At 44.4% G+C, this 121896-nt stretch overlaps 1 protein-coding gene across 4 annotated transcripts; it reads left to right on the forward strand.

The window, feature by feature from the left end:
• Nucleotides 1-53818: 53818 nt before the first annotated feature.
• FHL2 (four and a half LIM domains 2) lies at nt 53819-121479 on the forward strand. 4 transcript variants are annotated; one of them, XM_069494435.1, is made up of 6 exons: nt 53819-53941; nt 95770-95949; nt 107305-107479; nt 113557-113726; nt 116362-116548; nt 120874-121479. In XM_069494435.1, exons 2-6 carry the CDS (start codon nt 95794-95796, stop codon nt 121023-121025), a joined length of 840 nt encoding a protein of 279 aa, XP_069350536.1. In that variant the 5' UTR covers nt 53819-53941; nt 95770-95793; the 3' UTR covers nt 121026-121479. The 4 variants fall into 4 exon arrangements, with proteins under 4 accessions (XP_069350536.1, XP_069350537.1, XP_069350533.1 ...); XM_069494436.1 differs by lacking the exon at nt 53819-53941 and adding an exon at nt 85560-85634; XM_069494432.1 differs by lacking the exon at nt 53819-53941 and adding an exon at nt 85914-85979.
• Nucleotides 121480-121896: the final 417 nt, after the last annotated feature.

Raw genomic sequence — 121896 nt, forward strand, 5'->3', positions numbered from 1 at the left:
TGAATGGCATTAAAAAGGAAAATGGTGGGAAGGGAGTGGAGGGAGAAAGAAGGGAATGGAGTCCAGGAAGACGGGGACTGCAGAGTTGGAATATGGGTGGCCACTCCCGTCAGACAGCTTTGGGGCCGGGCAGGGGATCAGGTTCTCGTAATAGTTGTAAAGCCAGTTCAGAACCTTTCTGGAGACCTAGTCCTGGAAATACCAGGAAAACAAAGAAGCAAAGGAGTTTCAGAAGATTCATTTATTCCTGAAATTGAAGGGTGGATCTGAGGCCCAGTAGGAGAATGTCCCTATGTCTCCAGTGACTTTGGGGCATCAAGGACGGAAGGATGGTGAAGAAAGAGTATCGTCCCCAGAGGATCAAAAAGACAATCAGGATAAACAGTGCCTTTGAGGTTGTGTGTGTGTGCGTGTGTGTAATATTAATAAAATGCAGCCAGGGCCATGTAGCTTACTCACTACATCATAAACTAACTCTCAAGGATCCCGCCCTCCAATAAAAGGTCTGACTGTGTGAGCGCTGGGCGTCAGTGGACAGGATCATTCAGACAAAAGGGCAAGTGACAGTGACAGAGCGTCAAGCCAGGGCTGTGAGCCTTGCAAGAGATCGCCTTACCCCTTCTCCTCACGTCCCCATAGCTGCGATGGGGAATGTCATGCCTGAGAAGAGGCTGTGGAACATTCCGCATCCTACTATTCAGCCCCCTATGTGACTGAAAGTTAGACGGCTGACAGATATTGATCACAACTGCCAGTTGGATCCTAGCTCACCACTCCTGAGAGTTAAGCTGGAGAGTACTTCAAACTGTGAGCACAGAGAGTACAGACAGACGGCCTCAGACTTGCTCAAAATATCTTCCCTAGGGTCCTTCATTAGGTAGCAGGCTGTCCTCTCCAAGAATGTGTTTATCAAAAAGGCAACTGGAAACTTTGCTTTCTCTAGAACTCTGTTAACATGCAACTTGAGATAGCCACACATGCCTCTATTTGGAGAACAGAGGCTGACTATTTATAATAATAATGTCTGGGGCCATCACCTCCCCTCTGGGGCCTGCTCTGCTGGAAAGTTTAGGACACGTCCGTGCACCTCTCCACGCCAGGGTGAGAGTTCTTTGCTGCACATGCACAGAATGAGGAGACTGTAGATTCTAACTGCAAACTCTTCCTTGCAAGTGTAGGCTTGGTTGCTCGGATTAGAAAAACACAGTCTCATGAGTCCCAGAGAGGCAACTATTCTGTGTCTACCCTCCCAGGGAATCCAGCCATGCGAATTCCTGATGCTTTCAAGGTCTTTCCACCCCCAGAGAGAACAGGAGGGAACTTGGCTGATTTCTATTGCAAGATGCTGGCAGAACACGAGAGAACAACAAAGATGATTCTGTACTGGAATTTTAAAACTGCAAATTAAGGCTTCAGTTGTGTATTTAAATTTTCTAGCACAAGAAATGGGATCTTAACATTTATTGAAACAAAAGGGATAGGAGGAATATGTAGTTTATTTATATATTCATTTATAATTTAGAAATTCTGATCTCAGTTCAGTGCGCACTTAACCATCTAGCCTGGGTTTGTGAAATAGTACCAGAGAAAATAATACAACCTATACAACCTAGTAGTTCAAAAGTACAAAGCAATGGAAAACTGTTCAGGTTTGTCCTTCTCCTTCTGAAAATGCCAAAAGTGCAACCACGAAAGTGTTAAAATGGATTTCCATTTTCATACTGTACTTCTTTGAGTAGAGTATGAAATCCTTGAAGAGTTTCTAATCTCTGCACACATGCCCTGGTGTGAATGGCCTCATAAGACAACGGTCTGAAAAGGGCTTTCACACACAGCTCGTCACCTCTGAAGGACCGTCAGCAAATCGACTGGCTGAGAAGTCCCAGGATCCAGCCTCCTGTGGAAGGGCCCAAAGGGTGCGGATTTGTGAAAGCAACACCCTAGATAACAGGCAATGAAAGCGCTGCCTGTCTTAGGAGACAGTCCAGCATAATTATAATTAAAACTGCATCTTCAAATAGGAAGAGTATGGCGTCTTAGGAGATTCTATAAAGAGCTGGCATTGCCTGATTGGGGCCAAAAGTCCAAAAGTAAAAGGTATTGGAAACACACCCTTCTGAGTCAGGAATCACACCTAAAACCACAGCTCTGTTCCTAGCTCTTCTTTCTGAAGCCACCAGCCTAGAAGTCCACTTTCTCATCTTTGGCAGAAGTTTTAGAATCCAGTCTGGAGGCTACGCAGCTCAAGAACGTGGGTTTTGGAGTTAGGCAAACTAGGCTTGAATTCCAACTCTGTCACTTACTGCTTCTTATGTAAAATTAAGCGTTTTACTTTACCTCTCTGAGCCTGTTTCCTCACCTAAAAAACAAGGAACTATGTGGTGAAATTGTAAAGACTAAACAAGGTAACTATGTAAGAGTGTACCACACATGGTAAGGGCACATTGTAAGCGCTTCACGATGCCAGCTATTACTTCCAGTCCTGCCTGGGGAGGAGCCTTCCGATTTAGGAAAACCACTTCCCTCTCCTCATTCCCAGAGCTAATTTCTAAGCCTCTCCTCACCCCAATCTCATTCTCTTCTCTCCCATTTCCCATTCTTTCCTTCTTTTCCACGACAACAAACATCATGATTTCTTTCCGGATGATCTCTGGCAATAGGGTCTAAAATTTTATGCAAAGGTCCCCCAGGAATGTTTGTTTTTAAGAACATATTATAGCCTAGTCCTAGAATAGATTTACATACTTTAGACTTTAGAAAATGGAAGTTTTGACTCTTAAAATACTTTTCAGATGTAGTACTGGACATTTAATACTCAATTAAAATTGAATTAAAATGAATAAAAAATGGAACTTGATTTTCTTTTCAAAGGCAATTTTGGCTTATATAAATCGAGTGATAGCTGCTTCTATTGTGAAGAATAAGGGGATTCAGCTGAGGATTCTGAAGCCTTGAAGTTTATAAACGTACAGCCAAAGATCAAGGATTTAAGAAAAATCTCTAACGTGAAAGGCAGCACGTAAACCAAACCAACAGGAAAACAAGCTCGTGAGAAACAGAGAAAATGCAGAAGTAGATAGACATTTCTAAAAAATAACTAAAATTAATAGACTGAGAGATAAGGGAGGATTTTGTATTCATGAAACAAGCAGAGGACTTGATAAAAAGGGTCATTCAAAGACTAAAATAGAGCCCTAAAAAATTATAAAATTATGGTAGCAGAAAAGAAAATTCAGTCAGAAGGGTTGAAAGTTAAAAATTGAAGAAATTTCCTAAAAAATAATAAAAATACAAAAAGGAGGGAAAATAAGAAAAAAATAAGAACATTAGTGGAACCATTCAAGATAATAGAAGTTCCAGAAACAGCAAACAGAGAAAATGGAGGTCAGAAAATAATCAAGGATATAACACAAGAAAATGTTCCAGAACTGAAGAAGACACGTTCAGCACTGAAAGAACCCTACAGGATTTAAACCAAAACTCATCGTGGTAAACATTCAGAACCCTGGGATAAGAGAATTCCTAAATTCCTCCAGAAAGAAAAAAGCTAAATCAACCCAGCAACATTTAATGGGTGCAAATGAGAATGGCATTAAATTTGCCAAAAAAACTGGAACTTAGAAGACAATGGAGAAATACCTTCAAAATCCTGAGGAAAAATTATCTCCATCTTGAAATTCCATACCCAGACAATGAGAGTTATATGTAAAGTACTCCGGCATTCATGGTCTCAAAGATTTTATGGCCCATGCACTCCTTCTCAAGAAGCTAAGTGACAATGTGTTCCACCAAAATGAGCCAGTGTTCTAAGGCAGAGGAGGGTGGGGGATCCAGGAATCAGGAGATCTGAGGAAGGAGAAAGAAAAGGGAATTTCGACAAGGGAGGTGAAGGGAAATCCCTCTGCAGCTGGGATGTAATCTCTGCAGTTTGAAACAGGACAGAGAGCTGTAGGAGGGACGTACAAGAGGTGGGGTGGGAATTGAACCGATAGAGTTCCAGTTTGTAAGCAGGTGCACATTCCCCGTGGAGAATTCCAGAATGAATTAACAACAGGTAATAGAAAAGCAAGCAAGTAGGAGGAAAAAATTAGGCAATTGTAAAATTGATGGAAAGGAAATATAGTCATGGCAAAAAACAAAACAAAAAACACGGCTCGGTGTGTCTAATACTTAGAGTCATAATGATAGTTACCATATATTGATTTAATAAAAATGTTTGATAACACTATACAGAAAGCAGGGGAAGGCAAAGTAAGGAGGCAAATGTGGGCTTAAAATTAATTGATACCTTATTTTCCACAAGAACAAGAAAGTAGGTAAGATCTAAACCAAATTTAAAAATTGAGAAACATTTGAAAAAATTAAAAACAAGAAATAGTAGTATAAACAAGTTATTTGATAAAAGGGAGCTAAGTATCAGAAGAACTTGATAAAAAAGAAGTGTTTGTCTCTGGGAAGTGGGGTTGGGGGGGGTGAAGCATGGGGTTGTTCTTTTTCGTTATAAACCATGTAAAATCTTGTAATTTCCAGATGTAATTACCTTGTGAAAAAGAAAAGAAATTGATATGAGTTTACATATAAAGAGCATAAGTAGTAAATTACAATGAATATAAGGTTTAGGTGAGAAAGATCTTAAAAATACATTTTTTTAAAAAAATCACACCAAACAAAACTATTTCTCTTTCTGACAGTGTTACAGTTGGATCAGGGACTGTGGTCTGTACTAGATATATCACATCCAAGAAGACATTAGGCCTGTGACTCATGCACAGATCGCCATGACGACAGTCAAAGGAAGGAGAACAGGGCGGTCCAAGCTCTAAGCCCTAAGGCACTTTGATACCTCCCCGGGAAGAACTGACAGTGGTTAGGTGCATCTTGGTTCCCTATAATGCACCAGGGGAAGCAATTAGGTCATTCTAAGTTACTTTAATGTAAAAAGTAAATAGAGTCCTGAGCTGGCAGCTGCTTATCCAGAAAAGATTTGGGTAGGAGGGGATTGGGTTTTAACCATCAAATGATAACCTCTAAAATATTAATACAAGAATGTACTCATCAGCCACATCATTAGAACATCAGGGTCATGGGAAATAATGGTTCCCTGCACACTGCCCCAGTTGGATCCCATCAGGAATACTGTGCTCAATTTGGGGTATAACATTTCCAAGGGAATGTTAGATGGGGAAACCGCCCATGATAAAAGCAATTCATGTGCTACTAGAAATGGTTGGAGGCAATAAGAGACAACTTGGAGACAAGAAGATGAGGTGTAATACAATCATTGTTCTAAAAAATTATAGAGCTACTGTATAGACGATGAATAACTTGTAATGTTTCCAGAAAACAAAAAGTTCAAAACCCAGCTCAGTGACTTGCAGAACTCTGGGCTGAGTGTGGAGCTTAGCTGGGTGCTCCCCTAGTGTTCTGCCTGTCTGTGTCATGTGGTCATCCTTCTGTGTAAAAATCACTGACTGTGACCTCCCAGAAGGCAGCGTATATGTCTCACTCTCCTTCACATCCCCAGCTGCCAGCACCACGCTGGACACATGATAGGCACATGGAGTCAGGGAGCCAGTAGATTGTGGCTCAATATTACTGGCTCAAAGAACATCCAAGGACAAGACAAAGCCAGTACTGGACTGGATATCTGGTGAGATGAGTGTTTAGTCACTAGAGTAATCAAGAGAAATTGATTCCTTTCACTGGGGGAGGGCTTGCTGTGGATGACCTCTTAGATCTCTTCCAACTTAAGGCACTTTCAACTAACGGTGATTTCAACTCTGTCCTTGTTGGGATCTCAGGCAGTCTCTTGACAGCTGATGGCCTCCACATCATTATCTTGCTTGGGTAGATGGACAGAAGGGGACGAGACTGGGGAAGATGTTAGTGAGTTCTCAAACTTCCTAGTACAAGATCACTACCTCTCAGATGAAAGAGAGTTTAGGAATTAAAAAAAAAAAAAAAAAAAAAAGATTTAGGCCGGGCGCGGTGGCTCACGCCTGTAATCCTAGCACTCTGGGAGGCCGAGGCAGGTGGATCACTCGAGGTCAGGAGTTCGAGACCAGCCTGAGCAAGAGCGAGACCCCATCTCTACTAAAAATAGAAAGAAATTATCTGGCCAACTAAAAATATATATAGAAAAATTAGCCGGGCATGGTGGCACATGCCTGTAGTCCCAGCTACTCAGGAGGCTGAGGCAGGAGAATTGCTTAAGCCCAGGAGTTTGAGGTTGCTGTGAGCTAGGCTGATGCCATGGCACTCACTCTAGCCTGGGCAATAGAGAGAGACTCTGTCTCAAAAAAAAAAAAAAAAAAAAAGATTTAAGAGGAAATATTTAAAGGGAAAGCAGAGAGATGGCCTGAGTGGCAAACACAACTTGAAATAGGGCAGAGAGAAGGAAGAATGGGAGCTCCTTTTAGTTCAAACTCCCCATATCTTGAAGTCCTCACATTCCTACTTACTTACCAAATCACCAGATCAGGATCTATAGAACAGGAAGAACTGGAGACAAGAGAGAAAATAAATCACGGGTGGTAGGGCTGCCACACTGCACAAGGCCAGGGGACACCATTAAGCCCATAGTTAATGGGAATGGTGCCTTCTGGCTTTGAGCAGTGCACAACCTGCACAGCAGGACATGGTGGCCCTGGTGAGACAGGAACGCTGGCCAGATAAGAGTTTCTTTTATACTTGCTCAAAAATTAGGAGGGAGAGATCACCATTAAAGTCCCCCCCCCCCAAAAAAAAACAGCAGTAACAATAACCAGCTGCTTCAAAAGTTGACCAAGTTTAAGGTCTCTCTACTCGCTGGACTTCTAAGTTATATTTACTATCCTAATCTTGGAGTTTATTGTGCACATGGACCCACCCTAAATACCCTATATCATTTTTCTAAAGAACAACTATCTTAATTGCTGTGCCATAGTCTCTCAAATGCTCGTCACTGGGAAACCTGATGGGCAGGTCTGGTTGTCCCTTGGCCAGGAATGATTCCGCGGTTTTGCTATGAGGAGGAGAGCAAGTGGGAGTTGAGAAGGGGGCGGATAATAGGGAGTAGACAGGACGTCAGAGGACAGAGGTGCTGACAGCCGAGAGGACGTGCTGAGCATGCGTCAGGAGCAAGTGCGGCCCCCTCACGCCCATCTATTTTTACTCGAGCTCTCTTCACTGCCTGTGTCACAGCTTTGAGGGCATCAGCGCCCGGAGTCCCAAAAGCCTATTTTAAGAGACTTCACTTCAATGACTGATACCAGCAACAAACATGCGATTTCTGCCAAATGACTTAACGGAAAGGGGATCTGCTTTCAGAATTGGAAAACTGGCCTCGCTCCACGTGCGCAGACTTGCAGAGGCGCTAGCGAAAGGGTCGCAGAAGAGAAGCAGCCCCAGGGAACAGGCTCGCTGTGCCCTATAAAACATTTGCACCCCACTGCACCTTCCCCGGTGTGGGTTGGCAACTGTTGCTTTTATTTTCCTGTTTAAGCCTTTCTTTACAAGTGATCTCCTTTTGGGGCAAAGGTTTTATATTTACAAGAAAAAATAAAGGTGGAGGAAAGAGCCTTACCCTCCCTTCTAACCTCTCAGATGGGCGACGTGAGGTCACAGCTGGTGAGATCTCGGGGTGCAGGCAGCTTGGAGCTAACTTGGTCAGGTTAATTAAGAGCACACCGGATTCTCTCCCTGGCACAGGCCACACAGCAAAATGTTCCTCTGCTCATTAACAGTTTTCCATGTTCTGAGCACTTCTAATCACAGAACCGAGTTTGCCAGGATCACTTTAGACTTGGAAACTGGATATGCTTCTTATCAAAGCGCAGACGGAGCCCAAGGGCGCCCCTGCACTGTCCTCTTGGCAGGTGCTGCCTGAAGCACTCTGCCCAGCGAGGACTCTTGCCTCGCCGTAAGAGCTGAGGCCGTGGGGAGGGATCTGTGGTCAACGCAGGGAAGAACCAACGACCGATTTCGGGACATGGGACTGTCTGCTTTCTCTCCAGTCTTCCCTACTCCTTGCCCATCCCTGGGATAAGGTCTGGAATAAGACTCCCCGGGCAGGTGGCCTTGTAGTGGTGACAACTGGAGCCATGCCCTGACCTCTTCTCCCACCGCACGGTCTCTAGACCTCAACCAAGGAAAATATCCCTGTCCCCGAGAGGCTTCGCTGCCCCCCATAAAACCTAAGTGACGTCAACTGAACACTTGGAGAGAAAAGGGAAAACAAAACAGGATTTGGATAATTGTGGTTAGAAAAATAACCTGAGGGTCATTTAGCCTGAGAGTTTAGAAGACAGAAGGCCTGAAGAATGCAGCGGATTATGGAAAGATGGACATGAGCACACATTCCTCTAGAGTGCCCAATTACCGAGGTTTTGCTTGTTTTCTTAGAACCAATAATGTCCGCAGAGAGGTCATCCTCTTTGAGGCCGGAGGGCAGAGAAGTGCCCTCAGGTCACAGTCAGACAAGACAAACGAGGGACTGGAAGAATACCTAATACGCAGAAGACTGTCATCTCTAACAAAACCTAGTTCTGATTCTAAGCCAGCAAGAGGCAGGCGGGGACTACTCTGTGGAAAGGGTCCTCACAGGGACCTCACAAGGTGCTCAACCCCGTGATGGAACTTGGACGCACCCACTAGGGGTCTGACAGCTGGTGTCAGTCAGTGAAGCCAGCTGTGTGGAGCAGGGAGTGTGGGCGCTGGGGTACGCTGGCAAGTGCGTGCCCTGTCCACACGGCAGCCCCTCCTCCGCACCGGTGTCTGCAGCAGTGCTCAAAGCAGGCCCGGGGTCGCCAGATCTCCTGTCATTTTAAGAGAGACTGTAAACCTCCATTTTAATGTGAAATCTCATACTGTTGGCAGCACATTGTTTTAAGGACTAATATTCAGGCTAAAAGGAAAAAAGTCTACTGGCTGGATTCTGTCTATGGACCTCCTCCACTTTATAATTGCTGACCTGTAAAAATAACCTATAATCTATAACTTTGTAAGACAAGATACATATCCAAGAAATAAGATACAAATGATACAATTAGAGCCTTGTGGGAATGGAAGATTACTTACAGACCGAATCAGCCCAATTTTTGAATGAGAAACTGAGGCCGAGAGAATTGAGCAAGTGCCCTGTGAGCTAGCCAGGGGTGGAATGGAAACTAGAACCCTGCCTTCTGACGTCCAGTCCAGCACTCCTTCTTCCGCAGTAGCCACCGAGCCAGGCACCCCCACCTGAACCTTACAGCCCTTCCCTTCTCAAAATCAGCGGGTGGCTAAGTCCATCGTTTTATCCTTCATACTCTTATAGCTTCATTACAAGAAAGAACCGACAGGTTTTCACTGACTGATGGGAGAATAAGAAGGTTGGCGAGGAAGGAGGAGGCGGTGAATGCCCTTCCCAGCCAGAGGATTCTACACCTTCAGCTCTTTGGCCCACACGGGGCCCCTGCCTGGAACACTGTTCCATGGTGCATTTGACTTCTACCCACAAACTCATGTTAGGGTTCACCTCCCCTACAAAAGCCCTTCTGACCACCCAGGAAAAGTGACCCCTCCATTCTCTAAGCCCTCCAGATGTTTTGTAAACCACCCATTTGGTTCAAACTCTCCAACTTGATCTGTCGTTCCCAGCCTGGGCTGAGCACTGCAGCCAGCTGGGAGCTTACCAGATCCCCACGGCTAGGGTTCCCCCACATCCAATTAACTCAGAATCTCTGGGACTCGGGATTATGGACCTCAGCTGATCCATAATCCATTTGAAGATGAAAATGCCAAGTGCAGGGCCAGTTACATAATTTGAGGGTCCTGTGCAAACTGAAAATGGAGGCTCCTGTCAAAAATTAAGCATTTCAAGCTGGTGACAGCAGTGTTAAACCCTTCTGGGCACAGGGTCCTGCACGACTGCCCTGCTACATGCTCATGCCTAAGAGCGACCTTGAGCCTGGAGGGATTTCAATAAACCAGGTGTGGATTGGTTAGGGCAAAAGGAATACAGTTGGTCTAACATTCAACTAAAATAAAACTGAGCAGAAAAGCACAGGCAAGAGCTTGAAGATTGCGATCAAGAAAGAAAGCTGGGTAAAGGATGGGGGTGGGAATTTCAGGAAGGAAGACTTCTTTATAAACAACTCTTAATAATTGAGATGCAACATGTATGTAGTAAAGGGCACAAGCCTTAAGTGCACATTTGATAAAAATCAGATCAAGATACAGAAGTTCTCCAGCCCCTACGCACACCAATCAAATCCCCCCTAAACAGCACAAGGCTGACTTCTATCACCATAAAGTGATTTTGCCTGTTCTCAGACTGCATATCTCATACAGTATGTACTCTTCCACTCGACATGTCTTGAGACATATGCATGTTACATGCAGCCGTAGTTTGTTCTCTTTTATTGCGTTTTATACCACGATTTATTCCATTTTGGTGGACATTTGAGTTGTGGACAATTTTGAGCTATTATGCATAAAGCTGCTATGAACCTGTTTATACACATCTTTCGGTAAAAACATGCACACATTTCTGTTGGGTATTTACCTATGATCAGAATTGCTGGGCCATAGGGGAGGCATGTATTTAACTTTAATATATAAATGGTTGTACTGATTTACACACCCACTAGCATTATATAAGTTCAGCCTTTCTAATTTTAGTCGTTATTGCTAAGTGTGTAGTATCCCTGTATGGTGCCAGTGTTTCTTGATGACTAACAACATTGACCTTTTTTTTTTATAAGGCCTTTTGGATATCCTTTTTCTTTTTTTTCTTTTTCTTTCTTTCTTTTTTTTTTTTTTTTGAGACAGAGTCTCATTCTGTTGCCCAGGCTAGAGTGCCGTGGCGTCAGCCTAGCTCACAGCAACCTCAAACTCCTGGGCTCAAGCAATCCTCCTGCCTCAGCCTCCTGAGTAGCTGGGACTACAGGTATGTGCCACCACGCCAGGCTAATTTTTTCTATATATGTTTTTAGTTGTCCAGCTAATTTCTTCCTATTTTTTAGTAGAGATGGGGTCTCGCTCTTGCTCAGGCTGGTCTCCAACTCCTGAGCTCAAACGATCCACCCCCGCCTCAGCCTCCCAGAGTGGTAGGATTACAGGAGTGAGCCACCGCGCCTGGACTTTTTTTTTGTTTTTTTAATCACCTGTTCAACTCTTTCGTAGTCTTAAAAACTGATCCGTTTTTTTCCTTATTTACTTGTAGGAGTTTTTAAAAATGTTATGTTTAATATTTATCTTCATTTTCAATATCTTCTCCTGGCCTGTGGCTAGACTTTTTAATCTCTTAATAATGGCCTTAATTATTAATTTTAATGAAGACAAATTTCTCAATCTTTTTTTTATAGTTAGTGGTTTGCATGTCCAGTTTAAGAATTCTTTGTCTATCCCAAAGGTCATAGAGATATTCTACTTTTTTTTTTTTAGAAGTTTTACCGTGTCACTCTTTTTCATTTAGGCTCACAATCCATCTAGAATTGACTTTTTGCCTATGGTGTGGGATAGAGGTTGAGGCTCATGTTTTTCCAAAAGTAGTACAGTACATTTTTGTATATTTATCTTATATTTAGTGATCTTGATAAACACATTCTAATATTTTATCTACAGGTAGTTTGGGGTTGTCTACATGCACAATCACATCATCTGAGAGAACCGATGGTTGCATTTCTTCTTCCCAATATTTATAATTTTTATTTCTCTGTCTTGCTTATCACTCTGACTAGGCCTAATAGTTCAATGTCAAATGAAGTGAGGTCAGTGAACATTCTTGTTTTACTCAAATTCAGAGTGAAAGCATTCAATATTTCACTATTCAATATTTTACTATTCAATAATAGTAAAAGCATTCAATAGTTTACTATTATTGTAGTAATATTTTACTGTAGATATTTTTACTGTATTAATATTTACTATTGACTCTTTACTATTTTTACAAATATTTTTAGGCATTTTGTAGATTTACTATTTCATAATAAAGAAATTCTCTTCTTTTGCCAATTTTTTTATTATGATTAGGTGAAGAATTTTACAAATGCTTTTTGGGGCATAATTTGAGATGATTATATGGTTTTTATCCTTTATTCAATTAATATAGTAAATTATATTATTTTGAATAAGTTGTTGAATTTTTTATTCTTGGAATAAACCCAACTTGATCTACTTCATTATCTTTTAAAAATATCACTGTATTAAATTTGCTAATATTTTATTCAGGATTTGTATATCTAAGTATATAAGAGATATTGGTCTATCATTTTCCTTTTTATAATGTCCAAGTCAGATTTTGGTGTCAGCATTATGTTGGCCTCATGACATGAATTGATAAAAGTTCGTTTCTCCTACAGTGTCTGAAAAGCTTTATGTAAGATTAGATGATTTCTTCCTTATATGTTTGGAAGAATTCAGCAGTGAGCTGTTTGGGTCTATAATTTTCTTCTGGGGACAATATTTTAATTGTGGATTTAATTTCTTTACAGGGGTTATACATATTTTTTTATTCTGTCAATTTTGGTAAATTTTGTTTTCAAGAAATTTGTCCATTTCATTTAATTGTAAAATTTAGTGACATTAAGTTGTTTGCAACATTCTTCTTTAACTTTGTGACATCTGTAGACTCTATAATGATATTCTCTTATATTGGCAATCTGTGTTTTTATTCATTTTATTTCTTAATCAGTAGGGTCAGGGATTTATTAATTTTATGTCTTTTCAAAATATCAACTTTTGGGTTTGCTGATTTGCTTTATTTTGTGCTTGTTTTTCATTTCATTGATTTTTCTTATTTTATAATAAGAATTTTTCTTCTATCAGAAACATTGATTTTTCAACATTTCTGCATTCTTAACACATGAATTTAATCCCAGGCATTTTTTATTTATGTTTGATGTTCATTTACTATTAATAGCTTCTTAAGACAGAAGCTTAAATTGTTGATTTTCAACCTTTCTTCCTTTTCAATATATGCAATTAAAGCTACATATTTACCTTTAAACATTGCTTTAACTGCAACCCATAGTTTTAGTATGATGTATTTTTATTATGAGTCAGTTCAAAATATTTCTAATTTCATTTCTAGTTTTATTTTACTTATAGATTATTTAGAAATGTGTTTCTTATTTTCCAAACATATGTAGATTTTCCTGTTGTCTTTCTCTTTTTGATTTCTAGTTCAATTCCACTGTGGTAAGAAAATATATTACACATGACTTCAGTCTTTTGAAATTTGTTGAGGCTTGCTGTATGGCCCAGAATACGGACTATGTTGGTACATGTTCCTTGTGCCCATGAAAAAATCTGTAGTCTGTCATTGTTGTTTGCATTATTTTATGTATATCAAATAGGTCAAGTTGATTTTTTGTGTTGCTCAATCTTTTACATCCTTAGTGATTTTTTAATCTACTTGCAACAGTCCCAAAGAGAGGCATGTTAAAATCTCCAGCTAGGCTTGTGTGTTTGTCTATTTTTCCTTTTAGTTCTGTCATTTTTTCTTTACATATTTTTAAGCTATGTTATTCAGTGCACAGCAATTTAGTATTGCTATATCTTCCTGTTGAATTGGTGTTTTTATCATTATGAAATGTTCCTCTTCATCTCTGATAATTCTTTTTTCCTTAATGTTTACTTTATATGTTGATAATTTAGCTTCACTTTGGCTATTGTTTAATATCTGTTCTATCCATTTACTTTTATCCTATCTGTGTATTTATATTTAAGATGCATCTTTTATAATCAGTATATAATTATGTTTTTAAAATTCAATTTTACATTTTTATCTTTTAATCTCAGTATTAGTCTATTCACATTTAATGCAATTACAAATATATTTAGATTTAAGTCTATCTTGCTAATTTTTTCTATTTGTCCCCTCTCTTCTTTGCTCCTTTATTTTTTCCTTGTTGCCTTATTTATTAATCAAGTATTTTTCTTTTTCTTTTTTTTATTTTTCTATATTTTTAATCTCTCAGCCTATGACTTATACATTCTTATATTATTATTTTAGTGATTAACCATAAGATTAAAAATGCATCCTTGACTTAGTGCAGCCTGTCTTAAGTTAGTACTTTTACCTCTTCTTGAAAAATGCAAGAAACTTAAAACAGTTTAAGTTCATTTACATCCCTCCTGTTTTTGTGTGTGTACTCTTATTGTCATATATGTTACCTATATTTTAAACCTATAAGTCATTATTATTATTCATTTTTATTTGCATTTATATTTCCTCTTATGGATGCTCTTCGATCCTTTCTGTATTTCTGTACTTCCTTCTGGAATCATTTTCTTTCTGCCTGAAAAATCTCTCCAGTACTTTTTTAAATGAAGGTATTATATTTGTTTGAAAATATCTTTGGGGGAGTTTTTTTCTTTCAAACCTGTAAAAATGTCATGCCATTGTTTTCTGTCAACTTGCCTAGCGAGATTTATATTGAAAACTCAGTGATTAGTCTTACTGATGCTGTTTTGAAGATAATGCATCTTTTTATTCTCTCTGCTCTTAAAATACGTATCTTTCACTTTCAACCATTTGACTATGATGTGACCAAGTGTGGTTATTTTTATATTTATCTGCTGGCATTCCACAAGATTCTCAAATCTATGGTTTTCTGTCTTTTGTTAATTTTGTAGGAAGTATTTTTTAAACTATCACTTCTGCTCCATTTAAAATATTACTTCCTCTTTTTCCCCTGGGCATCCAATTATCCATATATTAGCCCTTCCCATCATGTCCCCTGTCTTTTGTATTTCTTTTTGTGTCTTCCATTTTTTTTCCTCTCTGTGCTGCAATCTGGGTATTTTTTCTAATCCTTTCTTTATTCACTAGTACTTTCTTATGTGAGTCTAATCTGATAAAACCATTCATTTAACTATAGCATATCAACCATAGTTATACATAAATCTGTCTAACTACTCAATATCTAAATTACTTCTGAGACTTCATATTTTCACTTTTTTCTTAGTTTTCAGTCATTTGGTGTTAATTTTAGTATGATTTGTATTTATTTTGAATTCCAGACGTTGCATATGAAAAATCATAGAGGATCTGAAAGATGTTGTCTTCCCGAAAGTTAAATTAACTTTCCACCTGCAGGCAGAGAACATGCCCACTGATCATCATGACTGCTTGACTGATAATTTTACACAACCAGGGTTGGTCTATGTCAGTTTTGCTCTCTCCTCTGGTGTAGCCCTACCTACGACAGGTCCCTCTAGGGGCCCAACTGAGATTCTGTGCCTCTCCTCCTTCCTGGGTCTCCCAGCATCCTGTGGCTGCTGGGATCTCTGATCATCTCTTTAACCTCCAAGCTTCAACTTTCTGCTGGTTTCTTAGGTTTGCCTGATATACCTTAAGAGTGAGCAAATATTATAAGGGAAAATGTGTGTAGAATTTTTGTTCATTCCTCTGCAGTTCCTTCTGGCAATTTTGCCACTCAAGCAGCCAGTTTTGTAGCCCTGAACTTCAACCTCTGTTTCTTCAACTCAGTGGGACTCCAAATGCCCTGTTCACCCATGTAGGTGTCTACCCAGTGTGTTCACCTAGGCAGATGTTCACCCCGGCAGGTGTCCACCCAGGCAGAGAGCACAGGCTCTGTCAGGGAAAGAGCAATTGACTGTGGAACTCCTCCCAGTGTGTCCCTCCTCTCTGGGGTTGCCTTACATCTAGTCCTGTCTCTGTTCTTTGCATTCTAATACCTTCAAACTGTTTATTATGTGTTTTTCCAGCTTTTACTATTTTCAGCAAGATAGTTAGTCCAACACTATATACTCCATCATGCTTGGAAATGGTATTCTCTCCCCATCCCCAAACCTCCCTAACACTTCTGTTTTCATAGATGTTTATTACCAATTATTAACATATTAATTATTTGTCTCCCTCTGGGGCACTTTGGCTGTGCACTCACACAAAGAGCAAAGTTAAGTACACAAACACAGAATACTCTATCACTAAAATACTCTATCACTGTAATTACAGTGTATAAACCGCTTATATCTTGAGTAGGAGGACTAAAAAATAAACCTATAAAAAATGATGACTACAATAACCTTTTAAGAGATAGACAGTATAAAAATAAATCAGTGGAAACAACAACAAAGAAAAAAAAGAAAAAGAAATCCTGTTCTGGCCGGGAAAGGTGGCTCACGCCTGTAATCCTCACACTCTGGGAGGCAGAGACGGAAGGATCGCTTGAGGTCATGAGTTCAAGACCAGACCAGCCTGAGCAAGAGCGAGACCCCGTCTCTACTAAAAATAGAAGAATTAGCTGGACATGGTGGCATGTGCTCGTAATACCAGCTACTCAGGAGGCTGAGGCAGGAGAATCACTTGAGCCCAGGACTTTGAGGTTGCAGTGAGCTATGATGATGCCACTGCACTCTACCGGCGGCAACAGAGCAAGAACTTGTCTAAAAAAAAGAGAAAGAAAGATGAGAGGGAGGGAGGAAAGAAATCCAGAGTCCAATGCAGACTGGTACAATGAACATTGGAGACTCAGAATCAGGGAGGCTGAAAGGGGGTGAGGCAACAAAAATTAACTATTGGCTACAGTGTACATTCTTCAGGAGACACGTACATTAAAAACCCAGACATCACCACTGTAAAATTCATCTATGTAACCAAAAACCACTTGTACCCCTAAATCTATTGAAATTTTAAAAAATGGGCAATAGACATTTCTCCAAAGAAGACATAAAAGGGGCCAACAGGTATATGAAAATGTGCTCAACATCACTAGTCATCAGGGAAATGCAAATCAAAACCACTATGAGGTATTACCTCACCTCCATTATGATGACTATTATTAAAAAATCGAAAGATAGCAGCTGTTCTTGAGGGTGTGGAGAAAAGAGAACCTTGCACTCTGTTGGTGGGAATGTAGATTGGAACAGCCATTATGGACAACAGTGTGGAGGTTTCTAAAGAAATCAAAACTAGAACTACCATATGACCCAGCCATCCCTCTTCTGAGTATATGCCCAAAAGAAATGAAATCAGCACCTCACAAAGATATCTGCACTCCCATGTTCATTGCAGCATTATTCACGATAGCTGAGATAGGGAAACAATCTTAAGTGTCCGTCGAGGGAGGAATGAATAAAGAAACTGGTTCATACGTACCATTCTGCCCTAAAAAAGAATGAGATCTTGCCATTTCCTACAACATGGATGAGCCTAGAGGACACTGTGCTCACTGAAATAAGCCAGACACAGAAAGAAAAATATTGCATGATGTCACTTACATGTGGAATCTAAAAAAAAAAAATCAAATATACAGAAAGAAAACAAAAACAATGTGATGGGCATGAGAAAATAGGGAGATGTAGATCAGAGGATACAAAGTAGCCCATATATAGGGTGAACAAGTCTAGACATCTAATGTACAACAGAGGTAACAAAATTGTACTCTATGTGAGATGTATGCTAAATAAGTAGATATTAGCTGCTCTTGCCACAAAACAAAAACAAAAAAAAAAAGGTAACTACATGAGATGAGTGACATGTTAATTTACTTTACTATAATAACCTTTTCATTATCTGTATGTATCTCATACCATCATGTTGTATATCTTAAATATACCCAATAAAATTTATTTTAAAAAAAAGAAAGAAAGACATCCAGAGCCCAAAGGATTGATGGATTTATTTTCTGTGGGTTCTTAACTGACATGAAAAATATGTGTGGTTAGAAGAGGGTGGTCTGCCTGTGCCTCACCCTTTAAGAGTAGACCAGAGAGAAATGAAATTTCAAAACTGCTAAGTAAATCTGAGTGGTAGGTTTCTGCTGAGCTGAGCGTAGATATAGCCGCAGTATTGACAGCAGCTGTCATTCACTGTGTGCGCGCTGCCTACAGGTACTAGGCAAAGTGTCTCAGACCCACTGCTCCCAGGTCAGTGTCACCAGGGAGCTGGTTGGAAACACAGAATCTCGGGCCCCGCCCCGGACCTACTGAGTCAGCATCTGCTTTCTAGCAAAGAAATCAGTAGGATTCGGGTGCAAATTAAAGTTTGAATGGTGGTCTAGGCTTACTGTTTCAATCCTCATAACAACCCTGTGGGGGAGATACTGTTATTATTGCCCTTTAATAGGTGTGAACACTGCCTCTCATGTTTCTCTTTACAAACTATTCATCTGCATGCGGCTGGCAGCCGTGGAGCCAGACCTTGGGCCCAGTTCTCTCTGACAGCTGAGCTGAGACATGTAACCACAACATGACAATTCCTACAGCTCCTTCTGCCCTTGGTGCCTGGCTGAAGCCCCATGTGATGGTCTGTTGTCATTTTACTTTTATTGAAATCAATAAACATTTCTTTACATCTATATTTTAATTGTATTATGGCTTGAATTATGTTACCCCAAAGTTCATGCATTGAAGTCCTAACCCCCAATACCTCAGAATGTCACTCTATGTGGAGACAGGTCTTTAAGGGGGTGATTAAGTTGAAACGAGGTCTTTAGGATGGACCCTAATCCAATCTGATAGATGTCCTCATAAGAAGAGGAGATTAGGACACAGACACACACAGGGAAGACCACGAGCAGACACGGGGAGGAAATGGCCTTTGACAAGCCTGGGCGGGAGGCCTCAGAGGAAACCAATGCTGCCAACACCTCCGTTTCAGACTTCCAGCCTCCAGAACTGTGAGAAAATCAACTTCTGTTGTTCTAGCCAGGCTGCAGTGCTTTGTTATGGCAGCCGCAGCAGACTAACACAAACGGATGTATTTATTTCATGGCCCAAGCCTACCAACCCATCCTAACTTACAGAAGTGATTTAGATCTAGGGATCCATTAGAGACCAACTTCGCGTGAAGCTCTACTGTGTCATGCTGACTCTAATTCCGTATCCAGATACTGACACACGGTGCAATAAAAAATTAGTCCACTCAAATCTCAGTACTTGAGGATCAAACGATATGTGTATGATGACATTACATGCCAAACATTTTTGCCAGATTGAGCTTCTTAGCTGTGCTATGTGTTATCTAGAATTAAAATGAAATGGTGGGGCTGAATTCACGTAAGGGTGGGCAGGAAGAAAATGGCTGTGGGGAGTGGGGGCCCAGGGATAACACGGGCCTTAAAACCGGCCATTAGTGAGTCACCTGTGCTAAGCATGGGAGACGCATAAAGAGAAAAAAGTATGCTCTGCTGTCTCAAGGAGCTTGTAATAGTTGAAGAAGCTGAAAAGTTAAGTGGCCTAATTTAAACAAGTCAAAAAAACAATTAATGGCAACAAAGGGAGAGAGGCCACCGGGCGTGCCCAGAGGAACTAGTCACTGGGTTCCTCAACAGGCTGTTCCTCAACTTGTGGTTTAGATTTGACGCACTACCACTTGGCTTTGTAGACCGATTTGAAACTAAATGAACAGTGCTGGTTCTTTACACCCCAGGGCATCATATAGGCTGTTCTCGATACAGTCGTGTAAGTTTGGTGGGACAAACGCCTGGGGTTACCTTCTGATTTAGGGCTAGTGCACTCAGCTGCAGTGGCAAAACTGGAAGACTGGCCGTCCAGATCCGGGGCGGGGAAGGAGGTGGCTTGGTCCTGGGATGGACCGTGCACTTCCCCAGCTCCACCCGTCATTCAGGGCCGGGCCGGCTGAACAAAACTCCCTTGGGCCATCCTGGGTCTCCTCCCCATCACTTCACCTCCCTGAGCCTCAGGTCCCTCATCTGTAAAATGAGCTGACTGTACCCACCGCACACAGTAGTGCTGGGGTCGAAGGTCACAGGGGTTAATTGCTCTTTGTTTGTACAAAATTGGGAGAAATGAAGGCGAGGTAGGAAGACGGTGGGCTCTGTAACTCGCTAATGCACCTGCCCTGTCCTTGTGTAGTCTGTACTCTGCGATGCCTCCTAGTTTAGTTAGGAGTCTTTTACCCTCCACTTGGCAGGCAGGGTGTGACCCTGTCAATGCTTCTCCCTGGAGGAGTGGCCTAAAAAAGAGGAGAGGGGATTCCACTCCCAAGGCCACTGCTGAGAGAGAGGTCACCCACTTAACTTTCTTGGGAAGTGCTTGACCAATAAACCAGACTCCACTGAAATGTGCCTGGTAGTGGGATTAGCTCATGGGCCAAGTCTGAGCCAGGTGTGTAGATTGCTGGCTAAGCCGCTACTGTGTCAGTTTCCATATTTAAGTTTTTTCTCTTCCTAATTATTTTTATCTCTTTACTCTATTTTCATCTCTTCATAGAAGCTTTGTTTAAGATTTGTTTCCATTTTTGTTGTTTATAAAACATGTTCATAAGGTCCTGTGGCTTGTGCTAGAAAAATCCTTCAAAATCCAGGTAAAACTGCCACCTCATTTGCAGTACGTTCTGAGTTGTGCTGCCTTTAAAAGACACACATGGAGGCCGGGCGCGGTGGCTCACGCCTGTAATCCTAGCACTCTGGGAGGCCGAGGCCGGTGGATCGCTCGAGGTCAGGAGTTCGAGACCAGCCTGAGCAAGAGTGAGACCCCGTCTCTACTAAAAATAGAAAGAAATTATATGGACAACTAAAATATATATATACAAAAAAAATTAGCCGGGCATGGTGGCGCATGCCTGTAGTCCCAGCTACTCGGGAGGCTGAGGCAGTAGGATCGCTTGAGCCCAGGAGTTTGAGGTTGCTGTGAGCTAGGCTGACGCCACGGCACTCACTCTAGCCTGGGCAACAGAGTGAGACTCTGTCTCAAAAAAAATAAAATAAAAAAAAAAAAAAAAAAAAAAAAAAGGACACACATGGAGAGATACCACTTCACATCCATTAGGATGGCTAGTACCAAAAAAGCAGAAAACAGCAAGTGGCGACACAGACGTGGAGTGACTGGGTCCCTCATACACTGCTGGTGTGGGTATAAAATGGTGAAAAACAGTACGACAGTTCCTCAGAAAGTGAAGCATAGAATTACTGTAAGATCCAGCAATTTCACTTCTGGGTATACACTCAAAAGCCTTTAAAGCAGGAACTCAAACGCATGTTCGTAGCAGCATTATTCACAATGGCCAAAAGCAGAAACCGCCCCAGTGTCCACCGATGGATACATGATCAACAAAATGTGGTCTATCCGTACAAGGAAGGAAATTCTGACACTTGCTACAACAGGGATGAGCCTTGAGAATATGCTGAGTGAAATAAGCCAGATGCAAAAGGACGAATACTGTGTGACTCCACTTACACTAGAGAAGTCAAATTCGTAGGGACAGAAAGTAGAGTGGTGGTCACCAGGGACAGGGGAGGCAGGATGGGGAGTTGGCGTTTAACGGGGACAGAGTTTCTGTTTGGGAAGATGAGTTCTGCAGATGGATGGTGGTGATGGTTGCACAACATCGTGAAGGAATTTAATGGCACTGAATTGTATACTCACAAATGGTTAAAGGGGAAAATTTATGCTATATTTTACCACAAAAAAAAGAAGACACAAGTGAGAAATGGACTAGGGGTTTCCCACTTCCTGGTATCTGTTTGACTGATCAGACTCAGTGTCCAGGTGATGTCTGTGTGGCCCCCGCTGGCGGTTCTTGGGTGCGGTATGGAGATGCTATCACAAATGTATCTAACAGAAAATGTCTATTTCTCTAAAAATGCTCTTTACAACAATCAAGCAAAGAAAACAGGCCCACATATATTCCTTCCAGTTAGTTAAAAATAGTGAATTGAACCCAGGCCGATGTTCTGATAGCTTTGTTTACTTTCCATCTCAAAGAATTCCTGCCTGTTCTGAGGAAAACTAAGGAACATTTTTGGGTGTATTTCCATGTTTTCTGAGCCTGAGGAATGTGACTGATGGTGGCCAGAATTTAAATTGCCAACAAGTTCTTAGAAAAGGTATATTTTTAAACTACATCCCACACACAATTCAAAGTCCTTTTCCTCAGACTCTCTTATAGCCAAATTTAACTAAATTTACCTGGGGCCTCCTCTCATGTGTTTAGCTTTGTGGTTCTTCTCACACCCCACCCCGGGTCATGATTTCTAAGCTCACAGTCTTCAATAACAGAGAATATCAAGAATGAATCAACCTCAGCATGTTCTTAGAAAAATTAAAATCTCAGGACCACCTCATAGAACTTGAAGTCAAACTTTCCATCGCAGGGCTTCAGAAAAAGTATTTAGTGACCAAATATTTGAAGTGGTTTTGTGGTCCAAATCTTATCCACACACCCTAAGAGCGATTTTCATCTCATTTTACTGATCCAAGTGTGAACACTGAACGGCCAAACCTACGCAGGCACAGAGTAGGAGCTGTTTCCGGGTTTCTCAAAGTGGACGCTGAAAAGAAACTTCTAAACCACAGACATGCACTGGGGCTGCTTGGCCAAATGCACAGTTAACAGAATTTTTTAGTCATTCTCTTTTTCATTCAATTCTAAAACTCGGAGTTCAAAAGAGCTTCTACCCTGAGCTAAAACAGAGCACCATGCCTGAAAAGGAATGATCGGCCCCCGGTTGTGGAAGAGAGCAGCAGGGGCCCCACAGCAAGGTGTGATGGCTCCTCTAGGCTCATGCCGCTGTCCCGAGGCTGGGGCAGGGCGAGTGTATGTGGGTGTGAACTCACTTGAAGGTAGCCTAGCAGCGGGTAGGGCTGTCGAATGGACATCTGTGAACTCCGATTCTCTTGATCTCCTTGAAGTGGTGGGTTAAAGCGTAGTCACCCCATCCCACGTGGTGGACCAGTTCACTGAAATTGTCGTCACGTTATTATGGGGGGTAGGCATGGTCACCAGAGGGAAGATCAAGACTCTGGGTTTCATTCTCTGCCAGTTATGACTGTGTGCTTGCTAGTACATTTCTGAACTTTCCTAAGCCCAATTCTGTGACGTATAAAGTGAAAACAGGGATGCCACCTAGATCGTGGGGTGTCTGTAAGGATTCAGTCCATGTACACACAGGACAGTGGCCAGTACAGGGTAGAGTGTGTGCTTGTTATCATGTCTGGGTATTATTTCTACTCCATATGGGCCACAGACAAATCACCTGTCTGTTAATCAGCTGGGGTCCACGGAGCCCCTGTTTGAACCCAGCACCTTGGGAAGTGCTAAGAGGCACACTCCTGTAAGGCAGGTGATCTTGGAGTTTATAGAAGAAAGAAAGAAAAGAAAAGAAATAGAGAGAGAAAGAGAGAGGAAGGAAGGAAGGAAGGAAGGAAGAAAACATTAAAAAAAATGTGTCATGATGAATTGTATCAGCGTTCAGAGAAGAGCTGAGTCTTACAGATGCAGTAGACTTTGAGCTGCACCTGGAAGAACAGGTGGAATCGGGGCGGAGCTTCTGGGCCAGCAAGGCAAGCTGCACCGTACGCCCAAGCCTGTTCCCACCTGTCCCCTCACTCACAGCCCCCATATAGACATGTCAGAGCAGCTTTGACATCAGGACAAACAGGGTCATCTTTAGGATGAAGACCCCAGATTAAGAGGTGAGGACTGTGAGGGCCTGAGAAAAATGTGATCTTGGCTTGATATTGGGTCACCCCCAGGGTGACACACAGGAAGGAAGGAGGTCTGGGCATCGGTCTTTTTTCATCTCTTTAATGTGTTGCCAAAGAAATGATGCTAAAAACAGGTGACTTCATTCCTTCTGCCCCTGTGCTTTGCTGCTCAGCATGGCCATGAATGCAGGTGGAATACAAATCTTTACCCAAAACAAAGGTGACCATGTCTTTCTTCTTATGCCTCTCTTCCTGTGTGACTTTTTTTTCTTTTATAGCAGCCAGTTTTACACTTTTAGACGTGCTTTTCCTGTCTGCAGAGCATGCAACTTGGTTTGCTCGTCTCAGCCTCCAGAGAAAGGTGGATGGAAAGGTTGGGGCTGAGCACGAATGGAACTGAGCCAGGCAGGGTCCTGACGGGAAACAGACGGGCCCTGACGAGGGGGATTTTCAGTGAGTTTAATAAGAGGACAATTTTAACAAGGGGGACGGTGATGCTCCTCTGGGTCAGCAACAAGGGAGAGTGTATACCACCCCAGGACTTGAAGGGACATGGGAAAAAATGACCACCCAAGCCAGAGAGAGCCAACAGTTGTAAAGAGAGCCGCCTGGCTTTCCATAAAAAATACAAAACCAACAATAGCAACCTGGCAGGGAAGGAGCCGGGGAAATTATAAAACGCCCTCACCATTCTCTCCCATCTCTTGCCAGGGCTCCCCATTGGCCAAATCCGAGCAGCAGCCAAGTCCTGGGGCCCGTGGCTGGAGTCTGTGCAGCCAGGCTGGCCTCGAGGACACAAAGCAGGCTAGAGCCCGAGGAAGGGGCCTCTACAGGAGAGAGGGTAATACCCAGCACAGCCGACTCATACAGTCCCTTCATCCATGAACATGGCATTGGCTTCCACTTTTTATTCATATTAAACATTTGCTTCAAGCAGTATTTATTATGGAGTAGTATTCAGTACGTTATGGGCCCCGCTTTGACTTCCAGTAAAGAACAAATAATGAAAATACACACACCAAAACATCATGTGGTACCCCATAAATATATGCAATTATTATTTGTCAATGAAAAATAAAATTTTATAAAACAACAAAAGAATGATGAAATGGCTGGGCACAGTGGCTCACACCTGTAATCCTAGTACTTTGGGAGGCTGAGGGAGGAGGATCACTTGAGGCCGGGACCAGCCTCAGCAAGAGTGAGACCCTGTCTCTACAAAAAATAGAAAAATAAGCCAGGCATGGTGGCACATACCTGTAGTCCCAGCTACTCAGGAGGCTGAGGCAGAAGAATTGCTTGAGCCCAGGAGTTTGAGGTTGCTGTGAGCTAGGCTGACACCTCTGCACTCCAGCCCAGGTGACAGAGCAAGACCCTATCTCAAAAAAAAAAAAAAAAAAAAAAAGAAATGTTCTTGAAATTCTTTAGTTATTCCTATTGATTGACTTTCATGAAAAAATGTACATAATAAAAATGCACACATGTACTTTAATAATAAATATTTAATAAATTATTATTTAAGAAAGGAAACTAGAGAAAAATATTAAGAAAAAGTAAAAATTACCTACAATCTTATCATTTAACGATGACATTTTTAACATTTCAGTTTCTTTCCTGTGCACACGTGGGGGTGTTTTTATATGACAAAAGTGGGATTGTGCTTTTTATCCAGTTTTATATCCAAACTTTTTCAGTTAATGTGACAAGTGAACATTTCTTTGTGTGGCTGGCTATGTGGGATCTATCATAATTTATCAGACATCTCCTATTATTGGACATTTAAGCTGTTTCCAGTTTTTTATTATTTTTTATTATTTATTTTATTTTATTTTTTTTTTTCAGCTCATTATGGGGGTACAAAAGTTCAGGTTATATAATTATGCCACAATGAGAGTATGTGCCACTTTGAAAAAGATGTGTCTGGGTTCTTGCACTTGCTGCCTACGCTGTCTGAACCAGAGAAAGGCAGGAGGGTTTTAAATACATCTTCAAAGTAGGCAAAGTGCACAGATACCGGCTGCTTACGCACAGGCTAGGCCACACTCTTGTCACCTACAGGTGACAGTGGTGTCCTACCTAACTTCCCCAGGGCCTCTGGTCTCAGTGGTCTTCTGACAATTAGCAGGAGGACGGACACATTGGAGGGCCGGCCAGTGGCCCCTGCAGGCCGTTTGGGGCAGTGTGGCTTGGTGTGGCATTGGCTCCCCACTGCCCGCAGGAATAAGTGACCAGACGTGGAGAGGGCCCAGGACAGAACACACACAGGCGGGTTGTTCAGCCTGGAAGGCTTTGGACACATTGAGCTCTAGGTTTCCACTACCTGTTGGTGTTAATGTATCACCCTAAAAGTAGGGCTGCTGGAACAGGGCCCGCTTGTGCACCCGATCACCCCCTGCACCTCCCAAACTGACACGTAAGGCACCTTCTGCATGACGGGACCCGTCCTCCCTCAGTCCTGCAGACGCCCCGCCCAGCCACTGCTCACACACTCTGCCTCCGTCTGGTGAATGTTGTCCTCCTGGCAAAGGTTGAGGCGAAATGTGTTTGCAGAAGCGGAAGCGGGCAAAGGGACCCAAAATAGAATATTTAGCACAAAAGTATTCTTCTGCTGCTGAATGTTGTCTAGCAGAGTTATCCGGAGTCCATCTGCTCCCAAAAGAATTGTGGAAACATTAGGAAAAAAATTTTTTAAAAAGAGTTGAGTTGGAGAAATCTAGGAAGTCCAATGCGCAGGACCAGGACCTGCCCCACAGTACTATCAAGGGACTATAAGAGAAGAGCAGTGAGAAAAATAATAATGCCAGCTCATCTGCAGAGTACAGAGAGCCGGTCTGACATCACCCAACGCTGAGGATTTCCTGACTCCCTGGCGAGATGGTAATCAGCAGCAGCACCGGGCCTGTGTGTCCCGTGGAGGAAGCGAGTAGAGGCTGCCCCTGTGCCGGCCTCCTCCCCAGCTCCCCAGCTCACTTCACCTGCACTGCTGCCCTAGGTACCTCCTCTAGATCGCTGTGGGTACGCGGCTCACAACAGCGGGGAAGTGAGGCCCAGGGTCTCTTCACTCTCCTAGAGCCGCCTGTCTGGCAAGACAAAAGGAGACGGGACAGTCCCAGGGGCCCGTCATGGGGCTTCTAGTCCAAGCCAAGAAATTTAGACCTCTTTTTTTTCAGGCAACTGGGAGCAACTAGAGGGTTTTAAACAGAGGAGGGACAGACCCAGAAGGCAGCACTGTGCGAACGGCTGGGGGTGATCCGGCCCACCTCTCAGTGATCCGACTTTTATGCTTTTATGGCTGGATTCCAGGATGCACCTCGGAGGTCCAGTAGAAGGTTCGAGCTCCTGTGGAGCAGATGCAAACACATCTTCTTTCCACATGTCCCCCGACACCCACTTCTCCTCATTCTCAGCTGACCACCTTGATTTTTATTGCACCAAGAAAAGAAAAGCAACCAGGAAGAGAACCACCTCACCCCTGACCACCGAATCTCCCCACTCGCCTGTTATTATATGCATTAACTCTGTTCCTCTCCAAGGCCACCCTCCCCTGGTGCGCTGCGTCTCATCCCCTCCCTGCTCCTACCCAAGGGCTTCCCTCCACGTTATCCTCCTCGTCCTCTCTTGTACCAGCTTTCTACAAATTCTTCTCATCAGCATACATACCATACTATCTGCAGTCTACCCAAAATACTACCCCACAAAGGCCCCTCCAATTGCTTCTTTATTTTTCTGCCCCCCTTTGCAGCAGAAGTCCTCAGAAGGGTTGAATCTACTAGTTGTTTGTACTTCCTCACCAGAAAGTCTAATAAGTTAAATGAGGTCATAAGGATGAGGCCTTAATCCAAAAAAGCTGGTGTCCCTATAATAAAAGGAAGAGACACCAGAGACGTGCATGCACAGAGAAAAGGCCATGTGAGACACAGAGAAAAGGTGTAGGGGAAGAAAAACTTTTTCTCTACCCTTTTATGTTCAGTGCTTGGGAGCTGCAAATTAAAGTAACAAAAGACAGATTATCGGGAGAAAAGGTACATAATTTTTATTAATATTAACATGCATAGGAGTTCACAGAAAAGAAGCAGAACTCAAACAAGCTGTTAGACTTGGGGACTTATAAACCATTTTAACAAAGGAAGGGGGTTTGGGCTTCAAGGAATGATGAATTGATACAACGGTTGGTACAAGGATTGAAGTCAGTCTATATGTGTCACTGGGGTGGATGGGGCAGGCGGGGTTGGTTCTGGCATGACCCACAAAGACTGTCCCCTTTTGTCCAGTGAGCTTCCAGGAGACCCTGCAAGTGCTCATACCATAAGACTGAAATGGGCTAAAAGTCACCAGTGGGTGGGCCTGGGTGTAGAGACCGAGACTGGGACTTGCCATGGGCTACAAAGTCAAGGCTGTGCGCACAAGAAAGACTGTTGGGGAGGTGGCAGTGGGACATATTGGGGGAAGATACTTTCCTGTCCCAAAGTTTGTGTCCCATTGGAACCTACTAAGAATAAATTCACGACCGAGCTTACAACCTTTACAAGGGGGTCCAGGGATTGCAAACCTCATGAGCGAGTGACACAGATGGCTCAAGGCAAGAGTGGAGGGTGGGGAGACACCGTGCAGGACTCAGCCCCCAGCTGCAGGTGTGCAGCCCTGGAGGAGACCCCGAGGCCAGTCTGGTCAACTCAGATCACGACAGCACTGGAAAATCACAGGAGAGTCGGCAGCCGTGGCCCCCGTGACACTGGCCGGGGTTTCCAGACAGAACCTGGAGCGGAACCCCAGCTCGGCCCAATCTGGGTATGTTCATCCACCTTTTGCTCAATTGTTTGCTCTACTTCTTCACCTTCCCCCCTCCCTCCTACATTTTCTTTTCAATTTGAGCAAAACAGACCTTAAGTTTCCTGCTTCTGGAATGTTACTGAAAACAGCTTACTCAGAAAAGCTGACTTTCCATAAATATCCCAATTTATGAAGGAGGAATCATGATACTCGGGAAGCTGCAGACGTTCCTAATTTGTTTCTGTTTGTTTGGCTTTCTCGGGGATACAGTCGTCCAATGCACACATTCTTTTGGGATCCTCACACGAGCTCTGGAGTCGTGACCCGAATTCCTTAAGCCAAAGGCGTTTACAATCAATGACTCTTCAGAGCCCACTGACAGCGGTAAGAGGAAATTTATTACCTGCATAAGGAACGTGCAGTTAATGACATTCAAGCTTAAAATTCCTCCTTTTGGTTATGCCTAAATATGACAAAACAAGAGATTAAAGCAGAAAAAAGTATCCACCTTGATACTTTCACCCACCCATCCATGATGTGCTAGCACGGTTGGAAATAGAGCAACTCCTAAACTTTCCAGAGTAAAGGACTGCTTGAGTATCATGCTCAATGTGAGGAGTGTAATTTGGTGCCAGATACCTAAGGTCTCCCTTTTCTACTGAGTTAGTTGAATTTTCCATACTGGAATCCAAAGCCCTTGGAAGTGATCCTTGACCTACCCTACTCAAACTCCCCAACCACTGGCTGTCTCACTCTTTTTCAGAAAGGTTGATTTTTGAAAGAAAGGAATAAGATGTTTTGGTTTGTTGTTGTTCTTCTGCTTCTAACATCTGACCACCTTCTTCTACTTCCTACCCTCTTCAAGGGCTTTAAAATTAATGACTATCCTCACTATAGGAAACAAATCTTGCCTCCTTACTCAAAGCCCTCTCTGTTTGATTCTTGTCCCAAATAGAATACAAATCTAGGATCTCTTCTCCTTCATGATTCTTTTATGACAGGAATAGATGATTGTGGAAAAACAGGGTAGGTATTGTGCATATTAAGAGTGGATATGTTGGGCTGGGCACGGTGGCTCACGCCTGTAATCCTAGCACTCTGGGAGGCCGAGGCAGGAGTATCCCTTGAGCTCAGGAGTTCAAGACCAGCCTGAGCAAGAGCAAGACCCTGTCTCTACTCAAAATAGAAAATTAGCTGGGCATGGAGGCGCATGCCTGTGGTCCCAGCTACGTGGGAGCCTGAGGCAGGAGGATTGCTTGAGTCCAGGAGTTTGAGGTTGCTGTGAGCTAGGCTGACGCCTCGGCACTCTACTCAGGGCAACAGATTGAGATTCTGTCTCAAAAAAATAAATAAATAGGCCGGGCGCGGTGGCTCACGCCTGTAATCCTAGCACTCTGGGAGGCCGAGGCGGGTGGATCGCTCAAGGTCAGGAGTTCGAGACCAGCCTGAGCAAGAGCGAGACCCCGTCTCTACTAAAAATAGAAAGAAATTATATGGACAACTAAAAAATATATATAGAAAAAATTAGCCGGGCATGGTGACGCGTGCCTGTAGTCCCAGCTACTCGGGAGGCTGAGGCAGTAGGATCGCTTGAACCCAGGAGTTTGAGGTTGCTGTGAGCTAGGCTGACGCCATGGCACTCACTCTAGCCCGGGCAACAAAGTGAGACTCTGTCTCAAAAAAATAAATAAATAAATAAATAAAATAAAAACACACCAAACAATGGATATGTTATAATAGGTTATTATTGCTTGTTAAATAACTGCCTTTGAAACAGTACTAAACCTGTGCTATAGTCTGAATGTTTGTATCCTCTCAAAATGTATGTGTTGAAATCCTCACCCCAATTGCTAGGTTCAGAGTGGAGAGGGAGACACACAAAGCCTCAGGTGTAGCAAAATGTGGTTTATTTGAGCATCTGGGTGTAGATGGGTGGAGGTTGAAAAGAGCATCCACGCCAGGAAGGGGAGAGCCTTGGGTTTTATGGAGGGTTTTCCTGCGGGGATTAGAGCAACTGGGCCAGAACAGCCACTGTAATAAATTTGTTTCAAACAGCTAGTTTCTGGGACCCCTGCATTGGTCACATCCTGCAGCTCTGGTGTCGTCCTTCTCACGAGGGATAGAGAGTGCAAGTTCCCCTCTTGCATTCCATTCCTTTATCTCCCTAGGGATCTGCAAATTCTATGTGCCTAATACCAGTGCGATGGTATTAGGAGATGGGGGCTTTGGGAAGGTGATTAGGTCATGAGCAGGGAGTCCCCATGAATGGGTTAGTGCCCCTATCAAGGAGGCCCCAGGGAGCTCCCTTGCCCCTTCCACCATGTGAGGATACAACAGAAGGTGCCATCTATGAACCAGGAAATGGGCCCTCACCAGACACCGAATCTGCCTGTGCCTTGATCTTGGACCTCCCAGCCTCCAGAACTGTGAGAAATAAGTTTCTGCTGCTTATAAGTCACTCAGTCTATGGTAGTTTGTCATAGTAGCTGGAACAGACTAAGACAACCCACAGGTAAGGAACAAAGTACATATGGAGAAGAAAAGGCATCTCCTTGAGATAGTTCCTCATAATATGCTTAGGAAGGTTTGTCCTACGCTATCGTTTTGACCTTTTCTATGAGGAGCTGCCCCACTATCTTGCCAAGTCAATTGTTCGGGGTTTAGCAGCATTTTCATGAGACAATTTAATTTCTGGGTCTCTTCTAAACCAGAAAGAGATTGCTCCAGTCCCAATTGCTCCTGCTGGTGCATCTTCCATTTCTTTTTCTCGTCCTCCAGCCCCTCTCTGTCCTCTGCCTAGCGTCCTCTCCAGCACTCCTGTGTCCTTCCTTCCCCTAATTCCTTCCTTTGCACCCCATGCTCCCCTTTTAGACCTGAAGCCCCTAGTTTCCAGCCAGAGGTGGAAATCCTGCCTGAAATGATCACTAACCTCTCTTGGCCACCCTTCACTTTTCCCGGGTAAGGGGCAGTTCTTTGTGCCTCTGTTAAAACGTCTTCACTGTAGGACCAGGGGGGTGGCGGAGAATCAGTTAATGCCATGAGTGCTCCCTACGTGTCTGGAGAGTTTTATGGGTCAATCTATGTTGCCTGAAACCCCTCCATGTTTTTACAAATTATGATGGTCTGGTACATGAAGTGAATCAGAGAACAAGGGCTCTTGCCTCAAACAGGGAAGAGTTCATTTTGAGGTGGACAAAAATGGTGACATCTTGATTTTGTCAAATGTCACCATTTATTTTTCGACAATTTTAGTTCAGCAAAACCAAATCTCTCTCTTCCTGGACTTTTTCTAACTTTAGGTGACTGCTGAGCTTCCTGTGTACTTTAGGTGAAACATAATCCCCGTGTTTCTACTACATTTGCACTTAATGGAGACCCCTATTGTTTGCCTGATGTCCAAGAACACTTTTAAGAGATTTTAATATGCCCTTTTTAAAAGGCTTCCTTCCTCCCAGGCCCCCGAAGAGGAAGTTGTATTTTACTAAGGGTAAACAATTTTTTCCTATTTCCAAAGTTCAAGTGTAGGCTCCACACAAGGCACCGAACATGATTAAAGAGGCTCCCAAATTGGACAAAATTGTGTTCTGTTCCTTCTAGTTCAAAAGTGTGCATATGTGACATTCCCAAACAAGTTTAGAACCACTAGGTATATAAATATATATACATACAAGTGATAAATATACTATGTATCTATGTCCAACTTAATGCTTTCATTTAAGTTCTGATGCTGAGGCCCGTGAGTGGTCATTCGTCTGCATACAAGCACCATCTATAGAGAGTTTCCATCAGGACATGCCTAACCTGGAGTCCCCAGAAGCCTTCCCACACTTGTCTCTTGACCCCACTGCCTTCCCGCTCATAGGCTCTCTGTCCACAGTCCTCTCCTCCACCTAAATGCCATCTTGGGCTTTTATAGCTGATTACCTCGTTGTTTACCTACATTGGTTTCCAAGCTCTGAATGTGGTTGCAAAAGCTCACATGCAGTGTGCTAGCCATCCTATTTAAACTGTCAATCCCACCATGATTTTCCCTCCAGCAAGGCCCGGCTTGCAGCGGAACGTGCGCGTTAGGTGTGTGTTGGTGTGATGGGGACCACTCCTTTAGACCTTGCGTGCTCAGAAGCTCAATGCCGTCTCTGCCTAATGACTTCAAAATTTTGGCTAAACATGTCAAATTACGCAGGACCCATGTACCTCAAAAATCAAATTAACCATCTTCGTGTATAGAGATGCAGATCTTTGTTTACGGCCATACCACCCTGAACTCGCCTGATCTCGTCTGATCTGGGAAGCTAAGCAGGGTCGGGCCTGGTTAGTACTTGATGTGAGATGCAGATCTTTGTCAACCCCCTTTCCTCTTTTCATGGTGTCTCTGAAGAATATAGAGCATAATTAGAAAAGGAAAGATGCATTATCAAAGTCTCAGACCTTGAGAAAATCCCTGAAGCATCCATCGAGGCTGCGGCTGTCTCTCAATGTTTCTCTGCTCCCTTAAACATGTGATTTCACTGAAACTTTGCTGTGCATCTACTCCAAGTGCAGGTGGCTGTCACTCTGTGCTGAAAAGCTTGACTCCAACCTTTTCCCTTGTTTAATAACTCAGCTGACCAACTGGTTATTCCTTCACAGTTAATCTCCACACTAGGACACGATAGAATGTCCTCAATTAAGCCCCGTAGGAAGATTCTGGGGATACTCCAGCAATATACTTTCCTACCACAATCACCTGGCCCTCAGGTGTGTGGAAAGTGATTCTGGTCGAAATGCTCCCCTTTTTTTGTGTGCCAGCAACACACTCAGGAAAGGTTCATACCTAATTCCTGAGTATCACTTGGTACTCTGCAAGCTGACACGCACACACATACACACACACACATACACATATAGACATGCACACACAGAACTTTATTCATTTCCACATATCCCTGAACCCAACAAGCCTTCCATTCCCATCCCAAGAAGGGACTCAAAGCCAACTTTAAAATGTAGTTTTTAGCACAGTTATTCCAATCTTAAGAAAGAAAAATTTCACTGTGTGACTTGGGGCCCAGGGCTATTCCCAGGTGGTTTTTACTTAGTAGCCCCAGAGGGATTCTTGTCCTCTAATCAGCTGTCTTTCCTGGTATGGCCGACAGCCAGCCAGATCTCTATCTTCTGAAGCAGTCAATCATCAAGAAAGACTAGGAGGGGCGGGAGCTGGGGGGCGTGGTATTTGTTCACTGATTCACAGGCAAATCATTCACATTAAGGCTCCTTATTGGCATTTGTTTCCTGAACACGTCAGCATTAGCCAGCTTGTCTGCCTTCTGTGTCTCATGCCCTCCCATGTCTCATGCCCTCCTGTGCCTTGTGCCCTCCTGTGTCTCATGCCCTCCTGTGTCTCATGCCCCTGGAACACATATACCCCTGCTGGAAATAGGAAGAAATGAAAACATAGGAAGAGGATGAATGGTCCTGTTGATAGTTGTCTGAGGCTGGGAGAATCAAAATGAAGTGCAGATTCATAATTTACAAAGTAAGCTAAACAGAAAACTCTAACATGGAGTTTAAGAGTGGCCAATTAAGATAATAATTTTTTTGATAAAAATTTCTTTTGTGCAGCCTATGATCCTTGGGGTTGTTGGAGATCCAATGACACATAGTTCAAGGGTTGTGGATTATGGATTTGGTTTTCTTTAAAAGGCTTCCTTGCCTGCTGCCGGGCTTCTTCCAGTCCCCACCTAATGTCATTCCAGCTTATAGGTTATTGAGTGTTGGCGCCTGAAGCACCTGCATTGTGTGTTTAGATCAGTGACTATGATTAGGGGAAGAGTTCAAAGTCTGGAATTGATGATTCATGTTGCTGGTTCTGCTTGGTTACAGTCTCCATGAGTGCTCAGGGAGAAATCTGAATTAGAAATCAATTCTCGGCCGGGTGCGGTGGCTCACGCCTGTAATCCTAGCACTCTGGGAGGCCGAGGTGGGCGGATCATTTGAGCTCAGGAGTTCGAGACCAGCCTGAGCAAGAGCGAGACCCCATCTCTACTAAAAATAGAAAGAAATTATATGGACAGCTAAAAATATATATAGAAAAAATTAGCCGGGCATGGTGGTACATGCCTGTAGTCCCAGCTACTCGGGAGGCTGAGACAGGAGGATCGCTTGAGCTCAGGAGTTTGAGGTTGCTGTGAGCTAGGCTGACGCCACGGCACTCACTCTAGCCTGGACAACAGAGTGAGACTCTGTCTCAAAAAAAAAAAAAAGAAATCAATTCTCATCTTTGAAATGCAAGCCCGATGACAGGACAAAGATGAAAAGAACACAGGAAGCTTTCTCCAGTCACAAAACCACATCTTACTATCAGTTGTTAAAATATCAAAATACCTCCCTAACCGCTGGCAATAGCAGCTTCACAAGGTCCCCAGGTGTCCCCACTGTTGCCTTGAGATGCCTACCCCTCCCCCCAGCATCTCCTGGATGGCCACATGCTGCGGCCATCTGAGTGTTAACACCTGGTACCTGGAACAAGAGGAGGCCTCTGCACCTGCCCCCATTCCAGTTGGTCAGCTATTCACTCCTTCTGTGCAATTCTTTTAATGTCATCACTGCACAGCTCATCAAGCATTTTTCTCTTTGAGAAGTTCTGGTTGCCACAATTTTAAAAAGACTCAGTGGAACCAAAGTTAGGCAACTGAGATGTGGTCACATAAAGGCAGAATACAACAATCAAGAATTTTTGTCAAAAGAGGTAAAAGCCTTGAGAAGACCATGATTGAGTAGTATGTTCCAGGTGAACCAGGATGCAAGATCGAACCCCAAAGTGCGTCCCCTACCTGAAGTATGAAACAGATGCTGTTAGGACAAATAAAAGAAAGTACTACTTTGTACAGCCTGTAATAAAATTAGGAGAGCTGTGTAATACCAAAGGGGGTTGGAGGCTGAAGATGTAAACAGTTTCAAAATACATAACCACTTTTTAAAATGTGAGCATTTGGCAGCTTGAATATGGATTCTTACAGGAAAGTCTGAATCTTGGCTATATGATTGTGACCATTTGAGGCTGATGACAAGAAGGATTGCCAAACCTCCAGTTATTACCTGGTGCTTCTTTTAAAACAGAATTTCGAGCTGGGAATGATGTGTCCACTTGGACAGCAGACACTTTCGTCACTATTGTCATGGATATGGTGGTATTCAGAGGAGGATGAAGAAATGCTCTACAAACAGATGGAGGAAGAATCTGGAAATGTTCCTATTTTTCAACAGGGAAGTCCCAGAAGTTTCTAATGGAGCATCCCCTGCCTCCCACCATACTAACCAGCCATAGACAGGACCTAAGGTTTAGGTTTGCTGGTGCACAACAAGGTGGACGGCAAATGACTGCACGGAAAATCCAGGAAGTGGAGTTCTGTTTCTAGGTGAGCCCTTGAACCTTTATGAAAATTGATTATTTAATTGAACATAATTTTCCTTTTTTTCTGATTAAAAATTATATGTATTAGGGCTGGGTGCAGTGGCTCATGCCTGTAATCCGAGCACTCTGGGAGGCTGAGGCAGGCTGATCGTTTGAGCTCAGGAGTTCAAGACCAGCCTGAGCAAGAGCAAGACCATGTCTCTACTAAAAAAATAGAAAGAAATTAGCTGGACAACTAAAAATATATATAGAAAAAATTGGCTGGGCATGGTGGCACATGCCTGTAGTCCCAGCTACTCAGGAGGCTGAGGCAGGAGGATTGCTTGAGCCCAGGAGTTTGAGGTTTCTGTGATCTAGGCTGACGCCATGGCACTCTAGCCCGGGCAACAAGGCAAGACTCTGTGTCAAAAAAAAAAAATTATAGGTATTATATAAATAATTATAAAACATAATCCAGAAAAGCATAAAGCATAAAATAAAAACTACCCAATCTCCCACCACCCCCAAATGGTTCTAATCTCCCACCACCCACCACTGAGTCTAATATTAACATTCCACTGACTAAATTTCCAGGAAGTTCTCTCCATAGTAGCTGTAAAAACACACAACAAATAACTTGCCATTTACATCAGTGGAATCCTACGAGACATGACACTTTATAATATGCTTTTTTCACTCAATATATGTTTCAGACATTTTACTAAGTCAATAAATATAGCCCCGTTTCATCTTAATGATTGAATGGTGTCAAATTGTTTTGTTGTACAGTAATTTATTTAAGCAAAATTCTGTAGGTAAGCATTTAGTTTGTTTCCATTTTATTCTGCTGTAAGAAAGTCTGTGATGAAAATCCTTGCATCTAAGCACAATTCACAATAGCAAAGATGTGGAAACAACCCAAATGCCCATCAATACATGATTGGATTAGTAAGCTGTGGTATATGTATACCATGGAATATTACTCAGCTATAAGGAATGATGAAGATACGACATCTCTATGGTTCTCCTGGAGAGAGCTGGAACCCATTATATTAAGTGAAGTATCCCAAGAATGGAAAAACAAGCATCACATGTACTCACCAGAAAATTGGTTTCCCTGATCATCACCTAAATACAAATCTGGGAACGACACCAATCGGATATCAGACTGAGGTGGGGGTGGGGGAGGGGATGGGGGTATGCCTACCCAATGAGTGCATTGCGCACCATTTGGGGAGTGGTAACACTTGAAGGTGCTGACTCGGGAAGGGGGGGTGGGGAAGGGAGGGATATATACCTACATGATGGGTGCAATGCGCACGACCTGGGGAACAGACACGCCTGGAGCTCTGACTTGGGGGAAAAGGCGGTACAGGAGCAACCTGCAATTCTGTATCCCCCATAACAAGATGAAATAAAAAAAAAAAAGAAAAAAAAAGAAAATCCTTGCATCTAAATCTTTGCATAATTATATCAAACATCTTAGAACAGAGTTCTGTATGTGGAATTTCTACATCAAGTGGCATGCTCATTTCAAATTTTAACAGACATTGTTAAACTGCTATGTTAGGGTTCTCTAGATATATATACATATACAGACAGAAAGAAGACATATATACATACATATACATATATAGAGAGAGATTTTTATTATAAGGAATTTTTTCATGCAATTATGAAGACTGTTGACAATGAGCTGGTATCCAGTTCAAGTTCAAAGACCAGCAGGCTGCTATATAACCAAGAAGAGCCAATGTTCCAGTCTGAAGACTATCAGGCTGGAGAATTGTCTCTTACTTGGGGTAGGGCAGCCTTTTGTTCTTTTCAGGACTTCAGCTGATTGGGTAAGGCCCACCTGCATTAGAGAGGGCACCTTCCGTTGCTCTGTCTACCAATTCAAATGCTAATCTCATCCAAAAACACTCTCACAGAAGCACCCAGAATAATGTTGGACCAAATATCTAGGCACTTTATGGCTCAGACAAGTTGATATATAAAATTAGCCATCACACTTGCCTTCCAACAGTCTAACCTAATTTACACTCCCACCAACAGGATGCGGGAGTTGTTCTTTGCCCCCAGTGTCACCAGCATTGGGTACCATTGACTTCTGATTTTTACCAACCTGATAGGGACAAGTGACATCATGATATTGTTGTTGTTTTTCTTTGCATGTCTTTTATAACTAGTGAGGGCACATTTTAATAAGGTCATTGACATCTTTTTTGCTAAATTACCAGCTTTATGTACTTGACCTAATTTTCTATTGGATTGTTTACCTTTGTTATATTAATCTATAAAAACTCTATTAGTGATATTAATACTTTGTCATATGTATTATAAATATTTTTTTCCAGTTTGTGTTTGCCTTTTAACCCTTGTATATGGTATTTTATGCCATTTACTTTTTATGTGGTCCAATTCAATGTTTTCCTGCCTGGTTTTAATTTTCCAAGTCTTCCTTTATCTCAAGATACTGAAAATATCCCATTGGATGAGTTTCAGCATTTGACAATCAGGAGGACATCTAGCTTCCAAGTTCAGAAATTCTATGTGTTTTATTTGTTAACTTAACACTCACCCTGCTCTTTGTTTGCACAACCAGTTTCCACCCCACTCCTAAATTCTCTTCATAGTGCTAAAGGGCTCCAAATCAACCCATCCCTCTCACCATAGTTCGAGAAGCTCTCCATCAGCACTTGGCCCGGCCAGTGCCAGGGCTTGGGTTACCAGTTAGGTGCCAGGAGCAACTTTGACATGATCACAGAAAATAAACATTAGTTATCACAGCAACAGCTGTGTGGCTGTGCTTCCAAGACACCGTTCCCACTTGGGTCCACAGGTCTTCAGTTGTGCCCAGTGACTGCAGTCTGAAAAGTTAACCCCTTCTGGGACTTTAAAGCTGCTGGTGGTTTTTGTTTATTTGTAACAATGTCAACGACACCAATTGGACATCAGACTGAGGTGGGGGGTGGGGGAGGGGATGGGGGTATGCCTACACAATGAGTGCATTGCGCACCGTTTGGGGAGTGGTAACACTTGAAGGTGCTGACTCGGGAAAGGGGGGGTGGGGAAAAAAATATGAAACTATTGTTTTTAACTTGCACTGTTCACTTAATAATTTATCATGAATATTTCCCATATTATTTCATATCATTGTACAAGAAATAATGTATACATTATGAGGACATACTGTATCTAACAAGATACACTGTTAGACTCTTTGATTCTGTAAAATTAAATAAAAAAAAAAACTAAAAAAAAAACAAAAAAACATGAGATGTAGATAAATTACAATGTAGTTATATATAAAGAAACAATTAAATTAGAGGATATTACTTAATATTAGAAAAAGAACGTATACAGCTATGCACTGGATTTTGAAAACATTTTATTTCTACTTATTTTTTAATCCAAGCTTAACAAGTGCAAAGTGTTTACCAATGTTTCAGCACCAAAAAACCCCTATTTTATCCTGTAAGAAAGAGCAATATTTTCTTGAGCTACATATAAGTAGTTAAAATTCAAAGTATGTTAGGAACAAGAGATATTATTTTGGATATGATTGGATAACTCCATAATTTTATTTCCCTTTTTGAAAATAGTTTTTTTTTTTTTTTGTATTTCTGATTAATTAAGTAATATATGTTCATTGTCAGATTTGAAAATTGAAAAGTGTAAATTAGATAATTCGTCTTTAGAGCAATATCACACTCCTTTACTATCATGGAAAACTGTCCTTGAAGAAAATATTATATTGATACGTAAACATATATGTATATGGGTATATATGTAAAAATATAGTAATTAAGTATATGTGTGTACGTGTATGTACATATGTGTGTATACATATATATATATAGTCAAAAAGTAGGGAAAGTTTCCAGAAGCCAAACATGAAAGAAAGCACAATTTCCTTAAGGACTAGGTTTGACAATTGATAACTGACACTTCACTTTGACATTCTTGTTTTATTTTTATTGTGAAGGTATTTCCTCAGTCTTTCAAATGCATGTTTTGGCTTTTGATTATCTTTCAAAAATTTTTTTAGAGCAATTTTTGTGAAACCATGGATAAGTCAAAAATTCATGTTATTTTCAAATATGAGTTCCATTGTGGAACCAATATAGTGAGAACAGCTCAAAATCTCAACAAAGTGTTTGGGAAGGATGTGGCAAATGAACACACAAGTACATTGATGGTTTGACAAATTCATTTCTGGTGATTTTAATATTGAAAATGAGCCATGTGGTGATCTGAGACCAAGGTGGATAATGATGAGCTGAAAGCTATAGTGGAAGCGAATCCAACTCAACCTACATGTGATTAGCAGCAAGGTTTGACGTTACTATTCCAACAATATTGAACCATTTGAAACAAATGGGCAAGGTAAAGAAACTGGATAGATGGGTTCCACATTAATTAAAGGAGCATCAGAAAAGAAATCATCTGGAAGCTTGTCTTTCTTTGCTGTCATGACATAAAGGGTAACCATTTCTATACCACATTGTTACATGTGATGAAAAATGTATTCTTTCTGACAATTGCAAGCATTTGGCACAATGGTTGGATGAAGATGAAGTGCCAAAACACAGTACAAAACCAAATATTGACTAAAAAAACTAATGATGTCTGGTGGTCCAGTGCTGGTATTATCCACTGCAGCTTCATGAAACCTGGTCACTTGATTACAGCAGATGTCTACTGCAACCAGTTGGATGAAATGATAATGCTTGCAATTAAGTATCTGAGACTAGTCAATAGAGACAGGCCAATCATCTTTCAAGGCCACATGTCACCCAAACAATGCTGTTGAAACTACAGAAGTTGGACTTGGAAACTCTCTGTCATTCACCATATTCACCAGACCTTGCACTACCTACCACTTCTTCCAGGCTTTGGACCATTTCTTGCAAGGAAAAATATTCAGTTATCAACAAAGTGTGGAAAATGCCTTTCATGATTTAATTGCCACTCACTCTCCAGGCTTCTTCACTGCTGGCATAAACAAGCTACCATTAAGATGGCAAAACTCTGTTGATAGTTTAGGTGCATACTTAGATTATTGATACTGCTTCCTGTTTGAGATATAATAAACTACACTTTTGATCCGAAAAAAAAAAAAAAAAAAAAAAAAAAACAATGTCATCTACAGGAGACAAGAGTTACCAAACTATGCTAGACCCAAACTTTTAATTCTACTTTACAAAGCTCAAGACTGGCTAAAGATAAAACAGGGGTGATTAATGGTCAATTGGGGGTCAGGAATGAATCACTAAACATGGATTTCATCTGTAAATCTTTCTTTAGTGTGGCAGAAGGAATTTTTTTTAAGGTAACGAGAAGCCTCTGTGAGAACTGAATACCTAGGGTTGTGTGCGATAGCACAGCACCTCTCACTTAGGAGGCAGTCAATAGGGGTTTGTTGGATGAATGAATGAACGAATGTACGAAACTCAAAGTACGTGATTGTTGGGTAGAGTAAGGCTTGGATAATATTCTTGTGGCAAGTCCTGATGAAGGAACGAACAAAAAGGATTGTCATCTCTTTCAGGGCAGTTCTCAGATGGAGAGGTTGGAAGTGGGGTCAGGGATTCGTCAGACCCACCAGTTTTTCCAAACTAAACACACCTGACTTCCTCCAGCTATAAAGGTGTGCATGGCCCCACCTCCCTGTTCTCCTGCTCACTTGGAGATTCTATCCTGTGAGTGGAACTCACTCCTTTGGTGAAATCGGTCCCACTTACAGCCCAGGACCTCCCTGTGACAGCTCATCCTTGGTCGCTGAAGTTTCTCTGCAGAAGTTCTCTGGAGCTAGCGCATGCTATGCCATCTGCTGCTCCACCCCTTGTCCACATCCACCTCATTTGCTCGTCGATGGCCCCATTGTGATACCACAGAGGGAGGGGCAGCAGAAAACGCACCAAGCCTGTGTGCTCAGGAAGTCTTGGGTGCTCGACATGGGTCGTATCTCTGGCTCACATGAGTGACAGTGCTTTGAATCAATAGCTGTTATGAGTCCACCTTGCCCCACGTACATGGGCCTTGGGTACATGGAAGGAAGCCCTGGGGACTGGCCTGGGTGCTAGAGTCCTTGCCCCTCCCTGCTGGCCCTACCCTGAGTAGGTACCTGGGCAGCGCTTAGTTTCACCCTCAACTGCCTGGCCCAGTTCTGGGCTCTCCTACTGATGGATGTGCAGTCCCCTGAGCTCATTGATTTAACCCATTTTATTACCACTAACTTTAATACATTAATAAAGTGTATTAAATTTAATACACTTTCTCCTCCAATACGTTTTTTTCTAACGAGTATACCCATGAAAGTGATTAATTAAATAAATGGCTGGTACATTTATACTCCAATTTCCATGTCCTCTTTGCTGCTATCCCTTACAGTCTGGGCTCTCCCATTTTCTATGGTCAAAGCCCCTAACTTAGAACACATTTAGCCAATTCCCTCTGCAAAGTCCTATTCACTGATTTTGGCTAAGTAAGGAATTCCCCTTCTCAAAGCATTTCTCTCAAGGCCTTGAGCTCACTCCAAAGTGAAAAGATAGAATAGGTCAACTCAGAGGATAGGATTATATTTTTAGTTAATTTGTTCAAAACTTTATGTATAATGAGACTTTCATTAACATAAAAGTCTGTCAACCTCTGGAAACAGAAGGTCAAAATAGGGAAACTGAATCTACTGCAGGTAATTTCGAGAGAAGGAATTTGATGCAGGGAACTGGGTACACGTTCGAGGGAGGGGCTGAGAGGCCCACCTGGGCGGGGTGAGGAGGGAGCCACTGCCCCTGGCCCGGAAACTGGGTCCATCCAACCGTGGCAAGGACCGCAGCTGCGCCAGACACAGCCCTCGGCAGAGCAGAGTGGGAGGAACGCCTGGCTGCTGGCTCCCCATGTCCCTCCAGCCCAGCCTTGGAGCTGCGACAGGGGCTTGTGGGCGTCGTGCCCTGGCCATGTGGCGCCCAGCAGGCACAGAAAGGCAGAGACGTGGACCTGAAGGCCAGGAGGCCCAAGCCGGCATCCCAGCCTTCCTTCTCCTCGGGCTCGCACAGAGCTGGTGAGGGGGATCTCCCTGAGGAGAGGATGTGGCTTCTCCCCACTGGGTAGGGCGCGGTGGGGGCCGCTCCACATCCGCTGGGGTGAATAGATAACCATCTCAACTCCGCTTCCAGTGTGCTTACAGAGGCAGAGTCTTTCGAGATGATGCTTTCCACGGTGCATCTTTAAACAGACTGATGGGTGTATGTTCCCTAAATGGTGTTGGAGACAAAGAAATAGCGACATTTCCTGAATACCCACATTTCTAGACTGGAGTACACACCTGCCTCATGAGCACACTCACCCTGCTGACATTTCTCCTAACTGACCCACAAGGCTGATTTTTTTTTGACCCTTACGTTGTGTTAATGCATAACTGATTCTAAAGAGCATATGGTGATTTTAATGAAGAAAGCAGCTGTTTACCTTGAACAATGCAAGTGTCCATCCAGGGGTAAAAGGATAAAGAAAATGTGGTCTATCCATACAATGGAATAAAATACAGCCTTACCATGGAAAGAAATTCTGACTCATGCTATAACAAGGATGAACCCTGAGGACATTATGCTGATGAAATAAGCCAGTCACTAAAGGGCAAATACTGTATGAATCCACTTATTTGAGGTCCTGGAGTAGTTAAACTCATAGAGACGGAAAGTAGACTGGTGGTTGCCAGGGGCTGGGGGAGGGGAGGAAATGGGGAGCTGTTGTTTAATGGGGACAGAGTTTCAGTTTGGGAAGATGAAAAGAGTTCTTGAGATAGTCAGTGCTGATGGTTGCACAACAATGTGAATGTACTTAATGCTACTGAACTGTACATTTTAAATGGCTAAAATGCCAATTTTGTGTCAAATATGTTTTACCACAATAAAAACTTTTAATTTTAAAAAATACATCTTTTTGCAAAGACGTGGAATCAACCCAAGTGCCCATCAATTCATGAGTGAATTAATAAAATGTGGTATATATACGCTGGAGTACTACTCAGCCATGGAGAGGGATAAATTAAGGCCTTTTGCAACAATTTGGATGGAACTGGTGACCATTATCCTAAGTGAAGTATCTAAAGTATGAAAAAACAAACACCACATGTACTTGCTATTACATTGGAACTAACTGATGAGCACACATGTGCACAAAGGGAAGTAAAATTCAGTGGAAATCAAGCAGGGGAGGAAGGGGAGGAGGGGAGGAGCAAAAACCTATCTAACAGGCTCAATGAACACTATCTGGGTGATGGGCACACTTATAATCCTGACTCAAGCGTAACAAAATTGATACATGTAACCAAAAAGATTTGTACCCCATAATATTTTGAAATTAAAAAATACATATTTACCTTGTGGCTTTCTCCTAAACTTGTATCCATAAGTTCGAGCATTTAGGACATTTTGCAAGTGCAATATGAGTCAGGAGGGCTGTGCTTTCAGTGACTCATAAAACAATCTTGCCTTACAATCAGTTGCATACTTGGGTGTTTTGAAATCAGGTGACACTTCCCCTGGCCTTGAGGAAGGCTTAGTTTAGTCTATGCTTGGAGAGCTGAGAGGGGAGAAACTGCCTCTTGATGTTACTGACATCAGAGCAGAATCCATCAGCACTTTAGTGATCTGGGAAAGGAATGGGGACCCAACTCATCTGATAATCCAGGAAAAGGACGACAAATGATTCTTTCCCTCTCTCTCTCTTTGTGCTCTTCAGTTTCTGTGTTTATGAACGTGAGAGTGAGCAGAAGTGAAGTCTAGGCTTGGTAGGAAAGAGGCTCTGCCTGCCAAAGACCACCCCAGCTGGAGCACGGCTGTCTCTCCCATCTGTCTTTTCATGAATCCAGCTTTAGATGTTGCGCCCTTGAGGATATCGACTGGCACTCAAGGAAACAAGAGGTTTCAGCATCTTGGGTAGCACTGCACACCGGCTAACCTTCTCTGTCTTGAGGGACAACTGGGTTTGCCTTCAGACTCTCAGCCTCCTGCCGCCAAGAGGTCCCCTGCCTGTCCTCCTCATCTTCATCTCTGCAGGGAGAAGAGCAAACTAATGAAGAGTAGAATAACTGGATAATAATAGCACAGAGCATTTACCCTATGCGTTCCAAAGACTATTTTACCATCAAAATCCTTGCGTGTTCTACATATCCATTGAGAGAAGGGGACAAGGAGCATGGCATTGAAAAACACGATTTCATGGTTAACTGACATGGGTTTTGAGGCCTACCCTCCCACGTGCTAGCTGTATCTCCTGGGACAGCCCCTCATACATGGTAAGAGCTCAAAAAAATGGTGGATATTTTTATTAAAGCACGTGTGTATCTCAGTCTAGAAATGCAAGTATGTAGGAAACATTAATTTCTCTATTTCCCTTAAAACCACTTAGGACTCTGGGCACCCACCCCAACCAGCACAGTAAAAAATTCTCTTCCTGGCTTTACTGGGTTCTCCCCACCCCAAACTGCACTGCAGAAGAATGTAAAGGCATACGTGTCGCCCACACAGTGGGTTCCAGACAGTCCTACTGTCTAAGGCAAGCTCCTGGCCACACTCATGGCAGCAGCAGTGCAGGGGCCCCACCCCTCCGAGAGCCACACTCCTCCCCTTTCATTCATACCCCAGTGAGCAGAGGGCTGGGGGTGGGGGGTGGGGGGTGGGACAAATTCTCTGCCTCTAGCTGCCCCTGGAGATACTTGGTGTTTCCTCTCCGCATCAGTTGGGTTCCAAGCATGAAAGAGATGCCACAACCAACCTAGATAATTGGAGGAGAGTTCTAACCCAGGGACAAAGGTGTAGGCAGCATTTAGAGAACCAACAAGGGATAGTGCAGGACCCTGGGGCTGGCGGCTGTGCGAGTCATCACACCCCTTGGCCTTTGGGGCAAGGAGAGTGGCTCCAAATAGAGAGGGCTCCTGACCAGCCCTGTGGCCTTCCCCTGGTCGGGGGGTGGGGGACACAGCCAGCCTGTAGCAGCCCTGTAGGGAGGACCAGGGTGCCTGAGGACCTGACTTCACTCTCCTCCTGCATCCGATCTCCGGCTGGGTCCTGCCATTGGCTAAACCCAGTCAGAAGCCAGAGAGCAAAGGAGGCCTCTGGTCGTTCAATGCTGGTTCACATCAGCTACCTGGGGGCACAGCAAGGGACAGTGGCAAGCAGCAAACAGAGATGTCCAGGGGCCCTTCTGCTTCAGGAATTCTGGCATCACCTCTCCAGGGAGGGTTAGGCTTTTCCCAGGATCCACCACGTGGTAGTTGTAAATGGCCCCAAACTTACAGTCTTGTAGACCCAATCACAGCCCATTATTTACAGCAACAGATGGGCACCTCTAGGAGAAGCTTCATGTATAAACTCAGAGACTAGCAAGGTCCACTCCAAATTCTCCCTCAGCTCCTAATTGAGGCTTGACACATCACCAGTTAACGTTTCATCCCTCTGACGGAAAATACTGATCGCTACTAGAGTACAAATCACTTTAGGCGGGGACTCACTGAGTTGTTATCAATAATGTGAATTGATGTGGATGAGGACTCTGAGAGTAGATTTAATAGGGATTTAAGGGAGAGAAAATAGGGTATACAGTAACCAGAATGAGGGGAGTGACACTAGCCTGGTGGCATGCTGTTGTGTTGCATTTTTTGTGTTTGTAGTTTTAGCATGTGACCTGAAGCATAGTGACCTGCTGAATCCAGGGGATCTTAACTGCAAAGTCTCCAGCATACCTTGCTTTCTCGCTGTAAGTGTGATAGCTGAACATGAGGTGCTGACATAACCCCGAAAGACATTACAATCCCGAACACCACAATCCCAAGTGTTGAAATGCCTAAAGATAAAAATCTCTAAAGCCAAATTCCTAAAGTCTAAAATTCCTAGCATCTAAAATAAGACACCTAGGCAATGGTGTTGCTGTTCCATCACCAGGATTGTAGCTGCCAAATCTGTGGTCTGCATATGGCTGCGTGCGCAATGGATGGATTTCTGTGTGCCCAAAACACAGAAGCATGGCACAGAAGGTGGGAAAATTTAATAGGGAATGCTCTTGTCAGTATATATTGGATCATAGAAGAATTTCAAAATGAACAGCGCCACGTTGAAAATGAATGTGAATGTATTCTCCGGGGACAGCCAAGCCCTGAAAGAAAAAAAAAGCAACTATTCATCACAATGTGAGACCTGAAAGTACAGTTAATGATCATGAAAGTCTGCCAGCTTTTATGGACTACCTCCCTGCAATTGCTCATAATCTACCCCTGTAATACACTTTCCATGTGTCAATTTTTAGTTTCAGTTTCTTTGAGGCATTCTTGGGTTTTTTTCTCTTTTTTTAGCTTTTTTCCCACAGTCTTAACCTGACAGCATTATTTTTTACAATTTGCTATGCTATATATTTCATCTTCACATCATTTCCAATACTCGATGTATAAATCATGTAAAAGTTTTTTCTAATTTGTTTTATGCATTTTCTTCAAATTTGACTTCATGAAAGTGCATTATCACAACGTTGACTTTCGGTGTAGGCATTGTGTGTATATATAAAAACGTTGAAACTTCTTTAATAAATAAAGAGATATCCTTTTTGTATATTTGCTTTTGTGGAAGGTAAAATTTCTTGAGATCTCAGCTCTTTGAGTGACTGCATATGTGGCGGTGACCCATCATAGCTTTTGATCAATCTCATCAAAAGACTTGGTTGTCTGTCACAGTATTTCAGATGACCACAGTTATAAACGAGATTTATTTATGAATACAGTTCAACTGTTCATAACTGTTATAGTTGTGCAACTACCATTAGTATATCTGAGTGTTTATGCTTGCAAAAATGTATATATCATTGTTGCCTATTTTATTGTCTAAAATGGTCTATGAAGTGTTCTGTCACACTTTTATGTTTCTCAAATAATTCCCCTGTTGAAAATGTAAATAAATGTCTTTTAAAATTTTTTAAATTTTTTCTAGAATCATAGTTTTGAGATTTTGATCTTTCAGGATTGTGATTTTTGAGATTTTAGACCTTAGGGATTTTGATCTTTCAGGATTTCAACATTCAGGGTTATGACGTTTGGGATTGTGTCTGCCCTGATTATGGAAAGATCATACCCTTAACATGATACTGACATTTCAGTCATTATTGGGTTAGTTCCCTGATGGGGTAATTTGACCCAAACTAGTTCAGCATAAGGCAAGTTCAAAACGAAGAGGTGCCTGGATTCTGTACAGCAACAAATGGTGGTGCTATTTTTTAGGATGACACTTTCCAGAGCTGTTCATAGATGTATTTATACTACTGGACGTTTATGCAGCCATTCGTGCCTGTTTATTATTCTGGGAAGTGCGGAAGGAATGTTTATGTAGAGGTTCAGTAGTAATAAACGGAGTGGTTAGGCAAAGAACGGTATTCACTTGCAAACTAGGCTGGGCTTGTCCCCCAGTTTCTGCAGTTAGACACTTGGTGGGCAACACATTTCGTATAAACCGCTCACCCTCTGCACCTGACACACACTGGGTCTGCATCTGAGGACTTCGCAGTCCAGAAAAACAGGGCTTCCCTTGGTCCTCACTCTTCCTCCTGAGACTTTGTTCTCTCTGGGCTTCCCGCCCCAGCACTGAGTGCATCTCCTCCTACTCCTGCTGTCCTCTGGCTGTCTTCCTCTGCCATGCAATCTACTGCTCCAGGGAGGGAAAACCTGCCTGGGGTGGAGGAGATCTGGCTCCCCACAGCTAGGAGCCCCCATGCCTTCTCAGAGACTACAGGGAGGGCAAGGAGGAAAATGCAGCCCCAGCAGCAATCAAGCTAGGTGGGACAGAAGGAAGGTAGAAAAAGGTGGGCCTTGCTGGCCCTCAGAACAGGTGAGAAGCAGGAACTTGGCGGCGCTGGGCTCAGCAGAGAGGGCCAGTGCTGCACGCAGATGGCTGGCTGGGTGAGGCGCCCCATCCCATACTCAAGCTCAGCTCTGGCAGGCTCTGGAAGCCACAGAGCCCGGTTCACATAAAGATTAAGGCTGCTGTCCCCAGAGCAAGAGGCTGTAGTGGTAGTGACTCCCCCAACGGTGATCATGGTGGCAGCAATGGTAAATGGCATCTACGGTGACCAGGAGAGAAAGGTGCTTCAGGTTCAAGGTAAGAGGCCCAGGCTATGACTATCGCACAAAATACCCTGCAGGCTCTTGGAGGTGAGGTTCTTCTGATTTTGTGCAGGGCGGAGGCTCCAAGATGTAGCATAATGCTTGACACACGGCAGAAGCTCAATGGATAGTTATTGGAAAAAATGAATGACAAAAATGAAAAAAATGAACAGCACTGACAGATGAACATGGAGATTTCATGGCCCCACAAACAAAATGCCTGAGTGCATGGGCCTTGGAGGGCTGAGATTCTCCAGGAGACACTGGTCATGATGGTGTGCCTCACCTAGGCCGGCAGCCAGGGACCAACTGCTGGAGCTCATGGCCATCTGTGAGTTTCTGTCATCTGTTCCATCCTCGTGCCTGCCAGGGTCTGGTTCCTAGTGGGGGCCTAGTACATATTTCCCAAATTGAATCAAAATGTTTGTTCCAGACCTCTGTCTTTTGGTTTTGGTCTCCAAGTTTTTGAAAATATGACCAAGAAGTATCCGTCTGTCTTTCCTCTATGATACTGTGAAAGACAGACGATGCCAATCTGTGGCCACTTCTCCCTGGCATGCCTCATCCTGAACATAGCCCAGCCTACAGATGCTGTCCCTTCAAATACAAGTCTGCCGTGAGTGTCGAGTGTCAGGTGGGCCACCCTCCCTCACATCTCATCCACCCATAGGGCTGTGTGCCTGAGTCAGCGTGGAGCAGGGAGAGTATCAAACAGGGATGTATGGGGCAGAAAGGTGTGATCCCTTTCTTCCCCATCATGAGGGTCACAGCCGACAGTCCTGTAACAAAAGACAGGTTAACAGGACTAAAGCATAACAAATGTATTTCATCAAAGTTTTACATGACACAGAACCTTCAGCAATGAAGACCAAAGACACAAGGGAAAGCTGTTCTTTTTGACACGTAGATTTGATGAAGAAGGGATGGCTGTGTAGAAATGTGATAAAAAGGGAATGATCTAATGCTGACAGATTGAGTGGGGAAACCCAGCAAGGCCTGTCTGCTCTCATCTTTGGTGGCCTCTGCATGGCATTCCCTCCACCCTGGTCCAGGGCAGGACCCTCTGGAATGAGGTCCGATGATCCACTTTCACACAAAGTGGGTCAGAGAATTTCTTTACAGCCATCTCTTGCACAGAAAGGTAGGGGAAGGTTAGGTTCTAGGGCTACCTTTGGGGGACAGGAGTTCTAGTTTCTACGACCTGCCTTGGAGAGGAGGAATTCTGGTTTCTATCAATGCCTGGGGGGAGAAAGAGGGCCTAGAGACAGGGAGGGTCAGAGAGACTTGCTTCTGAGGCCTTCCGAGTACTCAGCATATCAAAGTGCCATACTTAGGGGTATTGTTTTCTGAGTCCCACAGATGCTACTGTTGAAGACCAGAATATGCTGTCCAAAAATATGATTAAAAAGTAACATTTGTAAGAGGAATTTACATCTAGAAAGGAACTCTCTGTAAGGTTTTTTGGATTGGGCCGGTGCCAGAGAAAGAAAGACGAGCAGATTTGAAAGGGACAAGTAAAGAGGCTTTATTGGAGTGCTCCCTGGTGAGGGTGACAGGTCCCAAGAGAGGGGCCCGGGTGAGATTTTCGGGTCCCAGAAGAGAGAGAGAGAGAGACCCGAGAACTCGCATCACCCAGAAGTTTTGAGTGGGCTTATATATGTTTTAGGGCCAGGGGTAGGGGTTTCTTTGGCGAGAAGATTTATGGTGAGGAGAGCAAGGAATTTTCCGTTGCAGTTTTAGGGTGGGTATTGACAAATAGGAGGAGCCGGTGGTATGTGTGGACTCTAGGAACCGAGACCCTTATCAAGGTAACCATCCAGGTGTGGTCATCCTTTAACTTAGCTGGGCCTTGCAGGCATTGTTCTGGGCAGGTCTCATGGGCTTCTTCTTTTTCCATTAGGGAGGGGAGGGGTGCCTGCCACCAGCCTTATACTCTCCATCTGTGAGGGTGTCTCTCTCTCTCTGTACCAGGAAGAAAAGGACGACTAACTCCCTAGAGACTTATCAGTAGAGAAGGCATAAACTTAAACCTGCATAACCAGTCTTATCCTTGTGGTCTGTGCTTTTCCTGGGTATCTTCCCCAAACACAGTTTTTCCTACACCGTTCTTTCTTTGTTTCAGAAAATGATGGTATTTAAGCCCAAAGTTTTGACTCTCTCTCTAAGATCTACTTTAGAGATTTGCTCATCTCTGTGGAATAACTTCCACATATACAGATGGTAACCATACTATTAAACTTCTGTTTACTATTAAACTATCTGTTTTTCTCTTGGTTAATCTGTCTTTTGTTCCAGCACATCCCAGCTAAGAACTGATGAAGGGTAGACTAAATTATTTTTCCTGTCCCTCACTTTAGGGGGCTATTCCCAGAGATCAAGGAAGAGCCCCACAAGCTGGTGAGCCCTTTCAGAAAGTCCCTGCTTACGTGAGCACCCCGGCTCCTTGCCCTCAGCCCTGTTTCCTTTAAAAGAAGTCCTCCCTCAGGCCTTCCCTGATCTCTTCCTTCTTTCAGGAAACTTCACCCTACCGAGGGGTTGACCTAAGGCGGGAAGTCCCCCCTCCAAGCCGGACAGCTGTAGAACACATTCCAGGAGTCAGCTGCCTGCAATCTGAGGTAGGCAGCCAGAGCTGACACCAGAGGAACCCTAGGACAGTCCAAGAAGGGCTTTGGCACTGAAACTTAAAAAGGACGGCCCAGAGGGTGGCAGCCTCAGCCTCCAGGCTCCGCCCCTGGGCTGTGTCTGTTACAGAGCCCCTGCTTGTATTTAATAACAGGACCCAACAAAAAGCTTTTGAAACTACCCCATTCTATACCTTAGACCAGGCAGCAACCCCTTGCTGGTTTCTGTACGCAGAAGAGAGGCAACTAAAGGATTTAGGGCTCTCTGTGCCATGAACCTCAGGAGCCAGGTTGGGGAGGAGGGTCCCCTGTTCCCATGGTGCATATCAATGAAAATAAGTTCTGTATCACGCAGTCAGGTTTGGAGGTCATTACTGAAGTCAAAAACAATTTTAAAAAATGAATTCATCATCAGAACATACGTATCTTCTACATAAAAGGCACATAAGTGCCTTTGTTATGTCTTGGTCAGAGCATTAACTGGATGTGTTAGGTCAGATAGAAGTGACCTGGAGTGACAAAAATAACCATGAGTTATGATTACATGTATTATATAAAGTTTCTTATTTTCTTCTTTCTCTTAATGCTTCTTTTTTTCCTTCTTTGTCTCTTTCTTCTTGACATACCTTTGCCTTGACAGGAGCGCTTGCGGGTTCGGCAGGCACAGGCCCCTCATGTCATTGGAAGTGGCATGGACCAAAGCTTCTGGGCCTTACATGGGTCTCTGCAGAGAATGGGGAGACCCCAAGGAACTCTGTAACCCTAAAATAAATTCAGATTCATTAATGCAGAAACGCAGAAAGCTGTCTTCTATTTCTCAGAAACTTAGATTTTAAAGGAAGTAATTTTCTTATAAAAGTAATATAAATTATTGTAAACAATTTAGAGATTGCAAAATATAAGCCAGAGAAGAAAATAAAACCAGCCATATTCCATCCTCCAGCCATTACCACTGTCCACATTTGGGGGAATCCTTTCTTTTCAGGGCATGGTGGGGGAAGGTGTCTGTGTGTAGTAACTTCATATTATACCTATTTCATTTTTTTCCTTAAGTGACTTTTTCTATTACCCGTATATCATACATATTCTTCTTCTATCATTAAATATTCTCCTATGACATTTCTAAAGGTTGCAGGAAGGCCGGGCGCGGTGGCTCACGCCTGTAATCCTAGCACTCTGGGAGGCTGAGGTGGGCGGATCGTTTGAGCTCAGGAGTTCGAGACCAGCCTGAGCAAGAGCGAGACCCCATCTCTACTAAAAATAGAAAGAAATTATATGGACAGCTAAAAATATATATAGAAAAAATTAGCCGGGCATGGTGGTGCATGCCTGTAGTCCCAGCTACTCGGGAGGCTGAGACAGGAGGATCCCTTGAGCTCAGGAGTTTGAGGTTGCTGTGAGCTAGGCTGACGCCACGGCACTCACTCTAGCCTGGGCAACAGAGTGAGACTCTGTCTCAAAAAAATAAATAAATAAATAAATAAATAAAGGTTGCAGGGTGCTTTGCTTTCTGATACTATTTCTTGTTTAGCCAGTCCCTTCTTATTATCAATAGCCAATTAGGTTGTTTCCAATTTTTTCTAATAAAAAAAAATGCTGCAAAAAATGTCCTTGTAGCTCTGTCTCTGCCCACATCCATGACTCTTTCCTTGGGACAAATCCCCAGGCCTGGAATTGCTGTGCTGACCCAGACAACTGTTGCCAAGCAGTCCCGGGGCCAGGCTGCCCCCAGCTGGGTGAGATGCCTTCTCACACACTCATAAACAAAAACTTGAGGACAAATCAGAAGCTATTGCTCTCCCAAATTGATTTTCTCTTTCCTCTTCCACCATATAGTTTGAAAATAAAGGCTTGGGTAAGATTTCATTGTTTTAATTCTATAGAGAAAGTGATTTGCGGCTCAAAAACCCCTTATGATCACGCATGCGCGGGAAGGACAGCGAGGGAGAGGACCTTCTGGAAAGGCATTCCACGCCGTGGCGCCATGCATGCCTGGCATTTATTTCGCTGATCCTTTGGTCCTCTCTAGAATCTTTTCACCCAAGCAAATGCCCTCGTAAGCCAGGAGAGAAGGTCAGCGAGCTCTTTCCAAGAGGCAGCACTGGAAATCCATGCGGCGAAACGTTCCTTTCCCGGACCACAGAGGCGCTGTGTGGCCTGGGGCAAGTGTCCTCACACTCCTGTGCCCCAACGCTGCCGCCCTGGAGCAGCAGTGGGGTTGCCTGGCAGCCTGCTGGGGGCTCTGCTTCTCGTTTGACAAAGCAAGGTCCCTTCCTGGCGCTGGTGGCCTCTGGGCTCCAGCTGCTATTTGGATTGCTGGAATGTGTGAGGCCTGGGGTGTCCTTGAAGCAGGCAGGACAAATGGGGACACAGCAGCCCCTACCCATCTGGGAGCTGAGGCTCCTTTAATTTGGAGACCTTAAAAGGCTTGCGGGAGCTGGGGCTGGGTTCTTATCTCAGGGCCTGGCCTGTGCTCTGGGCATGCCTTATTTATAGCCCCGCTGGCGCTGGCGAGAGCAGCGCAGCTGGCTGGCAGACGGGCAGACGCACGCTCGGTTGGGGCCGTCCAACCAGGCAGCCTGCCTGCGCCGCAGCTGTCCCTGCTGGTCGGGCTGGAGGGCAGAAGACAGGGCCCTGACGCTGCAGGTAAGGGCTGCGGGTTTCCCGTCCCTTTCTCTCTCCCTTGCCATCCTTCCCAGCCTGTGTCTGCAGCCAGGCCTAGGCACCAGCCGAGTAGGCTTTGTGCCCCGTGCAGAGGGAATGTCCCGCACTGGGAGGCTCTGCCCCTAGCAAAGCCCAAAGAACAAACCAGCCCTCCCCAGAGCTGCTTGCATAGAGAGAACCCGGGGGAGCCCTTGTTCATCTTGCCCTCTCTCAGTGGGAAGCAGTTGTGAACACCGGAAAACTGTTATTTAAAGGGGAAAGAAAAAGAAGAAGAAAAATTATAAAATAAACATTGGAAAGGGGAAAAACCACAGTGCACTTGAACTTTTTCTCCGTGACAAAATTTCCGGATGGCCTGGGGTGAAAAGGCAAATTACTGATGAGTCTGATTACTCTGGGAAAAGTATGTTTATACAAGATGGCTTGTTTCAGAGAGCTGTGGCGTGCTTTAAAAAGGAAATGCATGAACATTTTACTAATTTCCAGAGCAGGGCATTGGCCAAGACACCCAGTCCTGAGTTACACTCTGGCCAACTGTGTAATGATCTCAACATTGATAGAATGCCACATATATAATAATAGATATCATATATACATAAACATCCTCTAAACAGATTGCATGCAAGTCACTTTATCAAGTCTAATCTAAAAAGAAAAAATAAAGTTGTCAGGCCAGTTTTTAAGAAAAATAATTCTGTAGTCCAAAGATAGTATTAACACCTGTTGTTACAAGCTAATGCTATTTTATCTTGTATTTGCTATATGCAAGTTTGTCAATGTTTTATTTATTTCTTGAGGAATACTCTTTGACTTTTGTTTTATTGCTAGACTTTTTTTCTTTTATTGATACATAATATTTTACATATTTATGGGGTACATGTGAGTGTTTGTTACATGTATAGAATGTGTAATGATCACCTCAGGCTATTTGGAGTATCCCAGATGTGCTGTAATAAAGTCTATTATTACATTTTGAGATCCGTCCCACCATACAAAAATTTTTAGCACAAAAGTGGATTAGCTGACTAATCCACTCAAATGATTACATTTTGGAGGCTTTTTCTAATATTTAAGAACTATTTTAATGTATAACTTCCGTGGAGAGTTGCATATTTTCCCACACAGGGGTTCCCTGACTGCTCACTCACCGTCCTGCCTGTCTTTCAGCACATTTCACACTCTCAGATTTCACTGTTCTGTTTAGTGCTGCCAGGGTTCTCTGTCAATTTCAGATCCCTGAGGCCTGGTGGAGTCATGCCTCTCTCTGTATTCCCACAACCTGAAGCACAGGGACCTGCACTGATCTTTAAAATAGTTCATATTTACAATATTTGAAATAAATAAATTTATTAATAAATCAGAGACATTGATTATAAGTCATCTCCTCCCCACTAAAGATGTAATATTGGTAGTGTTTATATTTTCATTTGTTTTTTCTTATGAGACAAATGATGTGTGTTCACCATAGAAAATACCAGAAGAGAGAAAAAATGAAAAACTGTGTGTTGTCCCACTACCCAAAGATAACGGCTCTTAGCATTTTATTGTTTCTCTTAACCATTTATTGATTCTAAGATATCCTTGATTGAAAGACCAACCATCAATTCAATAACAGTTTTAAAGGAGGAAAAAAATCTCACTATGTTGTACAAATTGATATATTTTAAGATGAATCCAAAAACATTACATTGTAGGGGGAACTGTAAATTATAATTAAGGGATATAAAAATCAGGTTATTTGGTCATCTACCTTTTGTTCAATTTATGGTCAATGTCTTTTACTGTCTATTCAAAATCTAATTCTTTGAAAATTGGTGATCTCTATATGACATTATGACCCCTTTCAGTTAGTATATTAAAATATTCACAATAGTTGGATAAATGGGGAGTAAAAAAGCATAAATGGAGATTTAGATAAGACATTTTATTAGAATATAGTGATGTAACATCAGATCAGAGCATGATCTGCTGATTCCTACTCTATTACTGCTCCCTTAGAATCACCAAGAACTCAGTCATCCTGTGCCTTAGTCTTCATGAAACCCCCAAAATTCGTTTTACTGGTCGTTTTCTTCATTACTATTGATCTGTCAGCACTTCATCACTCATTCTCCAATATACTAAAATATGGAGAAAAAAAGAAAGAAACAAACATAAGTTCTGAGTGATTGGACATGTAACAGATATATGTCACAAATATAATTTTTAAAGTGTAAACTAATAAAAATGAAATTAATTTTAACTTTGTGGCAGTTTTTACAATTTGGGGCTTCATTTCAATTTAAAAGATAAATTTTAGAGAGAAGAGGAATAAAAAATCATTTTAACACAGGACTTTTGTTACAGTTAAAAAGTAATGCTGAAAAATTAAACTGAAGTAAACCATATGAAGCCAACAACACATAAAATTCACTCAATGTGTTTCAATAAGGAGGAGCATATAATTATATATCAAGGGGAAAGTGAAAGACTTATATTTTGGTCTTTAAGAAGTAAGTGTTTAGAGCAGATGCAGGGACCAACTGTTTTCATGTTTAGTAAAAGCCACCATAGTGCTTTCTGCCTGGCCTCAGTTCTGGGCAGACAAATCCAGACTAAATGTCAGTTCATGGTTTAATATGAACACAAAATAGAAAATGACATGTTGCTGATTATTCTACTCCAAGTCATATCCTTTGTAGGAAGATAAAATGGATAAGATGAAAGCACAAGGGTTATATGACATTACGTATACATAACAAGATGTAATAACTAAAACTGACCAACAGTGCAATTGTTCAAAAGTTGAGTACAGTTAAATAAATTATGATGTAGCCATGGTATGAAATGTACACAGCCATCAGTGATAAAGTTAGCATAGTTTTTTTTTTTCATTTTTAAAAGTCAGAATACAAAACAATATTCATAATAATTATTTTAACTGAAAAAACATAACAAAATATATAAAATTATTGTTTCTGAGGGATAGATTAGTAGTCATTTTATAGTTTTCTCTGCATTTTGAATAGTTTACTAAATTTTCTACACTGAGACTAATCATGAAAGTTTGGAATTACAAAATTCCATGCAAATATAAAGCTTTCTAAGTATTACCACCAATTATAAAAATGGTAAATAACCAACCAGAATGATTAGCCTCTTAAAAGCAATAGCTAAATTGGGAGGGTGTGGCAGGAGGATTGAGTGAGACCAAGAATTCCAGACCAGCCTGGGCAATATATCGAGACCTTGTCTCAAAAAAAAGAAAGAAAGAAAAAGCTCAAATTTATAGAATGGTCACTATACCCAGGAACTATGTATTAGCTCATTTGACATAGTCCTACAGGCAGGTATTATTATTAATTTTTATTATTATTCCTATTTTCAGATAAGGAAACTGAGGCTTAAAATCGTGTTATCCTCCGCAGAAGGTGCAACCAAGTTAAAGATAAAGCTCCTTTTCTTCAATGACTTTGCTATCTAGTTGGCATTAGACTTGAACAGTCAAAGAGCAAACCTCAGGCCATAGACAGTGGACAGTATCGTTTGAATGGCATAAATGAACGTCATAGGAATTGAGGGCAAAGGAATGAAATACTTGGGATAAAGTTTACGTAAAAAGAGTCATAGAACCCGGAGGAAAGGAGGAATTATCAAAGGCTGGGAACATTGCAGGGGGGGAAGGATAGGAACGTCATGGAGATGGAAAGTGAGGATTCATCATACTGGAAAATGTGCTCAATGTGTTTTATGAGTGGAGAGTAATGACTTAGGGACAAGGGCTGCCTCCCTTCTCTTTGTCTCTTTGGGACATTTCTAAAACCTGTGAACTCAAATAAAATGTAAGCCCCCCAGCTGACTGAATGGACCCCCTCTTGGCCAACGGGACCCCTGAAATACTCTAAAGCTGAGTTGCTGGCCATGAGAAGGGAGGTCAGACATGCCTTCTCATGCTCCCCTCCCTTCTTGGAGACATCCTTTGTAGCTCATTAACACACCTAAGGCCATGCAAGACAAAGCTTATACCACACCTGCAGGTCCTCAGTTTACTTAACAGATCACTTGAGTCTCCACATATGTCCAGTGGCTTGTCTATGACTAGCAGACTTCCTTATCTTAACTTAAAACACTCCAAACCTTTAATCAATTATAAATCAAAGACTCTTTAAACCCACCTATAACTTGTAATCCCTCACTTCAAGATGTCCTGCCTTTTCAGGCCAAACCAATATAAGCTTCCATGTATAGATTTATGACTTTACGTGTAAGTCCTGTCTCCCTCAAATGTACAAAACCAAAGTGTAACCCAACCACAGGGAGACCACTTGCTCAAGGCTTCTTGGGCATTGCTCTCTGGGCCATGGTTACACATATTCAACTCAGAATAAACCTCTTTAAATTATTTTACAGAGTTTGGGTTTTTTTCTGTTGACAAACCCAACATTTTGTAAGAGGAAATAAAGAAGTCTCTTGGCTCTCCGAAGTGAAGGAAGAAAATAGAAAAAAACTTTTTTGTAAAGAATCTGAATTGGGACTAATTTAAATTCTAAATTTACAATAAAACGAAGCTCTGGGTGAGAGAGACAATAGCAGTTGGCACGTGAGTGCTCTCACCATGTGCCTGCCACTGTTGTGAGTGCTGCATGCGCGCACACACGCACACAGGTATACACACACACACACACACGCGTGCACACACACACTTGGGTACAGAGGCAGATGGGGGGAGCTGGATTTGAACGCAGGCTGTGCAGTGCCACCATTAACACAAATCTGACCAGAGACTGCTGGAAATCTCTCCACAATGGAGAAATGACCTCACCTTAAACACGAAAGAGGACTTTCCGCTTATCTTTTATTTTTCTTTTAAATTCTCCCTTTAGTTCCAGCACCTTCTCAAGAGCCTGGGAAGGGTATTCACCACCTTGGTCAGACCCTGACAGCTAGCACAGTGACTTACACACTGCCCACGGCTCGACTCATGAATATTTGCCAAATCAAACTGTTGCGTTTAATTTAGATTTAAGAGTTCTAGGAGTGTCGAGAGCCAAAGGAAGGAGGTAGAGTTTTCCTTGCTGGCTAGTACTTTTCCCTGTCGCAATGCTGGCTGAGGAACAGGTTTGATATTCACTCCCTACCCTTTGATACACAGCACAAGGACATGTTTTTCAAATGGAATTTTGGGGAGGCAATAAATACTAATATTTGATGATAACGTACCCTAAAGGAGTAGATTCTCTGACTTGGAAGTTTCCATTTACCAACCCGCGTGTGCGTGTCTGTGTGTGTCCACATCTGCATGTGTGTCTGTGTGTGTGTGCCCATGTCTGCGTGTGTGTCTGTGTGTGCATGTGTGTGTGTCTGTGTCAGGGGAGGGAAAGAGGATGGAGATGCTGAAAGAAATTCTAAACTCTGCAAATTCCTTTTTGAAAAGCTGTCCAATTTTGTCCAGAAACTTTTAATTAACTTACTAGGATGCAGAAACATTTTGCTCTCTTTAAATATAATTTAGGAAACAAAAAAGCAAGTGAAAGAGAATAGTTTCCTTGCTTCAAAACCCCAAATTTAATTACATTGAATTGAGAATGCATGGCCAAATGTTACACCCTTTGAGTCCCAAAATCAAATGACAGAGGTTAACAAGACTTTCAAATAAGCTAGGTTCAGAGAGAAAATAGTAACATATGTAAGACATAAAGCTGAGATTTGGACAGTGCATGAGACAAACTCCTTTTAGGTACCTCTCTCTCTACTGCAAACTGAAAATGCAAAAATCTTACAAGCAGGTGCATAGGCGGTCAGCCAAGTGGGGGAAGAAATATTCGCAGCCACCATTCCAGCTCTACAAATACTCTCAGGTGGAGAAACTCTGCAGGAAGCAAGAGTGGAATGAGGAGCTTCTAATTAAAACAGCCTTCTCAACAAGTCAGGAGGTTTGGAAATTCATAGAGGCAAGTTCAACACTTTAAATAAGGAAATTTGGATGGAAGGATTGATAAACTCTTCGGCTACCACTACTAAGCAGCAGCGGCAGCAACAATCCTCCACTCTGGCTGTAGATTATTAGGTCTGGCAGGCTCCTGGCGCCCTGCCCCGAGCTGATTCCACTTTTGCATGCAGTGCCTCACTCTTTCCTGGGACGTGTCAGCGAACCTCCACCAGCCGCCAGCCTCAGGCAAGAGACGTCAGGCAGCCCCGGAGGCCAATGTGAGCTCAACTTAACCACAGTGTCTTTTAAAAAATTTGTTCTTGTGGGGGTGAGGAGAAACTTCCCCTTTGCCCCGGAAGGTCCACTGAAAGATCAACTCACAATAAGGCAGATTTAGGAGAGAAAAAGATTTATTTATTGTGCTCACAGGGAGAATCACAGAGTGATCACCCCATATCCCAGTGGGGTCCAGAAGTTTATATACCCTCACTTTGGAGGACAGGGGGAGATGAGGAATAGAGGCAATGCTGTTGAGTGGCAATACATGGTCACCAGGGAGGATGAATAGGGGCGTGGGAGAATGAATGGATGGGGGAAACAGATTGACTTGTAAATGATTCTCTCTGGAAATTAAATTAACCTGAGAGACAGGTATTATATTTAAAATAGTTTGGGCCAAGTCTGGTTGCATTCTTGATCTTCTTTCCTGCAGTAGATGAGGTAACAGGGAGGGGAAGGGAAGTCAGTTGTTCCTTTTGATGAATCTGATTTTACGCAGATAGAGTGAAGGCCCCTTCCCAGGCCTGTTGATCTCTAAGGGCCCTTAATTCAAAATAGTCTTTATATCGAGGAGTCATATTTTTAGGGTGAAATTTCCTGAGCTCCTTCATAATCATATTTGTAACTTAAATTAGATGATGTGTATCCTTTGCCCAAAACTTTCCAATGGCTTCCCAAACCAAAACAAAATCCTAACTCTAACGAGAACCTACAGTGCCCTAGAAGCTCCAGGTCTCAGTAATCTGACCGCATCTCTCCCCTCTCCATCTAGGGGGCTCCACTCACACTGCCTTCCCCAAACTGTGCCAAGCACTGCCCTACCCCAGGGCCTTTGCACTTACTGGTGCCTCTATCAGTCAGGCTCTACCCCAGAATAATCACATGCTTCACTCCTTCCTTCATTCACACCACACCTGAGAGCCACTCCTGAGCACCCCATCTAATGACACTCTTCACCAATCTCTAGCTCCTTACCTGATTTATTCCTTACCCTGATTTACTTTTCTTCAAAGCACTTACTATCTCACACATATACACACCTGCACAAATATATCTGTGTTTGTCTCTCGCCCAGTGATATGTGAGCTCCAATGAAAGAGACTCTATTTTACTCACTGAGACATCCCCAGTACCTACAACAGTGAGTGGGGCCTAGTAGGTAATAAATAAATATCTGTTAAATGACGGTATGAATAATCCATTTTCATATGTTTAATTTGAAGTCTTAGAAATTTCTTAACTACAATTAATACTGTAGGGACAGAAAGGTATGATACCTTTTCTCTCTATCATAAGGGTCACAGCTGACACTTCCATAACAAAAGACAAGTTATCAAGAGAAAAACATAAAAAAATTTATTTCACCAAAGTTTTATGGGACATGGGAGTCTTCAGAAATGAAAGCCAAGGATGCAAGCAAGAGAAAACCATCCATTTTGATGCTTAGATTCAGTGCAGACTGGACAGCCATGTAGAAATGTGACTGGACAAAAAGGGAATGATCTAATGCTAACAATAGACAGAGCGGGCAAACCCAGCAAGGCCTGATGGCTTGGATTCTTGATGGCCTCTGCGTGGCATTCCTTCCTCCCCAGCCCAGGGCAGGACCCTCTGGAATGAGGTCTTGTGATCCACATTCAGACAAAGTGGGTCAGAGAATTTCTTTACAGCCATCTCTTGCACAGAAAGGCAGGGGAAGGTTAGAGTAATATTTCTAGGTTTTATGGCTGACTTTGGGGGTTCCAGTTTCTATGAGCTGCCTTAGGGAAGAGGAATTCTGGTTCCTATGGCCTACCTTGGGGGAGACAGGAGAGCAAGAGGAAGAAGTGCAGGAAAAGGTCAGAGAGAGACTTAGCTTCTGAGCCATTCCAATGTGCTTCGGTTCAGAGAACTCAGCCTGCCAAAGCATGCAAACGGGGATAGCAAGAAATACTTTGGGGCATCTTTTGCTATCACCCCTCACAAAGTGCTCTTGTTAGGACCCAAGTCTATTGTGTCCTGTTCACAACTCAAACCTCATTTTCAGACTTCCACTCCTCTTGCATGTTGTCTAGGAAGGGAAGTGGGAGCTGAGAAGTCAGGCTGCCTGGGCGTGGCTACTAGTTCTGCCACTTACGATGGGCCCCGGCAAGATGTTAACTTTCAGAGCCACATCTTTAAAGTGGGAATATCAACGAAAAAGAACCCAAACTCTGTAAAATATTTTAAAGAGGTTTATTCTGAGCTGAATATGTGTGACCATGGCCCAGAGAGCCAAACCCAAGCAGCCTTGAGCAAGTGGTCTCCCTGAGGTTGGGTTACACTTTGGTTTTATAAATTCGAAGGAGACAGGAATTACATAAGGTCATACATAAAGTCATAAATCTATACAGGGAAGGCATGTATTGGTTTGGCCTGAAAAGAGAGGACATCTTGAAGTAGGGGATTAAAGGTTATAGGTGGGTTTAAAGATTCTTTGATTTGTAATTGATTAAAGAGATGAAGCTTTGTCTAAAGGTTTGGAGCATTTTAAGTTAAGATGAGGAAGTCTGCTAATCATAGACAAGCCACTGGACATATACCGAGACTCAAGTGATCTGTTAAGTAAACTGATGACCTGCAGGTGTGGTTTAAGCTTTGTCTCATACAGCCTTACGCGTGTTAATCAGTTACAAAGGATCGCTGCAAGAAGGGAGGGGGCGTGAAAGGCATGTCTCACCTCCTTTCTCATGGCCAGCAACTCAGCTTTAAGGTATTTCTGGGGTGCCTTTGGCCAAGAGGGGGTCCATTCAGTCAGCTGAGGGACTTAAGATTTTATTTTAGTTCACAGGAATAATACTAATGACTTCTTCAGCCACTTGTAAGGATTCAAGGAAGCAATAACCACAATAGCTATCATTAATTGTGCACAGACTATGGCAGGAAACAAACCTTACTGTGCACTTGACTTGCATCAGGTTTTCCTGCCTTATAACAACTGTGCGGTGCAGGTACTATTATAATTTCTACATTGCAGATCAGGAAACAAAGTGAAATCCAGAAAAGCATCTTAACTAAGGAGATATACCTGCTGTATTAGTTTCCTATTGATGCTATAACAAATTACCACAAACATTGTCTTAAAGCAACTTTAATTTATTATCTTACATTTCTGGAGGTCTGTAGTCTGAAATGGGATCTCACTGTGCTAAAATCAAGATGTCAGCAGGGCTGCATGGGCTCTGGAGGCTCTAGGGGAGAGTCTGTTTCCTCGCCTTTTCCAGCTGCTAGAGGCTGCCTGCATTCCTTGGCTCATGGCCCCTTCCTCCACCTTCAAAGACAGTAGCACAGCATCTTCTAATCTCTCTCTGACCCTGACTCTCCTGCTCCACCTTTCACATATAAGGACACTGGTGACTACGTTGGGAGCTTCCCAGATAATGCAAGATAATCTCTCCATCTTATGGTTCTTAACTTAATCACATCTGCAAAGTCTCTTTTGCCATGTAAGGTGACAGGTTCCAGGGATTAGGAAGTGCATATTCTGGGGGTTGGGGGGGCCATCATTCTGCTACCAGTTACTAAGAGGCAGAACTGAGATTTGAGTCCCAGCTGACTTCTTGACCATCACACTGTACAGTAAAGTCTTTGGTGTTTAGTACATCCTTGTTCCCCTTTGTTGGAATGAAGGGAGGATGGAAAACTTTAAACAGGACAGTTCATTCTCTTCTGCCTTGCTCATCTGCCATCATATTTAGGCTGCCAAAGATTCACAGTTAACTTTAAAAATAGTTTTTATCTTATCAAGGTATGTTTTAAAATCATCAGTCTCACCCCATCCCCAAATATATTATTGACTTTTAAGAAACCGCAGACATTCGATAAAAGTAGGTTGCAAGACAGAAATGAAAGCCGTGCTTGGGCACAGGCCATGACATGCCTCCCATCGTGCAAGCTGCCTGCGCAGAGAGCAGAGCAGCCGTCTAGGGCAGACCTGGACGGGAAGAGGAGCAGGTGAGGAAGAGCCCATTCACGCGTGAGAGGCACCAGGACAGGCTAGGGTCACCTCACTCAGGATGCTCCAGTGGGGCACACGGGGCCCAGAGACAGAGGGGACCGGGGAGGAGGAGGTGACGCAGGCCACAACAGACAGAAGTTCCAGGAACCAGCCCAGCAAGGTGGCAGAGCAAGCAGACACACAAGGAACCGAGGGACTGGACACGCATGGTCATGCATTAGCCACAGGTGGTGCTGTCCACAGGAGGTGGTGGTGGGAGGGCCTCAAAGGCAGGCTGGCAGCCTAGGAGGACCCCAACCTCCCAGAGCCCAAAGGTAGTTCCAAGGCCCATCAAAAGAGCACCCTGGGGACAGAGCTCTGATCCACCAGGGAGGGAGACAAGCAAACAGGGCAGATGCCTCATTTAGGTACAAAACAAGAGGAGCTGCAGGGAGCCCCGAGCTGGAGATGAGCTGCAGTTTAGGGAAGATGAGGTGTTGCAGCTCGGCAAGCCCCTGGCTCCCAAATCTGTATCAGCTTTGCTGTGTCCAGACCTCACCTTTGAGCATACAGGCTGCCGCTACACGTTCACATATACCTGCACCCACCTTGGGATGGTGCAGGGGCTTCCAGGGCTGAAGCATCTAAAAGAGCCTTTGTTCCTCCAGATGGGACAGCCGGAGGGACGCTCTAAGCAGGCTCCTGGAAGAACATGTTATGACCGTGAGTTTTAGCAACAGGAGTACTTACCTGGTAGCCAGTTGCTTTTTTTTTTTTTTTTTTGTAGAAATACTGTCTTGCTCTGTCACCTAGGCTACAGCACAGTGGTGTCATCATAACTCACTGGAGCCTGGATCTCCTGGGCTCAAGTGATCCTCCCGCCTCAGCCACCAAGTAGCTGGGACTATAGGTGCACCAGTGCACCTGGCTAATTTTATTTTTCTGTAGAGACGAGGGTCTCGCTATATTGCCCAGGCTGGTCTCGAATTCCCGGCCTCAAGCGATCCTCCCACCTCAGCCTTCCGAGTTGCTGGGATTACAGGCATGAGCCACTGTACCAGCTCCCAGTTGCATCATTTTGATCCTTCCTTAATCTGAGCATCACAGTATTGGAAATCAGAGGTGTGTATGCACATGGACTGTGTGTTTTTGTGGCACAGCAGTAGGAATAAAGTAGATTGCATGCTGTAGACATACTTTCCTCAGTTAACCATACTTAGGGTGACCGTTGAATATGTGGTCCAAACTGAGGCACTTCTGACAGCACTTTTCACCAATATGTCAGGTCCACAGGTGTAACCAGGCGGGTCCTCAGGGCCCCTGCTGGAGTAGGTCCCATCTCTGGCCCCAAAGCCTCACACACAGGCACCCAGGCCCTGGCAGAGTGGCCTTAGCTGTGAACACAGAGGTCAGAGGGGCCTGTATTTGCAGGTGTTCTTTTTCCTTTCTCCTGGATCCTCACAGTGCCAGGGTGGCTCACGTGCTCCCCTCGCCCCTCTTGCCCCTCTGGGGCATCCTCCTCTCTGCAGATGGCTTCATTTGAATTTTAGAGCCAATGAAATATCTTCCTACTTGATCAGTTTTATAAATGAGCATTTATCCAAAAAGAAAAGGGGGGAAAAAACTCTGAATAGCATAGACCCTCAAGCTCCAAAAGCTTGCCTGCGACCGCGAACATTTCCGTTCCTTTCGTGGGAAAGACAAGACGTGCTGGGGACAGTTTCCTGCAAGGCAGATGGATGATGCGACTCCCTACAGCGGGCCTCCTTCTGAAAGTCAGGGACATGTTTCTCCAGCAGACTTGGAGTTTGAAAGCTGTGGGCACCCAGCCCTCATAGCTCACTTTTCTTTGTGATGTTCAAAATCCAGATGCTTCTCTCCTTCGCTGTCCACTGCCCGAGGCCACGAGAAACTCTCCCTGGTCTGCGTTTCACCGAAACAAAAGCTTTTCCAACTGGGGGTCAGTTTCCTAGTGTATATAGCAGGTTACGAAATGAGTTTTCGTATTGAGACCAGCATATTTGTAACAATAGAATCAAATCAACTAGCATAGAAAAATAATAGAATAAAAAGGAACAGCATGCTTTTCATATTCTTTCCAGAATTCTTTCATGACAGTGTATTTTTCCAGCTCTCTGCACGGGGCGTTTGAAGTGGTGGAGATGTGGAAATGCACTTCCTGGTGTGGGTTGCCACCAGAGTTTCCAACCCCCTGCTATAAACCACACTTGCTGGCTTCCTTTTCCCTTTTGCCTGGCCACAGCGCTAGGGGCAGCTCACTTATTCTTAGGTCCCCTCAGGCAGATGGCTTAGTTTGAACCTTTAGGCTAGAGCCAATGAAATGCCTTCCTACTTGATTAGGTCTGTAAATATGAGTCTTTATTTAAAAAGGAAAAGGAAAGAAGAAAACACCAAAACCTTGCATCGTTCACCAAAGAGTGATAGGGCCAGGTGAGGAGACATCTCTGAGAAGCTTCAAAGCCGCTGTGTTAATGTTTAGCAACTCCACACCTCTCCTGCGGCAGCTGCACCCAGCACTGTTTGTGCCTGAGTGTGGGAGTGCCGGGAGTTTGTGCACGTGTGTTCTCATGTGCCTCTCTTCTGCTGTGCCACAGGATAAGTGGAAAATATCCTGGCCCCCTTCTGCATTGTTTCAGGATCTCCACAGCAGCACGGGGGCTTCCAGCCTCTTCCTGTAATTTGGCAGAAGGTAGACGCAGGAGTGGGGGTCCCACATCAAAGGCTGCCTTTCACGACTGCTGGCTCAGGGCAGGGAGAAGAGGAGACCCTGGTCAGAGCAGAGGGGTGGCCCTAGGCAGGATGTCTGGAAGGAGAGATAAAGAACACTGCAAAGGTATTTTAATAGACACGCTGTTTCCATGCCTTCACATGTGGTTTTCATTCCGTTTTGGGTTACTTTTGACTTGAATTATGGAGCTTGTTTAAGGTAACTTAGATGCAATTACTTTTATACGTAGAAATGAACACTGGCTTTTTCTGGGTAGGGCCGGGGGATGGTAAGTGGCTAAGACAGAAAGCACATTGCCCTTCAGAAAGCTGGAAAATTCTTTTCTTCCCTCTTCCTTGTGGGAGTAGAGAACCTATTTTTCCAAGAGCCCAGAGCACTTTGACAAATGCAAGTGGTAAAATCTCACAACCAGTGCAGAAAGGCAGCCCCCAGTGACGAAATGGTGTGGCCACTACACTGCCAAAGAGGAAGGAAATACCTTTTAACCAGAAGGGCAAGGCATAAAGACAAACATTCCTCCTATTACAGAAATGCGGTGGATTCCTCAACAACTGTGGCCTAAAAAAAGAAAAGCAAGTGTTGTCCATTGAATAGCTAAAAATAATGTTAGAAGTATAAATATGTCCCTGATAGTGTCAGATGTTTCATTGAGGTCTCAGGCAAGTACAGTACTTCCTCTCTTTGTACCTCAATCTCTGCTCCTCTAAAATGCAGACAATTATACTAGTACAGGGTACTGCTAGCGTCTATGAAATAGACTCTGGACATCTTCAGGTGGCTTCCAAGCAACTGAAAGCGGAACTGCAATTTCCAATCATTCTAAAAGCTGCACCTTGCCTTTGATAGAGACATTAGTGCTCTGTTGTCTTTCCTAACATCTGGGTATTACCAGCCTCCATTCTGTGGTAGAATCTAGAAGAATCCTCATTGCTCTGGGGCAAAGACCAGAGAGGAGAAGGAAGGGCTGCCCCAGGGACCTGGCACTTGATGCCACGAGGACTGGGCCCATGCAAACACCCTCAACCTGTTCTTAACTACAGGGGGACTCTGATGGTTTTGCATGTCATCTGATCTGCAGGAAAAGGTAAAAAGTGCTAGAGAAAATCAGTGTTCTGACATTACTGACTGAAGCCTTTACTCTGGTTTCCTAGTTATCTGAGAGACATGGTGCCTATAGAGGGAAAAACATCAGAATAAAAAACAGTGATTCTGGGATTATTTTGGTATCTTGGCCAGTGCAACTCATGGCATAACTGACCAGACGATCATTTTCTCAATCAATCAATAAATAAAATACAGAGTACACAAAAATCAACCTAAAGATGAAATTTGGTGGCAGTATTAAATTGTAGACAGTATTTAATTTTGATTTCTTTCATCTGGAGCATTTTGTTGTCAAAGATAAGTCACATCTGTCAGAACAAAAAAACTGGCAGAAAATTGATTTTCATCATCCTGGCATCTCCAAGTGGCATGCAGTTTGGTTTGCAGATCATGTCTCATCTAGAGCTATAATCCTGTAATGAAAAAGTAAATCAAACCAAGAGGAAACTATAAATCAAAAAGAAAATATTTGTCTTGCATGTGACCAGTTGTTCCCGTCACAGTTTTGCTTCCTTGGTAGTTCTGCCTTATCTGGGAGCACCAACAATCCATCCCCATGGCCCCTGCAGTCCCCAAGCCCTGCACATGACATTCATCTCCATACTCACTCTGCAGCCAAACTGGGAAGCCAGGAACTAGTGAGAGTTCACAGGGAGTAGGACTCCTTGCCATTCTCACCAACACCAGCAACTTGAAAACCCCAAGCAAAAAAAAGCAAACAAGTTACAAACATGAGCAAATCAACACATCTTTAAGCCAAACAGCTATTTCTTACCATGACTTCTCTCTTCTGATCCTCAATGCAGCCCAGATCACTGCTGGGCAGACATCATGTTGGGGGACCTGCAGGTGTGTGTGGGGAAGGGCCGCCCTCCACCCCTCACTGTGACCTTCCTGGGGCTCCTCCTCTGGGCTGTGTGACTAATGCAAACAACTACCCACTGCCAGAGGGGCAAAAAGCTTACTACTGAACTCTGGTCTAAATAGAAAACTAACATGTTGAGGAAATGGAAACACCTTTTCTATTAAATCAAAGAAACAAACCTGGAAAATTGAATCCTAGCGTATTGAGTCCCTAGGACTGTGCTTTGTGATGCCTTTCTCATCATAGAAATGTCTTGATTTGACAGTTACGATATCAATGTCATGAGGGTGGGATACATCTGTCTTGTTGATTGGGAGAACCTCAGGCATCAGGCTTTCTGTAGGGGTGTTGTGAATACTCTACCCAACATCCACTCCCCAGTGACCAGGCTTTTGGATCGCTGGCCTTCGAATCCTGGCTGGTGACTTCAAACAGAGCAGAATGCCACCACAAAGCCCCAGATCACTAGCATCATATCAAATTTATGAGGACTGCGTCCCAGGCTCTCCATGTGAACCTGGCCATTCTTCCAAGCCAATGGCAAGCTGGTGATGGTGGGACAGGGGTTGATCACCAATGGCCAATGATGTAGTCAATCATGCCTACATGGTGACACCTCTATAAGATCCCAAAAGGACAGAGTTCTGATGGGTTTCCAGATAGCTGATCACGTGGAGGTTTCTGGAGGGTGGTCCTGGAGAGGGCACAGAAGCTCCAAGCCCCTTCTCACATGCCCTGCCCTGTGCATCTCTCCCATCTGGCTGTTATCTGTATCCCTCATAGTATCTTTGTCATAGGTGGGTAAACATAAGCAGTGTGTTTCCCTGAGTCCTGTGAGCCACTCTAGCAAATTAATTGAACCCAAAGAGGGAGTCATGGGAGCCCCCAACTAATAGCGTATTGGTCAGAACTGTAGATAACAACCTACTGCTTGTGATTGGCATCTGCTGGGGTAGCAGTCTTGTGGGGCTGAGGCCTTAGCCTGAGGGATCTGACTCTGCCTCCAGGTAGATGGTGTCAGGATTGGATTGATTTAGGGACACCCAGCTGGTGCCTCCCGGAGAATCATCTGCAGAATTGCTGGGTGTGGGGGGAAACCACCACACATCTGGGGTGTGTTGTGAGCGTCTCACAGGAGAAAAACAGTTTGGTTTTCTCCAGTATTTTACAAAGCTCTATAGTAAGTAGCACTTAGCTCGGTTGCTAACTGCTAGAATAGCTCTGGGAACAGGTGCTGTTCCTCTTTTCTTTACAAACGAGTGGAAAATTTCCTTATTCTCCCTAGGGAAAAAAAAAATCAGGCTTTACGCTCTTCTTGATCTTGGAAAATGTTAGGTTTGTTTTTGTCAGGAGGTTGGAGCAAGAGCGAGGAGGGATGGGGAGAGGCTTCGCCTTTCTCTTTCGGCAGTTTATTGCTTGTGCTGGTTGAGAAGGAGAAACTATAAGGATGGGCTTGAGTGCTCAGAAACTGACGACAGTCGAAAGATTCTCTCAGAAAGCTGCCTGGCGGGAAGGAAGGAACCAGGAAACACCAGCGGGTTTGTAGTCAAACGTCCCGATTTCAATCCTGTCTACCTACGCCATTAGCTCTGACTTTGGGCACATTATTCCACCTCTATGGGCCACGTTTCCTTACAGGTAGAACTGAGCTATGTTGCATCCTTTTTTCCCATGAGACATCTTATACGACCATCTCCACACCCTCAACTGCCTTTGACCTTCAGCCTACTGAGATTGGGCTCTGGCCCCCCCACTCACTGAATGCATTTCGGAAGTCACCCACAGACACATTGTTGCCACATCTAATGACTCCTAGCAGCTTTTGGTCTTTACTCCTTGAATGTGTTGGTCCTTGGCTTCACCATCCTGGCTCCTGTTCTCTGTCGTCATCCTTCCTTGAGACGCCCCGTCTCTCTGGACAGCCCCTCCTCAGCCTGCCCCTTGAACCTCAGAGTGTCCTGGAGCTTGACCTTTCACCCACTCCTCGCCATCCCTGTGCTCTCACACGACCTAGCTCACTCTCCTGGTTTATTTATTTGCTTTTTTGCTCAACTGGCTTTTGCCTCCCATTTGTCTAACGACCCCACGTCCATCACCACCAACTCTAAACTTCCCCCTGAATCTCATGTTTGTACAAGGTTGAGACATTTTTCTGTTGGATGACTGTCCCCAAAGTGCTTCTGTTTCAAGAGGTCAAAACTGAATTCATCCTCCGCCACAAACTTGCTTTTTCTATTTTCCTTGTTATGATACTTTTGCTTATCTAAGCCAGGAGCCTGGAATTATCTGAGGCTCATCCTCAGTTATCTAATTTCTACTGAGTTTACATCTTAAAAAAGTCCTGACACTAATATTCTCCCTCCACTCCAATGACCACTGCCCTCGTTCATAACGTGCCTGTTTTTACCAGGAGCAGTGAGGCCACCTCCTGTCGTAGTCTGGGTTTTCCATAGCTGACCTTGACCTAGAGTATTCACTCTGTGCATCTTGTGGGAAGCACCTCTTACATACTGACATCTGCAGACTGGAGTAGAGATACTGGCTTGTAGGATAAGGCTTCCTAGCATGGTACATAAAGTTCTCCCTGGCCTTGCTGGCCCCACCTCCTCTCCAGCCTCTTCCCTGATACAGACCTGGAAGAATTCCAGGGCCTCTGTGTCCCTTTCATGCTATCCATTTGGCTACCTCTTGTACATCTGTTAAAGCTCAGGTCAGGTGGCATCTCTTCCAGGAAGCCTTCCCGGGACACTGTGTTTGTTAGTCAGGGTTCCCCAGAGAAACAGAACCAATAGGATGTATGTGTATGTGTGTGTATGTGCATGTACTTACAGTCATGTGCTGCATAATGACATTTCAGCTGATGACAGACTGCATACATGATAGTGGTCCCATGAGATTATTATACTATATTTTTACTGTACCTTTTCCATGTTCGGATGTGTTTAGATACATAAATACTTGCTGCTGTGTTACAGTTGCCTACGGTATTCAGTACAGTCACATGCTGTACAGGTTTGTGGCCTAGGTGTGACAGGACACACCATATAGACTGGGTGTGTTGTAGGCTGTGCCATCTAGGTTTGTGCCAGTACACTCTGTGATGGTCTCACAGCCAGGAAATCACCTAACGCATTTTCCATTGCATGACTATACACAGAGAGAGAAAGAGAGAGAGAGAGATTTATTATAAGGAACTGTTTCATAAGATTATAGAAGCTGACAAGTCCCAGGATCTGCAAGGTGAGTCAGCAAGCTGGAGATCTGGGAGAGCCAATGGTTTAGCTCCAGTCCTAGCCCAAAGCCCTGACAACCAGGACAGCTGCCATTCCCATCAAAGGCTGGCAGGCTCAGGACCCAGGGAGAGCTGATGTTTCAGTTTGAGTCGGAAGGCAGGACAAAACCAGTGTTCCAATTTGAAGGCTGTCAGGCAGGAAGAATTCTCTCCTACTTGGGGTAGTATCAGTTTTTCCGTCTATTCATGCCTTCAGTGGATTAAACAAGGCACACGCACATTATGGAGGGCAACCTGCATTACTCAGTCTACCAATTAAAATGTTAATTTCATACAAAAACACCCTCACAGACACACCAGAATAATGCGTGACCAAATATCTGGGCACCCTGTAGCCCAGTCACAGTCCGTGATTAACCATCACAGACCTCAGGTCTGTGATGCTAAATGCTTCTCCTGTGCTTCCAACACTTTCTACACATACACTTTCTGCACCTTTTTTTCCCCTATCTTAACTATTTTTAAGTGTACAGTTCAGTAATGTTAAGTATATTCACATCATTGGGCAACCAATCTCCAAAACTTCTTCATCTTGGAAAGCTGGAACTCTGTACCCAATAAACTCCCTCTTCTCTCCTCCTCCCAGCCCCTGGAAACTACCATTCAACTTTCTGTCACTATGTACTTGACTACTCCATGAATTTGTCCTTTTGTTTCTGGCTTATTCCACTTAGCATTATGACCTCAAGGTTCATCCACATTGTAGCATGTGTCAGAATTTCCTTCCATTTAATTGTATTGTATGTGTCTACCCCATTTCGCTTACCCATTCATCTATCCAAGGACACTTGAGTTGCATACACATTTTGACTATTGTGAATAATGCTTCTGTGAACATGTATGTGAAAATATTTCTTTGAGACCTTGCTTTCAATCCTTTTGGATATATGCACAAAAGCGGGGCATACTTTCCATATCTTAACCCTGACCAGAACTCACTGGGATCTCATTTTTCCCCAGGTGGCCTCCTCCCTTCTGGTCACACTGGACTTTAAGCCTTAGAAGGGATGGCCTGAGATTTATTCACCTTGGTGGCATGAATCACTTAGCAAATAACAAGTTCCTGAGCAATAGTTTCCTCCTGGCCACCCTACGCCATTCACTCACTAGGAGACGGACACCACATGAGCTTTTAATGTCAAATAGCCCAAGTGCCAGGATCATTCACAAATTCTTCATTCCAAAGATGAAGATTCTGAGTGAGTAGGAAAAACAGGATTCTAGCCAAAACCAAGAATAAAAGAGAAGTTTATTAAGCTGTGCCTGAAAAGAATTAATGAGAAAGAAACATTGTACATTATACTTTGTTTTCTTTTAAAATTTGCTTAGTATATGACAGCAATTGATAGTTGCTTATACTGTTTCTAAAGTTGTAATTTGTTTTTATTTTAAAAAGTTACATTTTTTTAAAATTTCAGCTTATTATGGGGGTACGAAAGTTCAGGTTATATATATTGCCCATGTACCGCCCATCCCCCTGAGTCAGAGCTTCAAGCGTGTCCATTCCCCAGACAGTGCGCATTGCACTCATCATGTAGTTATATCCCCATCCCCTTCCCCCACCCCCATTCCCTCCGAGTCAGCACATTCAAGCGTGACCATTCCCCAGACAGTGCGCAACGCACTCATCATGTAGGTATACACCCATCCCCACCCCCCACTCCCCACCTCTGTCCGAAACCCAATTGGTGTCATTCCCAAATGTGCATTTAGGTGATGATCAGGGAAACCAATTTGCTGGTGAGTACATGTGGTACTTGTTTTTCCATTCTTGGGATACTTCACTTAATAGAATGGGTTCCAACTCTCTCCAGGAGAACAAAAGGGATTCTATATCACCGTTATTTCTTATAGCTGAGTAACACTCCATGGTGTACATATACCACAATTTACTAATCCATTCATGAATTGATGGGCATTTGGGTTGTTTCCACATCTTTGCAATTGTGAATTGTGCTGCTATAAACATTCGGGTACAGGTGTCTTTGTCATAGAATGACTTTTGTTCCTTTGGGTATATGCCCAATAATGGGATTGCTGAATCGAATGGCAAAATGGGAGGTATTAATTTGCCAGACTTCAAACTATACAACAAGGCTGTGGTTCTTAAAACTGCTTGGTACTGGCACAAGTGCAGGGACACAGACCAGTGGAACAGAACAGAAAATCCAAATATAAAACCATCCTCATATAGCCATCTAATCTTTGACAAAGTAGACAAACACATACTCTGGGGACAAGAATCCTTATTCAATAAATGGTGCTGGGAAAATTGGTTAGCCACATGTAGAAGACTGAAACAGGACCCACAGCTTTCACCTCTCACAAAAATCAAATCACGGTGGATAACAGACTTAAACCTTAGGTGTGAAACGATTAGAATTCTAGAAGAAAATGTAGGAAAAACTCTTACAGACATTGGCCTAGGCAAAGAATTTATGAGGAAGACACCTAAGGCAATCACAGCAACAACAAAAATAAATGAATGGGACCTGATTAAATTAAAAAGCTTCTTCATAGCCAAAGAAACAGTCACGAGAATAAAAAGACAACCTACAGAATGGGAAAAAATTTTCACATACTACACATCAGATAAAGGACTGATAACAAGAATCTATTTAGAACTCAGGAAAAGCAGCAAGAAAAAATCAAACAACCCTATCAAAAAGTGGGCAAACGACATGAATAGAAATTTTTCAAAAGAAGATATAAGAATGGCTAACAAACATATGAAAAAATGCTCAACATCCCTAATCCTCAGGGAAATGTAAATCAAAACCACAATGAGATATCCCTTAACTCCAGTGAGAATGGCCTTTATCAAAAAGTTCCAAAACAACACATGTTGGCGTGGATGCGGAGAGACAGGAACACTCATACACTGCTGGTGGGACTGCAAACTAGTGCAACCCCTGTGGAAAGCATTATGGAGATACCTTAAACAGATTCAAGTAAAAAGTTACATTTTTAAAACTGACTCAAAGACAATTCTAGGAAATTATGCTAATAGCCTTTAATTTGTCGGCAGTTTAGGATACAGTGGGTGTCAGTCTGCCTTAGTTTTAGGATCAGTTTTCAAAATGAGAATGAATGAATCTAAATATCTAAAGTGATGGTGGCAATGTGCACAACCTGTGCCCACAGAGGCTCGTTGGTAATTCTTTTATGTTGGTTCATATCACTGTTCCCCTCCTTGAAATTTCATTCGGTTCAATAAATAAGCCATAGGTTCAGGGCCAAAATGGTGGACAATTTGTAAATGATGAAATGGAACTTGAAAGTCTTACAAACCTTCTACGTACTGGTCCCATGACATCTTACCTGAAGTTGGCTGACTATGAGGCATGTCGCCTCCTAAAAAAGCCAAGCCATTTCTAAATGCTGGCAGCCAAAACTGCCCCCTCCCTGGTCTGGCACTATTAACTTCCACCTGAAAGGATTACTCACTTCACTGCTCCTCACCTTAAATCTTGCAGCATTTTTTTCCACCTATGTGGACCCCTCTGGTTGCCAGCACAACAGGAACACAAGCTGATACAAGAAGATGTGCATACCATATCCTTCCCTCTGCTTGCCTGTGCCAAGAATCCTTCTTGTCTGAGAAAGACAAACCAAAATGTTGGTTTTGGACACCACCACCATTTAGCAGTGTAATATGTGACACTTTCCCAGAGATGAACAATCAAAACTTTAGACTTCACAAAAAGCATCACCCTACTAAATCTGCTAGCAGGTAGCTAACCAACTTTCAGAGCAGTATCTACTGAGACTGGTGCTATCAGACACGCTGTCAATTTAAACAGCCTGCGGTCCCTGACACAGACTCCCATACAGTTTAACCCTCTCTTCTCCATCTGCCAGGAGATTGCCCGTGGACCCTCATTCTGCAGCTATTTGAGGTTATTTTCATCATTAGAGCACATGCCCTGTTACTGTCAGGTCGACAGAAGGAGGCACACAGGAGGCTACTAGAAGTTGAAAGAGTTGCCACTAAAGTTACCCCAGGTTTAAGACTTCCCAGGTGTTCTTCCAGCTGGCAAGCTGCCTCTCTGCCTCGCTCTGATCCCACTTGGGAGATAAAACTGTCCTGCTCCCCTGCCACTCTGAATCTGATTCTGGTTTGGACCGAGGTAAGCTAACTGTTCTCCTGTGACCCGCCCCTGATGTGACCCTGAACTCTGGGTCCTGCATTCCGAATCACACACTCTGCTTCCAGCTTTGCCTCAGTGCAGATAGGAATCTCGGGGTCCTCACCCCAGCCTGGGAACCGGAGTGGGACTCCTGGAGCTCCTGATCCTCTGCAATGTCCCTTCATTCCAACGCACTTGGCACAGGCCCTGGTGTGGGAGCCCAGGCATGAGTCGGCATGCTCTCCTGGCAGAGACACCGGGGCAGGTTCCCAGGCACCGACTGTGGCTTTGCTACCTGCTTCATGGAAAAGTGCAGCCACATGTTTTTCCAGTGTGATTCATACAGGCAGCTCTGGGACTTCAAGGGAATCAATAACTGCCGGCCCTGAGATGACTCCAGGGTGGATTTGACATTGCCTCTCTGCCTCCTCTTTCTGGGACAAAGAGCCTAAATGGGTATTTCAACAATATTTCACATTTATTTATTATATATCAGAAATGGGACTGTCTATCCCAATGAGCAAAATGGTAGCTCTTACAGTTCCTAAGTGCACAGATATATTTAAGATGGCACCAAGTTTTACATTAACAACTCTATTGAACAAAAATTTAAAATTTACCATGAACTTGGGGGCTGATGTAAGAAGCCAGTGAATCTTCCCTACCATTCCTACCTGCCTCTCTTGCTGGGCTTATGATGCCAGGGCCTCACTTGGAATGGCGGAAGCCAAGCCTGGGTGTCACCAGAGACTTTGGGGGGTAACTGCAGCTTCTTCCTCTGAAACCATTCCTGACTTCCAGGAATCAACAGGTGAATTATATGTAGAACCTTTGTTTGCGCACATAAATTGCTCCCTGGTCAAGTGCAGACTCCTCAGAAACAGCCTTTCACTTGCTCTCACCGTAGTGGTCGTCTTTCCCTCCCATTTCCCTTTCTCCTGCAGAGGGTCTCCTTTTGTTCTCACTGGGACTGTTCCTCCCAGCTGGCCTCCGAGGCTCCCTCTCTATGTGCTAAAGCCTATGGTTCTCCTCCTCTGGGCCCCAGGCCCCCTCTCAGCCCTTCCCACCACCACCTGCCCCTACTTTCTTGCAGTCACAGAGAGGGCGCCCTCGCCTGGTAGCTGCCTCGGCTCCGCCTGTTCTCTGCGCCACATTGGGTGCAGGGCTGCTCTAAAACTGCCTCTCCTCCTGCAGCTTCAGATGGAGAGAGACGAAGAAACTGATCTTCCAAGCCTCTGAGTCTAAAACCACACTGGTCTCACCTTCCTATACCAAAAATGCTGCCCTGTCAGCAGTCAAAAGTAAACAGTAAATAAGATGAAAACAATGGCGGTAATAGTGATGATGAATGATTGTTGCTCTAAAGGCCACCTTCTGGGATCAGGGTGGTCAGGTGTACATACCCTGAGGGACTATCAGCCCGATTAGTTCTGCTCAGGCCAGGAGTGCTGCCCTTTCTCTGCCTCTGCAGGCCACTTGCAAATGAGGAAGACAGACCTGCCCAAAATAAATGAATTCTCACTGCAAACCCAGCGGGCTGGGAGAGAGTGAACTTATAAGGGAAGGCCGTGGTTCTGCAAGTGCCAAAGTGCTGTTCCCAGTCTTGGTTGGAAAGTGTTCTAAGACAGCCTGTGGATGTTTAAGTCAAAATTAGTATTGCATCACTTGGAAATCCATCTGGGTGTGGATGGGAACAGTCAACGAAGGTGCAGATGTATTAGTGTGATCTATTAATACCTTTGGGAATGTGTATGTATCCACAGTATTTGTGAATTTGGGGAAAACGCCAGTTTCTCTGTTCAAGTGAGTCTGCCTTAGAACATGTAAGGTTGAAAGGTGATGAGCCATCTCCTCTCTGGGCCGTCTCTGCCCGCGGCCTAGCCAAAGCACACTCCAAGGGGAGACAGCAGAGTTGTCCTGAGATCGGCAAGTAGACCTGCTTCCACAAATGACCAGAAACAAATACTCATGCTGGTAGAAACAAGAGAAGCTTTATGAAATTTCTGTCAGAGATAGAATTTTTGTTTTATTTTGTATGTTCCCATTTGCATACACAGAAGGTTTTTTAAAAGCATTTGATAGAAAATCAACCTACCCCAAGCAGAACTTAAAGACATGAATTCACTGGCTAGGTTCTGAAAAATGAAGATGGTGGCTTCGGTTTGTAGGACACAGACTTCAAGGAAGTCCCTCCCTGAGTGACTTTCTCTGTGGTTGAATAAGGCTCAGGCAGGGGGTGTCAGGCCCTTGGCTTTGCTTTAATTTGAATTATTTGCCAGGTGGATCTCAGTGCAAAGGCCACAAAACTCAACTGCCTAACTCGGAAATGGGCCTGATTCATTTGATCCAAGCAGAGCCATATAGAGCCTTTGTATGGCAGCCTTATATTGGTTTAGGCATTTTCAGGAAACCTGAATTAAATTCAGTAAATATTGATCAAGTTGGCAAAGTGCTTCGAGCACAGAAACAAATGTCTCAATCCTTGCCCTCTTTCCTCTGTTGTTATAAACAGGGAAAGATAGTGTGGAATGGTCAAAAATGGGGCTGTCGGTGGGTATCACACAGCCTTCCTAGTGGAGATATTTTATTTGGTCTAAAGGATAAACAGGGGTCTACGAGGCAGAAGACAGTGAGGAAAGGAGTTCCAGAAATTACATGACGACAGGCATCTTCCCTCACCAGCTGCAGGTGGAACACGTGGGAGCAAAGAGAACGCGGGGGGAGGGCTCTCATAGACCCTTCCTTGCTGAGGGTGCAGTCTCTGTTCCCCTGACCTTCCAAACATATTCTTAGAAAAAGAAAACTTCTCAAGCATTTTCTCCATCTGCTTTTAGCATGACCTGGAAACTCAAGGGACCAAAAGCAATACGGGGAAATAGACAAAACAGGATGGGAAAGAGAACTGAGTCCAGAAAATGGTAACAGGTCAAGGAGCTAAATCATGTTAAGGCCGTGTGCAAAATGGAAATATAATTTCAAACTGTTAAAAGGAAAGCAAAAAAGGAAAAGAAGAGAAAGTCCTCTTGAGTTTAAGCACGGCTGGATGCGTGTTTCGGATATCTGACAGTAATCTGCCACTGGAGCCTCTGCCAGCCCTCCAGGGAGGTGGATGACAAATCTGGTGCTGTCGCAGAGTAATTGCTCAGCATCTCTTTCTGTGCAGAAGATTCCAAAAATATTTGTACAGTTAGGATGGCCCAGAATTTTTGAAGATTTTTTTTTTTTCAAATAGTACTGCCAGGAAATGCTGAAGGTCAGACATTTTAGAAAATCTTTTCCTGGTATTTCAACAGTCAGCTATGGTTGAATGATGCAGAAAGAGGCTTGGCTGTTCCAGAAAGCTCTGTCTCTGGACTCTTAGGTCCAATTTTATAAAGCACCTTCTGAAACAGGTGAAAGATATTGCTAAACTTGCTTTCTAGAAGAACTTAAAGCATAGCTTTCCATCACACACAAATCTGTACTAAGGGACAGAATTATCCATAGAGACCTGATAGAAAATTTTCAATTGTCAGCCACAAAAATGTCTTAAAGAACCGAATAGTTTGAAATTAAAGAAGAGAGGTGGTACATCCTTTGTTTCACAGGTGAGGTAAAGAAGACACAGAAAGATAAAGGGTGTTACCTGTGGCCTCACACACTGCTCCATAGGAGTTCCTGGGCCTGGGGATCCATCCTCTCCTTCCCATAGCCTGGCCAGCCCAGGCTCTTCCTAGCCAGACCATGTAGATTTTCTGTTAATGACCCTAATCAAATGGAAGGAGTAAAAAAGGACTTTGGTGGTGCTGGAGAGAGAGTTTGGGATTATAAAGTTGCAGTGTTGACTCATAAAGTTAATTTACAAAGAATAACAGATTTCAGTGTGGCTTAAAATAAACATTCTGAGGAACAAGTGAGGCATGAGACTCTCCCGTTTCAGAAGTGCCAGGAAGAATCTCCTGTTTCAGGTATTTTAGGGAAGCAAACACAGTTCATTCAAAATAGGATTTTGCCAGGTTTGTACAGACCTTGGACATTTTATACGTCTTTGAAATGGATTTTAGAACAGTTGACAGAGGAAAAAAGAGACAAAGATGCATGAAAAGGCAAACAGAGAAGTGAATGGATTACTACAGAAAAGGAATGAAATCAGAGACAAGAGATCTCAAATGAGAAGCAAGAAACAAACTTTTTCAGAGTCTACCTTAGAAATAATCTGAAACAGTCCCACAACATTTACCAGCCCAAATGAATTGTGGGTGTGAACGGTTTCATTTTACTGGTCATTAAGCCGCCAAACAGAACCTTTCCTAATAAGTTATTAAAGCCACAATGCAAACTTGTATCGAATGCTCCAAATAAACTTTAACCAACCATGGGAAAGTCAGAATGATGGAGTCTGTTTGTGGATTTGGCTCAAAGTCAGGCATGTTTTGAGGCTTTAAACACTGACTATTTGCATCCATTAAATCAGTTTGTGAAGAGGAGAGAGGGAAGAAGGGGGATATGGAAACTTTGCATCTCAAGACAGAGCCAAGCATTTTCCCTCCTAACCAAAGCATGGCAGAAGGGGGAAGGGAATGAATGAAGAGTTTGCCCTTTGTGAATAGCTGAGCTTTTCTAGAAAGTCTAACACGCAAAGGAACAAAGTTTGGATCCTACACAAAATCGTATGAAGCTGTAACCAGATCAAGTTTGTCCCATCGCGGGAGGGGAAGGCCCTTGGGTCTCTTGACACGTGTGCACCCAGCTCACCTGCTCAGGAAGGTAAGCGCCCTGTCCACCTGCCCAGTCGTTTTCCACAGAGCTTTCCCTGCTCAATTCAGGCAAACAGTGCTTCTAGAAAAAGTGAGGCCAGCTTTCCAAGCCACCACCCTGGGGGCTGGTGCTGTCATGGGCAGGCATGCAGAGACCTGCCTCCTGAACCCGCTGACAGGAGGGGAGCGTGGTGTGATCCCTCCTGACCCCTTCCCGCCAGCTCTTACGGTAGACACTTACTCACCTTCCAACCATGTGAGGCAGGTAAGAAGGATTACCTCTGAATCAGGGCAAATCACCCACCAGTTTCCCACCCAGGGTTTGAGTGGGAGGAACTGCCTGTGAGGAATCCTCTTTCTTAAATGGGACAAAATGCTCTAAAAATCTTCATGGCAATCAGTTAGGGTAACAAATGTAAGGTCTGACCTCCAGTTCATGTTTTCAAGTGTTCCCTTTCTTCCTGGGGATGGTGAGGTCATCCTAGTCCCCCTGAGGTGGGTGCTGTCGGGAAGGAGGCCCCTGTCCACCCCTGCATGGGGAGACCTGTGGGCCTCCCACATCCACCACCCCACCGCAGGGCAGCAGTCCCTAAACTCTGCTCTTCCTCTCCCTACTTCTTGGAGAATTAAATTCACCATCTGCATCACTCTGACCCCATGCTGAAACTTTCCACGCTGTACGAAGTTTCTACCTTGTGCTTCCCTCTGATGAAGTAACTGACAGAGTAAGTAATACTAGCAATTGGACTTTTGAGTTCCTGAGTCTATGTTTAGTCTATCTCTACTCCACTCGCCCTCCCCCAGAAACTGTCATCTCACAGGTTTCTGGTAAATTACCGGAGTTCAGAGCTGGAATCCCTAAGGAGTATTTGACCTCAAAGCACTATTTGTCATCAGAATCACCTGGAGGGCTTGTTAAAACAGGAGCTGGCCTGAGAATGTGCACTTCCCGCAAGCTCCCAAAGGACACTGACGCTGCTCCTCTGGGACCAGAATTTGAGAACCCCTCCTAGCTCCAAAAAGGCTCTTCCTCTTTCCTCCCTTCTTCCTAGCTATGCCTCTCCCTGAACCCCCACCCCACCCCCAGGAGAGGAAGGGAGAAGTTATGGGCAGTGTTGTCTGGTGGAGGAATGGCAGGGGAGTTGGAATCAACAAAAAATGAACTTGAATAACCTATCACAGTCACTGCTTGATCGTTTTTTCAGGAAATATTACTTCTCAATGTTTTTCTACCATGAACTTGCCTTTTAGCTATAGCAGACAGTTTTTCTTTCAAGAAGACAATCTTTTTATCTTTAGAACTGGAGCTAAACCCTAATTCTTCTTTCTGATGGGAATTAAGTCCATTTCCTTCTTATTCTGGATTCATTTTCCCTTTGCCCTTGAATAAACGTGAATATTTACTGAGGGCCTACTTCGTGCCAAGTACTGTGCTAATGGTGCTAAGTGGTTTTTATGCATCAGCTCAAAAGATGTTCACAACAGTTTTGCAGCATATATGTTATTATCTCATTTTACCGATGAGCAAATGGAAGGTTAGGGAGGTTTTATGGTTAACTGAGGTCACGGAGCTAGCCATAGGTAGGACAGGGATCCAACTGCAGGCCTTGCTTCAGACAGCAAGCTGTACTGCTATAGATAGTGTCAGATCTTCTGCAATGAAAGACTTGTCACAAACAATTCTGTGATCCATCCATTTACTCGAGAGATAAATATATTGATTAAGCACATACTATGTGCCATGCCCTATAGCTGAGTCCTGGGAATACAATGATGCACAAGATAGAACTTTTCAAAACGCACTTTCCCAGATTCTCTCATGAAAACTTATTTTTTAATATTTGTCCTTTGAATTGCTCTTAAAAGCACATGCCATTGAACCTGGAAATTGCACTTCACCCTTCCTTTAGTTCTCCCAACATCCTTTGACTTTCTATTGTCTAAATTTAACAAATTTGTTGCCTGTTTTTCTTAAAGAAGCAGGTGTTGCTTTTGTTTTCTAAATGTTTTTTAGTTTTTGAAGGGATAACACATTGACATAGCTCAAAATTCACAAGAAACAAAAGGGTGTGCAGTAAAATTAACCTTTCCACTCCAACCCCCAGCCACCCAGATCTCCCCAGAGGCAACAACTTGTAAGTATGTATTGTCTTCCTCTCTTCCTTCCTTTGTTCATGAACACAAATGGTTGGTTACTACCTACAAAGTGTTCTCTACGTTTATTTCTCTCAGTTGATACACCTTGGAAATCATGCCAAATCAATAAATATCATTACCTGGTTCTTTTTAAGAGCTGCAATGTAAATAATTCTAAAATGTACCATACTATGTTTAGTTAGGCTCCTGTTGATAAACATATAACATGGTCTGATAATTTGCTGTTACAAACAATTCTGCAATGACTACTCTTGTATGTATATCATTTTACACATGAGCCAGTGCATCTATAAAATAATTTCCTGTAAGGGGAAACCCTGGGTGAAGAGCACATGGTATGTGGATTTGTAATCTAAAAATTTTTCATTATGGAATTTTTCAAGCATTATAAAAGGAGAGAGACTAGTATTGAATGGACACATATGCGACATCAATCTTCCAAGATTACCACTAATCCATAGCTGATACTATTTCACATACCTATTGGCCCAATCCAAATTATTTTGAAACAACCCCAGGTAGAATGTTCTTTCACTAGTAAATATTTTGTCTGTGTTCCTCAAAAGTAAGGGCTTAGAAAAAAAGGAAAAAAGTATGTGTGTGTATATAATCTCATTATCACACCTAAAATAAATAAATTGTTTATTAATACCATTAAATATTCTGGCAGTGTCACATTTTCCCAGAGCGTCTTGTAAACATTTATTTTTAACAGTTTGTTCTTTGATCAGAATTCAAATAAGGTCCACACTTTGCAGTTGGTTAAGTCTTTTTTAATCTATTGGTTGCTCCCTCCATCTCTCTTCTTTTTCTTTTTGCAATGTTGTTGTAGAAACTGGGTAAGTTTGCTTCCAAAGTCTGGATTTTGCTGACTATATCCCCGTAGGGTCATTTAAAATATTCCTCTATCCCTTAGGTCAAAAGGGAAACACAAAATTTAATTGCAGAATTTCTTAATAAGGAAAATCCAACATACCAGAATCTGTATGACCCAGCCAAAGCAGTTATTAGAAGACAAATAATAGAACTAAATAGCTATATCAATAAAATATTAAATGAATTAAACACACAACTCAGAAAGCTAAAAAATAAAATAAAAAAGACAAAAGAAAGAAGATAAATGCATAATTAATATTTCATCAGTTTTTAAAACTTGTTTTTACAAACAGAAGCTTAAGAAACCATTTGAAAGCTTGGAGAACATTTTGGAATTTGCAATTATATAGACAACAAATCTAAACAGCTGTCAGAGGGGATTGCCTTTTCTGCACACACTTTTCTCTGAATTTCAAAATACTGGCCTGCTTTGACTATTAGTGAAAATTCAGGTAGGGTGCCTGAGATTTGCTTTTTTTAGATGGAAGCCTCATGGTCTGCTCCTACCTGTGGCAAGTCTCAGCCCACTGAGAGTCACACAAGTGACTGGTGATGGGGTGAGGGACAGTTCTGAGCCCATAATGTACTTGCGTGGTTTGCCATCTGCCAGACTCCAGTTCACATCTCAGCTGGCATAGTTACCACTCACATGCCCTTGAACAAATCTCTCTGAGCTGAAATTTCCTCCTCATAAAACTGGGGTAATAACCCTTACCTTAAAGGGGTGGGGCTCCAATGAGACAGCAGGTAGAGCTAGTGCTCAGTAAACGCCAGCTAATATGGTAACTCCCTGAGTTCTGCAATTTCACGATAGAGACCCACGGCTCTGCAATTTCATGATGGGTGGCACCAGACAGGGACAGAAAGCAATCAAATAGTTCTTTCTGCCTTCTCTGGAGAAGGTATTTCCCTGAGCTCCCCTGAGTGTTAAAAGTAATACTCCTGCCCTCAAAATTTCTACAATGCCTTTGTTGTCCACCTGCCCATCTTCCATCCGGGTCTGCATGTGCACTGGCCATATGGAGCAAACATTGCTCCTGTCTGCTCGGGAGCAAACATTGCTCCTGTCTGCTCGGGAGCAAACATTTCGGTCACGACGCCCCTTTCCCAGGCCTGGACTCAGCCTTTGCCCTCTCTGCCGCAATGTTGAACAGTGCCATCTGTCCCTGCCAAGTGTCCGCTTCACGCAGAGGGCACCGGCTTTGGGTGTGGGAGGCACATCCCCACCTCACTTTTGTCCCCCCGCCCCGCCAGGGGAATACAGACTGTCTAACTAGCCCTGTGCCCCTAGAGTGTTGGGGATAGGACCTTCCCTTAGTCCCCTCCTAGTGAAACAAAGAATCATTATCAATTCTTTTTGGTTATCTTTTGGGTTCACTTCATGAAGTAGAGGTGTGCACAGGGTAAGGAGGGAAAAGGCCCACTATGCAAATAAGCCCCAGGCGCGCTTCCTGAGAAGTGGCCCCGTCCACCCCTTCCGCCGCCCCCTGCACCTCCTCAGGCTGCGGCCAGTCCCCTGTGCCGGGGCACCGGGCGGAGAGTCCCGGCGTGGGCACAGCAGCTGCGCCCCCGGCTCTCGCCCGAAACTCGCCTCTGCGAGCGGACGCCGGAGGCGAAGCTGCGGGTAAGCACGGTGCGCCGAACACCCGGCGGGAAGGGAAGACGGGCCTCAGCGAACAAAGGGGCCGGGGGGCGAGGCCGGGCACGGTGACCAGGATGCCGAGGGGCATCCGCCCCCCGCTGCGCCCCACGCCTCACGCCCCACGCCCGGTGCCAGCGCGCCGAGCCCGCCCGCAGCCCTCCGAGGCGTGCGTCTCCTTATATGGTCAAATGACACGGCGGGGGTTCTCGAGGGCGGGAGCCGCGCCGGGCTCCACTCGCCGGCTGCGGAGCCGCCGCCAGCAGCCGCCCCGCGATCGCCCTTCCGCCCGCCCGCCCCGTCCGGGAGCCCCCTGCCCACTGCCCCGCCGTGAGTACCTGTACCCCGTGCAACCCAGGGGAGAGCACGGAGGGCCTGACCCGCGAGGGGGCGGGGGCGGGGAGCCGAGCCGCGGCGGAGAGACCGGGGCAGAGCGCGGCTGAGCCCTTGGGGGGACCGGCAGAGAGGGGAGCCGAAGCTGGGGGACCTGGAGAGAGGGGGCCGAACAGTGGAGGGGAGACCACGGGGAGAGGGACGCCGAACGGGGTGCGGGGAGACGTCGGGAAGAGGGGAGCCGAGGAAGGGGAGCGGAACCGTGGAGGGGATCCTGGGGAGAGGGGACGACTCCGGGGGCGCGGGAGGCCAGAGGAACCCACCGACTCATCCTGGGAGGGAGGATCGCAGATCTCCTGCTCACGGGGGGGGGGTCACCAACGGGCAGGGAGGGGCTGGACCCCCACGGGCCAGCCCGGGGCAAAGGCGGGTCCAAGCCTGCGGGCTGTGAGGAGGTGACCAATGTGTCCCCTTTCCCGCCGGCCTGGCTCCCCTGCGGGTTGTCCTGGCATGCTGGTCTGGCGGAGGTGTCCGAGCTATCTCCCTTCAGTAAAAAGAAGTGGAGCCTGCAGTGTGGCCTCGCCCCTTGACTCGTGCAGAAAGTAAAAAACTGAACAACCAGTTTTTTTTTTAATGGCCTATTTTAAATAGATACTAATTTTTCTTAAGTTGCACTCGTGTGATTCTCAGCATACCTAAAACTAAGGGAAGAAAATGTTAAATGTTTTTTCCGATTTTAAATAAAGAACCAAGCATATTTACTTTCAAATCCCTAGTCGGGTTTTCACTGCCACCAGCCTCTGCCCGTTTGATGAAATGTGTAGCTGCCTTCCTGGGCCGCGCACTGAGGCACTTACTTCAAGCACATGTTTTGGAAGGTAATGAATCACAGTTCAGGCTGAGAATCGGAACTGTCTTCAGAGCACAACTCCAAATACATCTCATATTTTTGGTGCTAACTCTGCTAGTGAGTGTTTTATAATAATATATTAGAGGGAGGAGGCTTTGTGGTATCCTGAACATGACTTAGACCAAAAAACATTTGTGGCAATTAGTAGAAATACAGGAATTCCTAGGCTAATAATTAAATGTCAGGAAAACCAACTCGAAGTATATTTGATTGTGCTTCCATATAAACATTTTTTATGTGTTTTTCAGATTTAGCTCACCCCAAATTCATAAAGATCATCAATTAACATATAGAATTTGGCCCCCACAGTGTTTATTATCCTGCGGTGCTTTGAAATGCATCTGCCTGGCACCACACTGGTAAGGGCCAATTCTGGGCTTACAACAGATCAGGCACTGGTCCGGGCACTTGGGTTCAGTCTCATTTTAGTTCACCATCTCACACATGTGCCACAGGCCGGTAGGATAGGCGTGAGGATGCACAGGGACTGCAGCCAGCCTGCTTAAATTCACACCCAGGTCCCCCAGCCTGGGCAACCTTGGCCGACTCACCTAAGCTCTTGATGCCTCAGTTTCCTCCACAGGGAAACAGGGACAATGATACTGCCTTTATTGCAGGGTTGTTATAAAGCCTGCACATCATAAGCAGTGTATGCATATTTGGTAGCCCCTTTTTACAGACAAAGAAACTGAAGCAAGGAGAGATTAAAGTAACTTTGTTGTTCAAGATTTCCCAGCTTGTAAATGCTGGCCCTGAGATCTAACCTCAGACAGCTTAACTTGAGAGCCTGAGTTCTAACCACTAAACTCTACTGGGGCACACCCAGATATTTCAGTGAGGCCTTAATGCTGCATATTTTGACTCAAGATTGCTTGTTAAGCCACATCCGGTACTGAAAGATATTTAAATTGCAGACAAAAACACCCTGTAGGATATTGAAAAAAGTTAAACTAGGTATCAGGAGGCCTGGGTTCTGCTCCTATCCCACACCAAGGGCCGGTTACCCAGCCTCTGTGACTCAGGCTGCCTCGTTTGTCAGCAAGAGGGCCGCAGTAGGAAGCTGCTCTCTGACTCAGGTGCTGTAAGGTACAAAGTTCCTTGAGCTTGGGTGAACAAAAATATTAATACTAGACATTGGATACCTCTGTGTAGTTTTATTATGAGCATTTATCAAAGGCCCATTTATCAAGTATCCATTTCAGGTGGCATTATAGTGAGAGGCCAGTTCCTCAAGGTGACCATTGAACAAAAAAAAAATGCGTGTGCTTTCTCCAGTGACTGAGAGTCGAGTCTTCTAGGAGACAAGTCTGGCATTTTGACTTTGGGGTGAGTCAAGTGAATTTCCTCTGTGGATTGTGGATTTCAACGTTAGCCCCATGACAGTTACTTTTATGTGTCAACTTGACTGGGCCGGGCAGTGCCCAGACATTTGGTCAAACATCATTCTGGGTGTGTCCGTGAGGGTGTTTCTGGATGAGATTAATGTCTGAATCTGGTGACTGAGTAAAGCAGACTGCCCTCCCTAAGATCGGTCCTTGTCCAATCAATTGAAGGGCTGAATAGAACACAAAGGCTCAGTAAGAGGGCTGGCTGCAGGGCTGGCACGTTGGTTCTTTGGACTAAGCCTGAAACATCAGCTGTTCTTGAGTCTGTCGAGTCTGCTGACTTTCATACTGGAGCTTGCACCACACCATCAGCTCTCCCGGGTCCCCAGTCTGCCAACCGCAGATCTTGGGACTTTTCAGCTTCCATAATTTCCTGAGCCAGATCCTTGTGATGAGTCTCTTTATGTACATGTATCTCCTACTGGCTCTGTTTCTCTGGAGAACCCCGATAACATTTGCTTAAACATAGTCCCCATTAGCTCTCATTCTCCCTTTGTTTAAGATTCACTCCCTACTTTGCTCCTGGGAGTCTTGGTTTTCCTTCTGCTGTAAAATGTGGCTCCCAGCGTGGAGATGGACCTCGAGATCTGGGGCAGCATCTGGTCTCCCACCACCAGTCCAGTTCTTGTGGGTGGCCTCAGGCCTGGTCTGAACCCAGACATCACGTGCCGCACACCCGTCCCCAGGCTTTGTCATGCATACCTTTACTGTCCGGATTTAGTCTGTGATAATAAGAGAAGCAGCTGCCCTGTGTTTACAGGTAAATAGAGGCAGAGTGCCCTTGAATCATGTACTTATGGAGGTTGTCAGTCAGAAAGAAAATAGACCTATCTGGTCTGTGTTTGATGATACAAACTTTGGAATCAGAAGTAGGCCGTCAACAAATGAAGGAGAAGGAAGTGTGCGAGCCTGTCTGACAGAATCCCGATGGAGTGTGCTGGAGACACGCCACAATGGAGCAGGACAGGAGTGAGCATGAGGAGGCCAGTTGTTCATGGAAGTTGCTGGATGCCAAAGGAAAAGGATGGGAGTGGGGTCACAGGGATGGATGACAGGAGAGCACACATGGAGCTGCACTTTGGAGATGGGAGGAGACCCATGCGATGCATGAGAGCAGGTGGCTTTCGTTTTGTAGGCGCAGAAGCAGAAAGCATTTCTCACTCGCTCATGGCTTCCTAGGAAGGCAGTGGTGGAGCTGTAGGGAGGACTGTCCCTTGTCCTCATACCGGTGTGGTTTGTAGACCTGAGGTCTTTTACCATTCCAGCCTGCCTGACTAGCTTGTCTTGCATCCACAGAACTGACATGTTTTGAGACTAAGTGATAAGATAGGATCTTAAAGGAGATTGCGACTGTTTGGAGCTAGAACTGGACTGGAACGCCTTCGGAGGTGGCGTGTTTTCTCTCAGCTTCCCTGTGCCTGATGTAGTACATGGAAAATAGTGGTTGCTCAATGCATTCTTGTTGGCTGGACTAAAAAGTCCGAAGGACATCGGAACAAGTCTAACTCTTCTCGAATTCAAGGAGTTCAGATCAGAAATTTGACAGTTATTGTTTTCCTATTTCTTTTCATGATTCGATAGGCAAAGGGTAATTCAGAAGAAAGCAGATTACCATTTTGAAACATTGTCTCACAGAAAACTGTTACAGACGAATCAAAACTTTTTTGTTTTTAGTTTTTGGGAGTTACCAGTTTATGTAGTAAATTATCACATACCCCTGACACCTGCCTATAGATACACTCAATAAAGGCTCATTAAATTGATGCATAAATGTACAGTAGTGAGCATAGTCAGTCTTACACTTTATACTCTAAAATTGTTTACAATTCAGCAATCTAAAATCTAAAAGTAGATTTCAAGTGGATTCTAGATATGTTATAATTCTTTTAAGAGATGGGGGTCTCGCTATGTTGTCCAGGCTGGAGTGCAGGGGCTGTGCACAGGTGTGTTAAGGGCGCACTGCAGCCTAGAACTCCTGGGCTCAAACACTCCTTCTGCCTCAGCCTCCCAAGTAGCTGGGACTACAGGCACGGGCCACTGCTCCTGGCTCCATTATTCTATTTTTTTAAAAGAGCAACTTCCCTTGAACTGACATTCCTCTTCCTTTCACCAGAATTTCGATTTAAAAGAAACAATTTAGCTAGACTAATGAAAAGAGTGCTGGGGTGAGCCCTATCTGTGCGTAGTTCCTAACATCCATAGGAAGGCAAACTGGTGCAGGACATTCTCCAACCACATTTCCGGGTGTGACGGTCCCATGCCTTTGGGTGGAGGCACAGCATGCCTGTATAGAACATCCAGGGCCCTCCACTGGTACCTGGAGCCTGTGCTGGGAATTTGTATGTTCTTCCCGGAGTGGGAATGCCTCCTGGTCAACTTTTTGCTTCCAGACCTCATCCTGTGCTGTGCTGCTGTGTGTTCGTGTGGGTTGTTATGGGCTTGGAATGAAGCAGCAGTTAATCTGGAAGGAGGGACGGGGCAGGGATGGAAGCTCAGCATCTGTTACATTAGAAATTTTACTGGCGTCAGATGCCAAACCACATTACATTTTGGGTCTGCTATGCAGAGTGGATTGTTCACATGATACGTTCCTCATTTTCATGCTTAGTTTTTGCCCATGTGTTTGTACTCCAGGATGTTTGTGTTCATCCACGCGTCCATTCATTTGTTCATTCATTCTGCAAGTATTCACGAAGCCCTGTCCCCATGTGTGTTACCTGTTGGCGAGGTCTCGGTGACACATAGCACCCACCTTCCCAGAGCTCACTGTAGGTGGGGGACACAGGCATTCACAGTGTGATGGGGTGTCATGAAAGCATTGCATTTTTATAATGTATTTCTAAAAAGAGCTCACATACAACAGACCAGTTTTCCTCATTGCCTCTGAAAAGCTTGGTTAATTGTTGATTAGCAATGGAATTTCCCACTCTGGTCCCTGGTGGCATTTAAAGCTCTGCATGGCTTTGTCTAGGGCCTGACTTACTGAAGCTGCTCCTTTGTGTGTTTCAGGAAGGTCTGGGGGACGTTCACGTATTTCTCTTTAGGAAATGACTGTATTAGAGGAGTCTCATAAAGCAGGGTTGATCCAGGGAAGCATTTTGAGGTTTGGAGAGGGAGAGAAATGGACCCTTCAGGGTCAGATTTAAATAGGCAGTCAAGTAAAAGAAGCATGGAAAAGGATGTTAACAGAGACTTCTGTGGCAAATACAGCCTTGCTAGGTCTTGCTTGGAAGGATGGGCCAAGCTCCCGGAAATCTAAGGCTTGCGCCAGCACGCCAAGGGAGGCAGTCATCTAGGCCCGCCCCCTTCCTGGGTTCTCAAGGAATCTGTTACGGGAAAAAAAAAAAAAAAAATGTGAGCACCTGGCTCAGTGTCATTTCGTTGCCTCTCTTCTGCCTCATTTTCCCTCTTTCTTCCTTTCTCTCTCCCATCCCCACCCCTCTCCAATTCCCTTTACTCTTTTTGTTTTCCTTTTCCCTTTTTTAATATTTCTCTAGCTCTGACATTTCCCAGACTCAAACTTTGGTTTGCAGTCTTTAAATCTGAAATTTAAAAATAAACCACATTTATAAACCTGTGAACTTTTAAAATGATTATCATTGTTGTAGTCGTAGAGCCTGTGCCTTCTGTGCCCTGGCTCTCGACCTCTGTCCTCACATCTGACTCAAGCTGGGCTGACCAGTGACTCAGAGATCAAAGCCTTCTCCGGGCCATCTCCGGGCCTGCGAGCTGCACCTGGTAGCTGCCTCACCCAGTGCAGTTCGCCTGGTCTGGAGTTGAGCCTGTACCCTAAGATCCAGCTTTTTCAAATACCCTGGTTGTTCAGAGCCAAAGGAGGAATGACATCAGAGCGTGATTTAGCCCTGGTAAAGAGTGAGCATTCCAGGACACTGTAATTAGATTTGATTCAATGAAATAACAAGTCAGCAGTGGTCACACCTTATGTGCAGGTGTCTCCCTGCCTGTCGTTGCCTAATCCTTTCAGCATTCCTGTGTATCCGCCAATGGACAGGAATTACTGGTAACCTGTCAGGAGGGATATGGAGTTCTGAGAGGGTAAGCAGATTGTACACACTTATCTTAAAAAATCCTTACAGGACCAAGATGTCCTGCTTTTATTTGAAGGGACGGTTCAGAAGTGGACTCTGACACCCTGGGAACAATTTTAGGAGTCACTGCCCCTGGGTTTTGTCTACCCCAGTCTCATGTAGCAAAGTCCAGGCTTCCGTGCAGTAGATTTGCAGTGGGCTGCCTGTGTCCCCTCAGGGCTGGGCAAGCTGCGGGAGGTCTCCTGGGCAACCCCACTGCCTGCAGGGCATGACCATGGCCGTGAACCAGGCACCACGCCCTCCTTGCCTTGCCGTAGACCAGGTCTTCCATCTTCCTGGCTGTCTGCTCAGCCCACCCTGCCTCTCATTGCCCTGGCTTTGCTCACTCTGCCCCGGGATCTGCTGGATGACCTGGCTGACCCATTCCCACACAGGGGACATCTGCAGGAGGCCCGCCTGCTCTCTCAGGGGCTCCTCTCCTCACGCACTATACCTGTGTGCCTCCAGCATGCCCTTGGCACGGGGCTTGGTAATCTCTCCAGTGTAGATCTCTTTTCCTCACTTGACTACAAGGCTTTTGGGGACAAGAGCCTGTATCTTATTCATCTTTGTATCTCCAGCACCTGCATGACATCTGACACATAGGTCCAGCTCAACCTATCTTTCTTGAATGAATGAATGAATGAATGAATAAATAGGTATTTTACAGGACTAAAAGATTGCAAGTTATAGGGGATTTCTAATGTAGGACAATAGATATATTTTTCCCATTAAAATAAGCTTAAGATTGATAGTATAATTTTATATGGTTTTTAAAAAGAATATTCTATTTGGTAGCATGTAATAAAAGGAGGAATTGGTTTTAAACACTTTGAGATAGAAAGGAAGCTCTGAGCTTTCTCAACTTGCTTATGGGCTATTTATTCAGACTCCTGGGGTTTGTGCTTCATATAATTCTTTAGAAATCCTTAAGAGGACCTTTTCAAATACAGTTCATCCTGCTGCATTCCTAATAAGGGATGGACACCCATTTTACACCCTGCCCTGTTTATTGAAGCAGAAATGTTCTGCTGATCATTAGAACTGTAGTGACCTCTTAGAGAAGATAAGGAAGAAGGTGAGAGTTGTCTCCACCTTCATCAGAAACAATTCTGTAGAAATGGGAGCTGGACCACAGTACCAGGTGTCTCCTCTCGGTTGGACCCACTGAACAGATCGTGGCCATTACACTATTCCTGGTGGGAGTTGGTACCAGTGATGACATTCGTCACAGGATAGCCTCAGTCATACTTTGAGCAGATATGGAGCCTGCTTATTCTCAGAGCTTACTCCCTTAGCTGTTTTTCTGTACTGGTCCTGTGGTATTGGAGGAGGTGGAAAACATATACAACAAGTGTATGAGCATCATGGTCATTACCCTGGAGGACCACGGGTGCACCCTTTTCACTGGCTGCAAACACTGGAATGGAGCGGTAGAGATTGCTGGTACAGGCTGTAGACCGTCCTTTCTCCAGCACGCCTGGTGCTTGCCAGACCCACGTGGAACCACCTTTCAATTTAGATCGAAGTTTGTTTTCTCTAAGTTGGATTGCTATTGAGAAAGCCCACTGAATCCTCTTATTTCCTAACATGCTTGGGCTTCAGTTTTTCTATCCATAAAATGAGAAAGTTGTCGGAGATAAATGGCAGTTGTTTCTAGCTTTTACAATTCCACGATTTATAGTACTCTCTCCTTTCGTGGTTCTTATTTCGAATTCCCAAGTCATTATTGTTACGTTTGTGTGAACAGAATAGGCAATAAGCCTCTTCTTCCACTGCTAAATGGCAGCCTTTATCGGAAAAATATAGATGTTGGAAAGGACAGCTCTCAGTTCTGATGATATAAACGACAGCCACTTTCAAGGCCAATAACTGAAGAATTACAGGAAAGCATTGAATCTGCTGCCAGCATAGCTGCTGCAAGCCAGGAGAGCCTCCATACGGAGGATATTTATATGTTGGGTTTCAGAATAATAATTCAAGTGCTCAAGAGCCTCATCTTGTGATGTTATCACAAGAATGTCCAGACAATGTTTTCTTTAACTCCAGGAAGAGTGATTGAGAAAGACGGATCTTGCCACATGTGTCCAGCTGCATATTTATTGCTTTTGGAAGAAAAATATTCTATAAACACAAAAATAACCAAGGATGGATGTTTGAGAGATCATCCCTTCTTTGCTTAACGGTTGTCAGGACCTTGTATACAAAAGGGTACAATTAATAAACTATCAAATTTGCTGTAATCATAAACCAGACAGCAATATTTTGTTTGCATCAGAGGGTCTTATTCTGGGATTTCACTCTCAAATGGTTTGAAATGACTGAAAATTGGACCACGTTTGCTTAGTGTTTGAGAAACATTGCTCAGAGTTACGTAGCCGACCAGTATGCCTATTTAACAAATGATCAAACTTTTCACTTTTGGCAAGTTAAATATTGCCTGAAGAAAATGGACTGTGTTTTTAATGCCCTGGAGGTGTTTCTCCACCCCAAGTATTCCTTTTTCTTTCTGGGATAGTTCTAACATGTTTTTATAGGAATGGTCATATGAGAAGGAGCCCGTCCCTTGCTGCTCATGCACACTGTATACTCACCCTGGAAAAATGCAGTGTGCCTGGCGTGGAGTCTCATTCTTGTCCCTCTTTGAAAGGCTCGAGGTGTTGCCTGGAGAGCCGTTGACCGCAGACACCGTGTTTCCGACTGTGTGCTAATCCTTGTTCTTGGGAGCGAGCCTTTCCCTTTATCCTGCTCTCTGGGTACCTGGGCAGCTGCAGGGTGATCTTTTCATCTGGGAGAAATGACTTGTCCTAAGGGACAGTGGCAGTTTTTCTGTGCAAGGTCAGATTGCAAAGTCGAGGTCAAGGGTAATCCCCTCTTGGCCTCTAATCTCAGATTTCCAAGTCTGCTATCCCTCCCTTTTGCCACTGTGGTTTCTGCCTATTTGAATTCATGAATCATAAAAGGGAGCTCATGGAAAATCTTTTTATAGAAATGGACATATTGTTTCTATGCCTGCCTTTCTATTTTGGGGGCAAGGAGAAAGGGAAGATGCAAGGCTCGGTCACACGTTTGAAGCATACGAAACAGGACAAGACGGGGGTTGTGACGCCAACTCCTACTTGTATCCAAAATCGAGATCACTTTTTCTGACAATCCACAATAAATGCACTTTTAAAGGCGTGGAATGCATTCAAACAAAAAAAAAAACTGCAGCAACTAATGAAAAAAAAAGTGTTATCACTGAAAATTATGACCGTTTAATGGGTGAGTTTCAATTATCCCCCCAGAGGAAACAGCCACCTCTTGGCTAAAGATGACACAGACAGCGGGACGGTTAAAGCCTTTGTACGCACGGCGCTCAGAGAGTGCTCACTGGGCCCTGGGTTTGCTCTTCTTTTCGACAGGTTGCTGAAAAGCCGGGTGTCAAAATGACAGAGCGCTTTGACTGCCACCATTGCAACGAATCTCTCTTTGGCAAGAAGTACATCCTGAGGGAGGAGAGCCCCTACTGCGTGGCATGCTTTGAGACCCTCTATGCCAACACCTGTGAGGAGTGCAGGACGCCCATCGGCTGCGACTGCAAGGTATCCCCCGAGCCTCGCTGGGCCCCGGTGCTCCCCCAGAACCATGGCTTCTCTGTGTGGTGTGCGCTGGAGCCCTGACCCTTCCCACCATCGTGCTGTGTGTCTCGAGCTCCTGCTGACGGGCTTGGACCTTCCTGAGCCTCTCCCCTCCAGCTGACTTGGTCTCTGCCCACAAGCACTCAGCTAGGGCCTCGGCAGGGCATTTGCACTTAGTGTCCTCAGCACAGTTCCTGTAATCGAGTTATTAGTGCCCTTCTCCGAGCGCCCCCCTTCCTCCTCGTACTGTAACTGTCCAAGGGCAGCTCTCTCTCCTGTCTGTTTGCCTTGGTGACTAATGGAGCGGGTGCTACTCAGTAAATATTTGATGAGTGAATGTGTAAATGAGAGAGCCAGAGTTGGTTCCTAGACAAATGGGCCCATAAAAGCACTAAAGTCCTTGGAATACTATGGGCTCTTCTGCTTTTAATGGGAGAAGACCAGGGTGTGTATTGTTTCTTTTTAGTGGGGGGAGGCTTACAAGGAAGGAATTAACGGCTTTCCTTGGATGTCACAGTGTGGTTCAGGAGAGGCCACTGGTCATTTGTGGGGACTGACCAGTGGCTGAGGGTTGTGAACCCTGGCCCGTGCTTCTGGGCACCTCCTTCATCTGACCCCAACCACTGAAGGACACCCTGGGGGCCATGATAGCTCTAGAACCCCTGATCTCGTCACCAGCAAGACAGCAGCTAGAACACACTAGATAAGTCCTGCAGGTGACTGCTATCCGGAGAGCCACAGAACTGGCAACACAATGGGATCACTTTGGGATCTCCAAGGGAATTCCCAGCCCAATGTCTCTTTTCTTCTCTGGTCGCTTTGTATAATGCCCTTCAGGAAATTCTGTTTCTTTCCTCCCTGCTTATAAATATCAATACACAACTGCTGACTGATTGACTTAGGTTGTGCCTGCAGTTGGGCCATTCTAACACATCCAATGCATATTCCTTATATTTCTTTCTGTGTCGCCTCATTCCTAAGAAAGACAGTCATCAGAAGGCTGCACCATCAATTTCTATTGCTAGGTATTTGGTGAGAGTTGAGGGATGACTTTGATCTTGTGTGGAAGAGACCTTTGCCCCGAGCAGAGATGAAGGATGCACAGCACGGCCACTTGAAACCAAGCTGCAGCCGTGCGTCATTTGGCTGCAGCAGGAGTGTTGTGCCAAGTGTAAAAGAAACGCAGCTCAGCGGTGCTATTGGGCAAACTTTGAAGTGTGCCGAGGTTTGGCTACCTTGAGCAGAGATAGCTGATCTGGCTACGCTGAAAGTTGCATATTTTTCTCTTTCCCACTTTGCCTGGTGCATGTCTCGCTGCACCGGATGAGCTCTCTCAGTCCCTTTTCATTTATTTAACAGGCCAAGCATTAGAGCTCAGCCGCCCCATTCCATGCCAGTGTCTGTGTCAGTCACTGTGTGGGTAGAGGCCAGGTACTTGACCTTTCTGTTCCCGTCTCCACATCTATAAACAGGAACGCCCCAGGGGCCCGCTTTGCAGGGTGATTGTACCATGTAGATACGAGGCCCTCATGCTCTGAAGAGCCACTGACAGGCTAGGTGCCAAACCTCCACTTTCTCCTGCCTGTGCTTTGGGTAACATGCCCCTTCCACACACCTCTCAGAAGCCTTCCCACCTCTCTTCATCAGTTTTCATTATGGAAACATCAGGAAAAATGCCCAGTTTGAGGAAGAACTAGTAGGCAGAGAAAACCATCCCTATTTTATGAAAGCTTTACCTGGAAAAGAAATACTTAAGTGGGTGAGAGGTTCAAATCTCATCTGACAAAGAACAACTCGTTTAAAGGAAAGATTATCCTCCTTGACCAGGGGCTGAAGTAAAAACAAAACAGAAGTCACTGAGCGTTTCTCCAGTAAGATTTAGTGGAAAGGCGCTTGGAACCAGTCACCCTTCCACAGATACTTTATGAGCAAATAAACAAGAGTCCCCCAGATGGGGCCAAAACCAACAAGGCTGCCCCAAAGTCAGGAGTTAATCATGCTGAACTTTTCAACCCAGCTGAACGTTTTAAAGATGTGTAGGTGATGTCATGTGGTTTTTCTATATTTTGGAACAAAAGGAGATGATGAGTTGAAGTTAGACCTTGCCATTTGGGGCTTTTGACTATTTGGGGGTGGTTTTCTTGACTTTCAAAAACAATAAGGTAGTTGATTTTGTAGTGGAAGCAATGGTAGGAAAAATGTTCCTGTTTTTTCTGGAAGTAAAGCCCAAAATCCTGGCAGGCGAGGCGCCTGATAGAGCAACTGAGCTCTTAGATCTGGTGGCCAATCTCCTTCCTTAAAATAGCACAGCCATCGTGGGCCTCGGTTAACTCTTTCTGAAGTACGTGTTTATATGTGTAATTTTAAAATATTGGCAAGCCCATGGGAATTAGGCTTAATTTTGAGAGTTACTGACTGACTTAAATTAGACAGGCAAGACTTCAGAGCCTGTTTCCATAGTTAGCTTGTATATATTTGAATATCGTTTATATGCAGCCACTCAATTGTACTTTATTTCTATTAAGCTACTCTGGGAAAATTCTGTGATCTCAAAGGGTAAAAAGCATTGATTTGTATGGCCAGTAGTTGAGAACAGGAAATACTAAAAATTTTATGATCCTCTGACATTACACCCTTTTTGAAATTTTCATGGGACACTTGTTGATACTAGCAAAATATTTTTATAGTCTTATTACAGTCTGCAGGGTTTTTTTTAGGGGGAGGGAGATCTACCTTAGGTCTGGGCTTCAAAAATCCAAGAAACTAAAGAAAAAAATAGGCTGACTAGTAACTCCAGAGATGGCTACTGGTACCATGCATTTAACAAATTGGTGATTTTAACAAATTCTGGGCCACACTCCTGGCTCAGACTTTGAATTTTCCATATCTTTGCAAGCAATGCCTTAAATTGGACAGCTGCCACACCCACCCATGTGCCTTTGCTCCAAGGAGGAAAAAAATAATAATGAACAAAAAACCATACGCACATCTAAAACTAGCATTCAGGGTTTAGCTTCCTTCCATTAGTAGTCATAAAAACTACCACACATCGTGTGATTACTTGTTCCAGACACTTGTAAATGCCTTAATTGCATGATCTAAATTCTTTGTAACACCCTATGGGTAAGAACTTTTTCATTCTATTTTATAAGAAGCCATTGAAGCTTAGAGAGGTTGAGGATCTTACCCCGAGTTAGGGGGTTAGGAAGTAGCCGAAATAGAATCTGCTCCCAGATGCAGTGGGTCCTCACCCAACACGCCTGGCACCTTGCAGCCTCGGGCAGGACCCTGTCTTGATGACTCTCGGGTCAGATGTGGTCAGTCCTCTGTGTAAGAGGTGTCTGCCTGGTGTCTACCAAGTGACCTGTGATAAAAGACCTTTGTCCTGAGCCCCTTCAGATCGTGATGCCTGTGCTGCAGAAACGATGCTCAACTTGTTCTATAACTCTTTTTCCAGCGTTGTAGTTAATTAAATTGGAAACATTGAATTGATCAAATTGGCACAAGTCCACCCATCAGACTGTAAAGGTCTCTCAATTAATGTTTGGTAAAGTACAGAAAACTACAGAGGTCTCCTGGCAGAGAGCAACCGGGGCTCTCAAACAGGAAACTGAGCTTTTCACATATCCAGGTGTGAAATCTAGATGCCCCTGTTCTATTTTGGAAGGTTCCTGACCAAGGCTAGTGACAGGCGTACGCTCAGTTGGAAAGCCCCGTCTTTCCTGTTGACACCCTGCGCAGGCCTCTCCCTCGGGTCTTTCTGGACCTTCTGGGAGGAGCGGCTACTCCAATCGTATTCCCACAATGCAACTTGCTAACCTGGCACTTTTTTATTTGTTGAGGCAATTCTTAAAATCTTAATGAGTGAATCACCCTTTTAGATTTTCCGTGTAGAATTTGTCTGCAGGGTTCGTAATGAGCACCGAAAATGTGTATTTATTTGTACATTCTCCCAAGGGAAAAAAATATGTTTTTTAAGGGAAATTAACCAAGCAGAATCCTCAGGATTAGGAACAAAGCTGACCGGATGGGTTTCATACGAAGGGCCTCTCAGCCCAGGAAACCAAAGGGTTCTCTGCAGGGCAGCCACAGAAGGGAGCAGACCCCCAGGAGTGACGTCATGAGATTCTGGAGCCAAACCTGCCTGGCTTCAGATCTGGCCCAGTCTTCTACGAGCTGTGTGACATGGACAGCTTACGCCACCTGTGGGCCTCAGTTTCCACGTCTGTTCACTGGGGTTGCCCGTCTCACAGGACTGTTGGGGGAACCACATGAGTCGTCATCTAGGGAGACCTGGACAGGGCGTCACTGAGTAAGTGCTGTCTTGTCTGCCTTGTCCATTTGCTTGTGAGGATTAGAAAGAATACCCAGCTTTAAATGTGATCGCCTGACAATCTCAAGGCATAGAACATCTTTCCAAAATGCTAAGCACGGATGACACGAGAGTCCATTTATTTTGGGGAATGGTTGGTTTGGAAACTCGGCAGCCCCACGTCCGCCAGCCCAGGGGAACGGGTGCCAGTGGCTGCTTCGCTCTGGGACGACCCTGTGCCTGGAGCCTCCGCCAGTGAGCACAGCGGCCAGGACCCCCAACGCTGCTTTGCCCAGGCCCAGGAAGTCTCCATGGGAGACACATTTGGAGCAAAGCAACAAGCACGGCCTGTGTTGGGAATGTTTCTGAAATGGAAAAATATAAAATCTGAAAGGAAGTGTGTGGGCCTAATCTTACATGTTTATCAACATTTAACTACAATTTATGACCTTTCTATGAGTGCAAGATTAGCTTTGCATTTTTTTTTTTCTGGGAAGTGTAAGAGATTTTTTTTTTTCTTTCTCTTTTTTTTCAGTCTCTCTCTAGAGGTCTTTAAAACCAGGATATTTCTAGGACATTTTAAAGTTCTTGGAAAAGTCTGTCAGTGAGTTTATATTTCCTAACTTTGTGCCTCTTGGCATCTCAGTGCTGCCCGTGTTGTGCTCTCCTCGCTGCTCACAATGGAGTGCTCCATAAACAGCGAAAATCGGTGTGGAGCTTTTCTGTTTGGAGAGGGCCACTTGGCACCAGATCTTCCCAGGTAAATGTTCAGAGTGAGCCATGAAGCCCAGATTTGGGCACCTGCTCTGATCAATTATGATCTGGCTTCTTGGCCTTTTGGTGTTTTTTCCACTGTCTCTGAGCTCCAGGGAATCTGGGGCTAAAATCTTGCCTCTAGCTCAGACTCAGAGGAGAACACCACGTTGGCCAAAACTCCAAAAAAAATCAAAGCTGGCAGTATTGAGTTACCTTCCTCTTACCATGAAGTCTTTTCTCGCTTCCTCCTTGCTGTGGACTTTCTTAAGAAGTGAGTCCAGGAGGAAGCGGTGATATGAATGTATTAACTTGACTCAGACTTCTAAAGAGAACACAAACTGAGAGCCCAAGAAAGAATTACAGGGAAACCTGAGCGCCTATGAGGTAGATGTGGGTTTCCAAATGGGATTTTGAAAGAGAAGTATAACGTAAGCGCCTCGCAACGCCGTGTGGACCGGGGCGGTGTGTGGCCCGAGGAGTGTGGCAGGGCAGGTGAGATGGCAGCGGGGCCTTACGGCTGAGCAGGATTTTGCCTGTTGGAGAGGAGGGGAAGGGCACCGCAAGGGCACGCAGGTGTGCGCGGGGACCGGAGCAGAGGGTCAGGCTGGAAGGCACATGGGATCAACTGGCAAAGGGGCCGACGTGCCAGGTAAAACCAGGAGCACAGTTTGGCTCCGTTGGATCATTGAGGGCAGCGAGAATGTTGCAGAAAACACAGCTTTTTAGCATTGTTACATTAAATTTGCTCGGCTATAAAATGACAATAAACCTTTACTTCATAGAGGTGTCATGTGGCTCAAAATGGCATGAAAAAATTAAGAAAAAGAATTTTAGATTTAAAAGGGTCGAGGAGATGAAAAAGCACTATCCAAAAGTAGAGTGGGAGTGTTATTCACCTGGGCGCTTTACGGTGGCAGAAATTCTGATTGATATTAATGTCTTCATAAGGAATTGTGGTTTCGGCAAGCGACACTTTGCGGCACCTGTTTTCATTAGCAGGTCTGATGTGAATAACGGCTGATTAACATCCAGGGAGCAATTGCAGTATGACAGCGACTGGTGCAGATGCTTGGCACGCCGTAGCTCCTTCAGTGGTCACAGCCAGTCGTAGGTACATTCTTCCTATTCTCTGGGTGAGAAGTTGAGGTCGAGAGAGCTTCAGTGACTTGCCCACAGTCATGTAGCTGGTATAGGAGAGAGCCAGGATTTGAACTTGGTCTGTCTGGCTCTAGGGCCCTTGAGTTTAACCCCTAGGATGAAATACCTAAGCACTTTAGTCACAACCTCCTGGGATCCCAGAGGGCACTCGGCCCAAAGTGGTACAAGAGATGAGGCATGTGGGACCGCCACACTCTCCCACCTCGCCTGCCTGCGTGCAGCAGGCGCTCAGATATTGTAGGCCCGGAAAGTTCCTTGCCGTCTACAGCTAGAACAGTGGGGTGGGCCAATTCCATTCCCACTGAAGACCCACCAGCAAAGGTGGTGCAAGCTTATTTAGTGAGTATTGTTATTTATTGTACACCACAAAACTAAAGACCATAATCATACATCGCTATTTATCTTCAGGGAAAATAGTTTCTGTTAGAAGGGTCTGAGAATTCTCAGACTTCCTTGAATCGACAATTCAGCTACAGCACATTCACACAGGCACGCGTGTGTATAAGATAGAGAGGCGGACCAGGAGAGAAACATCGTGCAAGTGAGTTCAGACGGCCCCAGGAAATGATCGCGGGAGAGCGGGGCCCTAGTGAGGATGGCGCCGTGGAAGGTGCTCTGTCTTCTGTGTCTCAGGCCAACCCTGAGCTCTGCCTGCCCCGCCCGGCTCTGCTGGGTGAAGGGTGGGAGGAGGAGCACTTCCAGGCTCGTGCCACACCAGCCGGAAGTGGAGGGCAGCTTGGGGAAGGGCAGAGGTGCGGTGTTGGGCACTCAGAAGTAGCAGATGAGGTGGAGGTCGCGGCACCTCGGAGAGGACCGCTGAGGCTGAGGGCTGGGCCTGCGGGTCTTGCTTTGATGGTAACAAGTAGGTAGTACCCACGTTTTAGAGGGACAATTTCAAGTGTCAAACGTCTCTGTCAACAAATGAGTCTTAAACTGTAGCTCTTGTGTTTTCATGCCTGAAATGTTAACTGTAGGAAAAATGGATTTCCGCAGTGCCTTTGATCCACGAGAACATTTTAACCACCATTTCTGTGCCTGTCCAGCTGCACTAATGCACCCTTCTGTCCATGTGGGGACTCGCTAACCAGGGTGGAGGCTGTGGGGACATCTGGTAGCTTCGCTCGTGTGATGTTGCCCTGGGAGGTGCCTCCCTCAGTTTTCCCTGAAGGTCAGCCCCCCAAAAAGGCACATTTCCTAGAACTCTTGTCTCCTTTCCTTCTCTTCCCACTAATAACCATGACCCCTCCATGCTCAATGCCTCTGCTCTGGGCAGAGAAGCCACCTGTGACAATAGACTGTCTTCCAAGGAGCAGGTCTCCGACTCTTCCTCCATGCCTCCATGCCCTGCTCCTCTGGTTCCTCCCGTCTCAGCCGGGCGGTGATTCACTGATCACGGAAAACATTTTGCAGCTTTTCCACAAAAGAGCAGGCCTTTTTGAGGTGACTTGTCTGCACAGAGGGAACGCAGCTAATTCTGAAAAAGCGTTTTCTCTTGCTATGTAATAATCAAACCTTACTTTTTAATTTTTTTAATCGTGGCAAATTACACATAAATTTTACCATCTTAACCATTTTAAGTGTACAGATCAGTTTTAGTACGTATATCCACATGGTTATGCGACCAAGCTCCGGAACTTTTTCATCTTGCAAAACTGAAATTTTGCACCTATTGACCACTAACTCCCTGTTGCGTACTCGTCCCAGCCCCTGGCATCCACCATCCACTTTCTGTCTCTGTGAATTTGACCACAAATTCACAGTACCTCATGTGAGTGAGATCGTACAGTATATATCCTTCTGTGACTGGCTTATTTTTCTCAGCATAACGTCCTCAAGATTCATCTGTGTTGTAGCACGAGCTGGAATTCCCTTATTTTTAAAGGCTGAATAAAATTCCATCGTGTGGGTGGACTACATTTTGTCGGGCCATTCAGCCTTCAATGGTCAGTGGGCTGCTTCCACCTTTTGGCTACTGTGAATAATGCTGCGGTGAACATGGGTGTACGAGTGTCACAGGACCCTGCTTTGCTGAGTCATACGCTAATTCTAGTCTTAATATTTTGAGGAGCTGCCATACTGTTTTCCGTACAAAATTTATTCTTAATGTGTGTATTCCACAATCAGCATTATAACAGTGACAGCTTGATTAAAAACTCCAGTGCTTTTTAAATCAGGCTGATTTCTGTTCTTGGTGGACAGGGCTTTAAATGGACATTTGTTCAACTTCCTTTCCTTAAAATCTAAACAAAGACAGTGCTGAGTTGCATTCATCTGGATACAAAACATGGTATTGAAAGTTGTGAGAGCTTGGTTTTTTCTAAATTTTTTTTCAATAGATACACACAGATCTCATCAAGCCTACATTTTTTGAAAGCAAAGACCCTACCAGGATTTCACCTGGTGTGGTTCAATGGAAATAGAGTCCTTTTGAATCAGAAGGACTTGAACTTGAAGCCTGGCCCACCTCTGTGCCAGGGGTGTGACTGTGGGCAAGTTACCGAACTTCTCTGGGCTTCAGTAATCCTTACCCTGCAGGGCTGCACAGTGCCTGGAACTCACAAACGTGGTCTTAATTATCATCACTAGTATCCTGGATTTCTTTTCGAAGATGGGATGTGTATATGGAGAGAGTGGAGGGCACGCCTAATCCTAAATGCTGACTATGTCCGTGTGCAGATTATGGGCTTTGCAGTTTATAATGCATTCACATATATAGACAGGGACTCACATTAAAGTCATTTGTACTTTATTTCATTTGTCAAGATAACCAAGGAAGCACAGGTGATTTTTCCCCCAAATTTTTGAAAATACTTTAAACATGCAAAACACAAGTTAGTCCTCTGCCCACCCCTGCCACCCAGTGCATACATCCCTCCGTTTGAGTTCATAAGGATGGAGAGGCCGGGCATTTCGGTAAGTTGAGAGGCAGTACCTATCTCAGAGGACCCACAGATATCCAAGGGTGCTGGGCTCGGGCGAGGCCCAGTCTCGCAGAAACAAGGGCAGTCAGTCCTGCTTTGAGAGTGTTCTGTGCTCATCTTGCTTTCTCACTTTCATTCCTTATATTGCGTCAGCAATACGCCTATCCCAGGTGCTCGAGGGAGCAGACTTCCCACAGGATGGGCCCAGAGGGACCAGCACACAGCACACCCCTCACAGTGAGGTCACAAGTGGGACTGGCTTCAAAGTGTTTCAACAGTCACATTTTTAAAAATTTCGTGAATGAAAACAAAATGTGCAAAGCAATCAACAAATCAAATAATTTTAGTTTGGTTTGAAGTTCTGGGAAAACATACACACACACACACACACACATACACACACACACACACACACAAAATGATATTTTAGCAAAAGAGAACTGTTTGTTCCAGTTGGATTCCAAGTTTAGTTGGTGTTTCTAACTTTCTCATCGAGTTGAGGATATGTGTTTTCACATCCTACACTCGGCATAACTCCAGCTCTGACGGTGTCAGTAACAGAGATGTCTTGGGCAGGATGTTCTTGATGGCCATCTGCGTGAGCAGCACTCCTGCTGTGCTCGACATACCTACGATCTGGAAGCAGGCCCAGGAAACTGTAGTGGCCTACAATTCTGTTTCTGCCTCATTAATAAATGGATGATGGTTTTGAGTCAGAACTGGGAATACAAAGAAAGACAGTAATAGAACAATATCCTTTATGAGGTAAAGCTGGATATAAATAGGTTGCTATTTTAATTTTGTATTGGTACTTTCAAAATGCTATATGTCATTTTAAAAAGGCAAATGTGCATCAGGCACGGTAACTCACATCTGTCATCCTAGCACTTTGGGAGGCCAAAGTGGGAGGATCTCTTGAGGCCAAGAGTTCGAGACCAGCCTGGGCAATAGCAAGACCCTGTCTCTACAAGAAAATTAAAAAGTTAGCCGGGCATGGTGGCACTCGCCTGTAGTCCCAGGTACTTGGGAGGCTGAGGCAGGAGGATTGCGCAGGCCCAGGAGTTTGAGGTTGCAGCTATGATGATGACACTGCACTCCAGCCCAGGTGACAGAGCAAGACCCTGTCTCAAAAATAAGTAAATAAATAGAAGACAAATATGGGAAGGTCTCCTCCTGTTCTTCAGACAAGATCAAGGGTAGCGTGGAGTTGACAGTTTTCTCTCTGGTTCCTTTCTTTTCTCACCCTTGACTTAAAGGCCTCTCCGTCTGCCCAGTGCCTCTCACGCCTGGGCCCGGTGTGCACCTCCTGTGGCTGAGGCCCAGTGCAGCTCCTCGTGCTCCCACCCCAGGCCCGTCCCAGGTCTATCCATTTGTCGCCCTCAATCTGGGCATGTTTCACTCTGACGTTTAAAATCATTCAGTGGCTCTCCACTGCCTTCGTGATAACGGAAACTCTCAGCAGCCATAAAAGGCAGCCACATGTCCTGGTCCAGCCTGAATGCCAGCCCCTACCTCGCTCTGTGTCCCTATAGCCGGATACCCACCCCCCCCGCCCCCAGCTCACTGCCATCCACAGGGCTGCCACAGTGAGCTGGTGGCACTTCCATGAGAAGTCCCTGTTGACCCCCTTCCCACCAGCTAAACCAGGAGTCCCTGGGCTCCTCTGAACATCTCGATGCCCAGGGCTTCTCTGCCATGCCTGTGACCATGAGTGGACCAAGCTCCTGCAGCCGAAGCATCCTGCAGTCTGCTGCTCTCTCACCATATGTGGTGTGGGAAGCACTGATAAGTTTTCATGTTACCTGTTTCTCTTTATTACAGGCAAACCCAAGGGGAAGCCATTTGTTTTTCAAAAACATCTCTCTCTCTCTTTCTCACTTTTACTGTCTCTCTCTCTCCCTCACACACACACACACACACACACACACACACGTATACACACAAAAGCATGCATGCATGTCTTTCTAACCTGTTGCTCCAGAAATGCAGCAGGAGGAAAGCAGCCCAGCCTTACTGACCTCAGCAGTCAGGTGGTCATGGTGCATGAACGCCCTCAGGCCGCGGCCCACCTACATTCCTTGTTCTTCCTGTGGATTTGCACCAGGCCCCTGTGTTGGGGGTCTGAACCCGCCTGTCCTGCCTCTGACTGTCTTGTGTGGTCTGGCCCCACAGGACTTGTCCTACAAGGACCGGCACTGGCACGAGGCCTGTTTCCGCTGCTCGCAGTGCAGGAGCTCCCTGGTGGACAAGCCCTTCGCTGCCAAGGAGGACCAGCTGCTGTGCACGGACTGCTATTCCAACGAGTACTCGTCCAAGTGCCAGGAATGCAAGAAGACCATCATGCCAGGTCAGAACACGCGCCCTTCTCACGTGTGAGCCAGTCTAGCTCCAGGCCTTGGTGTGAGAGTTCCTCTGACCCACTGTTTGCATTGACTTGGTTCCAGACAGTCAGTTGACTCCCCAGTTTTTCCCCTTGAGCACTTAAGCAGCAGGGGCACGATGGGGTCTATCTCTGGGAGGAATGGGAGCTTTCTGCTGTGTGTGCGGGCGGGGTTATGTAGTGAGTGAATGGTGGAATTCCCCCAAAAATACATCTCCCTCTTCAGCCCTCACCTTTCCACCAAGGGATGCCTTCTCTTTTCTTCCCTTCCACTTGCTGAATTTGTACTCGCTCAGTTGTTTCAGTAAGCATGCATGGTGCCCGAGTGTGCCACTGGGCTAGAGCTGAGTGTTCACAGGGTGTGTGCCTACGTGTACACCTGGCCCTCTGCCCCCGTAGGGTGGATATTCTAGACAGACACACCAGGAAGGGCACAACCGCACCTGGGCAAGTGCTGAGGATACTAACACGTGCCTTGCTTGTCGATGGGGGAGAATGGGATTGTGTTCCTTGTGGGGTTTTTTTAGGGGGGATTGTTTGTTTTTTTTTTTCTGTGGGAGAGAGTAATCTTTTATTTTTAAAAAAACAGAATGAACAAAAATATATGGAATTTCAAAATACAGAATTAAAAAAATAAATCTTCTTAGACTTGTCTAGCAATGGGGGTGAGGAGGGTAAGGCAGAGAGGAGCCTAAGATTTTGACCCTAGACAGCACTGACGGTGGCTGGTGCGGAAGTCTAGTAAGACCAGTAATGTCCTCTGCATGACCAGTAAAAGGACAAGCGGAGGGTAGAGCTGCCAGATACAGCAACTAGAAATACAGAACACCCAGTGAATTTCAGGGGACTTTTTTTAGTCTGTATCCCACTTGGGACCTATGTAATCTGGCATCCCTACTAGAAAACCACACAAAGCCAGAACCTCTGCCCACTGGGATGTCTTTAGGAGAAAGCTGAATGGGGTGAGGCAGGCAGTAGCAGATCACTGAGTCCAGTTAAGTAGGGGAGAAACTGGCTGGGGACACAGACTTCAGCGAGTAGGTAGATAGGATTTAGGGAAATGTTGCTTGAAACTGGGGCATGTGGCTGAGACCCCCCCACCTTGCCCCCAGGAGGGAACAGACAGATACTGTGAAGTCAGGCTCAGGTGGGCAGGAGTGTGCACAGGTGAGATTCTAAGCCAGGGGCCCTCTAGCTATTAATGATTGATACATCTGAGTGTAAATGCCTCAAATTGCTCGGGAAGGTATCCTTCTTCAAAACAGCTACTTTAATAGTAGGGGAGCATCCTTTAATCCTAGGAAAATTTAGAATTAAGGGAAGACATGTTAAGAAACTCTCATACTAATGATGTTGTGTTAAATAATCTGATAAAGTATATGTGAAGTTTAAAGAAAATTTGATTTAAAGAGGACATTAACCTTGTGATTCTGATTTTAAAGTACGCAATTGAATAAGTTGATATAGGCTTGTGATTGTAAATTGAAATTTCTTATAAGCTATTTTGACATTTAAAATAGCTTATGATCCATCATAGGGATGAGTTTGATTTATTTCAGCAACAATTACTTGAGAATTTGAGGCTTGTTAGTTGAAGTACTTAACAGGATAGCAATTATATTAAATTTCAAAATGTAGTTTTAAAGTTGAGTTTACTGCATTGGTAAATGAAACCAGACACAAACAAAGACCCCCTTAAAAGTGATTTTTAAAAATCATCCTCTTAGTGAATGCAATGATAAGGTGTGCATAAAGAACTTAAGTGGAAGGTTTTGAGTTTGTAGCTTCAACAGATTGAATATTAATTTTTGAAAACAAGGTGACCTTCTGAATAGTCCTGTGTCACACGGTGGCTGGATTCCCACTGACATGGGAAGAGAGAAGCAAGGCTCAAGAGATGATTTGGGGTTAAATTCTGACTCTTTAGTGGAAGACCCTGCCAAGCTACAGAGTTTCTGTTTTATCGGTTTGGTTTGTTTTTGGCAATGAAGAAATGCTGAAGAGTTTTGAGTGACAGGCTGATGCACAGGCATTATTTTAGGAAGATATATTGGAAAAGAAGCAATAATTTTTTTAAAAGGTGAGGGGATAATTGGGCCTTCAATAAGATGGTTTCTTATTGATACTATATTTCTCTGGTTAATACAACTTAAAAACCACTGGAGCATACCATGACAAGGAAAAAATACCCAGGTTGACACAGCCCTGCTGGGGAGCTGGAAGGGAAGACAGCTGGAAAGGCTGCGTGGTGACTTCAGAGGGGGCAGCTCCAGGCAGGAAGGCCTCCTCCCAGGTCATGTTGACTGCAGGTGGTGGAAACCTGGGCCCCCGTGCAGTGTGACAGTGGGAATGGGAGCCAAAGCCAGGCGACCTGTGGTCCTGTCCCACAGGGAAGTGCAGGCAGAGACGCAACAGTCCCATAACAATAAGAACCACAATATTAATTGAAAAAAAAATCAAATCTTTGCCAGTTTTCTGGACAAGAGTCAAAGGAAGCTTCCACTGGTGACGCCAAGACTTTAACCCTTATTGCCAGCTAGGATATAAAAAATAGACATATTTCCTGGGTGTTTCAATTTTTCACCCATTGACCTTCTGTGTTAGTCAGGTTTTCCAGAGTAGCAGAATCAACAGGAGATATATACATACACAGATAAGGGGGTGTGTGTGTGTGTGTGTGTGTGTGCGCATACATAGATTTATTTTAAGGGCTTGGCTCGTGGTTGTGGAGGCTGGTAGGTCTGGAATCTGTAGGCCAGCCCCCTGGCTGGAAGCCCAAATGAGTTGAAACTGCACCTCCGAATCGTGGCATCTGACTTCTGCAGGGCAGAAAGCTGGAAACCCAGGCAAGGCTTCTCTGTTGCAGTCTGGAGAAGAGCTCTTTCCCCCAGGAAAACCTTAGTCTTTGCTCTTGAGGCCTTCAACTGATTAGATGGAGCCCGCCCCTGTTGTGGTGGGCTTAGCACACCTAACAACACATTCACCGCAACATCTAGACTGGTTTTGACCAAGCACCTGGGTACCATAACCTCCCTAGTCAAGTTTGACACATAAAAGTAACCATCACACCTTCGATTTTTCATGGTGTTTAATGGGGAGAGGAAAAAAAAAAAAAGCCGTGATTATTTAACAAATTAAAGTCTAACGCTTCAGCTCTTCTGAAATAAACTGTATTGAATATTTGAGAATTAACTGGTCCACAGCCTCTTCTATTAAGGAATAAGGGAGGCTGGGGTGCACAATTCTAGATTTCAGGCTCTGAGGGAGAAAATGTGTAATAGCACAGCCACGCTGCCAGCCACCGAGCACAGGGCACCGGTGCTCTGCTGCGATGCACAGTCCTGTTTAATCCTCACAGTGTCCCCTGACCTGGATCGCTTTATCCGCATTTTACAGATGTCTCTCCCGGCAGAAATGGACTAGGCACCAAAGGCACGGTGTCTAGAAAACTCCTGGAATGTGCAAAAAAAAAAAAAGCACCAAAGCACTTGCTTGCATGCATTGGTTTGATTTTTTTAAAATGCTACAACCAGTTCGAGATGAATAGAGGTCAGAGCGTCAGCATGGCTTTTGCAGTGAATTTATATTAATATATAGGACAAGAGGCTTGTCCCAAGGGAAAAAACTCACCCACCCACCCCACACCCCACAGCCCACGCACATCACTTTCTTGGTGCTAGTCAGGAAGCTAGAATGCAGTCAGGAGCCCAGTGCTGGGGGTCACCAGTTCTCCTCCGCCAGACATGGAGCCCCCTGTAGCACAGGTTGCTCACAGATGCCGCACAGCCTCTGAGGAGGCTGAAGGATGGACACTGTCTCTAATCCTGCACCCGAGTTTCCGGTTCCTCATCTATCGTAATCTGAATAAGACCCCTTCCTCAAGACAGTGCCCGTCCAACTGCCAGAGACACCCAGGGCTGGGAGCCTCTTTGCTCTCAGCAGAAGGAATTCTCCTGCCCCCTGCTGGCCACATTGCACAATAACTGCACGGGCCCGTGGGCATTGCTGTCAAGGGCACCTTGCAGAACCTCCCTGGGCTCCCAGTGCCCAGTGCATCCCCTGGGTGTACAGTTCCCCAAGATTGGTGTGATGTGAGACTTATTTCAGAACTTGGCAAGAATGCACTGCGTGGTCTTGCCTGGGGTCTTCGGTGAGAGTCCTAATATTCATTGACAATATCCTTTGGATTCTGGGCTGCTTGATCAGAGGGAAGGGCAGAGATTCGAAGAGCAAGTGACAAACGAATACATGGGAAAAGAAACCCCTGGAGGCTGAAGAAGATCATTCTGAAGTGTACATCAAAGTCCTCCCATTATTTTTACCTGAATTTCAGTTGCTAAATGCAGTTTTTGGTTCAGGATGCATCACCCCATGACTGAATTCCATACACTGTATACCTTGGCTTTGGGGTCACTGTGTTACCACCCCATATAACCTTTCATGCACTGCACCCCCCAAAACACACACTCTGCATATTATATAATCTACGGAAGTGGAACCCAGATGCCTGTCTTGGAAGTACAGGAAGCTGAGAAGTGACCCAAAAATGACATCTAATGGAATCATCATATAATAATTCTCAGCACATTCCTAACTGAGACACAGACATATCCTGACCAGCCTGCTAAGCAGCTAAAGTACAACCCTTAGCTCTGTCCTTTGGACCATATTGTCTTTGGACGCAGAGCTAAGGACTGGTTTACAGACTCCTGTGCGCTGCCTGTGTTATCTCAGCTGCTTCCCCTGGTCTAGAGCAGGCAGCCCCCCTGTTGGCGTGACTCCCCTCACTCCCTGACCCCGAGTTGGAATTGGGACATAATGTGCTCCTCGTGCCACAGTCCCCAGGGGTTGGCAAAATTTTTCTATCAAGAACCAGATAAATATTTTGGGCTTTGTGGACCACATAGTCTCTGTCACAACTACTAAACTACTTTGCACAACTATACAACTGTACACAACTACACAACTAGTCTGCTGTGGTAGCATGAAGCTGCCATAGACAATGGAAGCAAATGGATGGGCGTGGCTGCATTCCAGTGAAACTTCATTGAAAACACAAGCAGAAGTCTGGTCTGGCCTTGGGCCTTACACAGTGGACTGGCCCCCGAGCTGGCCCCAAGTATTTGGAACACTTTTCTATCTCTTCATCCATTAATCTCCTTTTCCCCAAGCCTTTCTTTTGCTTTACACAAAGGGTACTTGCATACATCTCTGTCCTGAATCATCTCTTTCTGTGAATATACACACTTTTTTGGAGTAAACTATGAAAAAAAAATCAGTCAATACTGAGCATTTGCTGCAAATCAAGCTCGGAGGTGGTGGTGAGGGCTGAATTCTCTGGGGCTTCTTGATTTACTTAAAGAAATTATAGAAACATCAAATGATAACAGTTATTCATAAGAAAATGAGATGGCACAAGATTAGAAAATTACTACATGGGATGTACAATACATGTAGATTTTAATTATAACACTTAGCTCAGTGTGTAAAACCACTAAGACACATCACAGCTTGGCTCACACAGCCAGTTGTGTAAAGTGAGTGTTGCAGGGGCCGCTCGCTGAATCAGGCCTGGGGCTCCAGGTTCACTCACACCCCGGCCATTTCCTTCCCACTGCGAGTTTTAGGGCCTGTCTGTTAGCAGCTGTGCTGCAAGAGAAGGTGATCTCTGTGCTCCACAGAATTCATGCTCCGTAAGGATTCGTCTGAGCTATGCCGGATTTCTCTTCATATTTTGCAATGCTGAGAGAGACTTAACTTTTTTTCATTTAGCATTCCTCACCACCATATTCAACAAATAAACGTTAAGTACCTACTGTGTACATCTATTGTTCTAGGAACTGGGGGTACAGCAGTGAGCCAAAAGACAAAGCTCCTGCCCCCACAAAAGAGGAGTTGTCCCCATTTAGAGGTGGGCCTCTGAGAGCTGCAGCGACATGCTCTGGTCTCAAAGCTAGACCGTGGCAGGGTCTGGAGGCAGACCACTGGGACTCCACGCCAGTCTAACCGTGATTCTGCCGTTTCCTCCCTGGCCCTGATGACAGGCACCCGCAAGATGGAGTACAAGGGCAGCAGCTGGCACGAGACCTGCTTCATCTGCCATCGCTGCCAACAGCCGATTGGAACGAAGAGTTTCATCCCTAAAGACAATCAGAATTTTTGTGTGCCCTGCTATGAGAAACAACACGCCCTGCAGTGTGTTCAGTGCAAAAAGGTATCTTGGATTCTCCCTTGGCCCTTGCATGTTCTGGTTGGTTTGCCTCCAGGGCCCCTATTGGTTCTCCCTTTCTGAAAGAAAGGACACCTGTGGTACTTGAGTGGCACGAGAGCCATGCCAGTCCTGCCTTACTCTCATGTATTTTATCCCTTGGCTCTGAGTTCTGGTCCTTCTTTCAAAGACATGAGCACTATGCTGTGCTCTGCGATCAAAATCGTTTAGCCCTGCCTTCTTCTAGACCATTTCTAAATACTTCCTCGTGTTTGTGACTTGATGTTAGAGGGAAGGGGAACTCACTGTCTCAAGGCTGTTTTTGTTAGCTCTTCTCCCTGTATAAACAAGAAACCAACTGCTAAGCTTAGAGAGGGAGAGAGAGAATATGAGAAGAGAAGTAAAGGAGAAAAGATCTGCCACATGGATAGAGGACAGATCATTTATTAAACGTATCTACTTGATTATGTGCTGTCTCTCTCATGGCTTTGTCAGGTTAAAGAAAGAAAAGGAACAAGGACAGGTTAAGTCTCACTGTTTAGGTGTGAGGTGGCCCCCTTATAGGAAGCCATCTCACTCCTGCCTACCCTAGTGTCCCTGATCTGCACCCCTCAGAGTGTAGCTGAGGTTTCTGCTAGTCTTATACGTGAACAACTCCACGTATGTGTCTCCACCCTGTTAGGATTTGTGCCAGTCTATTGAATGGCACCCTCACTGCTACTGTGGCTCTGGGCAGTGCCAGCTGCAGAAGACTGTGCCTCCCTCCCTTTTCCCGGCTCTGCTGGCCCACCTGCCACTGTTGCACACTTAGGACGCCTGCCCTTGCTGCTGGTCCATGGGAGAAATGTTCCCAATGTGCTACCTGAACCTGCCTGGCCTGGCCTAGAATGTCCCCACCTTGCCTGCAATTTCACAAAGTGCAGAGTACTTATACTAATTTTTAAATTTTTTTAGAGACAGAGTCTCACTCTGTTGCCATGAGTAGAGTGACATAGCATCAGCCTAGCTCACAGCAACCTCAAACTCCTGGGTCCAAGTCATCCTCCTGCCTCAGCTTCCTGAGTAGCTGGGACTACAGGAGTGTGCCACCATGCCCAGCTGATTTCTTTCTATTTTTAGTAGAGACAGGGTCTTGCTCTTGCTGAGGCTGGTCTCAAACTCCTGACTTCAAGTGATCCTCCTGCCTCGGCCTCCCAGAGTGCTAGGATTACAGCCATAAGCCACCATGCCCGGCCTGATTTATGGTTTAATGAAAAGAATACAGGATAGAAGAGAGTCACTTATAAATTTCTCTGGGTCTCAGTTTACTCATCCATAAAATGGAAATAATATCTTACTTCGTAAGCTTTTTGTAAGGACCAAAGGAGGATGCTGCAGTGTTCAAAAAATGAAAAGCAGCCAGGCGCGGTGGCTCACGCTTGTAATCCTAGCACTCTGGGAGGCCGAGGCGGGTGGATCGCTCGAGGTCAAGAGTTCGAGACCAGCCTGAGCAAGAGTGAGACCCCGTCTCTACTAAAAATAGAAAGAAATTATCTGGCCAACTAAAAATATATATAGAAAAAATTAGCCGGGCATGGTGGTGCATGCCTGTAGTCCCAGCTACTCGGGAGGCTGAGGCAGTAGGATTGCTTAAGCCCAGAAATTTGAGGTTGCTGTGAGCTAGGCTGACGCCACGGCACTCTCGCCCAGGCAACAGAGTGAGACTGTGTCTCAAAAAAATAAATAAATAAATAAATAAATAAAAAGCATAAAAGTGCAGCTGTGGGGTGCTCCCCTGCTCCCCCTGCCACTTCCACGGCCAGTGTCTGCCAAGCTCAGGCCACCTGCACTCCTCTGATAGCTTACTCAGCGCCATCAGGCACCCATTTTTTAAATGAATATGAGAAGCAACATGTGGAGAAAAACACTAGATAAAGTTGAGGTACTGATCAGTTCCATCACGTCTGGCTTTGCAGCTTCTCCTCACAAATGTTCTAAGACCCCAAGATAGGGTGAGAGCAAAGGCTTCGGGCTTGTTTTTCCCAAAGTTTCTAAGATGCCCATCCCTTCCTGCGGCATCAACAGGTGCCAATCCCAGGTGTCCTTTGAGCCTCTTTTTCCTACCATGAGCGGCTGCAGAGATGAGCTGGCAAGCGGTGTTGGAGGGGTTGCCACCTGCCAGGCTTCCTAACGAGGACTCCCCAGAGATTTGCTCCTTTAGCCCCATCACTTCCACTTGGCAGATGAGAAAACTGAGGAGCAGAGACCTTTCTCAACGACTGGCCCCAGCCACAGCGCTGGTGAGGAGTAGGGGTAGGGTTCAGACTGTCTCCCTGACAGTCTCTGGCTGTAACCTCTCCACTGCGCCACCCCCCTGCTCACCCGCGCCTCAGACTCCCCAGCATCGCTGTGAAGGGCGGAGGGCAGATACCAAGGGCCAGCGTCATTAGCAGGAAAGCCAGAGGCTACGACCCTGGTGTGGAAATATGTGGAGAGGTCACAAAGGGGCGACTGTGAAGCTTGCAGAGCAGTTTCTTAGTAATTTTTAACACACTGGACATTTTGGGGGTGAGGATCTTGCATCCTCCAGTGGCATCAGCTGAGACTGAGGACATCTGCCAAGAACGGAGGCCACCCTGACTCTTCCTCTTGCACCCTGCAGCCCATCACCACGGGAGGGGTCACATACCGGGAGCAGCCTTGGCACAAGGAGTGCTTTGTTTGCACTGCCTGCAAGAAGCAGCTGTCCGGGCAGCGCTTCACAGCTCGAGACGAGTTTGCCTACTGCCTGAACTGCTTCTGCGACCTGTATGCCAAGAAGTGTGCTGGGTGCACCAACCCCATCAGCGGTGAGTGTCCCAGGGATCCTCACTCCAAAGAGGGACTGGAAGGTTGAATGAGGCCTAGCATTTTAGCACGTGAACATGCTCGTATCCCTAGACTCTGCAGGCCTCACTAAGCCTCTGAACATGGCAGACTTTTCTGCCCTTCCTCTCCATGGTCCACTGCCTACACCTCGGGCTGACTACTTCCTCTCCAGCCCACTTGATCACTAGAAACCATACGGCCAGTTCTCAAGGTTACTGTTTCTGCTTTGGGTTAGATTCTCTCCAAAACTGCAGTCTAAGAGTGACTGCCCGTAAGCACAATAAAACTGGCATTTTCAGGCTTAGCAGCTGTACTGTGTTCTTAGAAGAGCTCCACAGCATCTTAGTAGGACTTTCTGCCACAAGGCCATAGCTGTATGAGGGCAGAGAGTGCATTCTAAGTTGTTTTTTCATATTGTATCCCCCAAAGAGTTTGGCCAAGTGAGAGCCCACAATCTAGTTGTCCGGCAGACCAGGCGCTGGACTAAGCTACTAAACATGCCAAAGAAATTCAGTGGCTTTAGGCTAAAGTCCTTTAAGTGGTTACCACATATGGCTACATCAAGCAGTGGCTGGATGGGGAGAGAAAAGTATAAGTAATCTTTAATGTCACAGGAAGAGTTCTGTGATGTGGGATTTCTAACCTTGTTGCATTCAGCTGACCAGTTCGTCCCTATGGAAGGAAGATAGCAGACACATGAAATACATAGTGGCCTGGCCACATGTAACCATGCAAGCGTGTTTATATACCCCTGTGTGCCTGTCCTTGACTTTCTTTTCTTTAGGCCTAGAACTAAGTTCACCTAAGTCAGCTAACTCACCTTGCCAGGTCACTAAAACAAACCTCCGATGTATAATCCAGAGCTTATTACATTTCCACATGAAATTAAAATATAAACAAAAAAAATCACAGCATTTAAATTTCCATATGTTAAAATATCTGTTTCTGGTCACATATATACCATTTGGGGGGGAAAAATGCAATCTTTTACCATAACATGTTCATCTTTAATGCTGTTTTCACAGTAATTTCTGTTGTGGTAAATGGTATAATTAAGCTTTATAAAGTGATATGATCTACACAAAACCACTTTTAATTGTAAAGTATTAGATATGGATGTTAATTGTAATTATTATAGCACTGAAAAGAAAAAGCACTAGAAAAAGAAGAATAAAACAGAAGAGTTAATTCTCTGAAAAGCAGAGACCAATGTTCAGGAACTTACAGAGGAACTTTGAAGTTGCAGCTGATATGTACTTTTACCACATTTCCAAACAATTGTACAAGATTGAGAGTTTAGATTAAGTTTATCACAGGTCCTTACTACTTTTCCTCCTTAAGAAAATTTAAGTTATTTTTATAAATAAATTAGAAGTTGATATTTTTTTAGCTTTTTATGTGCAGTGATGTTTAATTTACACATAAATACAGTCAGTCCTCATTATCCCCAGAGTGTGAATTTGCAAAGTCACCTACTTGCTAAAATTCATTTTTAACCCCCAAATCAGTACTCAGTGCTTTCATGGTCGTCCGCAGACATGCATAGACCAGTGACAAATTGGAGCTGTTCGATGCACACATTCCCAATCAAACAAGTGACACTCTGCCCTCTTGTTTCAACTGTCATACTGGAAATAAGTGTCCTTTTCACTGTGTACTTAGTGACACATTTTTTGCATTTTTGTGATTTTTGTAGGCAATTCTGCTCTTTAATAAGGCCCCCAAGCAAAGTTCTGCCTAGTGTCCCTAAGCGCAAGAGGCTGTGATGTGACTTAACAGAGAAAATACATGTTAGATAAGCTTCATTCAAGCATGATTATAGTGCTGTTGGCCATTAATTCAATGTAAATAGATCAACAATATATATTAAATAAGGTCTTTAAACAGAAACACACATAAAGCAACATTTTGCATTGATGGGTTGATGAAAATGTGGTGACCAAAGGCTTGCAGGAACCTAACCCCGTTTTTCTCTCAGGAGCAATGGTTCAATATTTGCTAATTCAATGTTCATGGGGACGTTATGAAACATAATTACCAGAATAACCAGAATTGACAGTATATACGTCTTTACTTTAGGAGGATTCATTCCCTTTGGGCTGTCTTTGGCTCTCATTTCCATCACTTGTCCCATTTGCTGGCGTTTCAGGGCAAAAGTGGAGCTTCTAAAAAGGGACTTCCAACCTGGGACAGCTGCCCTGCCCAGCCCCTGTCACTAACATCCTTCTTCCTCCCCCGCCAATGCTCCTCCTGCCCCAACTCTGCACTGTAGCAGGACTTACTAGAAGTGAGAAGAGAGAGACATGGAATAGTAGACATGCCAGGGCACCCTCACAGCTCTGTCTTACCTTTGCTGCTCAGACTGAACAACATGCTGAGAAGAAAAACAACCTCCTAACCCTCTTACAGCCCCTGCCGCTAAAACAACTGAAAATGTCACCTAAACCACTGGTTTTCAAACTTGTCTGCACAGCGGAAACTGGGGAGCTTTAAAAATGACTGATACCTAGGTTGTGGTTTAATTGATATGAGCTTGACCTCGGTACTGGAATTTTTAAAAGCTTCCCAGATAACTCAGATATGCAGAAAAGTTAGAACCACTGGTCTAAACCACCCGTTGGGTTCTGACGCTGGGCCAGGGCATTGGGCACTGAGATCTACAGGTCTTTCACAGCTTTTGGTGGTCTAGAATGAGTAAAGACAATCGATGTTCTGGTAACATTGGCTGTTCCATGCACCTTTTTTTTTTTTTTTTTTTTTTGAGACAGAGTCACTCTGTTGCCTGGACTAGAGTGCCGTGGCGTCAGCCTAGCTCACAGCAACCACAAACTCCTGGGCTTAAGCTATCCTCCTGCCTCAGCCTCCTGAGTAGCCAAGACTACAGGTGCATACCACACCTTGCTAATTTCTTTTTTTCTATTTTTAGTTGCCTAGCTAATTTTTTTCTATTTTTTAGTAGAGACGGGGTCTCGCTCTTGCTCAGGCTGGTCTTGAACCTCCGACCTCAAGTGATCCTCCCACCTCAGCCTCCCAGAGTGCCAGGATTACAGGCATGAGCCAATGCACCCATCCCTTTGTGTACCTTTTTTTAGAAGCTGTAAGATGTTTAGGAAAAGAGTTGAAAAGTTTTGCCAGTATATACTCTGGTAGCAGAGGCAGTGTGGTATTAGAAGTGGCACAAGAACTTGCATTACAAGACCTGGGTTCAAGTCCCAGCCCTGTCACTAACTTGCTGAGGAGGAGTCATTCTGAGGTCTCCACCATGTGCAAGGATTTAATGCCCAACATCAGCCTGGAGTCTAATTAAGTTACAGTGGGAACCGTTTGGTGAATTACAGACTCCTCATGTTAAGTCTGAGACTTCAGACAATTGGAACTGGAGTAGTCAGTGTGGTTACTTTGTTTTTAATATGGTTGATGACAACCATTTCTGGAAAGAACTCTTTGTAATTGGAATCCATGAGCCAAATTTTGCCTAGGATCAATTATAACTCTGAGATAAGCCCATAATATTTGATTCTATTTTATTTCAGGTGGTCAACTGTAGCACAAACCAACTATATTATGATATTTGATGGGAAGTAATCATCAAACACAAGTCAAGCAGTTGAATGAGTTGAAATGAGTTACTTTTCTTGTTTAGAAATGTTAAGATGGCTTTGGCCACTGCCTCCACATCTGCATAATCTGCTCCCACCCATGTTAACAGCCCCCTCTTCCACCACTGCACTCCCCTCACTGAGCCCCTCACTCCCATCCAACTCTACCAGTTAAGTTCATGTTTCTGGAGTGGGTCCCAGGATCTGCCCTCCGCAAGAATGTCCCTCCCTTCCTTCCCCACCCACATACCACTCTTCTGTGAGGCCTTTCCTGGCCATCCCAGAGAGAATTAACCTTTTCCTCTTCTACACTACATTCATTAAAGCAAAACATGTTTGAGCACCAGACATGAGGCACCAGTGAAGGCATAAGAGAAACCTGCACCCTGTTCTCACAGTTACATTTTGTGGAAAAACATACAATAAACAAATACACACAATCGGCACTTTGATAGCATTTATCACATTGTTTTGGAGCTATTTATGTATCTCTTTCTTCTGATGCTTATGAGCACCTCAAGGCTGTGCACAGTATCTGGTTTATATATGAATTCTCTGCACCGGTCACTAGAAACTCAGATGATCCATATCACAATCGAAACTTTGAAATGGATCAAAAGGAATTCCTTTTTCAGTCTCAGCTACATGATTCTATAGTCAATACTCCCTCTCTTTCTTCATCCAGTATTTTTTTTCTCTGTTAACAGGACTTGGTGGCACAAAGTACATCTCCTTTGAGGAACGGCAGTGGCACAACGATTGCTTTAACTGTAAGAAGTGCTCCCTCTCATTGGTGGGGCGAGGCTTCCTCACAGAAAGGGACGACATCCTGTGCCCTGACTGTGGGAAAGACATCTGAAGTCAACACAGTGAAATTACTGCTTGTGATCTAATACACAGATTCATATTATTTCCTTTCTTAGCCAAGCAATACTGTGTTCTGGTTTCCACCAGCCACACCAAGACTTTCCTCTTGCTTCTCAGTGATATTCACGTTTGTATAAACCTTTAATCCTTTGTACTAGTTCAGTCCCAAGGAAGGAGAAAAGCCTTATGTAAATCCTGGGTGGGAAGATGGTTTGGGATTTTTGTAATCAAGTAAGGCAAATCCAAGTGTAAAAATCCTTTTGAATGTCTTTATATATATCTTTCTCTCACTACGTATTTAATTTTTAAGTGCAATTAACATATGTCACAAACTTGAAAGTTTTCCTAACTATACAAGGTAATGAAGAGTTGGTATTTACAGTTCTGTAACTTCCTGTCATGTCAAGCCTAAGATTATGTGACTTATAATAAAGTTATTCAGAACACAATCTTTTGCCAGGCACAGTGTGTGAAATAATGATTAACCATTGAGGTTCTGAGTCCATGTGAGATGTTAATGCATGGCCCAGTGATCACTGTATGAAGTGCAAGACCTGATGGCCTAGGGCAGTGTTAACTGAAATTGCATCACATCCTTTATTTAAAGGAAGCCTGCAGTCGGAACCACGCATCTCTGCTTTGCTACCTTCTTTCTTTCCCCTCCCCCGCCTTTCAGAATATAATGCTCTGTATTTGATGCAGTAACACAAGCTCCAGAATATGCACAGCAGAATATGAGGCTGATGACAGCGAAGCCAATTTTCAGGTCACTTTTCTTGACAGAGCTTGTCAGCTCTGTTCCATTATCACACATCGGTATCTTACCCTGACCTGCCTTCTCTTCCATAAAGGGGAGGATTGTA

Source organism: Eulemur rufifrons, chromosome 19 (genome assembly GCF_041146395.1).
Source record: "Eulemur rufifrons isolate Redbay chromosome 19, OSU_ERuf_1, whole genome shotgun sequence".
NCBI classification, from domain to species: domain Eukaryota; kingdom Metazoa; phylum Chordata; class Mammalia; order Primates; family Lemuridae; genus Eulemur; species Eulemur rufifrons.

Coding starts and splice junctions, on each gene's coding strand:
- FHL2 (XM_069494435.1), top strand. CDS start 95,794: ATGACAGAGCGCTTTGACTGCCACCATTGCAACGAATCTCTCTTTGGC. Junction 107,480..113,556: donor CAAGAAGACCATCATGCCAG/GTCAGAACACGC, acceptor CCCTGATGACAG/GCACCCGCAAGATGGAGTAC. Junction 116,549..120,873: donor GTGCACCAACCCCATCAGCG/GTGAGTGTCCCA, acceptor CTCTGTTAACAG/GACTTGGTGGCACAAAGTAC.